Source organism: Dipodomys spectabilis, unplaced genomic scaffold (assembly GCF_019054845.1).
Source record: "Dipodomys spectabilis isolate Male_0828 unplaced genomic scaffold, ASM1905484v1 ptg000021l, whole genome shotgun sequence".
Lineage (NCBI taxonomy): Eukaryota > Metazoa > Chordata > Mammalia > Rodentia > Heteromyidae > Dipodomys > Dipodomys spectabilis.
This window is the reverse complement of record NW_024870698.1, coordinates 6,204,329-6,348,507: the sequence shown is the minus strand read 5'-3', so window position 1 is coordinate 6,348,507 and position 144,179 is coordinate 6,204,329. Positions and strand designations below refer to the sequence as shown.

The 144,179-nt window shown below is 38.9% G+C and overlaps 1 protein-coding gene across 1 annotated transcript; it reads right to left on the bottom strand.

Annotated features, from left to right (window-relative positions):
• Positions 1 to 36,929: 36,929 nt before the first annotated feature.
• On the bottom strand, positions 36,930 to 136,906 carry LOC122104099 (cytosolic beta-glucosidase). Its single transcript, XM_042674794.1, has 5 exons — positions 136,617 to 136,906; positions 103,748 to 103,975; positions 94,075 to 94,871; positions 93,257 to 93,380; positions 36,930 to 37,326 (listed from the first exon to the last, which is right to left on the bottom strand). Exons 1-5 carry the CDS (start codon positions 136,672 to 136,674, stop codon positions 37,124 to 37,126), a joined length of 1,410 nt encoding a protein of 469 aa, XP_042530728.1. The 5' UTR covers positions 136,675 to 136,906; the 3' UTR covers positions 36,930 to 37,123.
• Between the last annotated feature and the right edge of the window lie 7,273 nt (positions 136,907 to 144,179).

Below are 144,179 nucleotides of genomic sequence, written 5' to 3'. Positions count from 1 at the left end.
CTGTCTTTTAACAGATTCCTGAATACATGAATTAACTGAGATCTGATTGAACGTGGAACTTTTGCCCTTAGTTTTCTCTCACAACAATAAAAAAAGAAGGCATGCACTTGGAGTCAGTCCACTAATATGTATTATGATTCTAATTCAGAGTCTTACTTACAAAATTCTGAAACTTATTGTTATTCAATAAGAGACAATAATTGAGGAATTATGGAACTAAAATGGGACAAATTAGAATAACAATTATATCTGACTTTCCAAGTTATCAAAAGTGAAGTAATAGCTTATGATTTGATATCCTTGGGGGATTAAATGCCAAAATCTATAAATGTTCAAGTACCTTAAGGAGCAAATAAACAACATACATCCTTCCTGTATACTTTCAGTCATATGTCCATTATCTATATTATATCTAATATGATATTCATGGTATATAAATGATTGGAGAAGCCTCAGGGTAGCTCTGAAGCGGAAGGAGAAGGAAGCTCTTCATTGTAATAAACAGGGACTCCTGCTACAAGCTGCATACATATGGAAATAGTGATCACAGATGGAAAGTACTACACTAGGTTCTAATCAGTGATCATGCTGAAGAAAACTCAGCCTCTGAGATGATGATAGAGGAAAATCTAGTCCAAACCGACCCCCCCCCCCCAGTTGATTAGCACAAGCAGATCATCTGGTCTGCATTGAGTTGACTTTGAAAGAAATTGCCAAATGCTTAGTAGCTTAAAGCAACACATAACTGGGGTAGGCTGAAGTGATATCACAAAGGGTAGACCACGATTTGATAATAAAATGAGAAAACCTGAGCAAAAGAGTCAGGCAACCCTGCTTTCAAGACTAACTTCAACCTCTTCTAATTTATGACCTCGGGCAAGTTGACTTCTCTGTGAAATGAAAAGGACATGTCTGACTGAGTTGTTATGAAATTTTAAATGAGATTGAAAATGGAAGCATACCAGCAAATTATAATGGCAGAAAATTGATAACAAAAATAAAATTCAGAGAGAAAGAAAATAAATTTCTTTAAATAAGAGACACAATTAGCCCTGAGGATGATAGCTATCTTTAAGTAAAACAGATCAATATCACATTTTACTAAGACAAGATAGGCCAAAGCCAGACTCACAAGTGAGCAATGACTTAGAAGACAGAACACTATTTTCTAGAAGTTGGAACCCAAACAAAAAGGCCTTAAAGGAAAACCATCCCAATACTTTTTCAAGATTGAAGGATGTATGTCATCTATTTTAGAACCTGTTTACTAGATAATGCTGAGATGAAGTAAATACTTCCTTCTTTTTATACCAAAGTTTAACAAAACACCTCCCAAGAAATGTATTTTGATGATTTATTTGAATTAATTTGACTGAATTAAGAAATGCCCAAATAGCTGGGAATGCATCATAGATTAGTAATTTCTTAAGTCTTTATGTAATGAACTGTAAGCTAACAGTATAGAAACAAACTGAAAATCTAATTTAGGAGTTTATAAAGTAATAAATAGCCAAGTGTCAACCAATCAGAGTCACAAGCTGCCACATGATTTAGACCATACCCAAAGTGGAGCAACTACAATAGCTCTATCCAATTTTACTTTCTTTTCCTCACTTAGGTATTCTGCCTATAAATATTCCTTCCCATTGCAGAATTCCCTGAATCTCTTCCATTTTAAAATCTGACTGATCCACAAATTGTTATTTGCTTAAAAAAAACAACAAAACAGAACTAAAGAGAGAGAGAGTAAGCTAGGCACCAATGGCTCATGCCTGTAATCCTAGCTATTCAGAAGGCTGAGATCTGAGGATCGAGGTTCAAAGCCTGTCTGGACAGGAAAAGCCATAAATACATAAGACTATTATTTCCAATTACACACACACACACACACACACACACACACACACACGCACACGCACACACACACACACACACACACCATGGAAGCCCAATATGGAGCTGTGGCTTGAGTGGTAGAGTTCTCAAGGACAGCTCTCAGGCCTGAGTTCAATTTCTAGGATTGGCACCAACCCCCTGCCCCCCCCCAAAAAAAAAACAGAAAGAAAAGAAAGGAAAAGCAAAGCAAAACTGATCTGGCATGGCACCTATAATTCTGTAATTCTAACTACTCAAGAGTCTGAGATCCAAAGAACTAGGATCTAGGTAACCCTGGGCATAAAAGTTGTTCTTTTTTCTAAAATAACCAGCAAAAAGCTGGGATAAAGGTGTGTCTCAAGTGGCAGAATGTCAGTCAGTATGACAAGTATGAACTCTTTAGCTCAAATCTAAGTACATCATCAAAAGAAGCTGTTAAATTTAATTTGTCATTCTTTTTGCATTTTAGAATGGCTTAAGTATTTTTATCTATCAATCTTGAGGCATGAATCTAAACCTTCTGTTCAGCAAATTGCCGTGATTTGATGCCTTTGTCACCTAACATAAACCATACCTATCATACAACACAATTTCCACAGCAATTTCCTTAAAGCAAAAACTTGAAACAGTTGCAAAGTAACCTTTGTAAAAAAAAAAATCCTCCTAGATTCTTATACATTTTTCCAAATCTTTTAGTATGATTTATCTTATATTAATTGAATGCTTTTTCCCCTGAATATTGAACCCACAATAGTATTTTTTAGAGAACACACACTTGAGATTTGACATCATTCTTGCATAAAAAATACAGTCTTACCTATGTATTTAAGTAGGATAATATAGTTTAATTCATTATATTTTTAAAGCTGTCATAAGCAAGTTTTGTAACAGGTTCTTTAATTTCAGCAAGAACACAGAGATTGCCTAACAGCAGTGTACATGCAGGAGTATAGCTCTAAAGGGTGAGGAAGATGACTTCTATTTCCAGCAGTATGACAGATTAGATAATCCTGAGCAACCTCCTGACTGAAACAGCTAAAGTGTTGGATAAAACATATATATTCAATCTTCTAACGGGGAAAAGTGTTGCTGAGTTGGCACAAAAGGAAGTAATTCACCGAGGCCAAAGAAAAAGTGTGATCTGGGACATTGAAAGATAAGAGACACCAAGTCTAGATTATATGTCCAGGTTTTGAGTAAACCCTGGATTTCTTCAGTTTCTGCTTTGACATTGAAAAGGTTCAGGGAACTGAAATGAAAACCTAGGGTCTTACCCAGGATAAAGCCTATGAATATGACCTCCATAAGGTTTATCCACCCCAGACAACATACTCAAGATAAAATTATAAAGAAAAAAGAAAAAAATGCATCTATGAGTCTTACACTGAATAAGAAAGATGAAAATTTTGTGTGATAATTTCTAAACTTTAGGAATCACAATGGAAACTTAAAATCAAAACTCATACTTCAACTTTGTTTTTTTTCCTTTCTTTGCTGGTCATAAGACTCAAATTCAGAGCCTGGATTCCCTGAGATCCCCGAGTTTTTGTGCTCAAAGCTGAACACAAAACACTAAATCACAGCTCTACTTCCAACTTCTCTCTTTCTTCTTTCCTGTCTCTCTTCCTCCCCCCTCCCTCCCTCCCTCCCTCCCTCCCTCCCTCCCTTTCTTCCTTCCTTCCTTCCTTCCTTCCTTCCTTCCTTCCTTCCTTCCTTCCTTCCTTCCTTCCTTCCTTCTTCCCTCTCTCTATCCCACTCTCTGGCTAGCCGTCTATCTGTCTGCCTCTTTCTCTTTCTTTTTGCCTGTCTTTTTGGTATATACTTGGCAATAAGAGTCTCACAGACTTTCTTGCCCAGTTATTATCTAGGATTACGAGCATGAGCCACCGACAACTAGGTCAATTTTGATTTTTAAAAATCACAGAGTGGGGGCTGGGAAGGTGGCTCAGTGGTAGAGCGCTTGCCTTGCATGCATGAGGCCCTGGGTTCGATTCCTCAGCACCACATAAGCAGAAAAAAAAAAGCCGGAAGAGGCACTGTGGCTCAAGTGGTAGAGCGCTAGCCTTGAGCTGAATTGCTGAGGGACAACGCCCAGGCCCAGAGCTCAGGCCCCACGACCGGATCCAAAAAAAATAAAAAAAAATAAAAATCACAGAGTGAAGTAAAGTTATGCTGGGAAGATGTTGCTGCCAGTATCAACAAATTCAAATGTAGTTTTAAAATATCTTACCACATAAGAAATGTATGCATTATCCTGCCCATGTAATTGTAACCCCTCTGTTCAGTATGTTCTCAAATAAAATAAAATAAAATTAAAAAAAAAAAATCTTACCACATAGGCCTCAAGAAATTTCTACAAAGTGCCAAGAAAAATGAGCATATCACAACTCAAAATGATAAAACATAAAGAGAAATGAAAAATGACAGTAAGAGATAGCAATATCAGAACTGAAAATCTTCAGTGACTGCAATAATTACAGAGTATTTGTATTTTCAATATGTATATTTCAAATACAAATTCAGTATATTTTTAAAGAAGTTTAGAAAATATTAGCAGAGTGGCTCTGCCAGTGTCTCACACTGGCACATCTCCCAAACACATTTCCCTAATAGCAAAATGCAGAGCTGGAGGTATGTCTCAAGTGGTAGAGCACCAGCAGAAAGCAGAACAAATACAAGGCCTTGCGTTCAAGTCCATGTACAGTCAAAAAAAGATAGATTAAATAAATATATAGATAGAATAGCAGAGAAAATGAAGACCCAAGAACTAAACAGATTTAAAACACATCTAAATTATAGTCCTATACATAAACCATTAGATAAAACATTCAATACATAAAGTAAATATCAACTTGGAAATAACTTGCAAATATGAGTGAAGTCAAAATTAGATATAAATAAATTATCTAGACTGTATCCCAGAGAGAATAGTGATTGAAAACCTGAAAAGGAGCCAGTAACATGGAAGATAGACAGTTGATGTCTGACATAAACCTAATTAGTGTTCTAAAAAGAGAATGCTATTAGAACAGACCAATCTAGGATGAACCATCAAAGTAAACCTTGTGCTACAGTGGCTTTAGTAGGTGTCTTTCACTTACATGAAGTCTACTGTGGATCAGGCGTATGTCAAGGAAATCTCCCCTGAAATACTCAAGGACGTGGTGGAACATCTTCCTAACAATGCTCTCCACTGTTGCCAGGGAGGAGAAGAAAATTGCAGAAGCAGCAGGAACAGTATGTTGAATGCATAGGATTCCCTAGGCCTCTTCTGGCTCCTCAGCCATGAAGTCATAGCATTCTTCTACCACCCAAAGTCCTATTAGACATTGCACTCAACTCAAACTCTGACTATGATGAGCATTCGTGTCTTCAAACGGATCTTTTATTTTAGAGACCCTGAACAAAATTTATCATCAAACCAGGTAGCCATGGTTCATACATGTAATCCAAGCTACTAAGGAGGCCAGGACTGGAGGATCACAGTTCAAAGCCAACCTGGCAGAAAAGTCTGTGAGAATCTTATCTCCAATTAACCACCAAAATGCCACAAGTGAAGCTGTATCTCAAGTGGTAGAGCACTAGCCTTGAGCAAAACTGCTCAGGAACAGCACCCAGGCCTGAGTTCAAGACCCAGGAACAGCGCGCGCGTGCGCGCGCGCACACACACACACACACACACACACACACACACCAAAATGAGAAGTTATCCTCATTTTTTATCCTATCCAATCAGCAATAATAAAAAAAGAACAAGGTGAAGGCATAGCTCAAGTGGTAAAGTGCCCTGCCTAGCAAGTACAAGACCAAGATTTCAAGCCCCACTACCACGCATACAAGAAAACAAAAACCATTCTAAAAGAATATTACTGTATTTCTATTCTGAAACCAAAACAATGTAAAGAATATAACTTACTATTCATTACAACCCACTGGTCAGGCTAAGCACTGTTCTTTCTGAAGAAGGATTTTCCTTGACTAAGCTCTGATCCTCTTTAGAAAAACCTTTGGCCATTGGCCTAGACCCACTTCCAATAGGGTTACTCTTTTTTGATGATTCTGTTTGGCTAAGTTTGAAAAAGGCTACATCTGGCTACATTTGGGAATCCCACTTAATGTCTTTTCAGATTCTACAGTTGACTTTCTATTTGTGGAAAGTTGAAGTACAAGTGTTTGTTTTCAATCTCTCTTTTTTTTTGTTATTTGAGGGGCTTGAACTCAGGGCCTGGGCATTCTCCCTGAGCTTTTCCATTCAAGGGTAGAGCTCTAGTGCGTTGAGCCACAGGGCCACTTCTGGTTTTCTGGTGGTTAATTGGAGGTTAGACTCTCATGGACGTCTCTGCCTGGGCTGTTTTTGAAGTGCAATCCTCAGATCTCAGCTTCCTGAGTAGCCAGGATTACAAGCATGAGTCACTGGTGCCCGTCTTTGTTTTAAATCTTTTTTTTTTTTTGTCAGTCATGAGGCCTAAACTCTGGGCCTAGGCACTGTCCCTCAGCTCTTCAGCTCAAGGCTAGTGCTCTACCACTTCTGAATTTTTCTGCTTATGTGGTGCTGAGGAATCAAACCCAGGGCCTCATACATGCAAGGCAAGCACTCTACCACTGTGCCACCTTCCCAGCCCCTTGTTTTAACTCTTATAAGGCATGTTTTCAACTTTTAGGGTCAAAGTTTTGTCCAGTAAATATTTCCTTTTTTAAAATTTAATTTAATTTTTTTTGTGTGAACATACTGTACAGAGGGGTTACAATTACATGGGCAGGATAATGCGTACATTTCTTATCAAGCATTGCAGCCTCCTCCTTTGTTTACCCTTCACATCCCTTCCCAGCCTCCCCCCCCACAATCCTCCCCCCTCCCCCCCCCACCAACGTTGTAAAGCTCGTTTTCGACATGACAGTAAATATTTCTTAAAACCTTAGTAAACTCTGATCTATTATGATACCTGAAGTGTTCTTGTTTTTAGATATAAATTACTTCTTTGTTATATTGCTTCCCCACCCCACCCCCATACAGACTGATCGGACCCTCTTCATTGAATGTCAGATTCACTGTAGCTATCTGTGACAGTGAGGTGGGGTAGACATATCATTACTGTCATTCTTTCCCTGGATACTTGGTTCTATTACTACGATTTGCTACTTGAAACATTTTTTGGCTTCCCAATTCTACAAGTGTATCTAGAGATTCTACAATCTCTATATTCCTGTCTACTATCCTTGCAAAGTGGGCCTAACTGCTCTTGAATAAATTGTATTATGATACTGTCACAGTTTGATTTTCTAGAAATCAGATGTCCAGGACATTCATTGAGGAAAGACCTTGGTATTAGACTCCCTGAAAGAGGAAGTCAGTTAAGTAACAAGAGACTGAGAAGAGGGAAATGTTGAAGCGTAAAATGGACTCAAGAAAGCCTTTGCTTTCCTTCTGGAGAGCTGTGGAAATAAACTGTCTGAGAAAATGTGTCACTTACTGGACCAAACTTGTTATATGTATTTTTTTGTTCAGTGAATATGATCCATCCTGCCAAGTGTTGTCTGTGGCCAAGTTACATATGCAGAGTCAAAGAATTGATTGAAATAGCTAATCTAAATAACCTTTGCTAATAAAGCAACAGGGGAATAAACCCATCAAAGGAGTTCGAGCAGAGTGTCTCCTTACCTACCATCTCTTGTGTGTTTCACCCACCTTCCTTAGCATGTGTTTGGGGAATGGCATCTCTGCCATGCTGGTTGGCTCCTCTTCCTTGGAGAAATATATAATAAGAAGTTTGGTAGAACAAAAGACAGCTCCCTCTGCTCCAGATGGGCTCAGAGGCACAGCAACATGCAGTGTCTCTGTCCCACACCTTATAGTGCAACCTGTGGTTTGGACCCACTCATGTGTTTCCCTTTGCTGCAAAATGGGTCAAAACACAACATTCTGTTGCATGGCCAGCGATTCAAATATCTGTAAACATTTCAGCTCTCACGCTGATTGAAGCTCTTCAGGAAGGAAAAGAAAAAGGAGAAAATGAACATGTATCTTTTTTCTATAAAAATGAGTTACTTCTTCCAGCTGTCGAAAGGCTGGGGTCAACTTCCCATGAAAGATGGCAAGTCTCAAGAACGGCGATGTACCAGAGGCTTACCACTGAAATATTATTCATGCTTTGAGGACTTAGCAGCGGCAAGAGATACTTTAGTCTGGGTGAACATGAGCTCGTTTTGAAAGGCCACTCATAGCCATTGGCAGCATGCCACTTTGCTCATGTGCCTATCCTGTCAACACATGGATGGCCAGTGATAGAGGCTGGCTAATGCCCACCAGCTGAGTCATTCTGAATATGTGGACGGGTAGTAACTATCCATGGCAGAGGCTCTATGATGATATTAATACATGCTATGAAACTCTATACACCTAGCACACATGCCTGTGCACTCACCTGCATAACTCTTATCTCAGTTGGTTTCATTGTTGCATTTTCATGTATTCACATATCTTTTGAAGGATGCAAGAAAAAATTTAAGTACATAGATAGATAGGTATAACTATAGATATAAATATATACAGATATAGATATAGACAGATGTAGATAAATAGTATAGATAATCAAAAAATATATAGAAAAGCTGACTTTAAAAAATCCAACCTACTATTTAAAATGCTGGGTTACTCAGTATGGGTTGTCAGCACACGTATTTCAGAGAAGGCTGGGGAATACCAATTCATGTGTAAGTCAATCAATCCAGCATTCATGCAGCCATCTGATTAAGTAGACATCAGTTAAGAGGGGTTCCATTCTGCATGTACCTGTCTATTTCCATGTGCTCTCCCTGGAGTGGGGTAAGGGCAGGGGAGAAAAAAGAGGGCCTGGTGGAGCCAAGTGCTCCTGTTTTGGCTCATTGGAACTTGTTGTAGATCTTGACACTAGATCCGCTCAGCTGTAGTATCTCCATTGTTATCCAGTGGACATGGAAGCTGCTGCATTAACCCATATGTGTGAGGAGTTTCATTATTTTTGGGTTCAATCTCTTCCTGTGCATCAGTTTTTCCTCATGAAAGCTAGCGTTTAACTAAAATGACGACAGTCTAATAAGTCCTACTTAATAATGTCTGCTCATCTGTCTGAAGAAACTAAGATAAAATAATGGCATGTATTTTAATAGAATATGTAAGACGTTTGAGCATTGAAACTGCCATTATCAGTATTTCCATTATCAGTAGAGAAGTTGTATACCTAATTCTCTATACATTATGTGAAAAAATTAAAGCATTATGTCTAATACAATGTCAAAGACAATGCTAAGGCAAAAATTAACTACAGGTAAGGACAAAAGCAAAATAATGGAATTCCAAAGAAGATTAGGAAGATGGTGGTGAAAGTTTTCTTTGGCTGCTAGTCTTAATGAATTGGGCTTTCTGAGCCTCACTGCAGCGTTCATCCGGGGAAGTGCACCTGATATGTAAAGGGCTGGTTGTTAAGGTGGAACACTGACATTAGGCCTATGACAAATCAATAATGCCCAACAATGTATTTACCTAAACTATCCTAATGGATAGACACTACACCTTCTCGGAAAGGATCAGGACCCTGCAACAGTAGACGAGTGAAGCAAACTTGGAAAATGATCCCTTGCAAGGTCCCCTTTCCTCTCCTGAGTGATAGATAGCTGGGTGGCAGGTTGGTTCAAAGTGTTGTTGAAATTGCAGAGAGCATCAAAAAAAAAAAAAAAGGAATTGCAGAGAGCAGGTAATACGTGAATTCTATCTTCAAGGAAGGATGGGGCATTTCCAAGTGGAATATTCAGCTAGAGGGAAATGTGAAGAGGAAGATTCTTTCCCCTTCCCCTAGCCAAAGTATCAACTAACACATGAGTAATAGACATGGAAATCTTGAGAAGGGCAGAGCTCCTGGAATAAGGTCTATAAGGAGGCAAGAGAGTCATGTAAGAAAGGATATCTATTCCAAACTCCAAAGCTTGCATTTTTTTCCACACTAGGACAGAGAATCCACTGCCCTGCCCCTTGGACTTAGCCAGGAAAGGCACATGTGCTGGATTTTAATTCACTGTTCATGCCATTCCACAGAGTTCTGCTGGATTTTAATTCACTGTTCATGCCATTCCACAGAGTTCGGAGATCAGAATTGATTTGTATCCACCTGTGTGTGTGTTTAGAACATAGCAGGGTATAAATAAAAAGTAATTAATTTAATAAATCAATGAATTCATAAGCACAGTATTTAATCTCGTTAAGCACAAGAAATACTTAATTGATTACTCATGCACCAACAGTGCTTATCAAGAACTATATGCCAAAGAAACTTCAGACAAAGTATGGAAGTGCCAGGACTATGGCCTGGAGGAGGCCCCAGTGGAGGAGGCAGAAGGTTTCTCGAAACATCTTTCAGAGCAATGGTTTTTGCATCCTCTAAGTCAAGCGCATATCCTAGTGTAGATGATATAGATGATGAAGGAAATGTTTCATATGAGGAAAAAAAATCAAAGACTAAAACAAAGGTCATATAAAAGTTGTAGTAAGTGGTTTAGTACAAAAGTGAACTTCTATAGGTTCTAAAAACTAAACAGAGGAATGTGGATTACATGAGAAATAAGAACCACCCTGGCTGTTCTTTCCCTCCCTTCTGGGTGTGTGTGTGTGTGTGTGTGTGTGTGTGTGTGTATATGTGTGTGTGTGTGTGTGTGTGTGTGTGTGTGTGTGTGTGTGTGTGTGTGTGTGTGTGTGTGTGTGTGTGTGTTACTCAGGTATAAATGAAGTGAAGAGAAAGATTCATTTTTCCACCTGAAGGGTCAGATAATACCTGGATAAAGAACATGAAAATTCTGAGATTTCTTTCCATCCTTAATTGCTTCCTACCTTCTTGCTTTCTTGCCTTCCCTCCCTCCCTCCTTCCCTGCCTTCCTTCCTTCCTTCCTTCCTTCCTTCCTTCCTTCCTTCCTTCCTTCCTTCCTTCTTCCTTTCCTATGGTTTCCTTCTTAATTCCTGCCCTCCTTACTTTCCTGCCTTCCTTCCTTCTTCATGGAGCATTCCCTTCCAGACTTTTTTTATTCAAAGCATTTCTTCTTCACTAGAAGTCACTTATCATCCAAAGGAATCCCAAAGAAAAACCCTGTATCCTTAAATTCCATCTTTGGGAAGAAGAGTAGGATATTGCTTCAAGGCTGTAGGTGCAAAGAGAGAGTGGAAAACTAAATCCTGAAGGGGCCTGGAAGGCACTCCAGACAGAAAAACGGCTCATGTCAAAATAAGAGACAGAGTGAGGCTTGTTCAAGGAACTGCAAGGGTTTGACGGCAGAATATGTGGCAGAGAGATGCCAGCCAGTAGTAGCACTGGAGTGGCAGGATGATGGCCTCCCATACAGGGGCCTGACCTGGCTCGAGAGCAACAGGAGGTAATCAGGACGAACAGGTCATTTAAGGTCCTGCTAGCTAGAAAATCAGGACAAACAGGTCATTTAAGGTCTTGCTAGCTAGAAAATTGCAGATGTACTTTCCATAAAAATGGTTCCCGGTAGTTCTTCAGAACTTTGTTTGCTAAGCAATTTTGCACACTTGAAAGCAATCTAGATGCATCAGGGCTTCTAACTATAGTCTGTATTACCTGTAATTATTATTAATTAAGGCAGAGGCTCATGTATATGAAAGAAGTGTAGAAATCTACAGGGTTCATTTTCGTATTTGTCAACTTTTATTTGAAAACAGCAGGTGAAATTCTGACTTGAGCAATGTTTAGCCTCAAACTATCATGCAGATTGTTTTGGTATCTATGTAATTGCAAAAGACTGCTCTGGTCAAAGCTCCTGAACACTTTTTATTGCTAATTTTGGCAATAAACCTGTTAATTAGTTAATTGTAAAACATTAGTGAATCAAGCAAAAAGAATCCATCTGTTTATAAAATTTCAAAGATTTCTTCTGGGCATAACATTTAAAAACAAGAGCTGGCTCACACTGTATTGCCTACTAACTACAAAGCATATCTCATGAGTATTTGTGCAGCCTTCTCTTAAGGGGAAAGGATGATATTTTAATGATATTTTAGGGAACTCTGTGGGCACATGGTGCTCTGCATATAATTTGTCCTGAGAACTGTTGGACACTGAAAAAGTGGTGTGAAGAATACACATCATTTTCATCGACATCACAACTTCAATCAAGTAATAACTAGCTAGGCAGGAAAGGAAAACATGCAGAAGACCCTTCAACAACTCAGTTATAAAAGCAAGAAGAAATCATAGAACTGCAAAAAAAGTCTTAAAGAAAGAATGGTGCAGTGCACCCAGAATTCAAAACAAAAAGTTTAGTGAGTTACATGGGTCCATACAATAAGAAACTTGGTATCTCTACATTGACTTTACCAACGCAACCCGAGAAGGCCATTGAAAATCTAGAGAAGAGGATGAAAATATGCACTGAGGAAACATTGTTATTGGGCCAGTGACCTACTTGGAAGAGTAGAAATAGCTGTTAAGGTCCTGCTCTTTCAGTGCCTGAAGCAAAGCCAGAAAAGGCTCAGTGATCAGGCAATGAAGAAAGGAATGCCACCTGGGTAGGAGTAAGACATGTGGGTTCCTGACCTAGCCAAACTGCTATCTGCCCGATGAACAATGCTTTGCAATTTATCTTCCCTGGCTTTTTACTTTTCTTTATTCATGGGAAAGTTGTTTGGGGAACACATTTCATCTGAGCCTCGAAGGACAGACTTAAAGATCTGTTCACAGTCATCTCCATTTAGAGTTAAATTCTTGGCAGCCAAATTATTGGTAGAAATGACTTTAAGACTTTCTGCCACCAAAAAATATTGACCCATCAAAATACCTTTTGATTTCATAACAGAAAAGGTGCAGGGTATGAGCTTATATGGCAATATGAGCCAAAACAGTTGTAACCAGAAGTAAATGTCAGTAAGAAATAGGGCTGGAGATGAACAATGCCGATCTGGAGAATTAAAGAATTGTTCTAATCATCAGATGAGTAAAATCATAAATACTTTCATTTTCATAGGTGCTTCACCATTATAGATGTTACTTTATTTGTCTTAATATGAGGATTTTGTTACCATTTTCCTTCTCAATGCCAGAATGATTTCTATTGATTTCTTTTACTGTTGGGTCTTAACAGTTTTTGCTTAATATTTCATTAATTACCTAAGTTTTCTCTCAGATTTGTAACAATTACAAAATTACAAAGCAAAGTTGCCCTTCAGCTATATCCAGATGCAAATAACTTGTATTTATGTCTTTAAACATTCTAAGGCACTTTAAATATCTTTTGAAATCAATGCAATTAATGTTGAGTATAGATTAGGCCCCAACTCAGGAGCACCAAGAGACTCAAAGCTTTCAGGCATAATGTTTCTCATTTATGCTTTTCTTTTCTGGCGATTTTACTATGTCTTAATCAAACTATGTTTTCAAGCTATCAAGGGTCCTAGGCACCAATAATCCCCATCTTTGTATTTTTTACTTGACCAAGAGTTACTTAATAGTACACCAACATTCTCTTTACATCTGTTACCAAATAGTATGATTGGTTCATGAAGCAATCAAGTCAAGATTCAGCAAAATTGGTAGTAGAGAAAGTACTCAGATGTTATGGGAGTGGTAAAGGCCCTGAGGTTGGGAGTCAAGAAATGTGGCCTCAACTATAAAAACAGAGGATGCAGCCAGATATCAGTGGAAGTGCCTCCCATTCTTGAGTCTGATTTTCCAGGGGCGCGCGCGCGCGCGCGCGCGCGCGCGTGTGTGTGTGTGTGTGTGTGTGTGTGTGTGTGTGTGTGTGTGTGTGTGTGTGTGTGTGTGTGTGTTCCCTTTGCTTACAGCCTAGGCTATCAGAGGCTAACATTATTCCAATCTGACAGCTGGAGACACAGACCCAGGATGAAAGAAAGCTTCTCTAAATATCCCTGATCATCTCTTTTTCTTTGTAAATAACTTTTTTTTAAAGCACCTTTATTTTCCAGGGAAAATCTTGAGTCTCAGATGTCACTTTTTAATTCATGGAGAGGTAAAAGCAAGCATCATCTAAAAATATGCCAGCATATAACATTTTGTTTGTTTCCGTGCTGTCTTTACTTGTGTGAAAGGAAATCCTTCTGCATTCATCTGGTTTCATGAGAACATTTACATATCTGGTGGAACATTTATTTTATCTGGCCGGAAATGAAGATGATACAACATTCTGGCTGAGATTAAAACATATAAGGATGGAATGTTGATGGCAATACACAACATAGAAAAGAGCAGTCCAGATGATGTACTGTGGATGTTGATAAGAATGAAATGGTCCCTAGCTAAACTGAAATGATAACCTCAGAGGATACAGATTAAATGGCAATCATTTCCAAGATCGCAAAAGGAGAGGCTAAGATAAAAACAGGAATACATTTAAGCATTTCAACAAAGGATGGAGAAATTTAAAGGATAATTTTAATTGAATTATGTGTTGTAACCAGATAATATTCTATTTACAAGGGTGAAAGCCACAGTCATATCAAACCATTTAATAGAGAGTTGTCAGCTTGACTCTATAAGCATTATTTTTTAAAGGGGCAGACTCTAATATAAATCTGAATTTCACAGGTGCAATTTTAGCTTAACCTACTTAATTTATGAAGATGATAAACTCAGTTTGATTGTTTAGGAATATATACTCAGATTTATGGTAGCATCACGATAACTGATTGCATTGTTACTTCTCATTCAGAATTAATTTACTCACTACATATAGATAGATAATTAGATAGATGATAAACAAATGATAAATGGATAAATAGACAAGCAGATACATAAACAGAACATCATAACTGTAGGTTTGTATCTTTGACTAACATCGCCCATCACCCTATAGCTAAGTCCTTGGGAAATAGCATTTTACTCTTGTTTGTGTTCCTATTTTTTACCTGCCACATAAGACATCATGCTGAATTTGTCGTTTTTTGTCTGCCTTGTTTTACTTAGTATAATATCATTAAATTTCATCCATGTTGTTACAAATAGCAGGATATCCATCTTGTACCACAATACCAACTATTTCTTTGTGTACTCATCTATTGATAGACACCTAGGCTGTTTCCACATTTTGGCTATTGTAGATAATACCGCAATGAATGCATGTATTTCTTCAAGTTGGTTGTGTTTCCTTCAGATATATACCTAGAAGTGCTCACTGGATCATATCAAAATTCAACTGTTTTTAATGAGCCACCATACTGTTTTCATAATTAATCTGGTTTACATACATAAAAACACTGTACCAGGGCTATGCACAAGGGATGGGTACATATAATTTTTCTTAACTTTCAGGAAAAATAAGCTTTAACAAGTTCCCACATCCCACTGAATTGCTTTTCCATCCCTAGGTGTGTCCACACTTACTTTGGTGAATACTATGTAAGAACAACTTAACATCATAACAGCAAACAATCCAGGAATGGTGAACACATGAGGGCCTTACTTATCTGATTCCTCTATCTTTGTAACAGAATTACCTCTCTGTGTAAAGCATTTTATTTATTCCTTAGAAATATGAACTCTTGTTTTATGTTAATCAATGGACAACTCATCACAGATGTCACCTTGGAAGCCTATACTTACGTTTCTTGAAAATTTTCAGATGTCTTAGAGAGTTTGTTCCTGTCTGAAGGGTTGCTTGGCTACTGAAGAGAGATGTGAACAGCTGTGGGAGAAGCAATTAGTGTCCATTCTATGCTGATTGACAATTCTACTAAATGCCCAGTAGCGTTTTCTCTGGTTTTACAAAATGGCGACCTTCTGTTTCCAAGTGCTAGGAAGCTATTGAGTTCTGGTACAGTTATCATCATGTGGACACCCCATGTGGCTCCCAATTAGGGAATCGAGTTTAATTTCATGCCCGGACCAGATTGAAATATAAAAGAGAAAGATAAGACCTTCCTAGTGAGATATGAACAGAGATTTCAGGCAAGCAGAATACATGCATATCAACTCTTAGAAAGCATGCAATTAAAAATGCCAAGGCAGAGCTCTGAGAAACTGGGAGACACTGGATGAAAGGAGAGAGATTACTAAGAGTCCTGCAATGGAGCTACTGTTTTTGTACAATGCCCTAATCAGGAGGACAAGTGGCAGTTGTTATGAAGCAGCAAGACTCAGAACAATGGCTTTCCCAGGGAAGCAGTCACTACAAAACAAGGGCTGCGGTAGGGTGACTTGCACACATGAAAGAGAATAATCACCCCAAGCTTTCGTGCTTGTCATCTGATGAGCCTCCTTGATCCAAAACCAAACTGCAAAGTAATGGCTTATTTTTCCTTTTGCTTCCAGATTTTCTATTTCTCTCACCATGTAGTTCATATTATCCCAATTATCTAAGTTAGTTCATTAATATAGAAATACCATAATCTTCCATTTTCCCTAATTAAGACAATTAGGAAGACATTTTATGCTCTTATTTTTTAATGAAATTTAATTTAAAGTCATTGTATTAGATGTTATTAGCTGCTACATTATAACATATAATATTTCATTGGGGGAAGAATGCCTAGATCAAAAATTAGGTCCAAACTTCAAGAACACAAGCTGTGATAGTGACACTGTAACATGGTTCTGCTCACATATTTACTGTGTAAAACTTTCCCCAGAGTGAAGTTTTAGTCAGTTATGTTCCCAGGAAATACTATGGCATAGGAGACATGAGAAGAGCTTTTGCCATTCTATCTTTTAAATGACTATCCAAAATAAGTTGTGCATATATTAAAGATACATGAGATTTGAATAAAGGAAATGACCTTGACTGGATCATTTTTACAAAAGAAAAGAAAAAGATAAAGAAAAGATGTTATTCAATTTTTTTCCACAAATACACAAGTGTTACCTGGAAAGCAGTTAAACACTATGAAATGAATAAGCAAAAGAAGGCCTATCTTTTGTCCAGCATATGGTAGGGACTCAGCACACTAATACCCTTGCTCTTTTTTTTTTGTTTTTGGTCGGTCATGGGGCTTGAACTCTGTGCCTGAGCACTGTCCCTCAGCTCTTCAGCTCAAGGCTATAGCTCTCAGTCACAGACACTCTTCTGGTTTTCTGGTGGTTTATTGGCGATAAGAGTCTCATGGACTTTCCCTGCCTGGGCTGGCTTTGAACTGCAATCCTCAGATCTCAGCCTCCTGAGTAGCTAGGATTACAGACATGAGCCACTGGTGCCCAGCTACATTGCTCTTTTCTTTATGAGAACACACATTCTAGTAGGAGTGAACAGACAGTCCCTTGGGTAATCTTTATCATACATGTGTGAACATGACAATATTCTAAAACTCATTTTGTAAGGCAGGAAGTTGAGGTTCTGAGAAGTTACCTGCTGAATGTCAGGAGACTGGAGAGGGGTAGACCATGGAATTCAGCCCGTCTGTCTTTTGTGTCCAGGATATTAATATTGGCTTGCCTCCTTCAGGTGTAAATGGGTCGTCCTTCTGAGAGCTGAGGACTTTCCTCCAATTTTTCTCTAGAAACGCTGTCGAAGGACAATTCAGCCATAATTACTAAAACACATGTAAGCATATACTCCCACCAAACCTTGCAGGCAAATTACATTTCGAGCAACACTTTGACAGCTACCTAGCAAAGCTCTGGGCATGAACCTCAGGCACAGAGCATCCACCTTCAGGACAACTGATATACAGGCATATTTTCTTTTGTCATTGCTAGACAGGAGAGACCATGTTCAATGATTTCTTGTCACCACTTGAAAGTGATATGTTCTATGAACAGTTTAATGACCAAATAAAGGATTCCTGGATGCCCCATGGAAGGGGTTCTCAATTTTGCTGCTCCTAGAGCATCTTACAGATTTTCTTCAAGGACACAGACATGTTCAAATTTTTACCTGTGTTCAGACTCATCCATTTCTCTTGAAACAGCTCTGTTCTTGAAACCGCTGAGCAGGACTCAGCAGAGATAAAGTACATTAGGCAGTTGTCAGTCAATAAAATATGGCACCTCATTTTTAACTCATAGGAATAGGAGGGGTTTTATCTTTAAAAATAAATTTAAAAACACACCTGAAAGATAACTGTACAATAGATCAGCCAAAAAAGAAGAAAAATAAATGACCCCTAGGATTTTTAAAGTGCATCACCATCAACGAGTTACTCTACACAGCCAAAGCAACTTGCTACTCTCTTTTTGGGTTGACTTGGGTTTTAGAACATTGACTTTTGAAACACTGTTATTACTTGAGGCTGTCACTCGTGAAGAACCCTCCATTGTACTTGAACATGAAGCTTCATGCATTTACCCAGAACTGGTTCAGACTCAGATATGAATCCTAAAGTCTTGTGCCAAAAATGAACCAGACACTTTAGATTGGGGCCAATAAGGACCATGTTTCAAAAAGCCCACCACATGACTGTCCATAGAAAAGGGAAGTCAATGGCTCATGCCAAACACAGTGGCCTAGATAATGCCATGACTGGCATATCTCTGCCATCAAATTTCCTAAAGACCATCCAGTATCATTCCTCCTTATAATACAAAAATGTAATCCCTCCTGCCTCCAGAAAACTCCAAAGCCAGGAAGCAGAAAACATTTAAAGTTTATCCAAACATTGAGGATGAAGTTGGCCATGACTTGTAGCTTCTTTGTGTACCTTTTGAAGACAAAAGTATTTGTGTTTCTTGACATCAAGATCATCAAACTATTCGTTTTGGCCAGAAATGCCTTCATCCTATGCAAGTCATTTCTCAAGGGTTTCCAGTTCCTTCATAACTTTCCCAGAATATGCCTTTTCCCATTTGATGATGAACAGCATGATATATTCCCCTCCCCCTCACCCATTGCAGGCATTGCAATCACTGAGGGTATCAGGGGCTTTTGCTCTCTCTAGCATAAAATATGCATATCTTGGATTTTATACAGAAGAGAGGAGGGCGGTTAGGGTCCCCCTGTCATATGCTCCACAGCACTCTAGATTTCCCCTCTACAGTACTCATCACACTTCTAATTACTTGTTCAATGTCACTGGCTAATTACTTCTTCCCACATGTTCTCTATTAAGACTTAGAGGCCCTGAGCTCTGACAAGATAATGGTGTCTCCTCCAATACCAGATGGATTTTGAAATCAGAAGGAAACAAAACTATGTTGAAGAAAGCCAGTAAAGTGTCTATTTTACCAATCCTAATTATTCAACAACTATGATGTATTTATTTCTTAGATTGTTGTGTAGTAGGATATGTAGAGATAGTATAAAAGTGATTGCCTTGGTCAGAGTTCTCCAGAGAAGCAGAAGCAATGTGTGTGTGTGTGTGTGTGTGTGTGTGTGTGTGTGTGTGTGTGTGTGTGCACACGTATGCATAGGTACAAGAATGTGCATGTGTGTGCTCAGATGATTACTGGAATTTCTATACCAGGGGAGCCAATGGTATAGTTTCAGTCCACATGTGAATGTCTGAAGGTCTGAGAAGCCAAAAGTCACAGTGCAAGTTCAAGTCTGAACGCATCTAGGTCATTCACTTAGGGAGAAAGAAATATACATTTCCTTCTGTTCAGGATTTCAGTGGATGGGATGAGGCTAACACACAAGAAGGACAACAATCTTATTTATGAAGTCTAGAAATTTGAATATCCATCTCATTTTGAAGCATCTCCCATAACACACTGAGATAATATATTTAACTAAATATTTGGGTACCTCATAGTTCCATTCAGGAGATGTATAAAATTAACTATCAGGTACTTCAGTGAAGCAAATTAACTTCTTCATCACTTTACATAGCTACCCATAGTTTTGATTTGGGAGCAAATTGCAGCTAAAATTTACAAAATTAAATGAATTCTTTATAGAGAACAATTTTATTAACTTTGGTCTTTATGTTGTTCCGAGTCTATTCTCAAGATCACAGATTGTTTTTCTGCTTGCTCTAGTCTTCTGTTATTGTTTTATTCATTGATTGAATTCTTTACGTCCAAGGTTTCTGTTTGGAGTTCAGATTTTGCATTCAGATCATGAACTATTTTCTTGCTTTCATTATATTATATTATATTATTCTCTTGCTTTTATGAAATTATATATTATTCTATTATATTCTCATATAGCACTGTGTTTTCATAAGATTATTATTGTGAATTTCCTTTTCAGGTAATATATTAATTTCCATTTCTTTGGGAGAGATTTGCTGGAAAAATTTTGCAATCCTTTGATTGTGTCATGTGTCCTTGATTTTTATTTTTGTTGGTTCTTGTGTTCCTGCATTATGGTCTGCACATTTGTAGATGCCATGTCCTCTTCCGAATTTCATATAGTAATTTTCATCAGGACAGACAGGTACCAGTGATAAGCCTATGGGTAACAGTTATGCACGATGCAGTAGCTCTGGTGCTATGGGGGTACAGGGGTGTCGTCTCTGTGAGGGGTCTTCAGTGATGATTAACATCAACAGTGACAGCACATGCTTCAGTGATCTTGGCTGAGTACTAGTGACACTGGCTGCATAGGTTATTTGAGAAGGGCTTTAGGGATCTTTCTGGGTTTTTTTTCTCTTCACACTGGAAAGTCTTGGTTGAGACACTCCTTCTTTGGTGTTAGATCTATCACAGTTAGAGATTGGAGATTGCCACAGTGGTCCTGAGATCCAGGGCACAGGTACTTTGAAAATCTATAGAACCAGATTCCTAAGTTTCGAATCTTGCATCTTGAACTTGAAGGACAAGTTTGCCTGCACAGGGCACAAGTCAAGTGGACAGACTTCTCCAAGTCTGAGGAACTTTCCAGAACCTCAGGCCCGGGTGAGTAATCTGCACTTGTAATTTTGACCCTGAGAGCAAGAGACAGACTGGCATGACTCTGAGGAAGAAAGGATATTATAGTGATATGAATTAGGGAGCCAGGGTTCATCTTTAATATAAGATCCTGAAGTAACCAGACACAATGGCAATTTAGGATGATGGAACAGACACCGAAGTAGCCCTGATTCAGTGAAACTGGGTGTAGCAGCAGCAAGTACCCAGTAGTGGCAAAATGCCACTATCTTGGGGCAACCTTACTGGAGGAGGGGGTGCATAACAATGAATCTATTCCACAAAAAGGCAGTTATCTCCACAGTTCAGGTGGCTAGGTGATACTTCAGTTCTAGGCAGGTTGGTTGCTGTGACAGTCTGACGTGAAGGATGGAGTGGCCACTAAGGAGAGAGTGCAGCAGCACCCTTGGCTTTGATTCTGAGCCACTATCTCTGCTTGCCACCAAGCAGTATGTATGCACAGTTTAGCAGAAGCTCTTGATCCCTGGGGGAAGGATGCTACCACGGTGTGAAGCTACAGAGAGGGCCCATTTCTCTGGTGAGCCAGGGACTGGAGTCTCCACGGGGAAGAGCATGTCTGCTGGAGTGCACAGAAGAGCCAGGGTCACTACTTCACACATGGCCCAAGGGATGTGACTGTGAGAGGAGTTCAGGGATCTGAGCCCCAAGAGGCAGGATACTATACCACAGCTCAGACCTAAGTGGAGGATTCAACCACCCCCATCACAAAGGAATGGAGTGGCTCTGCAGTGGCTTTGAACTCTGGGTAAGAAATAGCAGCATCTTGGCTGGTGGATGGACCATTACCAGGTGCGTGTGGGACAGCAGATTCTCAGAGAGGAAGTTTCAGTGGCTGCTTATGGCCAGTAAAGGACACCACTTTAACAGTGGTTCATTTTAAGATGCTGTAGAGCAGAAGTAGTATAGTTTCTTTGGTTACAACATAGTCTTTTTCTGAGGGTAGCTTAGCTTATGGAGTCTGGGGAAGTCCCTCAGTGGGGCTCAGAACCTGTGAGTCTGTAGTGAAGACTAGCTGTGTCCACAGTAAAGCTGGGACCTGGGTCACATCCTCTCGCTTGCCTTTCTTCTCCTGGTTCCCACCTCCTCAGATCAGTTAGGGAAGTGGCTGGCAGGGGCCAAGTGTTTCTTTCTCTTCTGCACAGCCACCATGGGTTGTGCGCTCAACCGGGTTACTCCATGTTCTTTCCTGTTTTCTGAAGCTTTCCTTTAGTTATGTCAGTGGTGTGTTTACTGTTGGGTGTTTCTTTAGAAAGAATGTTAAGAGTGTGGGTGAGCCATCTTGCTGATGTTAAACTTAATTCTTCTCTGTCTTGGCCACAGGGCAGTCACGATAGCTGGCCCATTTCATCTGAGCCAAGATTCTTAATAAATATCAGATGAAAGACCAAGACAGGGAGTGAGTTGAGGAAGAGAGAAGAAGGGAAGATAAAGCCATGGGGAAGAGAGGAGGAGAGAAGGGAAAGAGAAGTGACAGAATGAGAAGGAAGGAGGAGGAAAAGATAGGCAGGTGAAAATAGGCTACTATTCTAATTTTCCTATAGACTAGGAGAGAGATGTGCTCACAGTAAACTCCCTGGTCTACTGTTAGAGCTCAAAGAATCATCTGTTTCATTATTGCTTAAATCTAGAATAAATGTTGCCATCATCCTTTTACAGAATTATGAACCGTGTCTTTATTTACTTACATGGCACAATTTTCGAATACATGACAGCCCATTGCTCATGTTGTCTTTGTCATGGAATTAGGGAAATGGAGCATAAGCTTTAAACTTGCAGCTGCTGTCCAATAAATGAGGAGGTCCCACCTTTGCAGGGAGGGCTGTGATGTGTGACATTAGCTATTCAACAGTTAAACAGTTCTTGGGACTTCTGCATTCTGTCACCTTAGCAAATGAACAGCATTTGTGCTGACAGCTTCCCCCCTCCTCCCTTACCCTTTCTAATGAATCTATTCTACACTGAGGTATGCATTTAAATAGATTTTACGCCATATCAAAATAACAATATTCACAGGACTTGTCGCTACAAAATTCCATGCAAATTATAGGGAATTTATACATTCAATACATTTAGCCAAAATGGAGCTTTTAAATGACATCAATCTTACAATGTGTCAACACACGGCAATGATATGCAGACCTTATTTTCTACTTTTTTGTTGATAAGAAGCAATAGTATGCTTTTGTATAGCATCCAAATCCATCAAACAGGCACAGGGGAACAGATTCATTGCACAGGCTAAAGTTGAGAAAAAAAAAGAGAGAGAGAGAGAGACCAAGCTGCCGTGGGTGGGTGGGTGGGTGGGGGAATCCTATACTTTTAGGTCCCTAGATCCTAATATGACAAGGATATGATTATCCACTAGAATCATAAAATCCTTTATAGAGATATTTTCCCCCTCTGCCCTGTTATTTTAATTTGTGCACAGATTTTCACACAGTCAATTTCCCCCTGCAAGGTCTTTTCACTAATAGAATTATTGTGTCTTAGCTCAAAATGGTCTTTGGTTCTTAGTCCACTGGGCTCAAAAGATTATTTTCTTGTGGTGGAGAGCTCTCCACATCGCCTGGGAGCTCACTATTATCCGCGCTGAGCACCCCAAACCTCTCCATCCTTCAAGAGGCTACACAGCTGGGCCCAGCATGAAAATGACAAGCATTAAAGAGCTCCAAGAGTTTATTTTCCTCTGGCTGGGCATCTCAGTTGCTGGATTCCCATCAATGCCATCACAATGCACGCCTTTCAATAAAAAGTGATCCTAACAGGATTAAATGTAATTTAGAGTCAATAAGGAGAAGTTTGCCATCGGGTGGAATTATAATAGACAGTAGGATCAGAAGCCGGTGGAACTGGAAGGTTTTCAGGGAGGCATTCTACTGTACAAAAATGAAACACACAGGCGGAAAAAAGAATGTTTATTCTCTGCCAAACCTTTTTCTGGGTCCATCATGCACATAAATCAATTTACAGTCTATTAAAGTAATAAGAACAGTGTATTCTAGTTTACAGGGAGGCAAAGAGAGAGACAGAGAGAGAGAGGGAGGCATTGAAGGGAACATCAAAAGCGCAATAATTTCGCTAGAACACATCTTCATTGCTTTCTGGAAGTAAATGTCACCGGTACATCATGCAACTTGATCCCATAAAAGATGCAGGGAACCCACCACAGCATTATGTGATGTGGGACAACTCTTAAATGATCACTCAGTAAGCAACAGCTTTGCAAATTAGTCACTCTTCTAGAAAAAAAAACAAAACCCATATCCTTTCTAGGGAAGAATGGACCTCGAAAACTAATGGAGGAAATGTGTATCAGATTGGAACCCAAGTGCAGAGAAGAGTAAGACTACACTGTGCAAAGGATGAGCTGCTTTCTTATTGATGCTAAGTAGGACCTTCGCCAAAATCAATGGCTATCAAAAAGGAGGTGTGTACCAAAAATTAGGCCTCTGTAACTAAATGTCCCTAATTTTTGGATTCTCCTCATTGATATTATTAGAAAATAAGCACAGTTGCTACCACTTAATAAACATTGTAATTTTCATTTGTTTTTCATATATCATCTGTGTTAGTGCTCTCTACAGCCTAACATGGTAGTTTCATTTTAATATCAAAATCAGAAGTTTACAAGATACTTCAGATGAGATATTGTAGAAAATGAGGAGTTGCAATCAAATTCTAGGTTATATGATACTGTACACCAAGTTTAACTATCATATTCAGATGAAGACCAAAAAAATACAAAATGTTACTCATGGGGAAACTCTTAGTTTTGGCGGTATCATTTCTGGACATTGTGGGCAAGCTTTCAGAAGGTAAGAATCAAAACCAAAACAGCCGGAGTGGATGAGGAAGTAAAGAGAATAATGTTGAGTACAGACCATGATAGTCTAAGGAAAGAAAGAAGCCACTGGTATACATCTCTGTAAGAGGACAACCGGGGAGGTATGGAAAACTGGCTCACATTCCAGAGCCATGGAGGGTCATATACAGAAAGTTGCTGTGTGATTCAGCTGTGCCTCAGAACAGACTATAGAAAGCTACTGGAAGGAAGGTTACTAGGAATCACAAGGCCTAGGGGCCAAGACTGCTTCTGCTACAACGCTGCCAGGAGAGAGTAAGAAGTGCATTGGAAGCCTGCACACAGACGGTGTATGACTTTCTATGCTGGTTCCACCACTTGAGGAGTGCTGTGGTTTCTATAGTTACTGGAATTCGATCAAATTTAAGTGAGTCAATGCACACCTTAAGTTTTCATTGAGAATAAGATTTTTGACCACGTAAAAGAGCCGCTGGGAACCCCAGAGCCACAGCGGTCCAGAGACCGACAATGCAGCAGATTCCCGCGGTGCGGATGACCACTCCGAGGGTGCCAACAGAAACAGAAACCTTGGAGCTCAGAACTGAACTAAGACCTTTCCCCCACCCCTGGTCAGCGGTGCATGCACCACGCAGCCCAGCCTGCAGCCTCCGGGACCCCAGAGCACAGCTGTCCATAGAAGACCAGCACAGAAAACACCCATGGTACCGGACCAGACAGGGTAAACAGAGAAAGAGACTGAAACCCAGGCCCGGAGCCGTGGCCACCACCACCCAGCCCCGCCACAATCATCTCAAGGGAAGGTGGAATGCAGTGGCGACCAGCGACCTACAGCACACAGAAACAGCGATCTGATGCAGGACCGCCCCCCCAAACAGTTCCAGGATAAGGGAGTACCCCATGGGGGACACCTCCTCCCGCCACCGGAGGCCAGTGCTGACGGTAACCCCCAGAGCCTGACCTGGGCCCCTCCCCTACCACCTGGGCAACTGCTCCCACTGAAGCTGGGGGCACTGTGCAAGAGCTCCAGCAACAGGCGCGCACCTCGCCTGCCGGAGGGAGCTCGAATGTGGCTGGTCCGGTGCAAACCATCCCCCAAGGCCAGCAGCCACACAGGGAAGAACTCAGCGAAAGCAAAAAAGACATGGAAAGCAAACAGTACATCCAAGAGTTGAGAGAGGGACTGGGAAGGTGGCTCAGTGGTAGAGCGCTTGCCTTGCATGCCTGAGGCCCTGGGTTCGATTCCTCAGCACCACATAAGCAAAAAGAAAAAGCCAGAAATGGCACTGTGGCTCAAATGGTAGAGCGCTAGCCTCGAGCTGAAGAGCTGAGGGACAGCGCCCAGGCCCAGAGTTCAGGCCCCACAACTGGATCCCCCCCCCCCAAAAAAAAAGAGTTGAGAGAGGCAATGACACAAGAATTAAGGCAAGAAAAGATCAGAAATTTAAAGAACACAGAAATGAATTATTAAAAGAGATCCAGGATTTCAAACAAGAGATGCACTCATAAATAGATGCAGTACACACCTCTTTAAAAGACAAAATTAATTCCTTAAGAACTGATGTAGAAATCATAAATCGTTCAATTTCTTCCATGCAAAGCACAATGGAGGAGGCAACAATGCTTGATAAGAAATGTACTCATTATCTTGCCCATGTAATTGTAACCCCTCTATATAGTATTTTCACAATAAAAAAGCACAATGGAAGCCATAGTTAATAGAGTGGATGAAATGGAAAATAGAATATCAGGTACAGAAGAAAAAATGCAGCAACTAGGAAAACAAAGTCACAGGTATGGAAAAAACACTTAAACTATGCTAAAGAAAAGGCCGAGAACAAGCACACAATGCCAAGAAATTTAACCTTCGTATAATTGGGGTCCACGAAGGTGAAGAATACCAGAACAGAGTGATGCTTCTTCACTTATTCAATAAAATTATCACCGAAAATGTCCCCAATATTAAAAGAGAAAAATCTTACCCACATAACAGAGCATAAAGAACACCTGGCAAAAAGGATCCCAGGAGGAACACTTCCAGGTACATAGTAAAAATGCTAGATCTGAACAATACAGAAATGATCTTGCACCCAGCAAAAACAAAGAAGGAGCTATAGTACAATGGGAAAAAAACCAAGGAGAATCATTGCAGATCTTTCCACACAGATGCTGAATGCAAGGAAAGCCTGGGAAAGTACCAGCTGAGCCCTGAGAACCAATAACTGCCACCAGACTGGTATATCCAGTGAAGCTAGCATTCACATTCAATGGAGAAACTAAAATGTTTAATAGTAAATAAAAACTAAATGAATTCATAAACAATAAACCAGCAATACAAAGAATATTAAGAGGGGGTTTACAATACAGGTGGACCCATTGCAACAATGAGATGTACAAGAGGTTATGTCCAAAAAACGAACTTTACAACTTTGGCGTGGAGGTGGGGGTGGGGGTGGGGTGGGGGGGAGAGATGGGGAGGGATGGGAAGGGAAACAAAGGAGGAGGCAACAATGCTTGATAAGAAATGTACTCATTACCTTGCCCATGTAATTGTAACTCCTCTGTGCAGTATTTTCACAATAAAAAAAAGAGGGGGATTACATTCTGAAGAAAACAATCAAGATCAGGGATCCATATCAGAAACATATCACTAGAAGACCAACTTGGTAAGCAAAGGAGGAAAGGAAAGAAGAGAACTTAGAAAAGCAGGAAAATGACACAAAGCACCTCTATATAATAACCATAAACATTAAAGGACTCAATTCACCAAAAAAAAAGAAAAAGAACTGCAGATTGGTTCAGAAAACAAGATCCATCCACTTGTCTTCAAGAGACCCATATCATTATAAATATGGGGTTCATTTCACTTAATATCATCTTATCTGGTCATATGTACAAACTTTTGACCTTTTCTGCTTGTCCCAGACATATACTAGATATTGCAAATAAGGGAAACCATGGGACCTATGTTTCTTTGGGCTTGGCTTACTTCACTTAATATAATTTTTTACAAGGCTTTCCGTTTCCTAGCAAATGGGGTGATCTCATTCTTTCTGATGGAGGCATAGAATTCCAATTTCATATATATATATATGTATATATGTATATGTGTATATACATATATATAGCATGTATATTTATATATTTATATATCATATAAATATATTATATATAATATTTATATAAATGTTAATATAAATATTATATATAAATAGATATAAATGTATTTATATATAGTATCTATATATATACATATATACAATATATATACACATTTTCTTGATTCATTCATCTACTGAGGGGCATCTGGATTGGTTCCATATCTTAGCTATGGTAAATAATCCTGCAATAAACATAGTTGTGTGGTAGCTTTAATATGGCCTTGCTTGTGATCATTTGGGTAAATGCCCAAAAGTGGGATTGCTGGGTCATAGGGGAGCTCTATGTGGAATCTTTTGAGGAATCTCCATACTACTTTCCAAAGTGCTTCAACAAGTTTACATTCCCACCAATAATGCAGTAGGGTTCCCTTCTGTCCACATCCCCTCCAGCATCTGTTGTTATTAGAGTTCTTGATAATAGCCATCCTAACTGGGGTAAGATGGAATCTCAATGTTGTTTTGATTTACATTTCTTTTATGGCTAGAGAGGGTGAGCATTGCTTCATGTACCTATTGGCCATTCTTATTTGATCTTCAGGGAAGTTTCTCTTTAAGTCTTTAGCCCACTGATTTATTGGGCAGTTGTTTCTTTGAGGAGTTGTTGTTGGGGGATTTAATTTTTTTAGTTCCAAGCATATTTTAGATCTGAGACCCTTATCCGATGTATGGCTAATGAAGATGTATGGCTAATGAAGATCCCAATCTGTGAGCTTTGTATAGATCTTGCTAGCTATATCCTTTGCCATGCAGAAGCTCTGTAGCTTCATGCAATCCTATTTGTCCAACCATTCTTTGATTTGTTGCGTTTCTTCGTATGTTCCTCCCCCTCAGTATAACCCATTTTCAGTGTATTTCATGTCAGTGGCCTGCATCTTGTAAATACACTTCTCTAATATTGGGAAGGGAAGTGAAAAATCAAAATGACTAAATAGGGATATAGGTTGACCCACTGGAACAATGAGATGTACAAGACACTATGTTGAAAATGAACTTTACAATTTAGGTGGGGAGGGGGTGTGGGTGTAGTTGTGGAGGCAGGAGGGAAGGGATGGTAGGGGAAAAACAAAGGAGGCAACAATGCTTGATAGGAAATGTACTCATTACCTTGCTCATGTAACTGTAACACTTCTGTACAGTTTTTACAATAAAAATGCATTAAAATTAAAAAAGAAACTCATATCACAGCCAAATATAAAAACAAACTCCCAGTGAAGGGATAGAGGAAGATCTACCATGCAAATGCTCCCAGCAAGAAGGCAGGAGTTGCCATCCTGATATCTGACAAAATAAACTTTTCATTAAAATCAATATAAAAAGAAAAGAAGGACCCTACCTGTTAATACAAAGAACAGTCTAAGAAGAGGATATCATCATTATCAGTTTATACTCTCCAAACATTGGTGCACACAAATATGTTAAGCAAATACTCTCAGACCTACAGAAACAAATAGACCCAAATAGACTCTAATACTCCACTCTCACCAAAGGACAGGGATACCAACTAGAGGATTGGCTAAGAAACCTCCAGATTAAATGATTCCATATCTCAAGTGGACCTAATTGACATCTACAGAGTTTTCCACCCAACAACTCAGTACACATTCTCAGCAGCCCATGGAACTTTCTCCAAAATAGATCATATCATAGTTCATACAAAGAATTTAAATTAACAAAAGAGGACCCACATAATCCCTTGTATTCTATCTGACCATGGTGGAATCAAGCTAATTCTGAAAGCATACTATAGAAATTACTCAAATTCATGGAAATTGAACAGCACACTTCTGACCAACTCCTGGAGTTCCTAAAATTCAATGGAAATGAATACTCATCACAAAGAAACCTGTGGGATATAGTCAAAGCAGTACTGGGGGGCAAATTTATTCTTCTCAGTGCACACATCAAGAAAATAGAGACAGACCAAGTAAATAATCTCATGATGCAACTAAACCTGCTAGAAAAGCAGGAAAACATTGAACTGAAAGTTACTAGCTGGATTGAGATAACCAAAATATGAGCTGAAATTAACAAGATAAAAACTAGGAAAACTAAAAATAAAATTAATAAAACAAAAAGCTGTTTTTTGAAAAAAAATCAGTAAAATTGATAGACCTCTGGCAAGATCAACTAAAAAATGAAGAGAAGACACAAATCAATAAGATCAGAGATGTCACAGCAAAAATTACAACATACATCCAAGACATCCAAACAATTATAATGAACTATTTCTAGATCCTATACTCACTAAGAAAGGAAAACCTAGCAGAAATGGATACATTTTTAGAGAAATACAAATTTCCCGAACTGAATCAAGAAGAAATAAATCAATAAGCCAATAATTTACTATGAGATAGAGGAAGCTATCAGAAATCCTCCAACAAGGAAAAGGCCAGGACCAGATGGATTCACTACAGAATTCTATAAGACTTTTCAAGAGGAACTAATACCCATACTCCTCAAGCTCTTCTGAGAAATAAAAACAGAGGGAGTAATCCCAAACTCACTCTATGAAGCCAATATCACACTCATCCCCAAACCAAGCATAGATCCAACAATAAAAGAGAAGTACAGACCAATCTCCTTGATGAACACAGATACAAAGCTCCTCAATACAATTTTAGCCAACAGAATCCAGAAACATATAAAAAAATCAAACATTATGATCAAGTAGGCTTCTTCCCTGAGATGCAGGGATGGTTTAACATATGTTAATCAATAAATGTAATCCATCACATCAACAGATCCAAGGTCAAGAACCATAGCATTATCTCCATTGACATGTAAAGCTCTGGAGAAAATAGGGATAAAAGGAACATTCCTTAAAACAATCAACGCCATATATGATAGACCAATAGTCAATATTATAAATGGGAAAAAACTACAACCAATTCTCCTAAAATCAAGAACAAGGCAAGGATGCCCACTATCTCTACTCCTCTTCAATATAGTCCTGGAACCCTAAGCCAGGATAATAAGACAAGAAAAAGACATTAAAGGGATCCGCATAGGGAAGAAAGAAATTCAACTCTCCTTACTTGCAGATGACATGATATTATACCTTAATAATCCCCAAAACTCCACTCCCAAACTCCTAGAGCTTATCAACCACTCGGCAAAGTAACCTGATACCAAATTAACCCACAAAAATCAGTTGCCTTTCTGTCCACCGACAACATAGAAGCAGAAAGGGCAATCAAGGAAACAATCCCAATAACCACAACCTTAAAAAAATAAAATATCTAGGAATTAACCTAACCAAAGATGTAAAGGAACTATTTAGTGAAAACTGAAAAAGCCTAAAGAACGAAATCACAGTGGATACTAAGAAATGGCAAGATCTCCCATATTCTTGGATAGGCAGAATTAATATATTGAAAATGGCCATACTGCCAAAAATGATATACAAATTCAATGCAATTCCCATCAAAATCCCAATGATGTTCTTTACTGAAATAGAGAAAACAATCCAAAAATTCACATGGAACAACAAAAGACCTAGTATAGCTAAAGCAATTCTAGGCAAAAGAAACAATATTGGAGGATCACAATACCAGATTTCAAGCTCTACTGTAGAGCCATAATAACAAAGACAGCTTGGTATTGACACAAAACAGACCTGAAGACCAATGAGACAGATTAGAAAATCCAGAAATAAAATTACATACCTATAGACAGCTGATATTTGACAAAGGAGCCAAAGACATACAGTAGAAGAAGCATAACCCCTTCAACTATTGGTGCTGGGAAAACTGGGCTGCCACATGTAGAAAACTAAAAATGGCCCCCAACCTGTAACCATGCACCAACATCAACTCAAAATGGATTAAAGACCTTAACATCAAACCCGAAACTCTGAAACTATGGCAGAACAGAGTAGGAGAAACACTTGAACTCATAGGCACAGGCAGGAACTTCCTGAACAGAGTCCCAGGGTCACAACAAATTGGAGAGAGACTTGACAAATGGGACTACCTTAAAATAAAAAGCTTCTGCACAGTTAAAGACATAGGTGCCTGGGGATGGGAAGGTGGCTCAGTGGTAGAGTGCTTGGCTTGCATGCATGAGGCCCTCAGCACCACATAAGTAGAAAAAGCCAGAAATGGTGCTGTAGCTCAAGTGGCAGAGCAGTAGCCTTGAGCTGAAGAGCTGACAGACAGTGCCCAGACCTAGAGTTCAGGCCCCATGACCGACTAAAAAAAAAAAAAAGACATAGCTACTAAACCAGAAAGACAACCAACTAATTGGGAAAAAATACTTAGCATCAACATATCAGATAAAGGCCTAATATCCATTATATACAGGGAACTCAAGAAACTAATCCCTCCCAAATCTAACAAACCAATCATTAAATGGACAAGGGAGGTAAAGAGAGACTTCTCAGAAGAAGAGACAGAAATGGTTAGGAAATACATGAGGAAATGTTCATCACTCCTGGCTGTAAAGGAAATGCAAATAAAAACAACCCCAAGATACCACCTTACCCCAGTCAGAATGGCCCACATCATAAAGTCAGCCAATGACAAATGCTGGTAGGGATGCGGAGAAAGAGGAACCCTATTGAATTGCTGGTGGGAATGTATACTTACACAACCACTTTGGAAAGCAGTCTGGAGGTATCTTAGAAAGCTAAATATAGACCTCCCCTAAGACCCAGCCTTACCACTCCTAGGCATCTACCCTGAGCAACAGGAACCAGAATACAAGGACACAGGCACCCACATGTTCATTGTAGGACTGTTCCCAATAACCAAGATATGGAAACAATCCAGATGCCCCACTACAGATGAATGGAGCCAAAAATTGTGAGTAATTATATACAATGGAATATTATGCAGCCATTAGAAAGGACAAAATAATGGTATTTGCAGAGAAATGGATGGAACTAGAAAAAATCATTTTGAGTAAGGTAAGCCAAGAGCAGAGAGGCAAATGGCCCATGGTCTCCCTAAGTGAATGTTAATTCCAAAATGTAAGAAGATATGACAAAATAAATAGGACTTGAGAAACAAAGGACCTTCATTCATCTTGTCGTATCATTTCTAAATGACCCATGTTCTTGACCACATAATATGTGTGTGTGTATGTGTGTGTGTGTATACACATTTATATATGCGCACATCTGAGGGAAGATAGGGGGATGACACAGAAGCAGAAGGAAACGGGAAAATATACAACAGAGAGGCCCATCAGCTGCACTGGACATTGATAAAAATGAATGAAGCAACTCAAGGGCAGCGATGGGAGGGAGGGAATGAGAGAGAAAAAGGGAACGGCTTACACTTAGCAAAAGGAAAGAAATGTACATATCACCTGATGTGGAAGAAATAGTTGTATTGTCAAAGCTCAAAGCTTCATTTTATACTTAGGGAAACTGAGGCACAAAGCATTTCAGTCAGTTGCTTATTTTACTGGGCTAGTAAACCTCAAAGCTGAGGTGATTATGTACAGGTGAGTGGGACCCAGAGATCATAGTCTGGATAATGGGTACTGCCTTTGTCTGATGCTGGATACCAATGGCCAAGCAGCAAAATCAGAAAAGCCATCATTGGCTGGGTGACTTATACAGACAACAGGAAAGCCTGTCAATACGCTCCTCAAGAAACACACCTCATGAGGCTATCAGGAGGAGAGAGGATGAGAAAGGGAACTAGCAGAAAAAAAAATGATCAAAGCAAATTTCAAGTATAAAATATATCATAATGAGCCGAAGTCCCTCATGCCTATTATCCAAACTATTCAGGAGGGCAAGATCCCAAGACTGAGGTTTGAAGTCAGACTGAGCAGACAAATCTGAGACTCTCAACTCCAACTAACTAGCAAAAAGTTGAAAGTAGAGGTGTGGTTCAAGTGGTAGTGTGCAAGTCTTTTGGGAAAAAGCTAACCATGAATGTGAGGCCCTGAGTTCAAACCCTAGTATTAGCAAAAAAAGTCACACAAAACCATTGCTTTGTACAGCTAATCTATACTAATAAAAATATTTAAATAAACACGCCTCACTTCTCACAACTGAGAATCACTTCTGCACAGCCCTAACACAGTACTTAAACTGTATCTCCCCATCTCCCTTCCTTCCAACTTACTTCCTGTCTCTACATTCCATTACCTTGTCCTACTGCCATTACCCAGATTTCTACAGGCCACTGTGAAGGGTCTGTAGGTCAAAATGTCTCCTAGCTTCATTCCTTAACCTCACCATGCTTTCAGCTATGTACTATATCCCTCTCGGGACAAGCAGAGCCTAAAATATTATGATGAGTGATGAATACGTGTTCTCCAAGTGAGGTGTCTAGCTGGTAATTAAACAGTATTAATTCTATCAGCTTTGATTTACATTCTGCACTCTCAGTAATAAGGCACAGTATTCTCTTTTCTTTCTGCCTAGCGCCAAGTAATAGAATTGGTGCTTACGGATTATCATATAAATCTACTTTTTGGTCAGTCAGTGTCAGGGAATTTTTTTTCAATATATTACAAATGTAATCATTATTCCCTAGCTCGTAAAAAAATAATTAAAATCTACAGGCCAAATACAAAGTCCCAGAACACAAAACCTTGACTGGTGTTCCACTGCCAAATACCAAGGTTGCCAGCCTCTTGTTTTCCATCCAGCTCACTTAATGAGAAGTTGAACCCTTCATTCACTAAAAGGCTTAGGTGGGCAATTTCTCCTGGTGTTCTCCAGGGTTTGCACATCAAAGATGAGAATGGTCCCCTGTCATATTATATATGTTTTCAGCAATTCAGAAAACACTTGCCCTAAAATAAAAACTATTGTTAGAAAACAAGTTTCTTAAAAGTGATTCCCAGGGTATAAATAATATGGGTTCACATTGTCAAAAAAATATTTTTTAAGTAAAACAAGCAAGAAGGAAATAAAGAAGAAATGCAAGTAGTTCTAATTCATCATTGTGATATCCAAGTTTCCCCTTAGATAAAACAAACATAAAACATGTGCTTTACAACCCCCTAGTGACCTTCAAGACAGCTAAGTACAGTATCTATGGATTTTTAAGTATAATTAACAACTCCTCTTTTTCCATTTTAAAGAATTCATGCTGTGTTTCCTTGACAGACTCAAGCCAATCAATCTTGTTCTCAAATGTTAATACAAGCAATTAAAAATAGCATTAATTGAAATACTACAGGGGCTGTTAGATTTAAGGATGGGGAGGGTTTTTTGGTATTTTTTTAAATTTTGCTTCTTTGTTTCTTTGGGTTTTTTCCCCTGCCCCTTCACTTCATGCCAATACTAATTTACTGGACTAATTAGGGAAATACCCTCTGTGTGATCTCTCTCTGTGATGCACTTGGTCTCTGAGACCCACTAGAGCACTGCAGGAGGCAAAGGGACTGAGAGGAAGCTCAGGTGTCAGTACTGAGAAAGTTTATTTCACCTGGTAGGCCAAATGTGACAGATTGTTTTATTTACAATCTGAATACCAATTTTCTGGTTTTGGTAACAAAAATACAGCACTCATTTGTATTGTTGTAAAACTTGTAAATACGCCCTGTAGGAGAAGTAATCCTCAAAGCAGCATCCTAATTAAAAGGAAAACCAGTGTCTCACAATAATATACAAATGCATATAAATTGCAAATAAGATACATGGTTAAAAGTGAATAAAGAAGATAGGCTGGATAGGAGAAGAAGGAATCAGATTTCGAAATGTGCTTCTTTAAATGAACAGAAATTGTAAGATAATGTCTCACTGAACAATAAAAATAACAAACCAGTAGCAAAGATATAATAGAGTTTTCTGAGTATACCATTCTAATCTTAATATAATTTTCCCCTGTGCATTCATGTTCATTGAACTACTATGGCCATTTCTTAAGTTACAGGGAGTATGTTCTTGGCGGTAAATAATTCTCTGATAATGAACATGAAAATGATCCAGAAACTGATGACAGGTTTTAAAAGAAACGATGACACGGCATCTGCTCAGGAACCAAGTCTTATAAGAATGTTAAGAATGGGCAGGTTCCTGGGGAAGCAGAATGAGAATGCAGAAAGCCATCTTCCTCACAGCCTTCTGATTCGTCAGCTTCACTGCTGGTTTCCTTGTTCCTCTCCTCAACAATGACAGCGGACTCTTCCAGCACCCCAAGCTGTCGGAGCTCCAGATGAGATGGCTGAGGGCAAGCCTGTCAGATCTAGTTAACAAATTCTCATGTGACTTGAGAAAGATGCCTGTCCAGCCTCAAGTTTCTCAGTGGAACAACAATACTTACTTCTGAGCTTCAAGCTTGAGTGCTGAGTAAATACTCCTTGCGTATGTGAAATGGTTCTCTACATGTACAAGAAGTGTGCCAGAGGGGAAAACAGAATCCAGAGGGAATCTATGTCCACTACTCACCCTTACTCAATCAAACTTCGAACTCCAGTCAACCCTGTACACATCCCAGACATTTCAACACCAATGTAATAAATTCTACTTTTGCTAACATGTTTGTTGGTCATGTAATTCATGGGTTTATTTCATGGGACTCTAAATTCTAAGTTAAAGAAATACTTATAGAGACCAAGCTGCTGTCATCACTGGTGCTTTTATTTGGGTGTTATCCTGAAATTGCAATCTATTATTTGCTAAAGATCAACACTCAAATACTTTCTCTGTCATTTAAAGATCTACTGCATTTTATTATTTTCTACAATTCTTTAGGTAAGGGGAAGAGACTTTTGTTCGAACACAAAATACACAGCAAATACAGTTATAAATGTTTTATTAAATATGAATTAGCAATTGAGTCCTTTGTTTAGAATAATCATAACTACATAACTATATAATTTGGCTTTTGAATCTGGTTTTTTATGTTAAATAGTAGGAAAAATGGATCACATTTTTATGGATGTACTAAGAACAATAGCTATGTAATCAGAATCAGTAGACTCATAAAAGTAGTATTGTAGGGTTGGGAAGATAGCTCAGTGGGAGAGTGCTTGCTTGCATGCATGAGGTACTGGGTTCGATTCCTCAGCACAACATAAGCAGAAAAGGTCAGAAGTGGCACCGTGGTTCAAGTGGTAGAGCGCTAGCCTTGAGCTGAAGAGCTGAGGGACAGCACCCAGGCCGAGTTCAGGCCCCATGGCCAACACACACACACACAAAAGTAAGTGGTATTGTAGTAATAAATGTTCTGCTGTTATAGTTGCAAATCATAACCATACTGCTCTGTAAACCTAGTATTATCTCTTTCTAGAAAAATTTTGGAGGGCTTGAAGTTTTCAGATCGACCTGATTTTTAATAGCACAATCACTTTCAGATGCTCTATTCCATTAAGAAAATCTGATTGATCAAGTTAGAAATAAAGGCCATTGTTAATTCATTCACAGACTTTGTATACTGAGATTTTGTAATCACAGATCAGTCAATTGAGAGGCAACTTGGAGTTGTAAAAGATCATCACCAAAGTATATTTCTTTTCCAGATACAGAAGCTCCTTTACCAGGTGACATTTTCCAGGCATCCTCTCTAGAGAGGTCCTTCTAGGCCATTGTTTCTGATGATCTTCGCATACTCTCTGGCTGTTCTGTAGGGGACTCGAGGTCTAGCAGGGTCTTCAAAATCAACGTGGAAGAGGCCAAATCGTCTGCTGTACCCATTGTTCCACTCAAAGTTATCCAGAAGAGACCACACAAAATATGCTTGAAGACTGACTCCATCAACATGGATGGCTGAAAGATTTTTAAAAGAGAAATTACCTTCCTGAGGAAGTTTTGTGAGAACAAAGTCAACAACACTGATGAGCACTGGTGGTCACTTTCTCCTACTCTGTTGGGAACTACAGTGGAAACACAGCAACCTACTCTCCATTTGCTTTTCCACATGTAACACCAAATAGCATGGGAGGTGATGCATACGTTAATTGGTCTGATATAGTCATTCCACTGAGTACACTTACATCTTCCAGTGAGCATCATGTGGTATAGTATCATGTGGTATACTTTTTTGGTTGTGGGACTTGAACTCTGGACCTGGGCGCTGTCCCTGCACTCTTCAGCTCAAGGCTAGCACTCTACCACTTGAGCCACAGAGCCACTTCCGGTTTTCTGGTGGTTTAATAGATATAAGTGTTTCACAGACTTTCCTGCCAGAGCTGGCTTTGAACCATGATCCTCAGATCTCAGCCTCCTGAGTAACTAGTATTACAGGCGTGAGCCACTGGTGCCGGCAAATACACAATTTTTATTTGCCAGGTAAACAATCTCCTTTCCCATCTTCCAGCTTAAACAACTATTTTATTCTAGTTATGTGGTAATTCATTTATTTTTGGCATTTATTTTATTTATTAAATCATTAATTCAAGGGTACGCATACTCACACACACATATTTTTCCCTAGTGTTCAGTAAAGACACCACCTAACATCTCAATACACGAACCAATAGCTCAAAAATACCATGTGTAAAAGGAAAGATGCAGCAGCAGCATGACTAGATTTTTACCTTCTTTCCCCAAGACCAAGCTGATATGTCTTACAGAACTGCAAAATAAAAAAGGGTCTACACACATCTCTGGCTATGCCTGTACTCTAGATTAGGTAAACATCTTGTTTTATTCTCTTGGGATGCCATAACACAATAGCATAGACTGGGTGATTTATAAAACAAAGAAACATATTCTTCATCGTTCATTCATAAGGCTAGGAAGTCCTAAGTCAAGGTGGTAGCAGATTCCTTTGTGCAGAATCATATCCTGGTTTGTTGAAGGTTAAACTTGTGTTCTCCTGTGGCATAGAAAGTGAGAGAGCTGTTTCTTATCTCTTCACATATGATCTTGATCCCATTCATGATGATTCTCTCTTTGTGACCTAATTACCTTCCAAAGACCCCATCTCCCAATACCAACAGGAGGCTAGGATAACAACATGCGTTTTGGTAAAAAGCCAGCATTCATTCCATAGCACATTCCATATGCCCTATAACTAAATTAAGTACTTAAACCCTTTAACATTTAACTGTTATCCCAGCAACTTTGTCAGATTATGATTTGAGGCCAGTTCAGGGAAAAAAATGAGTGAGATATTCAGTTCAGTCGATATGCCCCGTGTAGTGGCACATGTCTGTATCCCAGATATGGAAAACAAATATGAGCCAGAACAAACAAACAACAACAACAAATGTGAAGCCCTATCTAAAAAACAATGAAAGCAAAATAGGATTGGAGGTGTAGCTCAAGTGGTAGGCAGAGTGTCTACTTAGCAAACAACAAGCAAGAAGCCCTGAGTTCAAAGCCTAGCACTACAAAAGAAAAGAAAAGGAAAGAACCAAAGAAATGGATCATTTCCTGCAAAATTGAACAAATGCAATATTCTAAATAATTTCATTTGTGGATGCCTCAAAGCTCATCCATACACTCCATGTGAAGACACCAAAGTGTAGAGAATTCTCTAAATAATTTTACAATGATTTTCACTCTTCTAGTCAGGGAATTGAGCTTGTTTTTATTAGCAATTTAAGTTCAGCAAAACTCTGAGGTTGAGTGATTCTTTGCATTGAACATTTTCTTTTTTAAAACCAGAATAAATAAATCCAATCTATGGGATGCTCTAATACCCAGTCCTCAGTGCCAAAATCAAGTGAAAAGCAGGTTTGTTTTAGCCGAGGGTAATATCCCCAAATAAGCTGAGTGCAGTAAACATTTATGTAATAAATCAAATTGTAATCCTGCTTGGGATTGTTTTCAACCAAGATGACTCCTGCAGCTAAACATTCTGCAAGGTAAGATAGACTCCAATTTTTCTTTGGTATCAATCTATATTTTTCAGGTCTTTTAAAAGTGCTAAAATTAGAGCCACATTCTGCATTCAGCCATTTCCAAATACTTCTGCAACTTTTCTTGGTGGCTGTGGATAATCTGTAGGCAAAAAGGTCCTGACTGGTTAGCTGACACATAATCCTCTGCACTGGTATGGAGAGACAAGCAAAGCCATTTGCGTAGAGAGTACCTTACAAAAATGTCCTCAGAGAGAAATTAAACCAAGCTGGATCTGCTCATTTTAAATCAAACGTTCTTATGAAATGAAAAATACTGTAGTCAATACATTAAGCTTTGTAGGAATAAAACTATGTGCAAGATATTCTGTCTCCGGTCCATTCACATTTGTATGTGTGTCTCCTCCTTCTCCCCATACTTTCTCTATCAGCTATCATCTGAAAAACAGAAATTTTCTTTTAATTATTTCTTCTTAGTAACCTAATATAAGAATGGCATATCTCTGAGTATCAAAATAACCAAAGCCAAATAACAGATTCAAAAGCAATCACCTCCCTTGCTCTATACTTCAATCAGAGAGTATGTGTGAATCTGCATACTCTTTTTCCCACTTGCAGAACTACTGCCCAACAAGAAAGCCTGCCAGGTATAAAGCCAGACAGCATCTGAAAACACACACAGTCCCCACTGATCATGTACAAAAGGATTGATTCATGTGGAAACCAGCGGATAAAAATGAGGCCCTGCCTGCTTGGAGGGGAACAAAAAGGAAACCTTGACAATTTCATTGTTCACTGCCAGCAGTTCAGCAGCAAGCACTAGCCTCCCTGAGCGAGGGCTGGTGGATGCCCCCACATGCTCACTGCAGGGACATTCCGGTAGAGATCTACCTAGCTAGTGCTGAGGAACTATCCTGCTAGAATCCTTCTTGCTGTGCCTTCATGAGGAAAAAATTGCAAAACCACACTGGAACTTGCACGCCTCTCCTCTTCCAATCTCCTCAGGAGCAGCAAGAGACTATCATCACATTTCTTGTCATCATGATTTATGAGGTCCCAAATCTTGGCAGGGGGAAGACTCTTCTGAGAGCTCACTTTCTTTCTTTAACCAGAGTTAGAGGCAAAGTCAGCCTAGACCAACAGGACTTCGGATGGGGACACAGGTTGCAAGGATGAAAAATAGTACCCATCATAGAGACTGTATGTGAATTTGGACCTCAAGGCTATGGGAAGGGTCTAACAGTAGGTTGGGTGAAAAGACACAAGAAGAAAAATTGTTAAGCCTCATTCCAGTTAGGCTGTTTTGATTAAAGGCTTCCATAAAGTCTACATAGTCCTACACAGGCATGCACACACACAAAAACCATCACAATAGCATGTACATATAGGCAGTCTGCACAGAGAGAGCCAAAATAAAAAAGACTGAGGACACAACCTTAACCATGAGACCACTTTCGCATCTCACAAGAGCTAGTTCAAGGGGCTTGCAAAGCCGCTTCCATTTAGTAACTTACTGGAATTCATAGAACTCACTGGCAGATGATATGGTCCTAGTTATAGGTAGTACAAGAAAAGACTGCCAATTCTACCACCCAAGAAAGAGAGGCATAGGAAAGAGTGTGAGAAATTCTAGACAAAAAGCTTTGGTTGTCCATTCTTCACGAATCAGGACACATGGCCCTTCTGGTATTAACATGGAACAACAGATACCAAGTACTGTCAGCCCAGAAGCACAGCTGAACTTCAGTGTCCAGAGTTTTTGCTACATTTCAAAAGACTGGTCATCTAACATTCATCTATGTGAATGAAGTTAGTTTCCTAGTCAGCCTATACCAGGTTACCTGAAACTCTCACATCAAACCACGTGATTATTCTTTCTAATGTGGAGAGATCCCATCCAAACAGACATCCTTACCAAGTAAGGGTAAGAAGCTGAAAGCAATGGCCAAAAATTCTTACGGCAAAAGCAAATTTTTACTGTCTCTGTTTTCATATGGAAACACACATTGTTAAAAGAAATTTATTATTTCTTAATACTAGGAACAGTCTTCTCAGGTACTGGTTTATGGGACTATAATTGGTGTTTATCAAACTAAAAAAGGGTCCAGAAATTAAGAGTTCAGTATCACCGAGATTTATTTCCTACAATTTATTTTTTTAAAAGAGACTGAGATATCATTTGTTTCCAGGAATTGTCTAAGACTTACAGATGCTATCCATGAATGTGGCAAAACTATGACATTATCAAACGAACATGAATCCACAGACCTAAGCTCCCATGACAAGAATCAGTGAAGAGGTACAGGACAAGTACAAAAGACAGCAGCCTCACAAAAGAAACTGGAGGGCAATAAAGCACCAGAATTGAGTCAGAAGCAAAACTAAGGATTCTCGACTTCTATGCTCAGGTAATGGCAGGCTACATTATCCCAGCGAATCCTTCCGAGGAAAAGAAGCAAAACTCACTGAATACAAGTTTTGAATGAAACTTTTCAAAACGATTGCAAGCTGACAATGACATAGAAATTTCCAGATCAAAATGAAAGTGGAAAATAAAACTGTTAGATATGGCAAGTACTCTTGCCTGATAGAATTTTCCAGTCTGAAGACATCTGAGCACGTTTCAGATTTCTGAGATGAGGGTAAGTGTGAAAAGTTAGATGTAATGTCCAGGAATGATGTCCAGCTTGAGACCCCCCTGCGACAAGAAAACTTAGATCAAAAAGACTGAACTGTCAGGGTAGAGGTGAGAGTAGCAAGAAGCAAACTTAGCCATTGGGAAGTGAAGTATTCAGTTCAGTCCTGATGACACCTTAATTGTGGATTTCTGGGCTTTACAACTGTGAGAAAATATTTTGTCTGTTGCCTTAAGTCACAAGGTTTGCACTAATTTGTTACGGCAGCCACAGGAAACTAATGCACCGTGCTCTTTCTGAGTGGTTGCCAATTGGACTCTGAGTCCCAAACCACCCACCTGATCTTGCTGGGGGCCTATGAGAATCTCTCCTGAAGTATGTCGAAGCCAGAGAGCAAACCTTCTGGGGACACAGTTTGAAGTTGATTTTCTGGCAATTGCCCCCCACACTAACTTTGAAAATGTGTTTTTACTGAGTGGCTGAAATGCACACATGCATTGCAGTCTGAGAACATCTTTAGCTGGATAAATGTTCCCGCAAGAGAACTAGTACAACGGCTGCTTTCCCCTTTTGTTGGAAAATACACAATAAAACAACATCAGGAAGATCTAAACATAGAAAATGCACAATAAGCCCCCTCCACACACCAGCTGAGTATCAGTAGCTGGACAGCATCTGTGACACTGACCAAATACTCCCAACACAGGAGACCCCACCTGCAGACAGGAGCTCTTGGTAGCAAAAACTATGGCTCTCTGAAAAGAGAGTCTTTGAATATCAAAGCTAATTTTTAAATATTTTATAAGAAAATGCCAATTAACCAGAAATGAGCTCCACAGATTTCTTAATTAACTATATTATTTCTCCTCTTTATATTATACTTTGGGGAAAAAAAAAGAAAAGCTGCAAATAGCAAGCTCTTGAAAGGGACCATATAAAAATATCTTAATTGTAAAGCTGATCAGACTAGGAATGTGCCTGTGTCATTTTCCATAATTTCTCTGTCTTTATTACTTGCACAGTTACTTCTGCTCAGCAGAGAAGTTTATTGTGCAAATCAAAGTTTTTCCTACCCAGGGAAGCTATCTTTATCCAGAATTCCTTTACTTCATTCTCTCCCTTTTTCTCTCCTTTCCTTCCTTGCTTTACTTCTGTGACTCACAGTCCCATGTATAATAATATCTTTGGATTGTGATATGTATTGAATAAATTAATATCTATAAAGCTCTATGAATAATGCTTATTTCATAGTAAACATTCAACATACACTGTCATGGCTACAGCTGCCTTGGAAGGTGATGAGCAAACTCTCTTTCAGCTCTTTCTCCCATCTGGGTACCAACAGCTTTCTTAGCATGCAGCGTCAGCACAAGGCACTCAGTGCTGAGAAGCAGAGAAATCAGGGCATTGAGAAAAAGCACAGTATTTGGGATGGTATTATGGTCTGTGGGGGTAAGCCAATTGTGGGTCATGACAAATAGTAAAAAGTATGGAATTTAGGACATGTCCAGGAACCCTAGATGCAGCTAAAGTCCCAAAGTTCAGTCTGCTGGGAGGTGGGAAGGGTGCCTCATTCCAAGTTCCTGGGACCTATGCTACATCTACTTTACATTTAATAGATAAATACAGATCATGAAGAAAATGGGGAGTAAAATGAGGGACTCAAAAGCACTTCTTTTGTCCAAATTATAGTCTATGTAAAAGATACAACCCTATCAATTTTTATACTGTGAGCATTCAATTAGAGTCTAAGAAAAGTTGAATAAAAGTAACAAAATGTTAAGTAACATTTGCTAAGTACTTGGATATCATTTCAAGAGGTTAATGGCTACATCAAATCATTTCATCTTTGCAATCAACTAGACAGACAGACAGACAGACAGTAATAGAGTTGAGATCAAAACCTCTATATTCTCCTAAGTCTTACATACACAGTTTGGTAGATCTGTGTTCATTAACAAGGAATACAAACAGGGCTAAAGGAGCAGTCTTCTATAATGAAATTGAGTCTAAAGTATCTTAAGGATGTTGGAGTTGGCTCGTGTTATCAGCAAGGGGCCTTTCTTAGTTGTAACAGAAGCTGATGTTGGCTAAAGAAACTGAACTGAATGAACCATTCAGAGCATTCCTCATAAGTATACCACACAACCATTGCTTAGGAATTGTCTCAACTGCTATGGCCCAATGGGAATGAAAGGCTAAAACCCAACTCCCTTGAAATTCCAGAAGCCACCAGAATATTAGTTTCTTCTCTATCAAAAACAACTGTCAAAATTGGGGTGTCTCTGCTGCCATATTTATAAACATAATAGGCACTGTCTTTTTCAGGCTGTTTACCTTTGAACTCAATTCTCACATGAATAATGTAATTGCTGGAGGCATAAGAAACTACTACCATGGTGAGAGACTCCTAAGTCTAGGCATTCCTCAATGTGAACAAGCCAATTCAACAAGTGCTGGGCACGGAGAAAACACGAAAATTGTCCCTGAACTAGATGAAGACAAGCCATGAAAACTGACAACATGTGAGCACCTCAAATTCAGGAAAGGTTCATGGCACAGGTTAAGACCTTAGAGAGGACACTTCAGCAGGACAATAAGAATGATGAGGGAAATGCACAGGGAACCACCTAAGGTCTAAAATCTTCAGAATTTTTATTTTTATTACAGCATCAATAAGAAAGTCTTTGCAAGATTTAAGGAGCAGAGCATTAGCTAATTTGTGTTGTTAAATATGATTGTGACCTTTGTGAAGAACGGATTTGAATATTACAAGAATAGAATTGGAGAGAGCATGCAGGAGTGACAGCAGTAAATCATAGGGAGATGACGGAACATACTCTATGGTGACACGGTTAAAGATGGCAAGAACCAGATGGATTCAAAACACTCAGATAAAATCAACAAGATTTAACAACTCATTGGACTATAAGCAGAGAGGGAGCTAATAAAGCAAAGTTAGCACAATTTAATTGATAATCATGACAAGCTAGAAAACAGTCAACATGGACAACTTTTTGCAGGAAAGATAATAAACAAAGCTTGGTATCTTTTTTTGACCTTCAAATGAGAGTTGAACACATGGTAGCTGGATAAACTGATAAGGACCTTAATGTAGATTCTGAGATGGGGATGTAAATGCTGTAGTTCTCACCGAGTTGGCATTTGAGCAGAAGTTGAAAAATAAGAAGAGAAAAAAATCTTTGATGCAGGCTTACATTCAAACATTTATAGGTTACCTAGAAAGAAAAATAATGAAGAGGGACAGAAAATGTCCCTATCATAGGACGCACGTTTTGTGGATGTAATTTTACCAAAAATATCACACAATTAGAAATGGAACCTAGGCTGCCTGACTCAAAACCTTATGATTTTCCTGTCTGTATAACTAAGGCCAAATTACAAATCTGTAAGTGAAAGACTTAGACATCTCGAGAGTCAAAGCCACCGTGGGAAGGGCACTGCTAGAGCAGGTATTTTGCTATACAAATAGCAAAATTAGGACCTAATTAGGATGTTGAGCACATTGACAATATCAAATCATTTAAAGGTAGAGAGAAGGCAATTCAAAAAAATAACAAAGTCCTTTTTTTGCCAAGATTACAAAATTCAAGTCTAATTTTGACTTGTCCAAATAAGCTGGAAAATACTTGGAACTTAATCTTGCAATAGGATCATCTTACTGCCATTTTGGATGTAAGATCCCAGATCATTTTACTGCAATCACTAAATTCTAGTACAAGGTCTCTTCCCAGCTATCAGGATTCCTGTCTTTAAGCAAGAAATGCTGATTCAATCATATCCAAAGCATCTTAGGAAGCCTGCTGTTCATGACAAAGGGAGTGTAAGTGTAGCATCATCTTCACCATACTGCCACCACCAGAATGCCCAAGTGCCTGTGTACAGGAGCCACTATGGTTACTGGAGTTGGCAGACATAGAAAAGTAAAGAGCAGACTGCTGAGACTAAGAATAATGTCATGTCCTTAAAATGCTACTGTGTTAGCTTTCATATTGCTGGCACTAAGTTCAAAGCCCAGGTGGGCAGACTTCACCCAGACTGCCTGTCCTTGCCTACTGCACAAGTCTCACTAGTCTGCTTCTTAAGGACAAGAAAGGACACTGCTAGGTGATATGGCCACAAGCTGTTCAGGGAAGACACTTGGCTCAGCACATTTCAGCTATGAAGCAAGGCTGGGCTTGTTTCCGAGAGTCACAGAAAATAACTAATCATGCACAGCAGATTTGTTCTGATAGGCCTCTGACAGCTGCTCTGAGAGGTGGGTCCTTACAAGCCCATCTTTCAACAATGAACTGACCCAAAGATTCAGGAAAGCTCCAGACAGGACCATATGGCCCAGAATAAAAACATATTTCAAACTCTGTTTATTATGCATATCTTTCAAAGGTTCACTACTCTGTGATGAAACATTGCACCTGTAAGGCTTTAATAAGCTTCCCAAGCAAGTACAATTATAAAATCACAGGCACCTGAAGAATTTGTCTTCTCTTATACTTAGACATCTAGTGCCCACTGATGCCTGGTCTCATTCCTTTTAATTACATAGGTTTGCAATATTTTGTGAGCTACAATCAATACTTATCCAGGAAATAAAATTCCTTATAGACCCCAGAATGAAGGGCATGATATATTTCTCTTCCTAAACTTTGGGGCTCCAATATTATTGCTCACAAAACTTGCCAGTCTGCCAAAAAAAAGATGTAATTCAATCATGCAGTCCTGCAAAGATAGGACAATATTTGACATGAATTGAGACTGAACATCACTCATCAACAATATAAGAATAGATTTTCCTCCTAAGTGCATCCAGGGACTCCATATCTGGTCCAAATATTTGAGAAGCACAGTGTGGCACATTCACATAATGAATATCCACCATGTAGCTATTATGTGCCAGACACCAGGCTGTATGCAGTGATTGAGAGATACATACACATAGTGTTGGCCTTTGGGAGATGATGGTCCCACTGGGGCGGTGTATCCAAAAGAACTGGCTTGGGAATTCAGAGAGACATAAGCCATAAAAGACATTGGCTCAACAAAGCTTTAATCATCCCAGGAAGGTCAGGAATAATATTTCAGAGGAAAAGACATTCTCCTAGAAGTTTCAATAAAAATTCACCATCTAGACCTGAAAGAGAAACTATGTGACATATGATGGAAACTTGATTCATGTGTCATCTTCACTAGACTTTCCAAAAACTCAGAGCACTCTGACATACCTTGAGGCCCCAAATCATCTTTCCATTTTGGTTTCTAGTTAGCTTGTGCATGAGGAAGGCAAGTTTGTCTGAGCTTACTCGGGTGATTAGATGGCTGGCTTGAAATGTAGGATAACCATAGATCCACTAGCATTAGAATCTCTGTCTCTAGGCTTGTCCCCAAATAATTTATGTGAAATTTGGGACCCTTCTACTCAACACATTGCGGCACAGTACCTCTCAGGATTTGAGGAATGCGACTTGTCTGCATTTCCATGCAGGAAGACAGTAGATGAATGAACCTTGCTGCTCAGATTCTTTCTCCCTTTAAGTCCATGATCAAACAACAAAACAGCTTTATAATCAAAGCATGATCATACCATTCTTGGCCTCCAAAACAAATAGGAGACCTATTGTATACATGAGGTGAAGATTTTAACTATGAATCATGTTAGATGTAGAGACACAAGAAGGAAATAGTAACTATGGCTTCCTAGATGTACCGATGCTGTCATCTCTGACTTATGAAAAGATGAGTTCCTTTGACAAAGGTTTATTATTTGGCAAGGGTATCGAGACATAGGAAGGAAAAGAAGGTGGAAAAACAAAAAAGAGATGGTAAGAAGGAGAGAGGGACATCAATTACCTCAATTAACAGTGCCTCAGAACTATTTTTATCTCCTCGATCTCAAAAAACTATGTTGCAAGGGTATTATCTTTCCAGCCTTGTTCTTCATCATTAAAGAGAACAGCAAGGAATTACCAAAGATGGCACCTAATAGTTCCCCTGCATCTTCCAAAAAGAACAACTATTGTTTATTGCTAAAAGCCATATTGTTCACAATAGCCCTTAAAGATTGATGCTGCTGTGCCCATTATGTAAACACAGACAGAGAAGTTCAGAGAAAGTAAATGTGCTCCAGGTGGTTCAGAAAGCAGGGACCAGCCATCTGCCTCCAAAGTCTCTGCTCTTTCCCAGACACTATCTTCCCTTTTTCCTCATTAATCCTTATGAGGGTTCACAGCCCTGCTGAGGACACAGAATAGCCATTATTTCTCTCCACCTTATTTAGGCTTTGGAAGTCTCTTGACCACAGCACTGCAGGTGGCCACAACAGATGGGGGTGACACAGGAGTCTGCACAGGTGCCTTGCACAGGGCGTGCAACTGACACTGCTATGGCCAAGAAATGTCTCTTTATTCAGCCTCCCTGTCTTTCATGTATTGGCTATCCTTTCCTGGTTTGTGCATTAAAAATACAACAATGTTTCTTAGAGGCATTGCAGAAAGATGAAAGAATGTGCAAGTAAAAGGAGAATCAGATGAATGGAGTTTCAGTCTTCTGAATACTTTATTGTATTTTCATTAAATATAATATTTAACTTCCATGAAGTCAACAGATACTGTTTCTCTAGTCCAAGTCTGAAGGCAGGAAAAGACGGTTGTTGATGTTTTTCTTCTAAGTTACTGTAAGTACAGCAGTGAGAAGGGTAAGATCTGATCCTCAAGGGTTCCTCCATGAAAGAACAGCAATGAAACAGAACAGCTATAATCCAGAGGGATTAGACTAAATGGTATGAGCAAAGATGAGAGATGGCTAACAGAGAGGATGCTGAAGAAAGAGATATGCAAGAGAGTAGATGACACTGGAGTTACTTTGAAGGACAGGAAACCAGAAAATACAGACATAAAAAAGACAAGACACTGTTGTCCTAACTAGGTTAAGGGTTCTCAAAGAAATAGAACCAATAGCATATCTATCTATCTGTCTGTCTCTCTGTCTGTCTGTCTGTCTGTAGCTATTTTTCCTCTTACCCATCTACCCATTTACCTACTAATTATCTACCTATCTATGCCTATCATTTATCTAGGTACGTATCTTCTTACCTACAGACAAAGATAAGAAGGAAAGTAAGGAGGAAGAGAGGAAACATTTTAAGGAATTTGTGATGATAGCAACTTTAAAGTTGTAAGATCAGAATTGGGGAGATTCAGGGCAGCAAATGATACAGTTCCAGTACAAGTCTGAAGTCAGGGAAAAATGGTTGTTGGTGTTCAAAAACAAGCAGAGAGAGCAAATTCTCCTATTTCTCTGCCTTTAAAAAAATTCTATTTATGCCTTCAATGGATTGGATATGGCCTACCTATACTGAGAAAACCAGACTCAGCCTATAAATCAAATGTTAATCTTATTCAGAAACATCCTCACAGACACTTATAGAATGTTTAACTCAATATCAGGATTCCTCATAGCCTAGTCAGTTTGACACATAAAATTTGTCACCACAGACACACACTGGGAACCACATCTAATTTACTGTGACATCGGCATTGATAAAGGCAAAAGGGTTAAGAGTGACCCTAGCTAGGGAAGTAAGTAAAAGCCAGGTCATGGATGGTCTTGCTTGCCATACTAAGAAATTGGAATTTTATGGTGAAAGCACTGAGAAATTACTAGGCAGTTTTAAGCAAGATATTGAGAAGACTGAGTTTGTATTGAAAACCACCTTGCCACCAGCAGACTGCAGACTGGAAGTCACAAGGCTGCTAGGCCATATGTTAAGTGCTGAGCCTTATATGAGCTAGGAAGAAAGATACTAAAGATAGTGTTGAATTTTATAAAATCTTATGGAACAAGTTGTCCAGAAGAGTTTGAGATGGATGACACCCAATTTTAGAGCTATGTCAATTAGATTAGTAAGAAAGAGAATTTCAATGGGAAAACTGGGGAAAAGATTAGTGTGGATAATGAACATGAGGATTTAGAGTTGTGAGAGAAAAATGATACTATTTATTACTTTTTTATTTCGTTAAACAATACTATGAGGCTGTTTTTCACATCTGAGATAAGAACACTGAGTTAAGAGCGAAAATGACTTGCTCAAGCACCTGGATGTCACAGAGGGAAGAGCCATGAGTCTTTTCCATCTTCCATTTTCTTTCCACTACCTGATCTAGTGTAGATCACAACATCAGTAAAACAAGAATAATATGATAAATGATCACGGTTGTCCAACCACTCTTGTTTTAACCAACCCGTATAGCAAGATGTCACATGGTAGGTATTCACTATTGTGAGCTCTACTTGATAGCTGAAAGAAATAGGGTACACAAATGTGCTCTACATAAACTGTCTGAGATAAATAAAGGATGAGATGCAGTATCCATATGGAGAGGACCTAGGATCATGGCAAGTAGAACCAGACAGTACTCAGCTTTAAGGAACTGACAGGCCTGTGCATTCCCTGTTGGGGGGCAGGCTTCTTTCAGAGCCCTTTCACAAATAAAAAGCAACTCGGACACAGGACCCCATTGTATCAACTCCCTTGTAAAAAGAAAGAAGCATTTTGCACCACCTGACCCCTAACTTAAATGCATACACACCAGTGCATCCAGAGTTTCCTAGATGGACTCCTACTGCAGCTTTCTTCGAGAACTAGGACTGCTCATGCTGTCTGGGTTTCTAAATCATGGACATTTTCCAGCAGCATTAGTGAGCTGGGCTGTGTGATCCTAGAGAGGGATGAGCAATGGCAGGCTTGACTGCCCAGTACGTCAAGCTGTGGAAACAGCCCTCTGGAGGACACTCCTCACCCCCAACCCCAGCAACCAATTACTCAGAGCTCATTTAGTAAATGAGCTCATTCGGTGCCCTAATTGGAGCTCTGTAAAAGCAAACTTGCATCAAGAAGCTAGCTCTCTGTGGCTAGATTTTCCTTTCCAGAACATCACAAGACCAGACTGGGTGGGTAGTGATGGAGAACACATATCCTAGTCCTTGGATTCCTATTGCAAAATGCAAGGCTGGTATTTGCTGGCTTTGCAGACTTAGCAAGCTATTCTATCCGCAGTTCCTCATCTGTGAAAAGGGAATTCATGGCATTGGAAGTCACAGAGGAGGTAATAACATACATACCTATGCCCACCTAGATTACTTCCTTCCCTGGCTTATTTATGCACAACAACCCGCCTGAATACAAGTTATATAATATTAAAATATTTGTGTGGGGGAGAGAATTAATTTACTTGGGTTTGGTTATTCGGGTCTGAATGAATAAATTCAGGGCATCTGTGGAGCATGCTACACTGCTGTTCAATGGGCATTAACTCATACTTTATCATTAGTTTCTATTACTATGTAGCTAAGCAACTTTGCATCTACTTAAGCATTAGATAGTTACTGAATACAATTATCTCATTTATTTGATTTTAATCTCCTGAAAACAGGTTCCATGTATCTTCATGTCCTACAATACCATCAAAACACTCAATAGATATTTGTTGATAAGTATACTGGAATAAATCTCTGTTATTCCTGATGAAAATCAACTGGATTGACTATTGGTGAGTCAGTTTTAGTACCTATAAATACTTAGCTCTTCTCCTTTATTTGGCAGTACTGGATCTTAAATTCAGATCTTCGAACTTGCTAGGCAGCCTCTCTGCCACTTGAGCCATTCCTGCAGCTCTTTTATCCTCTGGTTATTTGGGGAATAATCTCTTGCTTTTTACCCAGGGCCAGCCTGAACTGCAGTGTGCTATTTAGGCTTCCTATATAAGCTATTCGGTGCCCTAATTGGAGCTCTGTAAAAACTTGCATCAAGAAGCTAGCTCTCTGTGGCTAGATTTTCCTTTCTGGAACATCGCAAGACCAGGTTGGGCTGGTAGTGATGGAGAACACATATCCTGGTCCTTGGCATAACCGGCACACCATTGCCTACCTTTTTCTGAGGATTATCTAACTCCTCCTACCCAGAGCCTGAAATTGTGATACTCCTAATCTCAGCCTCCTGTACTCAGCTATTAGTTCACCCAGCTATGAGTGTTTTGCCAACCTTTTGTCTGGACTAGCCTATCAATTTCTAATTTCCAAGTAGGTAGGCTTACAGGCATGAGCCACTCATGCTTAGTGAACTAAACAGAAAATTCTTTGATCTTGAATCTTATAGTTCTCGAGGTTGGGAAGTCCAAGGGCAAGGTGCTGGTATTTGGTGTCTGGTAAGGATCTTCTTGCTGTGTCCTCACATGGCAGAGAAACAGAAGGACAAAACAGAGCCTAGCTAGTTCTGTAACATCACTAATCCAATTACATTGTGATCTAATCATCCCTTAAAAGGTTCACTTCTTAATATCTTCACATTAGTACTTAGGTTCAAACATGTGAATTGGTAAAACTCAACAGAAACCAATAGAACAAAATAGTAAAGTAAGGAGCCAAGCCAAGAACTTATGCTACTCATGAGCCACTGATAATTTACACATGAGTGATTCGTGATAAAGATAAAGGATGTGGGGCTGGGAAGGTGGCTCAGTGGTAGAGCGCTTGCCTTGCATGCCTCTGAGGCCCTGGGTTCGATTCCTCAGCACCACATAAGCAAAAAGAAAAAAGCCAGAAGTGGCGTTATAGCTCAAGTGGTAGAGCGCTAGCCTTGAGCTGAAGAGCTGAGGGACAGCGCCCAGGCCCAGAGTACAGGCCCCACGACCAGGTCCAAAAAAAAAAAAAAAAGGATGTGAATTCTGAAGCCCTTTTGGTCCTAACTCTTCCAGAGTTGGGCAGTACACTAAGGAGTTCGATACACCCAGAGGAGTGAATGAAGATTCTGAGTTAACTGTAATTGTCATTGAAGCTGGTCAAAACTGATGGAATCATTCTATTGTCTAAAAACATTTAAGCAATTTTAATGCATATAAACATTGCACATTTAGCATTACTAGAAAAATATTAACTCTATAAGCACTTAAGGGCTGCATATTTAGTGGTCACTGACTGAGGATTATAGTTGCCAAAGTCAATACTGAAAATAATAAACTTAAAATGTGATAAAAGCAAATTGCTATTTATCCTCTATGAAAACAGGATGATTTGTTGTACAAATCCTGTCATAACTTTTGTGGAGTGAATGCAGATGTTGATTGAAAATTTCAGCAATTTATACCTCCAGCCTTGCCATTCCAATAGATTTAGGAAAGAAGGTAAATTACTCCTCATTATCAAGTTTCTATAGAAATAATTTCTCACTTCAAAAATACAAGGAAACATTGAAATAGTTTCTTTTATTTCGTTTAGTCATTTTCCTGGTTCCAGAAACAGAAGCAAATACAATGTGACTAGCTAATTCCCAGCTGCGTAAAGATTTAAACCCATGTCTGAAAACTGGACAATCAAATTATGTAGTAGCCGAGTAGCCAGAAATAAACCCAATAGCTAAATGTAGTTTATTCAACATTATTAACACAAATAAAATTTATACCCATAGTCCTACACATTAAAAACAACTTTTCCCAAAACAAAGAGCAATATTTTGCTGTGCCAATCAAATTAAACCACCACAAACATATGGAAAGAAATCAATTTGGTAACAAAACTTTGAAAAGTATGGCATTTATCATGTTCAAGACAGGCTCATTTCAGTTTTAAATAAACTTTCTTCTTCCAAGTAAGACATTTTTTGTTTTGTTTTGCTTTGCTAGGAATGTACTCAACCCAAACATCCTGTCAACCTAGCTATAAAACCCTTTTTTCCCAACCCTACATTAATTAAAAGAGGGAAAACAAGAATAAACATATATAATATATGTATTGATTTTAGGTAAAAGTGAGACCAAATCCTTTGCCAAGAATGTACTAATAAGAGTCTGAGAATTATGGTGAGAAAGGTTTATAGGAAAAGCCTGTCTTCTTGCTTCCTATCAACATTTCCAGAGACTAATTGCAAAATCACCTCAGCAAATCTCCTTGACTAACAGAAGAGAAGCCATTTTAAATGGCCTTCAAAGTCAGAACTCCACAGACCTCTACAGATGAAAACTGATAGCCTCCGATCGAGCCTTAGCCTGAACAATAAGTGCATCATCTACCCTCCCTGAATCATACTCCTAAATTAGCGGATTCCACAGCCACCATTAACTCCCATTTGAGAGACACAGTCAAGATCAGTCTTCCAAATCATGTACCACAATAGCCTCATCTGCACATTATGAGCAGGTGAACAATACAGATGAGGAAAAGGGAATGTCGGTGCTAAAGTACAGACAAGAATGGAAGGGCAGAGAAAGAAAGGCATGGAGTATACATTTTAAAACACAAAGAAAACTTATAGGTTACCTAGTCTGGTCTTGTAGCTTCCATCACATGCAAGTGTGGGAGTAAAACTTTGGAATGCAAAAACAGCCCCGCTGGCAAAGAAGAAATGAATGTGTGCTGCCAAAAGCCCACAGGGTTTCTCAGCATTCCTCCAGCTCCCTGGTTATTCTTCTAAAAACAGAAACAGTCAAAACTATTGTGTCAAAATTAAGTGAAGAGTTGGCTTTCCTTCTGGGAATTTTAAATTTGCATTCCATTAAAACCAATCAATTGAAACTTGGAAGTTTCTTTGTTGTGTCTCAGTTTTATCACATGCATCCTTCATTCATTCATTCCTTCATTCATTTTTTTCCCCTAAGTCAACCTCCCAGTGTCAGGAACTGCCTGGTTGCAGGGGTATGGCAATGAACCAAGTAGAAAGTCCTGGAAGAGAACTGTCAATAAATAACTTCAAATATTTGTGTATCAGGCGGTGAAAGATGGTATCATGAAAATGAAATCCGGTGACAGTAGAGATTGTCAGAAGAGGCTAGTTCATATAGTTTAATGCTCAAGGAAGGCTTCACTGATCAAGCCAGTTGACATGATAGTTATAGAAAGAACATCATAAAAGAATATATAGTAAAAGCATTCCTGGCCAAGGAAATAGTGAGTACAAAGGCTTTTAGGTAAGAAGCAAGAGGAAGGCCAGACTAAGTTTGATGGATAGATCATGTGTAGTAGAGGGAGGAACAGGCAACAAGATCAGGTAAAAGTTTTATAAGAAATGAATGGACTTTCAATCTTATTCTCAGTGAAATGGAAAGTTAGTAGCGTATTTTGAGAAGAGAATTATTTGGCTGATATGAAAATGATATGGCTGGGAAGCAACCGTATAGCTATATATAGCTATAGCGATATAGCTGTATAGCTACATTGTTATAGCCCACACAAGAGATCTGATGGCAAAATGGACTTGCATGCAATCATAGAGTTTTGGGGCACAGCTGGAAAGAGTTGTTTTGAAGTATGATAGAAAATGAAGAGTCAATGATGACTTCATAGTTTTTACTTTACCTTGAGTGACTAAAATGATCATTTATTGAGCCAGAAAACATTGTGAGACAATTCTTCACATTTCCTAAGAACAAGGTTAAACTTAAGATACTTATTAAAAAGCTAAGTGGAAAAGTTCGATACGCAGTGGTATATAAAAGTCTGGAGATCAAAGAAGAGTCAACAATGGCAGTTCATAAATCATAACTATCAGATAAAAGTTATTTAAAGCCAAAACTGGATGAGATCATCTACAGAGAGATCATAAATATAGACTATTTCTAGTGACTTAGTCCTTGTATATTTTGTGATTAGAGAGAAGGAAGATGAGGAAAGCTTACAAATAAACTGAGAAGATTACTAGTACTGTAGGAAGAGAAGGAAAATATAAAATATTGAGGCACATGGCTCAGAGGCCAAAGGAACAACATAGTTCAAGAAAAGTGTGTTAATTGCTGCTAATAGGTAACATAGGCATTGACTCAGGCATTACCATTTCATTTCATTGGGCAACACACACACACACACACACACACACACACACACACACACACACACACACACACACTCACTCACTCACTCACTCACTCACTCACTCACTCACTCACTCATACACATACTGAGTGGGGAGAAGCTGAGAGAAGAGTATGAGAACTGAAGGGTTATTACGGGAGTTCTCAGACCATGATCCTAAATACCCAGATCCTGATTCCAAATGCTAATAAATCAACCGTAAAAATTAAGAGTCAGAATTAAGGCAACAAGATAAAAGATTAGCAGCAATCCAGCCTAGAGTTACCAATGCAATTATGTACAGATTGGAATGCTGAAGTTGTATACTGACCCAACCATGAAAGGGATTTGAGACCAAGACTGTACAGAGTATTTTATGGAGAAGGCTGAGATATCTGATACTAAAAGCCAGGAGTTTTCCTCCCAGGTGCCAAAGAAACCAGCCCAGCTCTTTATGACAGATCATAGTTTATTGATTCTTACTTCTAGCTACTTTTTTTTTCCCCACGCAAGGTAAAAACTTCTTCCTGTTGGAAGGATTGCCCTATGGTATACTTTAGAGCATATACCCTCATGGTATACTTTAGAGCATGGTGTACTTGGTGTGGTTGTAACAGCAAAGCAACAGCCCATTTCCTGTTTGTGCCCATATACATCACATGTGCTGAATCCCTTTCTCAGTCTCTGCCTCTAGAAAGCCAAAGGTAGGATACACAAACCCATTTGACACCTCTGAGATACTTCCCTTTGTAACTGAACTGCAATTGCTCAGCCTTTCATTTCATCTAAAAACTATTTGTTTCTGTAATTTCAATATGACAGTCAAGTCTATGTTTGGCTAAGCACTTTCTGACTAATTCTCTTAGATAGAGAGCTTCTTGCAGGCAAGAACTCCATAATTATTATTTTTTTTTTGCTAACCTGTTTGAGTCCTAAATGAGCCTACAGGAAGTCTAATATAGAAAGTAAGTTCTGGGTCATAGGGAAGCTCTATGTGGAGTCTTTTGAGGAACCTCCATACTGCTTTCCAAAGTGATTGAACAAGTTTACACTCCCGCCAACAATGAGTAGGGTTTTCCTTTGGCCACATCCCTTCCAGCATCTGTTGTTATTACATTTCTTGATAATAGACATTCTAACTGGGGTGAGATGGAATCTCAATGTTGTTTTGATTTGCATTTCTTTTATGACTAGAGAGGGTGAGCATTTCTTCATGTGTCTATTGGCCATTCTTATTTCTTCTTCAGGGAAGTTTCTCTTTAAGTCTTTAGCCCACTTATTAATAGGGCAGTTGTTTCTTTCAGAATTTGTTGTTGGGGGATTTAATTTTTTGAGTTCTAAATATAATTTTTAATTTTTGTTCTTTATGTATATATACTTAAAGATACTGTACAGAGAATTTACAGTTACATGAGTAAGGTAATGAGTCCATTTCCTATCAAGCATTGTTACACCCTCCTTTGTTTTTCTCCTACCATCTCCTCCCTCCCCAACTCCTTCCTCCCCCGCCCACAAAGTTGTTTGTTTTCAACATACTGTCTTGTATATATCATTGTTACAATGGGTCATCCTGTATCCTTATTTCAGCATTTTGTTATTTCCCTTCCCCTTATTCTTGTTTTAAGAAATGCTTTAGTAAGTATAGTGGAATTCATGATCAGACACGCTTCTAACTCCCAAATTTGTCAAATATATAATTTTCAGAAAGTTATTAAATCTCTTTATTCTTCCATTTCTATGCCTCAAAAATAATACTCATCTTTCATTGTTGCATTAAGAATTAGCAGTGAACCTACAGAACACCTTATAAAAAGTATGGCAGAAAACCAACAGATGGCTCCAATTGTTATTATTTGAATCTACAGAAATCATCCCTAAACTTAGCATATAAATTATAAACAGAAATCAATATTTGCTGTATTAAATAGGAAGGATAAACATGTAATACTCCACATGTAGGGAAGAATGACAATGGTTAAGATTCTGAAGGGAAATTAGGCAGAAAGAGGCACAGAGAGACAGAGAGAGAGAGAGCATGTAAAAGTTCCATTGGATTGTAACTCAAAAAGAACTATAGTTTGAAGACTGCCCAGGCAGAAGAGTCCACAAGATTTCATCTTCAAAATAACCAGCAGGAAAAAATAAGTCAGAAGGCATGGCTCAAGTGGTAGGGTGCCAGCTGAGGAAATATAGGGCCATGAATTTAAATCCTGTTTGTTTTCTTAAGGGTTCAAACACTGATGCTTACATCTATAATCCTAGCTACTCAGCAGGCTAAGATCTGAGGACTGTGGTTCAAAGCCAGCCCAGGCAAGAAAGGCTCTGAGACTCTTATCTACAATTAACCGATAGAAAACTGGACGTGGAATTGTGTCTCAAATGGTAGAGCACTAGCTTGAGCACAGAAGCTCAGAAACAGCACCTACGCTCTTAGTTCAAGCCAAATAAACAACATAGAAAAAAAGAAAACAAGAAACAATTTCTTTGACAAAAGTATCATCACCTTAAGAGGATCAGGATTTTTCTGGATGTGAACAATGAGAAGGTTGAAACTGAAATTAGGAAAGCAACTCCATTTTTAATAGCCTAAAAATAATAATAATCTAGGAATTAACCAAAGATGTGAAGGACCTCTATTATGAAAACTTTAAAAATCTGAAAAAGAAATTGAAGCAGATTTAAAGAAATCTATGACCCTGGATTGGAAGGATTAGCATCATGAAAATGGTAATACTGCCCAGAGCAATTTACAAATTCAATGCAATGCTCATCAAAATCCCAACAACATTCTTCAATGACAAAGAGAAAGCAATACAAAAATTCACATGGAATAATAAAAGACTCCAAATATCTAAAACAATCCTTAGCAGGAAGAACAGTGCTGCAGGAGTATTAATCTCAAACTGCAAACTTTATTAGAAAGCCATAGTTATAAAAAGAGCTTGGTGGGCTGGGAAGGTGGTTCAGTTCTGGTAGAGTGCCTGCTTTGTATGCATGAGGGCTTAAAGGTTCGATTCCTCAGCACCACAGAAGCAAAAAAAAAAAAAAAAAAAAGCCAGAAGTGGCACAATGGCTCATGTGGTAGAGTACTAGCTTTGAGTTGAAGAGGAGCTGGCCCAGAGTTCAGGCCCCATAACTGACCAAAAAAACAGCTTGGTAATGGCACAAGAAGAGGCCTGAAGAATAATGAAACTGAATAGAAGACCCAGAAATGAGCCCACAGACCTAGAACCACCTAATATTTCATAAGGAAGCCAAAAACCCAGGTTAGAAGAAAGACACCCTCTTCAACAAATGGTCCTGGAAAATTGGCTATACACATGCTGAAAAATAAAGCTAGATCCTTATATATCACCTTGTACCATAATCAATCTAAATGGATCAAAGACCTCAATGTAAGGCCAGATACCAAGATAATATTATAAAAAGAGGTAAGGGAGACACTAGGTGTAGGCATGGTCTAAACTTCCTAAGTAAAGATCCAGAATCACAACAAATCAAAGAAAGACTTGATAAATGGGATTGCATCAAACTGAAGAGTTTCTGCACACTGAAGGACATAGATAACAAGATAAATAGAAAGCACACAGAATGGGAAAGGTTTTTTACCAGCTATGTATAAGATAAGGGCTTAATATCTAAAATACATAGAGAGCTCAAATAAGCCCTCAAGGAAACAACAACCTATTTAATAAATGGGCTAAAGACTTAAAGAGAGACTTCTCAGAAGAAGAAGAATGGTCAACAGACACATGAAGAAATGTTCAACATCACAGGCTGCAAAAGAAATACAAACCAAAACAACATTGAGATTCTACCTCACCCCAGTTAGAATGGCCATTATCAAAAAAAACTAACAATAACAGATGCTGGTGGGGATGTGGCCAAAAGGAGACTCTATTGCACTGTGGTTGGGAATGTAAACCTGTTCTACTACCCTGTAAAGCAATATGGAGGTTCCTCAAAATACTAAACACAAAGATTCCCTATGACCCAGCAATCTCATTCCAGGGCATCTATCCAATAAAACACAAAGAAGGCCACATTAAAGCTATCAGCACAACCATGTACATTGCAGCATTATTTACTATAGCCAAGATATGGAACCAAAATATCCCTCAGTGAATGAATGGATCAAGAAAATGTATTATATATACACAATTTCTAATCCTCCAGCAGAAAGAGTGATAATATACTATTTGTACAGAAATGGAAAGATTTGGAAAACAGTTATATCAACTGAAGTAAGCCAGACCCAAAGAAACATAGGCTGCATGGTTTTCCTCTTTTGTGGTAACTAGAACATGCCTATAAATTTACAAGTAAACCCACTGGATGGTAAAAGACAAAAACTACACTGGGACATAATAAAGGATAAGGTTTCTAGACATTCACATGGGGAGACTAGAGGAGGATATTCTTAGGAGAGGATCACAAAGGCTCAATAGCTATGTGCATATGTTCATATAAAATATTTTTATGCTTTATGTTTTTATTGTAAAAATAGTGTACAAAGGGGTTACAGTTACATAAGTAAGGTAATGGGTGCATTTCCTATGGAGCATTGTTACCTCCTCCTTTATCTAAATATACTCCAAGAAATGGAAACAAGAGGTTGTTTTTTTTTTCTTCATTGCTGTTTTTGGTTTTGTACCTTCTGTCTTGTTTGTAACTTTATCTGTACAGGGGAGGGTAAGTAAGGGGCATAGAAATCATGGGACAAAGAGTGAACAAATGCAGCAGTAATTCTAGACACTATATTGAAAATGAACTTGTGGGTGGGGACAGGAAAAAAACACTGGGAGAGAGGGAAGAGGTAACACTGTTCAAAAAGAAATATACTCATTATCTGACTGTAGCCCCTTTGTACGTCACCATAATAACTATATATATAATAAAATTCATTAATTAAAAAGCTTGAAAAAAGTGTCATCAACTTAATAGTTTCAGAGGCTTCTTGCTTCATTCTATGCTTGAGTGGAAAGTACAAGGTAGGATCATATTACTATAACAATTATAGTGAATGTCAAAAAGATATTGATCTTCCCATGGTCTAAGTTAGGAAAATTTAGAATAGTCAAAGGCAGACACTTGTTCACAAAGATTGCAATATTCTAAAACCACAGTTCCTAACTCACCATGATCAATACCACTATCTCTCCTGAAACTAACAGATCCACCTGGACCAGGGGGAAAAGACGTCACCTATAGTTTGTATAGCAGTAAGCAATTCTTCCTCTTGGATCTCTCCACATTTGTTATACCAAAGAGACCCAATATTCTCCTTCACCTAGTCCTTCAGTTAGGAACTTGTTGATCCTTGCTGGTCTGATGAGCTGAGCAATGTTCGGTGCTATGCAGATAATGGATAAAGGACAGAAGCAGTTGTCAGAGGTAAGAGAGACAGAGGTATGTAAGATCCCTGAACTGCTACAACTTACCATAGCATACCATAGAGACACTTCCATTGGGTTGACCAGATGTCAGAACATAGGATGATTTAGTAACAAGGGCTATTCAATGAATATTGAGTATTTGAAGTGAGGGTCATAAGGCAGGTAATCTTTTCATGGTGTGGCCTGAGGCTGGCAGAAAAAGTTAAGATCAACGTCCAAACCCTGGCCCAAGAGAGTACAAAAGATGAGTGTGGAGGGAACTCTCCATGAGCCCCGTAACCTTCCACACAGATGTGTGACAGTCAGTCAGTGAATGGAGATTAGAAGGATCTGAAAAGATCCTTAGTACCTAAAAGTGCTAGGGACTTTTGTGTGATAACTGTAATTCTAGTGATAGTTCACTGAAGAATTTCAAAATAAGGTTTTCCATGCATATGGCTTAAATGGTGAAAACACCCCTGTGAAAATATTCAACATTAAAAAATGTCATTATGAGACTCTCTGATTAAATAAGCTAATATGGATTCTCCAGTTACAGAATTAATTTGTAACAACTCAACAGGGAAATTTTATAGACAATTCATATATATATATATATATATACATATATATATGTGTGTGTGTGTGTGTGTGTGTGTGTGTGTGTAAATATATATATATACATATATATATATATATGACAGAAAAAGGAAGAGTAAGAAAAAGAACAAACTCACTTGTTAGCTTGTTTTCAGTAGTTAAATTTCAATTTTTAAAATCATATATCTGATTAACAAATACCTTTGCACCTAAAGAGCATTACAATAGTGTTAATCTATCTCTGTTTAAGTAGATTCCATAGACCTGCTTTTCTGAGAAAATATCCTCATGAAGGAGTTGAAATATAGAGAGAACTCCTAATCTATAGGCATACACTCCACTGTTCAAGATTTCTACCAAACCTTCCTTTCATTCTGTTATCACTACAATGTATATCACTAGAGAACTTCTTGTGGGTCTCCATGGATATTGCTTTTATCTGACTCCCATAACTCTGCTTCCCAACAAACCATTTTCTGGAGAAATAATTTTCCAGACTAACTGAAGATGGTGGTTTGGATGGATCTGGCTCTCCCCACTGATTTCAGGTAGACATAGACACACCTCTTTCTTGTCCATCGCTATTTTACAAAGTAAAATCACAGGGTTTGTGGCAAAAATGGGCTCCTGATTCAAGTTATCTAGTCACCAATAAGCTAGTGTTCACTGGAGAAGTGGGAAGAAGCTTCTGTATTCTCTGCTCTTGAATATTCAAGCTATAATCTGCATCTGCTATTGATCACAAAGGCTGAGACTTGTCCTTTAGGCATTTGAGCACTGCAAACTTGAACTATTCCTGAACCTTCCAGATACTTGAGCAAATGGGTTCCTAAATTTCTCAAACCAGTTTCTGATAAGTTATTTATAACTGAAAGAGATACATCTGATATTCAATGTCTAAATGTTGAATCCTATGCAATATGGAAATGTCCAAATACTTTTTGTAATATATGTAGAAAGTGTGTGAGATAAACTATAAACCACTGCAAAAGTTTCCTAACTGGTTTTTATTAGTACAGGTTGAAATTTGAAAATTTCAGTAGTCACTTCAAGTTCAAGCCCTGTGATATTTAAGAGTTCTTACATTGCATAAATCAAGGTATAAACTTGCATGTAAAATGTTACAAAGGACATTTGTCCTTAGAGATTCATCAACAGACAACTGTGTTTCTTTGCTTGATACTGTAAAATATAAAAACTTTGAGACAAGGAAGTTACATCTAGGGTTTACAGATTAGTCATGGAAATAAGGTTGTAAATTCTAAGACAAAAAAGAAGGAAAACTCCAAAAGATGCTTCTGTTTTTATCTTTCTTTTAGCATCAGTGGGGACTTCACAGTGGGTAATATATATCACCAATGTGCTAATTACTCTGTGTTTCTTACTTTAAGGGTATGTGTGTGTGTGTGTGTGTGTGCACGTGTGTGTGTGCTTCCTTCAAAGTGATCACAAATGGAATATCATCACTTTCCTTAGATCTGAGATCTGAAAATGTCCACAAGCAATATAGTTGTAGAGATACAATAACCAGCCAAAAAAAAGAAGAAAAAAGCTTTAAATATCACCAGCCACAAAACTTGGAATATAAAATGTAAAATTTGCAGAGGCATGACTAATGGGGTGATTTCTATTTTTCCAGCAACTGAACGCCCAGTCCATGAACCGAACACATATAATACTTAGAAAACAGTCTTAGAGAAAACTGACAGATATATAGGGTATTTTATCTTTCATTATATGATTTGTAGAAGTAATCTCTACTGGAAGTACTTCAAAGGAAGGCATTAAACAAGTGTAAAATAACTAATCTACAAGTATTTATTAAATGTTTGGTGTGTAGCCAGCCAAATCCATGGTGATTGAGGAGGAAATACGAAAGTAAAACCTAAGGCCCCATTGAAAGTAACTGGCTAACTGTGTCCTCCTCTTGTATCCATCTTCCCTTTTACCACCATGCACATGGCTCCCAGAAAACCTGGTTCAAAGCGCAATCTGAATCCAGTTGCTCTCCAGCTCACGCATGTCGAGTGACTCCTCACCATCTACCACATTCATCCTGATCTCCCAGATTGACAACAAATTCCCAATCAATTACTCTAAACTTATCTTCTGTCATTTCCTATTCAGAAACAACAAATGCAGATTGGTATCTTCATCTGAGAAGGCCTTGGTCCTAGAACAGGAATGACAAGGGTAACAATAATGTTGCTAAAGAAGGAGGAAAAAAAAAATATGAAGGGAAAGATAGAGTCCATCGTGGCTCTAGTCTGTAATCTCAGCTACTTGGGATATGGAGAGCAATAAGGAGAACCAGTTTTTTTGCCAGGCTAGGCCAAAAACAAAAAACAAAAAAAAAAACTAAAATAGTGATATTCCATTCCAATCACTATGTCAGGTGTGTTGGAATGCAACTTTGGTCCCAGCTACCTGGTATTTAGTAGTTGGGAAGATTACAGTCTGACTTTGGCCTCAGGCAAGAGCATGAGACCCCACCTAACAACAGAGAGGAAAGTATGAAATGGTAGAGTACTCACTAACAAGAATGAGGCCCTAAATTTAAATCCCAGAATTGTCAAAAAAAAAAAGAAGAAGAAAAGGGGGGAGGAAGAGAAGAAAAGGAAAGAGTAGGAGGAAAAGTAAAGGAGGGGAGGGAGAGGAGACTAATATTCTTTGATTGGTTACCAGGTGCCAAGTGGTAGCCACATGCTAAGTAATCAACCCTTCCATATGTCTAATGGCAATCCTATCTAGCAGGTACTCATCTCAGTCCCATTTTGTTCTAGTGAGATAAAAATACATGAAACAAAACTAATCACTTTAAAGAAAGCAAGTGTTTTGTGTGACCTATCACTTTTATTTACTTCTCAAATGTGCTGGTCATTTCCCCAGGAAATACTCATTAAGAAGTTACTCTCCATCTTCCTCTCCTCCCAACCACTGTACCCGAACATTTGTGTTCTGTTTCTAAATCATCATTTGAAAATAAAGAAGTGAAGCCTTAAAAAGGGTAGGTAACTTGCTCATACATCCCACTGCTAGGGATGATCTAGTACAAGGTTAATCTCTTTCTTAAGCTAAAAAAAATTTGAAACACAATTACTAAAAGAATAAGAGATGAGAAGTAAGACTGGATACAGTGATCTCACTGATACAGTGGAGATACATAAATTTTAAATGGGCTGAATTCTACACAGACACACTGCAAAGAGACACCATGTAATGGGCTGAGCAAACATCTTTGGCATCTCTCATTTTTCTAAGGAACCCTGGACCTTCAAGTCACTATTTGCTATAATGTGAATGTTTCGTATCCCCAAATACATACATGCATACAGATACATACATAATTTTCTGTGTACATATATATCAATATTTTATTTATTTATTCATCTATTGGCAGACACTTAGGTTGATTCCATTTCTTGGCTACCAGGAGTAATACTGTTTCACTTCATTACATGGTTCCTTCTACACAAATGTGAGATACATCTTTTAAGGTAGGATACATTACTATAACACAGTAAATGATCATCAGAATGTTCTCTCCAAAATCTATGACAATCTTTGCTATTCTGTGTTACTGATAGACACTTGACAGTGAATATTACATCAATGTAATCTAACATAAAGAGGTAAAGATAGTTACAGGTGAAGCTATAGGATTTATGTTTTTTCAATGCAGAAATGAATGGAATCCAGTGAATACTTGAATTTAGGGTATACTGGAGATGTTCTTCATTGGATTTATTATTTGTGCTCTGGTTTTCTCTGCATATGACTGACATACAATGGGATTCTATAAGGCCCATGAAAATAATATAATTCCACCATTGAATGATATATTCTTTTGTGTTGTGACTTTTCTGTTTTGCTAAGCCTTTTGAAATCACTGCAGATGGTCTTCAAGAGTCTTTCTTTTGAGAACCCCAGAAACCTATGCCTAGAAAGAAACTGATTGGCTTTCATCATGCAAACTCAGAGATTTACGGCAGAGTTTGCTCTAGAAGCTCAGGTGATGTCTCTAGAGATCTGCATTCTTTCCATTTATTTGTTCTGACTTCTGTAATATCTGTTCCCATTTCAGGATTCCCTCAGTGCTCCTCCACAGCTCCAGGCTCCGTGTATGGTAAGAGCTCCCAGAGTTCCATATTTCTCTATTTCATATCCCTTGGGAAAGACTCACATTGTTCTTTAGTGGCTGTCATGGAAGAGAGGAAACTACCTTGCAGAAACACTAACAAAGGCTTCTTGCCTCTCTTTACCTGTCAGTGGGTTACATCTCTCCGTGCTCCAATCAGTGCCTCAGGAATGTGATTTTCCTGAGTGACTGTTGCTAATCAGGTCTCTTCTCTAATTCTTGCCAAAATCAGATGGCTGACATGGGGACAGAATGAAGTGCTCCAAGGAAATGGGATAATATCAGAAGTGGTAACATTTTCCCTCTAGAAAAGGGAAAGGCACATTACCGTGTCAAGTTTTAAATATTTCAAGAATGTAGTCACTGATTATCAGCCGTTGTAGCACCTGTGACTATGACTAGTCTATGGGAAAATTATTCTTGGTGAATCATAGGGGTAGGCATACTTCATCTCCACTCCTGAAGTGGTACCTGGTAGAGCTGGAGGTTTCAAGTACTGAATGTCTTAGGCCATCATGAGCATAGAGAGTTATAAAGCACGGCAAGGGAAGAAAGGCAGCGGGGAAGGGAATGAGGTTTTGCCTGCTTGACAATTTTGCCTTCTTTGTTGAGAAAGCTCAGGATGGGTAGGCTACAAAATGAGCCAAGAAAGACTGCAAAAACAAGCATACATTAGAGCAACCCTCAGATGGGACGATCCTCCTGAGAATATTTTTTATGTCCTAGCTAATTAGCCAAATAGATAATTCATTTCACTCTAGAGAATTCAGTGTTTCCCTAAGGGGGGTAAATGCTCAAGGTCTGCAAAATGAAGAGTCTCGGGCTGCTGTGAGTATTACTAAATTGCAAACATCCACCCTCCAGGGCTAAGCCCAGCAAGGACAAAGTAAAGACAAATTATTTGGCTTTGGGGAGAGTCATTCCCTTGGGAATCCCTTCACCCCCTTCCTACTAATTTCCCGTGCCCTCCCCCAGCATTTAGGCCTGGAGATATGTCATGCCATGCTACAGGAATGCAGATTCTAGAGGGAATTCCTTCCGTTACTGCCAAGATACACAGTAGAGGGAACTGACAAGAATGATGTGGACAGAATACAAGAGGAATAAAAGGAATGCCAGAACTCAGTCAGTTAGGAAAGCAGCTCCAAAGTGAACACGGACGGGAGGAGATAACTGAAGAATCCTCTTGTTAGAAGAATTCTCTTGAATTAGGGCTGGTCAGAAACAAAATGAAGATGCGGTTGTTTCTACAGGTCACAGCAAAAGAAAGGAAAAGCTCAAACAAAATTGTAACCCTTCTGTACAGTATTTTCACAATAAAAAATAAAATAAATTTTAAAAAAGAAAGTAGGAAGTTGTGCAATTTGTTGATGTGTATCCAACATACCAGGGACTAGCTGCCTTGGACAACTGGTACAATAGTTTGTGCCTCACAGCCATTCTGTAAGAATGATCTGGTTACAGCCAGGACCATCTGGCCACATTTTCAGCTTTCTTTCTACTCTACTTGCAGAATTTCTTCCAGAAAGAGGATATGTCACCCAAAGACCATCACTACCCTATATCCTTGGCAGTTGTATTTCTAATCATAAATTAGTAAACTGATGTTTATTTTACTTTATATATTAGTCTTTAAAGTTTTAAGACATGAATCTATTCTATGATATATACTTTTTTGAACAAACAAAACAGTGGCTGGCCATGATAACCCCTTCCAAAGGGCATTGTCCAGGTATCTGATGAGGGGTTTAGATACCATTCCTTTAGTCCACACTCTTCAAACTACAGAAAGAGTAAAAGTCATCTAAGTCCACTTCAGCGCAAAGGATCAGCTTCTTACTCTAATTAGGAGTACAAAAGAGATCTTTATATATTGTAACATACAACAAATGTCTTCTTGCTTACAGCTTCTTCACTGAACAAAACAGTGAAAACAGAATAGAAGAGCTATGGTATGTCTCCGTGTCACAGGTGACAACAAAGTGTCTCTAATTACTCGTCACCTATTTTTGGAAAAAAACAAAACAAAACAAAAAACAGAATCTAGGATTCTTGGTTTAATTCTAAAAATTTTTCTACTCATCACAATGCTGCCCTGGGAGAATTAAAAATATCCCCTGAGAGAATTAAAAATATCCCCAATCTGTGCAAAAATGGATCACTGTACTTTTTGACATTCAGTTATTCTCATGTGCATTAATATTTCAAAATATAGTTAATTCTAATCAACAATTCTCCCCAAGCCCACCAACTACTTTTAAAAAGTCCACTGCACTTTGGGTCTGCACTGTTCAGATAGCTTTTACCCAAACTACAATTGCCCTATAGGTCCTTAATTACTTACTACAGAAATTCTAAGAGTTCATAAAAAATGTCATACAAATCAAGCAAAATCTTAACAAGTTGTTAACTGAATTCTTATTTTTACTTCCGCACATAAGAAGTTACTAATAAATCCATGGATAATCACATTCTAAGTATTTTACTATCAGGAGATGATACTATAATTGTCCCTTAGAAAACAGTATGCATCTTTGTATGTGATGAAGAGAATTATATAACAGGGTATCTTCTTTTTCTATGTGACTGATGTGACTCAGTATTAAAATATAATGCTCAGTCTAAGGAATCATGCTAGACCAGTGGTTTGGTTTAGTCTTCTTCTCCAAGCCAGCTACTATAGGCTCAAGTCACATTCTGTAGGGAGTCACCGTTCTGGGATAAAAGAAAAGTTAACTAAAATCCTAGAAAGATGAAAATGAAACAAACAGTACAGTATATAGGAGAAATATCCACAGTAAAATAGGAGCAAAGAACATGTTGGCTAGTGACAGGGAACTCCAGAGAAGAAAGGGCCTAGCCACGGCCGTAACCCTGGAAACTCAGCACAAGTGCTCTGCTATCTTAATTTGGAGTATATTGGTTGATTTCCCAGTGTAACTTAAATTCCTTAGAAAGGATCTTTCTTTTTTTTTACTTTTTGTACTAATCTCTTTAGGTGTATGTTAGATTTGTTTCAAGTCTCCATCATCAAAAAGCATATAAAAGCAAGAGACATGGTCTAAATTACCCACTAAAACTATGATAGCATGCAAAGCTATCTCATTATGTAAACAGTACGTGTAGTTGGCCCAATAGCCGTTGCTTCCTAAAAGGATAATCATCCTCACTCCAGACAGTCACATGCCTGGAGTGTTCAATAACACAGGAAGGTGAGTGTGGCTGGTGTAGAGGAATAAAGGGGAGACAACACAAGATGGGTTAGAATTAGAAGGGACTCTACAGAACCCTTCTCAGCCACTGAAGACTCAGAACTATTACTCTGTAGGGCATGAATAGTCATATTGAAGAGTTCCAAGCACAGTGTTTCTGTGATATGACTCATGTTTTCTTAGGGGGATGGCCTTGGCTTCTGTAAAATGGAGAAGTGGGAGAACATGAACACAGCAAATGCTGGTGCTGGCTTGGGCCTATGTATATGCAGACAAACTGAAAGGAGACAAAATCAAGATAAGATTCCTTGAGTAACTGGAAGGTTCCATTGGCCATTGACTAAGACAAAGGGCCAAGGTATTTGGCTTACTGACAAGCAGACATTATGGCAGACCAGAGCTCATAGCCTCAAAGGGAAACAGACAAGTAAAAAGACAATAGTACAAACTACTCCCAGCACTAGCCACTTCCTCTCTAACAGCTATCAAATTAAAAATCCTGCAAACTTGACACAATTCAGTCCTGAAAATGACTTGTGGTGGATACATATCATCCTATCATCATCCTATTTTGCAGGCAAGGAAACTGAATTTTGCAGGATAAACTGACCTGCTTGTGATCTATGAGTGGAAAAACAGAATTCTGGTTAATCCTCTACCTGTCTGACCTCAAACTTGTGCTCTTCACTCTGCTTTAGTCTAACTCTGGCTAAACTTAACCTGAGGAAACATGGTAGGCTGATGTATGAAGCAGACCCATAAGTGCAGAGCAGTTTACCTGTGATGGAATGATTACATGATCACCTTTAATCCATAAAACAGGAAGGATGGACTAGATGATTTCCATGGCTCCTTCCAGCTCTAAAAGCCTATAATTTTAAAACATGGTGATGCTTCTTTTCACTAACGTGAGAATCATTTTTATTTCTTAAGACTGAATAGCTTACAACATAGTTCTCTTATTTATACAAAGCTATTCCAAGCCAGGCTAAATTGAGCTTCCAGCCTTATAGTTTTTCCATTTTGAAGTAGAAAAAGCATTACAGGTAAAAGAATAGCAGTGAAGGCAGAAAGGTAAATGAGGGAAAGGAAAAGGCATATCAAGGAAACAAAGGCATCATCATAAAATAAGAAAGGGAAATAAAATGGAGGTTTGGAAAATTATCATATTTTATTCCATAAAACTAAGAAGTGTTGCTATATATTTTATCTTGAAATATCTTGATTCTTGGCTAAAAAGTTCAGTGACAGCTAAAATGTATCTTGTCTATTAATAGAAACTTTAATTTTCTTAGTCCTCATCCAAATCTTGGTTTTATCAGCACTGCAACATCATAGACTCACATTTTCACTGAAACTGTATCAAAATCATGCACAGTTGGGAGAAGGTAGTACCGAGAGTTTAGCTTTGTTTTCTACTTCAGGTACAGCTGTGGCACTGAATTTAAACCTGGCATACAATTGAGGAATCCCAAAAACAACTTTGGTTCTGATGAAGATATAACATCTCTTCATTTCCTTACAAATGGGGTGGTATCATTCCTATTAAGTGAAGTAAGCCAGACCAAAAGAAACATGGTCCCATGGTCTCCCTGATTTGTAATAATCAGTATACATCGAGGATAATCTTAGCAGATGAGCAGAAGAGTTCAATTGCTATGTTCTTATGACCATATAAGATGATGCTAAGCAAAATGAACTCCAAGACACAAGAGGATTTTCTTTGTTGTTGTTGTTCTTAACGTATTAAGTGATTTCTTTTTTCTTTTGTGCTGTCCACCCTATGGCTTAACCCCTGTTGTTTCTGCATTTGATTTTGGTACCTGGGTATTGTATATATGTTTATCTGAACTAGGGAAAGGAAGGGAAACAACAAAATGGTGAGACAAAGGACAAAGGGGGAACCAATGGGACAGTGATACACACAAGACAATATGTGGGGGGTGGGGAAGAGGGAGAAAAATGAGGGAAGGGGTAAGAAGTTTGATAAGAAATGTAATCATTACCTTATTTATGTAACTGTAACCCTATTTTAAATTTTTTTTTTGTCGGTCATGGGGCTTGAACTCTGGACTTCGGCGATATCCCTCAGGTCTTCAGCTCAAGGCAAGCACTCTACCACTTGAGCCACAGCGCCACTTCCAGTTTTCTGGTGGTTTATTGGAGATAAGAGTCTCATGGACTTTCCTTGCCTGGGCTGGCTTTGAACTGTGATCCTCAGATCTCAGCCTCATGAGTTGCTAGGATTACAGGCATTAGCCACTGGTGCCTGGCTTAAATAAGTTTTTTATTGTGAAAATACTGTACAGAGGGGTTACAATTACGTGAGCAAGTAAAGAATACATTTCTTATGAAGCATTGTTGCCTTCTCCTTTGTTTTTCCCCACCACTCCTTCCCTCCCATCTCCACAACTATACTTCCCCCCTTCCCCTGCCTAAATTATAAAGTTTGTTTTTGGACATAGCGTCTTGTACATCTCATTGTTGCAATGGGTCAACCTGTATCCCTATTTAAGCAATTTGTTTTTTCTCTTCCCCTCCCCAAATGGCCAATAGACACATGAAGAAATGCTCAACTTTTCTAGCCATAAAAGAAATGCAAATCAAAACAACATTGAGATACCACCTCACCCCAGTTAGAATGGCTATAATCAAAAACTATAATAACAACAGATGCTGGAGCGGATGTGGCCAGAAGGGAACCCTACTGCATTGTTGGTGGGAGTGTAAACTTGTTCAACCACTGTAACCCTTGACAATAAAATTTTTTAAAAAGATGCAAGATTCCTTACCATCAGCACATTTACAGTGGAAGTTCACAAGGTAAATATCTCTGCAGTCATGGATATATGGGGAAAATAACACTTGACTTACTAGTGCTAAGTAGAAGGAAGATCCCAAAGTGTTTTATTACCATGAAAAGAAAAGAAACGTTTAGCTCCAGGTTTTTTATTGTTCACCATAAGAGTGTCACAATCCAGAGGGCAGAAACCAAGACTTGTTCTCCCTTTACCCATACTTTGCCTATGCTGTCATTTACAATGAAACATTTTAAGATCTTGTTTTAAGCATTAAAAAGTATATAAAACTATATCCAACATCAACAACTGGATTCAATATTTAAAATATAAATGCAAATGAAGGCTTTGTTCTATCTACAAGACTCACCATTGGCTCTTCAGTAAATCCCTAGAGACTGCTTGAAATGATATCCACTTATTGTATTAGCTATTGGTTTTTTAAAACACAGGGAGAAAACAAAGGCACAGTAAAATAGTCAAAAGCATACCAAAAAATCCTGTGACCTCATGGGAGAAATGCAAATAACTATTTAGTCTTCTCTGTCATTTAACTAAAAACTCAAAAAAATTATACATGCAATATCCCTCAGATCTTCAGCTCAAGGCGAGCACTCTACCACTTGAGCCACAGCGCCACTTCCAGTTTTCTGGTGGTTTATTGGAGATAAGAGTCTTATAGACTTTGCTGTCTGGGATGGCTTTGAACTGTGTGTTTTGTGTATATATGTATGTGTGTGTGTGTGTGTGTGTGTGTGTGTGTGTGTGTGTGTGTGTGTGTGTGTGTGTGTGTGTGTGTGTGTGTGTGTGTGTGTGAATATATACATTCTTTAAAGGAAACAATCAGAATTGATAAAAATGTAAAACATATATCTTAAGTTAAAAAATGAAACTAAATTCTAGAAACGTTTTTTAAATCATATGCTCTTTGATCAAAAATTTCCTCTCTCAAAATTTCCTAAGGAAATAAAATAAATAAAAAATTCTCTAACGATCTAGCGTGATTTTATGTAAGTTGTTATTGTGAACTTAAGTGCCTAATTCTCCCCAATTTCTAAGTTTCTTCAGAATATTTCAGAATATACAGTCAGTAAAACCTACATTCATTCTGGAAACCACAAAAAATTGGATCCATTTGTAAAAATTATGTAAGGATTCTGGTTCAGAAAAGGCAGAGGCACTCAGGGAAGGAAGAAGACAAAGCAGCAGCAGAGGAAATAGAGACCACCCACATGGATGTAGACACCAATAGAAGGAATCCATGTAACTCCAACAGGAAGCCCTGGGGCTAGATTCTCCACCAAGGAACAGGAAACTAATCAGACTTGAAAAATTCACTGATTCTCCTAAGAACCATGCCTAAAAGTTACAGCAATGTTTCACTCCAAAAGAAATAAGAGGATACATGTTTAGACATTTTCTGTATTTTTTATCTGAATATGGGAGCATCTATTGTACTAAAGAAAGTAGTCACATGATCAGGAAAGAACTCAAAGAGAAAATAAATTGCTGAGCCTGAAATCATTAGGATGAAAGTGATCAGAAAACTGAGCATAGACTAAAATTAAATTAGGAAAGCCAGAGTTGGGAATCTGTCCAACTGTCGTAAGACTGTAAAATTTTAAACATAAAGGGGAAAATTCTAAAACGTAAAGTATGTTTTTTATTCCCATTTTAATACTCTTTAATTTTCACTTTAACATCCTAATTAGTAATATGTCAGGTTAAGATTCGGAAAATCTAATACCTTATATGTAAACCTTAGACTATCTGTTGGAGGTAATGTACAATTCAGGAAGATTTTACTATTATAGATAGCAGAGGGATGATTGAGTTTCTGAGACTATTGGCTCACTGGTGTTAATGAAAAGACGGAGCACATCTGTTTGTACCTCAAGGACAAACATATTCTTAGAAGCACCCATGTAAGTGCTTGATTTCCCATAAGCAAACAAAGAAGTCTTTCTGCTTCCCTTCCTCAGCACTCATGTCTACGTAAAATTGAGCAGTGCCTTCATTAGAAGAAAAAAAAAAAGAAAAGGAAGGACAATATCCTTTTACATATGTATTACGGGATTTTCTAAAACTTGTCTTAACCTCTTCTTGTTTTGATTTTGTAGTTTTTGACTTTCTGTGAGAGAGATGAGAGAAGAATCTTAGAGACATTTTGCCCTTCCTGTGTAAGTGCAACAGAAATGCATGCTCAGACAATGCAAATCAGAATGATCTGGAAGCATGACACTAGTTTAAATAACGAAAGAAAGAAAGAAAACACTCCTCCAAGTCTTTTACAGAGAGATTATCATCACTCACAATGGCCTAGCCACCAGGTTAAAGTGTCTCTAAAACTGTCTTTTTCAACTTTAAGATCCACAATCACACCATGCTCCATGCAAACAATCTTCCACAAATAACAGCATGCAAGGTTTTAGATTTCCCTTCAATATGGGAGATCAAAGCATTAAGATCAGTGAATCTCAGCACTATCTGCACATGAGAATCCTCTGAGGAAATTATAACCCCCCTGATGCCCTGGCAATACCTTAGACATACAAATTATCAACCCTGAAAATGGAACTACAGTATCCGTAGTTTTTAAATCTCCTAAGGTGATTCCAAAGTGCAGCCATGATTAAGAAAGCAGTACTCCGAATCTGTGCGCTACACAGAATAAAAATAGAAAAGGAGAAACATAGGTGTAACATCTTAACGTCTTCTCCCATCACATGATGCAAATTGCCATTCCATTATTTGCAGTCTGCCAGATTTATTGCTCTTCTCCCTAAGATCTGCTGAACTATTTTCATGCCGTAAACCAAGTGGACACTTCAGGCTTTGGAGGCTGGGAAGTGATAGCTTGGGAAAGCTGTCTCCCTCCTCAATCCATTCCCTTCTCATAGCAGAAGAATCAGAACTCATCTCTGAAGCACATAATTTTCAACTGGATTAATTTCAGGGTCAACAAATGAAAAGTAGACATACACACACACACAAAAAGAATGCTTGCCAATATGAGAAAGAACTAGATCCTCAGACTACATAGCCAAAGAATATTGTTTAAATACCACTGAAGTATTTTATATATTTGTTAACACAAGTATAAGAGCAAATTTGGACATTTGGGCCAGTACTTACAGGGAACATGTGGCTCGCCAATGTTTTGCTACTAAGTGACGTACAGAAGCACAATAGTCCTTCAGAACACTGAGAATTCATATGAATCTGTACATGGCAGGGGCGTTAACATAAATTTTAGTTGTTCCTGAAACATGTGAAAAGCAGAGCAACCATATCCATGCAGAAGCCAAACTCATGTCTTTGACATAAGCCAGAGAATTCAAACCAGAATCTTAGGCTTATCGTGTGATATTCAGACCTTACCTGTCCCCCAAATTTGTTGTATCCAGATGTTTATTTATTAATGTTCTCCACTGAACCGAAGTAAGTTTCGCAGTGAAACATTTTGTGATTGATTGGGGCAAGCTTGACTTTAAAGAATTAACTGTGCTTACTTCTAATTCCATAAAGTCTCTACTTTATAATTCATGCTTCTGTCATCAATGGGAATTACAGAGGTTCAATTCTAATGCAAAAATATTTACCTTGACAGAGTTTCACTAAATTAAACTAACACACATCATCTTGAGCTCAGAAATCATATTAACTTTAAAGACCAAAAGAAAAGTGAACCAAACAAAAGAAACTTTTCATATGCTGTAATCTCTCCTGTCACAAAGCCAAGCCAGAGCTTAGATCTGGAGACATGGAATATCTTCTGTCACACAAGGCTAAATATTACCAGGTGGCTGGCGAGGGTGCGAGCCTTCATTCCTCCAGACTCCTCAAATATAGGATTTGAGATCATTTTCTCAGCACCTTGGCTAAGCCTCCCTGGTATTCACAGAAATTAGAATCCAGAAGTAAGCACATCCAAGCAGCAGCTGGGCCTTATATAAATTTACATCTCCCATAGAAACAAGTGTGTACTCAGTGTGGGTACTCAATAAACAGTGGGGCACACGATTGTGGATTGATCTCTCCCATGAGCCAGACATCCTTGCAACATCTTTTACAGATGGGAATGTGGCATCTGCTTCTATCTAGTGACAGATACTTAATGATGACCTGAGAACCCTCAGTCCCTTATTCAGCCCTTCTGTTCATTGGAAAGTTTTGTCTGATGCTGAACTGAAAAGTACTTTTATATATCAGGCTCCAGGTCTACCTTGTGAAACAGCCCCAAAGGTGTCATTATCATCTCCTACCTGTTAGTTGTTAAGTGTCTCATTTGAGATAATCCTAGACATTGCCTCTGGTTATTATTTAGAATGTGAATATTAGTAATAGTGCTCAATGAGGTGCCAATCGAAGATCATATTCCAAAAGTAAAACGAGAATGATGTTACCACATCTTAATGTAGCAAACTTTTAAACAATTTGTAATACATGAAGCACGTTCAAGAAGTTCTAGCCTGGTAACCAACCAAATTTTATTTCTAAACCAGAAATGTGATCATATCACTTCCTTTCCTGCTGTTCACAATGATTCTTGCTACTTTCATTAAATAACAAAATGTATGCTCATCATATGTGCTAAAAATATTCTATGTCCTGGTGTGCCAAAAATAAACAAGGCAGCATGACTTTTGCTCAAGGAATTTACAATCTACAGAGTAATATCAAAAAATCATTAAAGGTACAATTTCTGATCAAGATAACAGGTAGAAATTGACTAGAAATAAAGACCATCCACAATTCCTCTCTAAGAAGGTGAAATCTAAGTTGAGATGTGTTGGATGAAAAGGAACAAATCATAAAAAGAACAGCAAACAGTTTATCTCTTTCCTTATCAAGCTTTCAGACATTTGCAAATTCTATCCTCTGCAGATTTGAAATGTATCTCCTCAACTCTTCACCTGAGTCATGGATTGTTACATTGGCGAGCTCAAGGACAAAAGTAGGCAACTAGAGACCATCTTATGTAGCACCTAATTACAAGGACTTTGCCAAACACATGAGGATGTGAAGATTTCCAAAGCAGGTCAGATCTGGCCCTATGACACTTCCATAAACAATAGAGAAGACACTGCAGTGTCTGAGGACATTCCTCTGCAATGCTGCCTGGTGAAGACAGAAGGCACCTGGAAGATCGTATTTCAGTGTGTGGGTATCTGCAGTCCACGTCCCTACAGAACTTCAAAGTCAGAGATAGACGCAAAGTCCTTTCCCACAACTAGGGACCTTCCCAGGTAACTTGACTTCTAGCAAGCTCTACTAGGAGAGGACACTTGATAGAATCTTCCTGCAATGCATTACCCTCAAGCTTGATGGTGATATTGAAACAAAAGGTGCAATCAGTGGCTAATTCTCTCATGCAATATCACATGGTTCTGACCCAGTCATCTATGACCTGGAAAAAAATAAACTAATGCCTTCTATGTCTTCCTTATGTTCTCCAATTGTAATATTATCTCTTAGGAGGACCCTTACCATCAGCTAGAAAATCTTCATGGAGAGCCTGGGCACGAATATTATTGGGCTTTTACCTGCTAGGCACACTAACTCACTCAAACTCTTACATCCTACTGTTGTTTATGCTGTAGAGTCTCCCACATACAGAAATTCTGTTTATGATTAGATCAGATTTACTCAGCACAAAAATACAGATCTAAAGTCTTCATAAGTTTATGTACTTTCTGCAGTCATTTTCTGGGAAATGTAAAGTTTGAAGAAAGCATCCATCTTTCTCGATGGTGTTTGCACCCATGGGCTGGTACAGTGCTGCTTCACAAAGTCCAATATAAGAAATGCTTTTAAACATGCAAATTATTCAAGGGTATTCAGCACTGCCCTGTGTATAAAAGTGGAAAAACTGAAAAGACCTCCAAACAATTCATCAGCAAGAGGAGGAATAAATAAACATGGTCTTTTCACACATCACAGCATTATATATCCATTAAAGACAATTCTTTAGAGCTAAAAATACTGACATGAATAACTTTAAAAGAACATGTGCAGAAAACAGACATATGTAGTGTCTCATCATTTATATGAACAGCAAAAATGCAGAGTCCATTTCAAGACCAAGATTACCCTAGAAGAGGGAAGAAGGGGGAGAATGTGGGGAGGTGACAAAGAGGCTTCGCCAGAATCAATACTATTTTCTTCTTTCAGTTTGAAATATAAGTGGTAGAATATTAACACTGGTTAAATATGAGCCACAGTTATTTGGGTAACTGTATTTTTCTGTGTTTGAAAAAAAACTGTTTTTTAAGTAAAAGAGAATTTAAGCATCCTTTCCCCCAAGGACCTATGATGTTTCTTCCCTTCTGATAATGAGATCCCTATTATTCGATGTTTTCCATTTATTTCTTTGGTCAGGAAGAATCTTCCTTTCAAACAAAAAAATTATGGATCCCTAATACATATAATTTTTTTAAACTCTAAGGTACCCTGGAGCTCTGCTTTCTCCTTCACCCAGTATGCAAACTAACAGTGTCCCCAAAGATATCTTCATGGAAGCCTAGGTTCTCTCTGGAGAACACAATTGGGAATGACTGGTGAATGTTTGGGCCTGACTATGTCAACCACGTGGTTGGATATTGGCATTCTCTATTCTCTTCCTTCCTTCCCTGGTCCTGGCTTACTTCCTGGTTTCTTTTTTTTTTAATCAAGAACCAAGAAAGGGGGCTGAGAAGGTGGCTCAGTGGTAGAATACTTGCCTCACATGCATGAGGCCCTGGGTTTGATTCCTCAACACCATATAAACAGAAAAAGCCAGAAGTGGTGCTGTGGCTCAAGCGGTAGAGTGCTAGACATGACTGAAGAGCTCAGGAACAGTGCCAGGCCCAGAGTTCAAGCCCTACAACCAACCAAAAAAAAGAAAAGGAAAGAACCAAGAGAGGCTGGGCTAACACAGAGGATGAGGGAGGTTGAATATAATTGTAATATTGCAACTATGTAAATAGAACAATAGAAACTGGGAAAGGTGGGGAGAGAAAGGTAAGAAGAGTGACAGGTGGTGAGATTGTTTGTAATACATTTTGAATACATATGGGAAGGTAACAATAAAGCACACAAACCCTTACCCCATGTAACTAGCATAACCTAAGAACAAACACTGAAATACTATATAATCTGCCAGGTGATATTAAGCCGTCCTTAAGCAAATGACACATTTCTTTTGAATAAGTTTGTTAAACAAAGCATCGCACCTGACCATTCAAACATACTGAAGTCCAATATCATGTTTGCCACAAGGTTCAGAACACGACCCTATAATGTATATATTGTTTGTAGAAAATAAAACAGGCTTGCAGTAGTTAAACAAAGGTTAAGTGTCCTGTTGCTAGATCATTTTGATTACACAGTGATATTTAATACCAACCAAATGACTAACTTTTAATACATGTTCAAATGATCACTTGGGGGAGAAATTATTCATGGTCACAGTGATGGACAACTTACCTAAACAACTGAATGAGATTTGCCCAAGTGGGTTCAATATCAGAAGGCAAAAGTGTATAGTAGAATGGAATTTCCCTCTAGGCTTCCCATTCTCACTGAGTATCCTCTCACACATCACTGAGGAAGGCTGTGACATTTTTCCAGGAGCACCCTTCACAGCAGGGCCAAGAGTTGTCTGAGCATAAGGAGCAGAAGAGACTCCTCTTCGTTATTTTTTGCCCTTTAACCTCACTCCCTCAGTAAAGAAACCATGGGTCTCTTCTTGACTATATATAACATATCAACGAGGGTATGAAGGATATTAGGGAAGAAAAGGCTGCCAGGTTACACAAAGGGATCTCAGCAAAGGGCAGAGATTTAAAAGGCAACACAAACCAGGCAATGGTGGCTCATGCCTATAATCCTAGCTACTCCAGAGGCTGAAATCTAAGGATGGCAGTTCAAAGTCAGCCTAGGCAGAAAAGTCTGTGAGACTCTCATCTCCAATTTGCCAGCAAAAAGCTGGACGTTAGGCTGTGGCTTAGTGATAAGAGTGCTATCCTTAAACAAAAAACTTTAGAGACTATATCCAAGCCCTGAGTTCAAGCTCTGAGATGGGTACAAAAATAAATAAATAAAGGGCAACACAACAAGGGAGCCAAAAAGGGACTAATGAATGCTAAGTGTTATGCTGATCCCCCAAACCTCAATACTCAAATCAACATACCATAACTAGAATTGCAAAGAAATAATGAGTCAAAATTTGTGTGTGTGTGTGTGTGTGTGTGTGTGTGTGTGTGTGTGTGTGTGTGTGTGTGTGTGTGTGTGTGTGTGTATGTATACTAGGGCTTTAACTCAGTGATGATGCACCTTCTCATTGGCTTTTTTTGTTCAAAGCTAGTGCTCCACCACTTGAGCCACACTTTCATTTCTGGCTTTTTAATGGCCAATTGGAGAAAAACGTCTCAAGGATTTGTTTGTTCCAGCTGGCTTCAAACCCTGAATCTCAGATCTTAGCCTCCTGAGTAGATAGGATTATATGGATAAGCCAGCAGCTCCTGCAATATTGATAGATCTTTTCAAAGACTTTGGCTTTATCTAAATCTGGTGCTAAATCATCATTAAAAGCTACATTTAACGTTGGGGTGGGATGAGGGAGAGATAATTGGGAAATATGGGGGAGAGTCAACGGAAAAATTCACAAAACTGACAAAACCCATGGAAAGCGTCCATCAGGAAGGTTGTTCAGAATACAAAGCCATCACTGAACAAGTATAAAATATGACTGTGTAAGAGTAAAGGAACACCAAAACAGATTGCTTACTATGTCAGCTGAGATGCACCTCTCTAGAAATCCATTGTATGAGAACAGCAGGCCTCCAGGCTGGGTGATCATGGTCAGCATGAAGACCAGTGATGAAAGTAATATACAAATCTGTCTTGAATGGACTCTAAGACTGCTGGCTGTTCAAGAATATTTAGCTGGGTGCTCACACCTGTAATTCTAGCTACTTAGAAGGTTGAGATCTGAGGATTGTGGTTTGAAGCCAGCCCAGGCAGGTAAGTCCATAAGACTATGATCTCCAAGAAACTACTCAGAAAAAAACAGAAGTGGCACTGGGGTTCAAGTGGTAAAGCACTAACATAGCACAAAGAGGCTCAGGGGCAGTGCCCAGGCCCTAAATTCAAAGCCCAGGAATAGCCAAAAAAATATTTAAAGATTAATTCCAGAAACTGGGCACCAGTAGCTTATGCCTGCAGATCTCATAAAACTGAGAGCTAGGGAACACAGTTCAGAGCCATCCTTGGCTGGCCACCTAAAAGCCTTGAGTGGATCTGTGGCTTAGGTGGTAGAGTGCTTGGATATGAAAGCTGAGGGGCAGCTCCCAGACCCCATGTTCAAGCTTCAAGACTGGCACAAAAAATAAATACAAAACATTAATTTGGAGGGGAAAACTGGAAGAGAGAAGGAAGGGTTGACACTATACAAACATAAATGTACTCATTACCAGAATGATGTAACTGTTACTCCTTGGTATATCACCTCTATAATAGTAATAAAAAATTCACAAAAATATATTTATATATTAATTCTAGAATTTCCTACAGGCAATAAGTCAATCAAGTAGCTCTGATAATGGATAGAATGCTAAGTCTACCCAGCCAGCGCCTTGTTTATATGGATAACCATAGGATAGGCTTTAGATTCCAATAATATATAATAAACTCTTATTCATCAAAAAGTCAGGAAATGGAGTGCTCCAGCTAATCAAATATTTTTTGTTAATTGTTACCACATGCAGAAGGATTATAAAGTTTTAAAAATGAGAATAAATTAAAATACACTTATCACTGAAACTAAACTGATTATAATTTAATCTTTCTCTAATTATTCAGAATGCATTTCAGGGTCATCAGGAGGAGCATAAATTATCAGAGCTTGATGACTATGCAGGAAGTCACAGTTTTTCTAAAATCCTAGCTAATCGATGCTGGGTAACAAAGACTTCACTGCAAAATAGTCATATTGGAGTATTTCTATGCTAGACATTTCTCTAGGAGATGAAGTCAGCCATTAATCCACTCCAAAAATAAATGTTTAGAGGTGTTTAATCATATTGTTAGAAGTAGAATAACTTGCTCAAGATCCACAGCATCATAGGGTATCAAAGCCAGTTACTTTTTCGTTCAGTGTTGTATTTTTTGACAGTGGGGTTTACTTTTTCGTTCAGTGTTGTATTTTTTGACAGTGGGGTTAGAATCAGGATATCATGATTGCTAGAGATCTTCTACCACTTGGGCCAAGCTCCAGGCTCTTTTTGCTTTTAATTCTTTTTCCTGATAGGGTCTCGCACTTTTTTTCCTGGAGCCAATCTCAGACTATGGCCCCTAATAACTGGGATTAGTTACTAGGAGGCACAGTACCACCATATTTGACTTACTGGAAATGAAGTCTTGCTGACATTTTCTCTAGGCTAACCTTGAAGCTCAATCCTCTTTATCTCTCCCTTTTAGATCCTAGGACTACTGTCATGAATCACTACACCCAGTCCTAAAGCTAGGTTTGAAACACAAATCTCTTTTCAAAGGACAGGCTCTTTCACTAGGTCAAATCACAAACCATTGTTATTAAAAGTATTTCCTGCCAGCCAATCCAAAATGTATAGCCTACCATTTTCAAGCCATTCTCAACATTGCTACCACATATTCATGAGGACAGCAAAGTTGGACCAAGAAATATTTTGGAAATATATTTAAACCAAAGACAGACTGATGAGATAAAAGATTGGGAAGAAAATGTTTGAAGAGATTAAACCAGCAAGATTCCCTAGGACTATTAAAAAGTCTCTACTAGGGTTGGGAATGTGACTCAGTGGTAGAGTGCTTGCCTAGCATGCATAAAGCCCTGGAGTCAATTCCTCAGTACCACATATACAGAAAAAGTTGGAAGTGGCTTTGTGGCCCAAGTGATGGAGTGTTAGCTTTGAACAAAAGAAGCTCAGGGACAGTGCCCAGTGCCCTGAGTTCAAGCCCCAGGACTGGCAAAAACAAAAAACAAAAAAAGGCTCTACTATTGAAGATGTACCCTTAAAATAGACTTATTTAACCTTTTGTTGTTGTTGTTGTTGCTTGTGGGGGTTGAACTCTGGGCTTGGGTGCTATCCCTCAGCTCTTTAGCTCAAGGCAAGCTCTCTACCACTTCAGCCACAGTGCCACTTCTGGTTTTCTAGTGATTTATTGGAGATAAGAATCTCACGACCTTTCCTGCCCAGGCTGGCTTTGAACCGTGATCCTCAGATCTCAGCCTCCTGAATAGCTAGGATTATAGGTGAGAGCTACTGGCACCCAGCTTATTTACTTATCTTTAATGTGGTGATCTCATTCTTTCATAAGTGCTTATTTTTAGCTATGAAATATGTTTCACTGGATTAGTGCTCATAAAAATATGGCTATTTAAAATTAAGATTTGAGGTGAAATCTAATGAATTACAGTTGTCACGTCTGTGAAAAAGTTAGCTTATCAGCAGATCTAATGTATTCCTCTTCCCATCCTCTTCCTATCATCTACTTAGTTATTCCCAGTAGCTCCTTAATGTTTTTTTTTTATTGTGAAAATACTGTACAGAGGGGTTACAATTACATGAGCAAGATAATGAGTACATTTCTTTTTTTTTAAATAACAGCTGCTTTATTGATTGATTGATTGATTGAGCCAGTACTGGGGCTTGAACTCAAGGCCATGAGCTCCCACTTGGCTTTTGTGCTCAAAGGTGATCCTCTATCATTTGAGCCATGCCTCTACTTCTGGCAGTTTGCTCATTAATTGTCTGCATATGTGGTGCTGAGGAATCGAACCCAAGGCCTCATGCATGCAACGCAAGCACTCTACCCCTGAGCCATCTTCCCAGCCCCTGCTCATTAATTGGAGATGAGAGATTCATGGACTTTTCTACCCAGGCTGACTTTGAACCTCAGTCTTCAGATCAATGAGTACATTTCTTATCAAGCATTGTAGCCTCCTCCTTTGTTTCCCCTTTCCATCCCACCCCCTACCCCCCCACCCATCCCTCCTCCCCACCCCACACCAAAGTTGTAAAGTTCGTTTTCGACATAACGACTTGTACGTCTCATTGTATAACTCCTTAATGTTTTTACCTCATATCTGTAAGGCTTTTTATATACTGTAACTCACTGTAGCAGTTAAAATTCTTCACAGTTTAAATGTTTTTTCTTCCTCCACCCACAATGGTTTCATTCATCTCTAAAGCAGAGGTAGTGTCTCCAATAATGGTCTTTCCCAAACAAGAGTGAGATTGTAGCTAGACTTTAGAATGACATCAAATATGATGTGGACTCATTACTCAGTCTTCTCCACACATAGGAGACTTTGGTTTTGAGGACAGGACCCTGTTCAAAGTGATGGATATCCTCCACCATCCCTGCTTAGAGCATTTCCAGATAAACCTGAAGAATAAATTTCCATTCCAAAGGAGACTATTTCCATCTTTAGCACCAGGCTGATTGTTCATTGTATTGAACAAAAAGCTACCTAAACAGTAACTTGAAGTAAAAAGCAGCCCTGCCTAGAATAAACTATGCTCAAAAGTCAGAACAGAAAAAGCAGACTTCCCCATGTGAAGTCTATACCCAGAATCATAGTTAGATGGCAATTTCAAAAATGCTGCAGCTTGATTCTGCTTTCTAATTCAGGATCTTGCCCAGGGACAAAAGTTTCATGGTCATGTTAATTTGAAGGAAAGTTAAAATTACTCCACGGCCTAACTGAATTAAAATATGCATTGTTGGCAAAGTTTGGGGGGGGGGGGGGGGTGGAAATCATACTTAACTGTCTTAGAACTTGGTGCCATAGTGGTGTTTAAGCAGATGTCATATCCTGGGAGGTTGTAACTGCTGTGGAGTTGTTCAGCTAGTGATTTCAGACTCCAGCTTTGAGAGGATTTGTTCATCTGATTTCTTCTGTGAGATTCTACATTGGGCACAGAGTGCCCAATGGGTTTTCAGAGTGAGGTTCCTTTTCAGCAAGAGTGAACAGATGAGGAAACACAGATTGAACATCAAGAAATGTTACCTAGAACCTCAATGAAAACACAAGGAAATGGTATACTGGAAAAGCAGGTCTAATTTTATGCTCATAGAAGAAAGGCATTAAAATTCATATTAAGTGCCTGGATACAAAGAATGAAGAGAGGTAGCTTTTTTTAAGACCATTAATTATAATTCATTGTACTTAATTTGATAGCATAAAGAATTATCAAGAGTTCTAATGAAGTGTGCTCCAGGACCTACCATTCCAAAAAGAATAGAATCAGAAGATTCTAGAGCTGGTAGGATCCCAAGATTCATGTGATTCAACTCCTTTATGCTCAAAATGAAGAAACTGAGGCACAGATATATTAAAAACATTTACATAAAGTTTAAAGTGTGGATTATGTATGTAGACTGTCATCTCAAACCTATTTAAAACTGTAAGAGTATAAACATTACTCAGGCATAACACAAAAACAAGTGCAGCTTCTAGTCTTCCACGCTTCACAGACAGAATGGAGGGCAAAAGTTAAGTATGCCACTGGATGGAAATAAGGGGAAAGATATAAAAGATGTTACCCCCTCTTTTGTTTTTTTCTCCTGCTATCCCTTCATGCCCCCACCTCTCCAACTCCTCCCCACTCCCTAAAGTTGTAAAGTTCATTTTCAACATAGTGTCTTGTGAGTATCATTGTTGCAATGGGTATTCCTGTATCAACAAGAAATGTACTCATTACCTTACTCATTACCTTAATCTCTCTGTACAGCATCTTTACAATAAAATAAAATAAGAAATAAAAGATATTCAAAGGGCATATCTCTGTTAATACTAGTTCTAATTTCTGGCTGACTTTGTGTGAGCTTGGCATACACACACACACACACACACACACACACATAATTTTGTGGGAAACAAATACTATAATATTTATCCATGACTTTTCAAATTAAATAGATAAAGCTGCCATAGGATCTGGCAACCCCACTACTGGATGTATTATACTAAATGAAATGCAATCCAGATGTGGAAGGGATGTGTGCATGTTCATGTTCATTGACACAGTGACAATAGCCAAAGTGGGGAATCTCCCTGCTGGACAATCCACTCTCAACAAATGAGTGGATAAGGAAAACGGGGTGCATATACACAGTGGAACACTATTTAGCCTAAAAAAGTACAGAAATGATGCCATTCATGACAACATAGAGGTCATTAAGTGAAATATGTCAGTCACAGAAAGACAACTACTATTTGGCGTTCTTCATATGTGTAGTCTTAAACAGCTGATTACAGTAGAGAGTAGAATGGTTGTTCCCAGGAGCTAGGAAGTGTGAGGGTTTGGGGAGTAAAGGTTTCCAGCTAAATACAAGACCGGACCTATGGTACATCCTGATAACTACAGTTAATAACAATATATTTACTGTATTCATAAAAATTGCTATGGTAGATTTTGGTTTATTTTTGTGCGGGTCCTACAGCCCGCAGGGGTCCAGGGCCTGGGCACTATCCCTGAGCTTTTTTTTTTTTTGGCTCAAGGCTAGTGCTCTACCATTTGAGCCACAGCTCCATTTCTGGCTTTTTGGTAGTTAGTTGGAAATAAAAGTCTTATGGACTTTCTTACCTGGGCAGGCTTCAAACCACGACCCTCAGATCTCAGCCTCCTGAGTACTATGCCCATAAGGATTCCCTTAGAGGCATGAGCCTCTATTTGCACCCAGCAAATAGAGTAGATTTTAAGTGTTCTCACAACAACAACAAAATTGATAAGTACATAAGGTAATATATTCATTAATTGTGTTAAATTTAGTCATCCCAGGTGTTTCACCTGTCTCAAATACAAGATACTACAGTCAATAAATACATTTAATTTTTTTTTTTGTCAATTTAAAGAAAAACGACCAATCTCCACAGTTCCATGCATTAGCGCCCCCTACCAATTCTTGGGCCCAGCTTTCATTTCTTATTCTTCCTCTGTGTTCTAACCAGGCACCTCTTCACTAGCAGCCATCCTTAGCAGCTGAAAGCAGCTTTGCCATGGTTACCAAGATAACCCCTTATCCATCCCACCCACACTTGCCCAGAGCCGCCCACGTGATTTTCAGATCAGGCCGTTGAGCTATGTTCATAGGGGCCAAGGTGTCAATAGGAAACAATAGATCTGCTGGTGCGAATCTACATTTGGGTATTCAGGTCTCTCTTCTGAGCTTACAATGGGTTTTTAATTGGTTGGTGTTTCTGAAAGGTCAATGTATTAACTTTGGAGACCTTAATCCTTAGGATGTTTTTATGCACATTTAGAGATACACAGGTGCTTAACACATTTTGTCCAGTTAAACAGGCCTCTGTGATCTGAAATTGGCATAGGCAGGTGGCTGCCAGGTCTGCACTACTTTGGGAAATGGATATAGTTCTCCTCTCCAGGGTGTCCAAGGGAAGGAGAAGGGGGACAGGAAGGAGGAAGCTGACAGACAACAGCAGGGGGACTCTGTGCTCAGCATCTTGTCTTGGTGGTATATCCAAGCTGCAAGATTTATAACCTTCTTGTTACAATGTATCAGCTTCAACACTTGCAGGGAAGTCTTCAATAACTTCGATGACATCTTGCTGAGGGGTTTTGTCATTAAAAGCCTAAAGCTGGTCATTAACAAACCTTCTCAGCAATCATCTACCGCTGTGCTAACTCAGGCATGGATCTAACTGGAAAGTTGGGCTGGCTCAGAAACTTTCCAGGAGGCTGCACTTTTTTTTTCTGTGCAGGCTAAATTTCTTTAGGGAAAGAAAATATAGTTTCCAACCATTTCATCATTTATTTCTCATTATCTGTGGGCTATGCCTTTTTTAATAGACTCAAGCAAATTCAACAAACATGTGTACAAAAGTACTATCTAATAGGCTTGGGGCTTGGGGCTAAAGATATAATTATGAAAAATACAGCATTAAGTCCTCAGAGGGCTTAATATATACATATATATACATATATATCCTTACACACAAATATATGTACATATGTGTATATATACATGTAATGAATAAGATACATATGTATATATATATATAGTAAAGTAGAAGATCATGTTCATTTTCCACCACCCTTTAGAAAAGAGATGCTTTCATTACCCCATTTTAGAAAGTAGATTACTGTAGCCTTATTCATTTAAGAATTTTCCCCAAACCATTGGGGTCCTGAGCAACAAAGCCAAATCTCAAAACGCATGTCTTGTTTGACTTTAAGACTGTTGATTTACTCCAAATAACAGAACTGGACCAGACACAAAGCAAAGGAAGGCCAGAATTCCAGATAGAGGAAAGACCATAAACATACATCTGAAGGTGGACGTATGCTGGATATACATGAGAAACACTTTGGGCACAGGCCAGAACCTCTTTCAGGGGAGTTTATGTAGTTAGTGGAATTTTTTCCTTAGGACAAACCTACCCTAGCTTCCTGCTCTTCCTCACCTGGACCGCAAGAACCATAGAAAGGGATCCATTTATAAGCATTTATATATGAAGTCAAGTCCAGCTGCTGGGCCTGGTGTAACAGCATCAATATTAATTTTCTGAATGCAGTAAAGATGCATATGTGGAAAGAAAGATTTGGCTGGGCTGGGTGCCAGTGGCTCATGCCTGTAATCCTAGCTACTCAGGAGGCTGAGATCTAAGGATCATGGTTCAAAGCCAGTCCAGGCAGGTAAGTCCGTGAGACTTATCTCCAAAAAACCACCAGAAAGCCAGAAGTGGTGCTGTGGCTCAAGTGGTAGAGTGCTCGCTTTGAGCTGAAGAGCGCAGGGACAGTGCCCAGGCCCAAAGTTCAAGCTCCATGACAGACAAAAAAAAGAAAGGAAAGAAAGAAAGAAGGAAGGAAGGAAGGAAGGAAGGAAGGAAGGAAAGAAAGATAGATTTGGCTGGGTGCTGAACACTGAATCAAAAAATATACAAAAATGCAAATGGCCAGTCATTCTCCATTGCTGGACAGCTGCTTCTGTTGCCAATAATTTGATGTTTCACCTAATCTAGTCCCCTCTCAGATGGAAATGATGAATGGAGTAGATGCCTTTGCCTATACACAGTACAGACAGAAGCGACCAATGACTCATTATCTTGAAGTGTGTCCCCCAAAAAGCAACCAAAAAACATGCGGACACGGGGGAATATGCTCCTATTCCAAGAATAGAAGTCAACAACAAAAAACCCTTGGACTAGCATCTTTGTGAAATAGCCAGGAAAACAACTTGGAGGCAATTGATATATTTGTAAATGTGCACATTTTTACAGTAAACATTACCATTATGTGATAGGCAATTGATGCAGGGATGAGGGAGACAATCACTAATTAAATGAATCTTTATAACAACTCTATGAAGAAAAGCATTATTCCCCCACTTATATACAAACTAGGAGTTAAGACAATTTGACACAGGTCCTTTTCTGAGTAATTTATATAGCAGTGCCAGCCGCACTATAAATTATTTCAAGGTGTTTTTTGACATTGCTTTACATCATATCTGTATCTATCATCATAATTAAAATATGACCTATTTAAAGAGGTTTAAGTACAATTAAACAATACAATGTTTTTTAAAGCACTAGCTGATCACTCTCTTTTATAAAGTGACTTTTTAAAAATCTCTCTCATTTTTAAAATACTTTCCCAAAAGGAAACAGAAATATTAGCTTCCTTTTTTTACTGCTCCATTAATTGCTGTAGGGTTTTACCTGAGGAGATCAGAAAGCCCTCCAGGCAGACACCATTGATCCAACTCTAGTGTCATTAGGTGCCTGTCCACATGTGTGATGTCAGAGGGAAGAATTTGTTCCTGGGAATCACAAAGCCATCATCCATCTGACACCCTAGGTTTTGGTGGGCTTTCCACCTGCAGGGCTTCTCACAAATGTCTTCCTTGGCCTGTTATTATTTTTTAATTGCTCACAGGATGCTTCTTACTCGCAAATTTCTTGCCAACTAAGATCATCAGTGCTACCACAAAGGAGTCTCAGGAAACTGATTAGTAATTTCAGATTGGCTTTTTGGATGTGAGGTAGGGTATAGGCTATCAGAGTTTCATCCCAAGGTCACGGAATCTGCTGGTCCTTTTGGAGATACAGTATAAGGCCACTTCCAGAGAATATATTCAGGACCAAACGTAAGAAAATAAGTTTCGTGTAAGATAAAAATAAAAGAGCACTTTGGTGTAGAAAGTGTTGAACTAAGTAAGTGAATGTGGCAACACATGTCTGTGCTCTCAGCTGCTTCCTAGGCAGAGGTAGGAGTATTAAGATCCCAGTCCTGCCCAAGCAAATTTAGCCAAGACTCAATCTGAAACCCAAAACTAAAAGCAAAAGGACTGGCGCATGGCTAAAGTGGTAGGGTGCTTGCCTAGCAAGCATAAAAATTCTTGAACTCACATCTCACCCAAATGCCAAAATAATCAATAATAATTTTGGTAACATACATTCTGTCTTGTTCAAATATCCCTAAGTAACGTTGGGTTTTTAGCCAGTTCCCCAAGTGACAGAAAAAGGAAAATAAAAGAGCTTATTTAAAAAAATTGTTATAAGTAAAATGCCTCTCAAAAACATGCATACTGCTGGATTTCAGTAGAAACTGGAATCAGAGGCCCAAACACCATCGGGAAATTCTCCCTTAACACCCAGGCACCTCCCTTCTCATGGTTTCTAGCCTTCTGTGGCAGTACAAAATGAGTGATGGCCTATACAGTTGTATCCTACCACCACCACAATCTAAGAGACAGATTGCTTTGTCCAAGTTCTGAATTCCAGAAAGAGCTGAGACTGGCTGAGTTCATGTTATGTACCTACATCTGGACCAATTAATTATCTATTGACAAGTGCTACATTTTATCCTGACTGTTGTAACAATATAGATGGGGGTGGGTAAAGTGGATAGCTCCTAGAAGGGGATGCATTAATAGGAAAAAGTTCTAAGATGGAAAAAAAAGCCTTGGTGTCCATACAAGAACATACAAAACACATCAGCCACTCTAGCTAGAAGAATAAGAATCATGTACAGAGGTTCTTACTATGCAGATTTTCATACATATTACAAGACCATATATATATTAAAGAAAAAAATAAAATGTCATTAGTGGCAATAAACATAGTGTATTGTAATTTTCAGAAGAAAATACAGAACTGTCAGTAATTTAGATGAGTAATACAGTGGTTTCTCTATTAAGCCATCATTAGGTCCAATACGTATTTAGTGCATCCCACCCACTGCATGTGACAGCTGAGCAGCACAGACCTCTGTCATTCATCCTCAGGATTGTATAGCTAACCAAGTGCTGTAGCTCTCCATTGCTGTCCAACCTGGTAAGAAAGTATAGTACCACACTGCACGAGCCCAGTCAAAGTTCGAAATATAAAATTCAAGATTCCATGACTAACTGAATGCATATCATTTTACACCATCAAAAGGTCAAAAACGCCTAAGGGAATCCATCATGATTTGGCGAGGCCCTGTACTTTCCCAATCAAATTATTTAAAGACAATAGAATTTCAACACGAAAAATGGGATCTTATCAGTGCTATTTTCTTTCTTTGCCCCTAACCCAAATCTCACATTTTCTATTCTGATCTTCGATGTTTTTCTGTTTAGTTTGACTCTACCATCCAGATTTTAGCATGGAAAATATTAAGGAGAGAACACAGATATTAAGAACAATCAATGACTTAGATGAGTAATACAGTTGCTCCTATATTAAACCATTAGGTCCAATATGCACTTAGTACTTTTAGCATGACACAGTATAAAGTACTTAAAGTTATTTCAGATGGCAATAAAATGCCCTTCCATGATTAGCAATAAACAGAGTGCCAAGCTAGAAATGAAAAAGGACCAACTTCTATTTTTGTCTCTTTTCCAAAGTATACACAGACCAATTTTAGAGAAGTCATTTGTGCTCCCTGTATCCATCCATAAATCCACTTGATAGCCTATCAGTCCTTGAGCAGGAGACCTGGGAATCTCAATGGGCTGACTCTGAACAGGACTCATTTGCAGGAAGAGATGGAGAGAAATATCAGAAAATTAAAGCTAGCCCTCCCTTATCAGAAGGTGAATTCCCACTCCAAAGAAGAATCTATGGTGTATGTAATACAAAAGAATTGCTTTGCAGGGACCAAATTGGAAGAATCCAATGGCCCTTTGCCAATTATTTCTAGACCTCAGTACAGAATTTACTCCATCGATTTCAGGTTTTACAAGGAGGCCACTACGCATTGCTTTCCAGAAATCCTTCTAACTATTTCTAGAGTAATACTGAATACTTTCAGGAAAAACAATTCGTAGAGCCCTCAAATAGAATAAGACATGGGTAAGGATTTTATGGTGACGAAAATAAAGTATTATTTTTCTTGGATCTTACTGCTGTGATACGACTATTTTATAAGGAAAATGAATAAAACTTAGAAAGTAAAAATGTTCCAAAAATACTCAAAAAATGCTAAATGAGTGAGGTGATGAGTTGACTAGTCTGAAAATATACACTATCAGCTAACTTTATTCCCTTTCATTTGCCTTCAAATATGAAGAATATCAATGGAGTTAAAGAGTTGTGGCAATGTTGTCTTGAAACAAAATTTATATATTCTTTCATGGCAAACATTGTTTTTAGCTGGCTGTGGTGATATCTACCTGTAATTCCAGCACTCAAGAAGGTCAGGCAGGATAATCATGAGTGCAACAAGATCAGCCTGAGCTACATAAGGGTCCAGCTTCAGTGACATCCTAAAACCCTATATCAAAAACAATAAGCAAATCCCTATTTCTAACTGAGCTGCTTAGATGCAGCTTAAATGCAAAATCCATTGATGGGAAGATTCATACCACTGCAAGTTTATTACACAAATGCAAACCTGGAGTCATTTAAAAACGCTATTAATTCACTCTTTGGTGGCAAGGATATTAAAATATGCAAATACGCATGCTATAGTTGATCAGTGCTAATCTTTTCATAGCAACTAATGTTTTCTCCCAATAGACACCATCCCTTCTTTTTTAACCTTCACCCAGGAATCACAAAATGTTGAAGAGTGTCACTTTTTACTTTGTTCAATTTCAGAAGGTGGGACTTAAGACTAGAATTCTCACCTTCTCCTTTCCAAAAAATCTTCCTCTACCCCTCTCCTAATTACATGCCTTTACACTAATTTACATGAATTTCAGTTCTTGAAATCATTGGTCTTTGCTGAATGCAAATAAGCACATGAGGAAATTATATTAAGTTTGCACAATTGATCTTTCATCATTTCAAATGGTACCTTTGAGCAGTTCCTGAAATGTCTGTCTGAAATACTCCCAGCGCTGAGTGTCATCAAGAGATGGGGGGTCACACTGAGGAAACCCATTTTCTGTGATGTAAATTACAGGGTTATTATACATATCCTAGAACAAGAAAGCAGAAGTTTTATTCCAAACAGATGTTTAAAAAAAAGCTCATAAAATCAGGTGCAATACCCTCTATCTTCTTGAAGCTACAACCCCAAAACTAGTTTTCATCAAATTGCACTGACCCTATTAACTTAATTTTCCACACACTGACCTTTTATGACTAACAATGGAAAAGCAAAACTGTGCAAATGTCCATGAAGACAGTAAAATGACTCTTATTATAATGAGAAGACAGAAATATCTTTCTGCCCATCAGCATCTGCTCATTGTCACTGCTCCTTCACCCGCTGGTCCTGTGGGCAGGACATTCTCCTCCCCAGAAAGGCAATAACTTGAAATTTTAATTTCAGCTACCTGGATGTCATCCAGCATGGTAAAGACCAAAAAGGTCCCAACCATCTCCTTCTGTAAAATTCCTTTTATACTCATAACTGTAACACTAGCTTGGAAAGTATGTCCAAGCTACATCTATAGCCAAAATAGATTTTAACAACAAATTCTGAACGTGACCCCTATTTTCAAAGTCAGATAATTAATCCTCATCAACTCAAACCCTGCTCTTTTGAAGAAAACAAATAGACATGCCTAAAGCCTTCCATATTCAGGTCCATATTCATGAGTTCAGATGCACATGTACACAAGCCTTCACATCTTAAGATGTACACGAACACATAGATCACTGATGTACCTTAATATATTTCAGGAGCTTACGTATCCCCCATGGCACCACGTAGATCCAACCCACACCCTGCCATGAGGGATTGGAGAAAAACTTGATCTCCACATCCTGAAGAAAGCCTAGTTCTCCTTTCTTGTTCTCTTGGTGCTTGACTAAGCGAGATGTATAATATTGCACAGCAAAGAAATCGGCAGTGCCTTTGATCATTTTCTTCTCTTCTTCTGTGAATTCGGGAAGTCTGGATGATGGATAGCCTTGCTTTTTACTCATGGAGGCAATCTGAGACTTGACAAGTTTGGGGTAATCACCATCAATGAATATGGGTTTAGCAAAGAAATCCAACTGGAAACTGATTGCTCTTTTAACAGCTTCCTGATCAGGCACTGAATTGGGATCTGCTGGTTCTAACCAGCAACAAAACAATGATAAGGAAACCATACCTTTTTGTTCTTTTCGGAATAAAGAATCATAGCTGTGCCAGGATCTGACATGAGCCTTAATCAGATTGTGAGCTGCCTGGTAACCTCCAGTCCCAATGTGAGGTATACCAGGAGCAAAAATTCCCATGTCATATGCCAGCACTGCAAGAGTATTGGGCTCATTTATGGTGATCCACTTCTTGACTCGATCTCCAAAGGTATGGAAACAAAACTGAGCATATTTGTCAAAGGCTTCAATGATTGTCTCTGACAACCAACCTCCTTGGTCTTCTAAAGCCTGAGGCAGGTCGAAGTGGTAGATGGCCACAACAGGTGTAACCCCATTTGTCAGCAAATCATCAATGATCTTGTTGTAATAGTCAATCCCTAAGGGAAGAGAAAAAGAAGAAGAAAAATGATTTTTGGTGTATTTGGCAATACATTTTAAAAGAAAAAGGATCAAGATGATTCTTGTTTAAAATAAGGTTGACTACTTCTTCAGTAGAAATTAATGGAAGTCTAGGAGGAAGCAGAAAGAAATCCAGTGGGAAGGAGGTTTAAGTCAGATGATATAATGGGAAGACACTTGTTCTGCAGAGAGATGCTTGAGTAAGGTGCTCTCAACATTATGAAATGCTCACACTATAGAGGTCATTTTTACTTAGTTCTCTATATACTCATTTTTTGTGGCTTATCCCTCACCCCCAACACAAGCTCCATAAGAAAAAGATCCTTGACTCTCTAGTTCACTTCTGAATTCCCAAGGCCTGAAACACTATGAAAAGTAAGTCAGATAATTGTTAATATTTGTCCCCAGCCTATTAGCTTCACAAGTCTTGAAAAGGAAACTCAGTGAGCATGAAAAATCTACAATCATCAAAGCCAAAATAGCACTAATATGCAGTTTCAGTTACTCTGGATGCTAAGAGAGAAAGATCACTTGGGTCAGAAGTTCAAGGCCTGCCCTGGTTAACACAGAAGACCCTCATCTCAGGGAAGAAAAATCCTAGAAGGTTCCAAACACAATTACTCAGAGTCTTGGGACATTGTGATTTGGTTGGTGATTTACTCTAAAATTCTGACAAAGTCCATGGAAACACACACACACACACACACACACACACACACACACACACACACACACACACACACACACACACACACACACACACACACTCAGCTGGTTCTTCTAGGACTACACATATGAAAGAGTTCCTTTAGGACAACTGCAAAGTTTAGAAGAATGACATTAAGTTGAAGATGCTCTGCTTCAGAAATCAAGGTCAAGAAGATATTTGGTCCACCCTTATAAGACTCCAGCTTAGAACTGCTCTCAGTTTGATGTTTTAAAAGTATAGTGGGAACCGGAGTCTGGAGTTCATATCTTCTTTTAAGACTGAACTGTGAAGCCGGGCGCTAGTGGCTCACGCCTGTAATCCTAGCTACTCAGGAGGCTGAGATCTGAGGATCGCGGTTCAAAGCCAGCCCGGGCAGGAAAGACCGTGAGACTCCTATCTCCAATAAACCACCAGAAAACCGGAAGTGGCGCTGTAGCTCAAGTGGTAGAGTGCTCGCCTTGAGCTGAAGAGCTGAGGGACAGCGCCCAGGCCCAGAGTTCAAGCCCCACGACCGACAAAAAAAAAAAAAAAAAAAAAAAAAAGACTGAACTGTGGTCTTTAAGCCATCACATGTTAGCTCAGCAACCATAGGCAAGTTACCAGATCTCTCAGAATTATCTCTTTCCAGGCTGTAAAATGTATATAATGAGAGATATCCATTCTTGACTATTGTGAGAGTTTAAAGAGTTGGTAAATTGAACATGTGTACAACAGTCCTTAACATATGGTAAGGACTCAGTATAAGTTAGCTATCATTCTAACAATAATTATTGTTATTTTGGTATTAGTACCATCTAGGCTGATGCTGATTAAAAGATGAATATAAATTATTCAGATAAGGCATGGAGAAAAGTGTAATCCAGGAAGAGCAAAATCAAAAATGAATATGCAAAAGGCCAAAGGAGATGTAAAAGTAAAGACTACTCAAATGAGAAAAAGAGATGACTTAACTCAAGCTTGTTGTAAGGAGAGGCTCAGCCGCTGTCACTCACATCTGACAAAAACTCGAAGGCAATCAGAAAAAGGGAAAGGCTTATAGGCTACAAAAGGAAGGCTCTAGTCATGCTCTGACTCAGGTTGTTGGCACAGGAAGCTGGAGGATGGTTAGCTAGAAGTGAGTTATCTTCTGTAATTCATTTGGAGAACTTCTTTGGCTTTTTCTGGTGGGTCTTGGGTTGGAAGCAAGGCTGTACGTAGCAGCCTAGTCAGGACTATGTCCTGACTTCTGGACTGACTTGCTATAAAGGTTGTGGTTTAGCTATCTGGGCTTCCTATATGGGTTACTGCTTTATTTTCATGTATTGCCTGGACATTTTATATATATTCTTTCTCTTAAAGAGCTCCTTCTGGGAACTGAAAGTTTGATATAAGGATAGCATGGCACTCATCAGAAGTGGAGGAAGACTAAAGAAGGGTAAGTATTGTAAACAGAAGTGAAACTATGCAAAAAACACATCATTGTTCTGCCTGTCTGTTTTGAACACCAGCTCAAATACTTTGTGAACTTAAACACAGTGGAAATCATACATGATAACTCCATGTTTGAGAGACATATCTTAATGCTATTTCAAACTTGGTGGGCAATATAACTCCTTCCCCTCCTAATCATGTCCATGCCCTAACCTGTAGAATGGGAACACAGGTTATCATATATGGCAAAAAGAAACTGTGGGCAGATGCAATTAAGGAAAAGACCTTGAGATAGGAACCTTCCCCTAGGATGTTCAGGTGGACTTAATATAGCCGCATGAGTCTTGAGAAAGTAAAACAGAAAAATGGATCAGAAGGATGCAACAGCAAAGAAAAGATGGGATAAAGAGCAACTTCATAGAGACTCAACCACTGTTGCTGACTTTAAAGATAAGAAAGGTAGCCACAAGCCAAGTGATGCAGATGTCCCTGAAAAGCTGAAAATGGTCCTTAGCTGAAAGCCAGAAAGAAATGAGAACCTCAGTCCTTCAATCATAACATGCTGGATTCTGTCAAAAGCTGAATAAGCCAACAAAACAGACTCTCCAAATTCATTCTTTAGAAAGAGGCAGAGCCCTGCAGGCACTTTGCTTCAGTCCTAGAAAGGCCCATGTCAGGATCTTTATTTTTCAATGAAAGAACATTCCACAAAGCCATCTCTGGACTTGTATTTTTTTCCTGTACAAATGTGATATCGAAAATTGTATGATGGATAACATTTTATTGATACATGTGAGTTTTCTTAGCTAACTCTTTCCATTGACTTTGAATGTTGAAATAATACTAGCTTTTGTTATTGAATGGATGTCATGGTTTTGCTTAATCCTAACTCTAAGCTCTAGAATAGGCATCTTTGTTTCTAATAAACATCTGAGAAAACTGTTATCAGCGAGTCTTAGTGTCATCAAATGGAACTGCCAGTGTTTAATCCCAATCTCTCACTGGAAGGGCTACGCTGATCCCTCTACAACATACCACTAATTATATATACTAATGTTCCTGAACCAGAAATACGGGACTCTGTTTCAGTAACCTTAGCATTCACCTCCTGAGACCTAATCACAATATCAGATCCTGTTTTATATTCCTTTTTGGAGTAGTCATTAATGATAGCCAGAAATACAATTCAAGCAACATAATAATCATGAGGTGAAATGAAGATAAATAAAATTTAAATAATAGAGCATTGCATAATTAATATTTAATATCCAAGAACTGAGCACTTGGCTTCTGGTTTGTATAGTTTATTTGATTTTGTAATGAAACTTTTCCATAAGGAGGTAGAACAGGACATCAAAGAGCAGATCACCTCACTCAGTCACCTGAAAGGATCATGGATTAGTCACCTGGCCTGTCTCCACCTAAGTTTACTTGTTTGTGAAAGAGCATTGTTTATGGTACTGTCTCATGACTTATATGACCTTGAACTGAGAACAATTTGTCATTACGCTTTTAGCTTTATCTAAGGCTGGTACTTTAACCCTAATGAAATCTCTGAACAAACATGTATTTTTAAGTGATTATTAGTTACCAATCTAGAAATCTTAAACTCTGAGAGGTCATATGGACCTTTTTCTGTTTCCAAATGATTATTTTAAGAATTCAAACCTCTGTAGATTTCTTTCATCATGGATACTGTATTCTCTGCTTTAATACTCTGAACATTGGTCTTTCCTTTGTCCCATCAACTGTGTCTGGGAGTGAAGCAGGATTATGTAGAACAAATAAATAAGTGAGCTAGGGGCATAACTCAAGTAAGTAGAGCACTTTCCTAAACAATAGAAGAACCCGGTTCAATTCCTAGTGCTCCCTGCCAATAAAAAAAAAATAGGGAAATTGTCTTAGAATAGGAGAGGACTACAACCTGGGGAAATAATGCTCCCACTTAAAATTTTAAAAAATTACCTCTAACAAACTATGAATACTGCAATGCTCATGAACTTAACCAGAATCTTTGGTCTATGTCTCTCAAGACTCATATCATCAATTTTATTCATTGTTCTACCTTCTCTTATCACACTACCTATATTAGTCATTCACTGCTGCTATTATGAATTACCACAAAGAAATCAACAAAAATTTATTATTTGGACTTCTAGAGGTCAGAAGTCCAAGTCTCAGTGTTTTAAAATCAAGATGATGGTAAGGTCACTTCTGCCTGGAGAATGTCAACTAGAATACACTTTCTTGGCTTTTTCAGAAGGCACGAGCTTCCTACATGTCTTCTTTTATAACTCTCTCCTCCATTTTCACCCTCATCTCTCCATTTTGTTGTCTCTTTTGGTCCTTATATCCCTTCTCTGTGACTCTGGTCCACCATTTTATAAAGACCCAAGAGATTACACAGGTAATCCAAGATAATCTCATCTTTGGATCCTTCAATGTAAGATTCCTTTTACTGGTGAGCTAATATTATCATAACTTCTAAGATTCAAGACAAGGTTTTAGGGAAGGGAGAAATTCAGCCCACCTACCATAATGCTGAACATACAATACAGTACAAGTTGGATGTTTGTACAGTAAATTTATTCGTACAATTCCTTCTAAGTATCTTATATTTTAAGTCTTAAAGTGAGCAAGATATTCTGCTCAAATATTTCTATTTTTTCTTTCCAAAATGCAAATCCCCTACTAATCACCTGAAACTTGTATTTGTGGCAGATAGGAAAATGCATTTGGACAGTTGAGAATGCAGAAATAGGTGAGTTCAGTTGAAAGCTCAATCTCTTCTTGTTAATCCCTGAAAATTTGACATTTGAAATAGAAAAAGCTATGTAACAATTTCACTTTGTAAAATATCCCTCCGGTTTGGAGATGTAGAATTTTACCAGGTTCCAATCAAGCTTTAAAATGGGGAGTCAAAAACACAGAAAGCAATTCCTTGGAAAGGATAGTAATAAGGATCTCCTACTTCTTTGCATGCTCTTTGAGAAAATGTTTAAATGGAGAAAAAAAATGATGGCCTTTCTGAGCGAAAACAGTTCCAATTGTTTCAACAGATCACTGCACAAGAATGAACAACTGCTTATTGAAATTCCGCCTCCTGGACGCACCTCCATTGCCCTCTTGTTCTGGGAAAAGTGTATAATACTAATCAGCTGTGTCTTTACAGAAGCTGAGGCAAACACAAAACAGTGCCCTGGGCAGGTGACTTCCACGTGAGCTTGGCATGAGTGACTTACCTTGCTCTTCAGGAGATTCTGGCACCTCCCTCTCCCTCAGCCTGACAAGATATTGTGTCCCCACGAACCTTAAAAGGCTTATATGTTGTCATATCAATATAGGTCCACAATATTTTATCTAAAAGTCTTAGGGAAAATGTTTTGAGTTCTAAAAAGGAAACTTGGAGTATAGGTCCTAATAGTAACACCGACAATGTGTCTGGATCAGTATTCCTTTCCTTTTTATAGAGAAAAATACATAGTCTCATCAAACAGAATAACCCAACGTCATCCCATTCTTTTATAGTTACACAGCAATTCAAGTCAGCTTATACTTTCAGTTTTGTTGTAGAAAAATTCCTTAAATGCTGGGCACTGGTGGCTAATGTCTGTAATCCTAGCTATTCAGGAGGCTGAGACCTGAGGATCGAGGTTCAAAGCTAGCCCAGGCAAGAAAGTCTGTGAGACTCTTATCTCCAATAAACCACTCAAAACCCAGAAGTAGCGATGTGGCTCAAGTGGTAGAGTGATGTGGCTCAAGTGGTAGAGTGCTCGCCTTGAGCTGAAGAGTACAGGGACAGCGCCCAAGCCCAAAGTTCAAGCCCCATGACAAACCAAAAAAAAGAAAAGAAAAGAAAAATTCCTTAGAGCCTTCGGAATCTTGGAATTTCAGATAAAATTTGGCATGGTGATCTGCACGTTTGCATTCTCAACAAAATGTCATTACTGTCCTTAGATGATTTCCTGATTGATACTGGCCTAGTATTAAGAAACCATTTACTGAACACATCCCTCCTTAGAAAGAATTAGACTAGGTTAACGAGATGAAAAAAAGGAAAATTATCTGCACATTAGGCTGTCTTATACCTGTTTTGTGAGTACTTAGCACAGTCCTCTGTGCACAGGGAATACTTGGTGCACTTTGCTAAATGAAATTAAACTCAAGGTGCTCATAATCTTACAGAAGACATAAAAACAGTAACAACAAAGATAGATGCTATGAGGATAGAAAGAAAGAAACTTATTTTTAAGCAAGAAACTTTAAGGAAGAGGAAGGATCTATACTAGATCTGACCAGGAGGCTAGACCATTGCCAGGTATAGTTGGGAGTTAAGGAAAGGCCATTTGAAGAATGAAGAAGAATATCATAATTCCCACAAAGATTGATAAGTGCATAGTATGTTTAATAAATGATGGGTTATGGGCTTGGGAGATTGCATGGAGGAATTGCATGGGTTATACACAAGAGGAAATTGCAGCCTGCAAAGCTTTAGAGGTGAGTTAAGACCAAGGCCAATAGAACATGAATGATATAGGAAGGAGGCCAGGCTGTATATTCTGGCTTGCCATCACTAAATTCTTTATCTTACTTTGATTTAGCAAAAGATGACTCAAACAAATATAACTTAAGCCAAGCTTTAAGAAAATTGTTGTGACTGTATTATATAGAAAGAATTGAAGGACATAGAGTGAGAGAGAGTGAGAGAGACAGACAGACAGACAGACAGAGATAGACAAAGACAAAGAGACAGACAGAGAGACAGAGACAGAGACAAAGGACAAATAACCATCAAGTGCATCAGAAAGCCCTAGTTGAGAATAATCAACACCTAAGCCAAGAAAGGAGTAGAGAAGTTGATGAAGGAATAAGGTACAAGCATAACAAAATGGACCATACTGAGCAACGGAGAACTACGAAGCAAAAAATGAAAAGATGCAAAGATTGCTTTTAGCGTTTAGACCTTGGGATATGATGGTATCAAAGGGAAGAGAAAGTACAGATGATAACTGAGAAAGACAGAAAATTAGGAATTCACTTTTAACCTAAACGGTAAATTATCTTCTGTTCAAAGTCAAAAAGTACATGTGATATCCAGAAGGTAGACATTTAACCAAGAGCCATGAGTTAAGAGATACTCACTTCAGAATTGAAAACATTAAGGAACCGCTCACCAATCCCCTCATTTTGCCTGGCCCTATTTAGAGGCAATTACCTGAAGGCTTACGTTTCATGTGAGTCCATGAAGTTGTAGCTTTATGTCAAAATGAACATGATGTTCATGAAATGAACATCACAAATGTACAAACTCACCAAGAAACTGTCCCTATGGGATGTAACACTGTCCCTATGGGATGTAACACTGTCCCTATGGGATGTAGACAATCATAGAATTTACTCATAAAGAAGCCCAGAAAGTATCTGGGCTGTAGAAAGTCTGATGAGGTCAGAAGGTATTCTCAATCTCACATTATGGAAGTAAGTACTCATCCTTCATTTAGGATACTTGCCTTAAAATTTATACTCAAGGCATCACACTTGCTTCATCTAGTCCTGGCCTTAGGAGTAGTATAAACTCTTTTCTAAGACAAAGTAATAATGTAGGACCATTATTAAGAAGCCATATGTTGTAGAACAGAGCTTGGCAAACTTTTCCTGCAAAGGACCGCATAGTGAATATTTTAGGCTCTACAGGCCATATGGTCTATGCCCCAACTACTTAGATCTGCCATTATAATAGGAATGCTACCATAGATGATGTATAGTGAGTGGGCATGGCAATGTTCCAATAAAACTTTATTTACAAAAACAGGTGCCAGGCCAGATTTGGCCCTCAGGTCTTAGTTTTCCCACCCTGTTATGTAAAAGGATATACCCAGACCTTAGGTTTAATTTCCATATTACCATTTTCCAAATATGTGGACTTAGACATACCCTTGGCAAACTAACATCATTATAATCTCTGCTGATTATGAGGAGTAGAGAAAACATGTGTTCAAATGCCAAATAAATAAAAGACACTCAATAAGGTGAAGAATGGCTCTTTCAAATACAAGATATAATAAAAGAGTAATAGTATACGTGTTGAATGCTTTTGATACATGGGCACTGTGTCAGCCCTTTACAAAGGGTAAATTTATCATTTACTCTTCCAATAACTTTCTGGAGCATGAACTCTTGCAGCATTCCTTCCTACTCCTGGAAAGGCAGAGGCCCTGAGATGTTCAAGAGACACTTATACACAGAGTAAGTGATGCAGCTGGTACTCCATCTCAAGCAAATATACCCCAGGGATCTAGGTGCTAATCCTTACCGTAGCTAATTAGCTCTACTAATTCAGCTCAGTTAAAATGTTCAGAACCCTCTCAAGTTTTTTAGAGATTTTTCGCCCTAAGTCTTTATAGGATAACACAACTGAAAATAGTTTAGTACAACTTTCTGATATAGCTCTTCAAATCATCAGTCAGAGAACAACGTATATAAATAAAACCTTATTCCAAACTCCCCTAGACTGGTCTCTTCCTCTTCTTCCTAGGAAGAGCTCAACAGCCAAGAACATCCAAAATATTATTGAAAGCAAATGCAATCCCATTTTGAACATTTGATCCTGTAATCACTCTAAAAACTTGTAATTTCAAAGCTACCCTGTAGAATAGCATACTGGATTAATTATGCCAGACTGCAGCAATAACCTTGAATTAAAGCTGCAACCTTCTATTTTTAAGAAACACTTGCCTTTCTGGTTGATGAAACCTGTCGTCCCATCAGGTAACAGACGTGACCAGGAAAGAGAAAAGCGGTAATGAGTCAATCCAAGCTGTTTGATACATTTCAAATCTTCCTCCCACAGAGTGTAGCTGCCACAAGCGACATCACCAGTCTGGTTCTGGAAAACTCTCTCTCCTCCCTGATGGGTGAATGTGTCCCAGACACAAGGGCCTCTTCCATCTGCAGCCCAGCCTCCTGAGAAAAGGAAGAAAATGAAACACTTACACTCTTGACATCAACAGGCATATGTAGAATGTAAATATTTGTCACCAAAACAACATACCTCATTAACTCAATGTACCATATTCATAACTTTAAAATATGCTTTAAAGTAACATGCATGAGCGGGTTGTGTGCTTAGGTGTCCTTGATCCCTGAAGCTGACTTGTGGCAAATGAAAAATTATTGCACAGTGCTTCTGCATAGCAGGCTTTCACGGTTCATTATCTGAAAATCTCTCAGCTGGTAAACAGAGGCAGTCACCAGTTTATGGATGCCTGGGTCAACATCCCCTTCTTGGAAAACTTTCTTCTGGCCATGATTATCATGTCTTGTGCTTATTTATCAGAAGTTGTGGGACCTTTGCTCTAGTCCTCAACACTTGAATGCTATCCTCCTGTCATCTGACATTAGAGCCTGTCGTGATCTCATCTACAATTGGTGGCGAGGCCTTAATTTCCACTGCTGATGATACTTGCTTGTATCTGAAATGTATTCGTTCATCCTCCATTAATTCAACAAATGTCCATTTCAAGCCTTCTGCCTAGCACAGGAGATTTGAGGGTGTCCGATGCTCTCCCCCATGTCCTTGGGGAATGTACCTAACAGGTGATCGCAAAATAGCCAGTGTAAAGCCCTGGACTTTACAGAAACCAGAAAGACATTTATCCTACCATGAGCAGAGTCAGAGGAGATCTCTTTCTGCTTACTGTTTCTGTAAACTTAACACTGGTCTAAAATATGAAGTCTATCAACTTAGAAAGTTAATGTGTAGAACATTTTATTTTTGTCAGGGCTTTTGTAGTTTAAGAGTAGGCATACCACATTGTGATGATGGCACATGGTTACAATCTCAACTACATAGAAGTCATATGAGAATGACACAGGACTGACGCAAGCCCTGGACCAAAAGCACAAGCCCCTATTGAAAAAAATAACTAACACAAAAACAAGCAGTGGGGAACTGGGACTGTTGGTCTAATGGTGCAGTGCCTGCCTAGCAAGTACAAAGCTCTGTTTTCGAGCCTAGTACAGTAGCCCCCACCCCACAAAAAACCAAAAACAAAACACAACATTGCTGAATCTGTTAACAGTTTGCAGAGACTGGTAAAGAAAGCATTTCTTCAATACGTGTGCTACTCATCATAGAAGAGCCACAGTTTGCGCAGTTTAATCTGCATTAACATTTTCTCTCTCATTTACTTAGGGCTGGACCACAATCAAAATGATAAATGCAACGATGGCTTATAATACTTGTCAATGTCTGTGGTATAAATGCTCCCACTATGGCTAGTTTCTATCAACCAATTGGGATGTAACCAAAGGCAGAGGTGGGGAAAGAGGGGCAGTAGTACCTTTTACAAGTACCACCTTGTACATTCTTGTTACTTTGTCCTTCTCCAGGGATAAAACACCTACACAAACTCAAGAATACAACTAATGGTAAAATAATTAGGAAGTAATGATTTTGCATATTAATTTAGTTTGTAATATCAATTTTATACTTAACAGTTTATATAATTTTTGTACTCACAAAATATATAATTTGTTTTAAAAAAATGGCCCAAAATTCAACTATAGGCTCTCATGAACCAGCTCAGCTGGTCTGACATCACTGACAAATAACAGCGCCTAAGATCACACAGTAAAAGTGCCAAGATATACACTCAGCGCACGGAGGTTCAAATCCTGCTTAAACATGCTGCCCTTCATGATAGAGACTCAGAGTAATGAAGGAGCCGTCAAAGGGTGACCCTGCTACTCCATGCTTGAAGGCAAACCGGTGCAGAACACAATGTTTTTGGAAAGCAATCTCTGCACATAACTAAAACAGGTTTTGATCATTTCAACAGGCAAACGATACTGAGTAGGAAAATGTACTTAGATGGAGCGGCTCATTCTTCACATATACTGTAGAGATGGAGACACGCGGAGATTCATGACCTCTGCAGAGCGAGACCGACCATTGAGGCACGGACAGGGACGTTTATTTACACTATGTACACCAGAAAAGGGTCCTGAGCCTGCCTTGTCCTGGGCTAGATCCCAGAACCAAGAGCAGCCCCGGCCACCACACCTCCGAGCCTCCAGCAGGCAGTCCTGACCCCCGACCTTGGTCAGTGGGTCTGCAAACCACTGACGAGTCAGTCTGCAAACCTCCAACCCCAGACCTCCAGACCTCCAGAGGGGCAGGCTGCTCCCTGTCTCCCCTTCCTCCTCCTCCGCCGGCCTCTGCTCTCCACAGGCCTGCCCGGCCCGGCCCTGCCCCGGGAGGCCTCTCCACAGGCCTCTCCAGAGGAGGCTGGCCCCCGAGGCCTGCCCGGCCCGGCCCGGCCCCGGGAGGCCTCTCCACAGGCCTCTCCAGAGGAGGCTGGCCCCCGAGGCCTGCCCGGCCCGGCCCGGCCCCGGGAGGCCTCTCCACAGGCCTCTCCAGAGGAGGCTGGCCCCCGAGGCCTGCCCGGCCCGGCCCGGCCCCGGGAGGCCTCTCCACAGGCCTCTCCAGAGGAGGTTCCAATGACCTCCGGAGGCCTGCCCTGCCGGACCCGGCCGCTTTCCCCTCCCGCCGTCCCTCCTCCACGCCCTCCCCACTCTCCTCCCCCGCAGTAACTAACGTTTTCCCTTCCTCTTCTCCTCAGGACTTCCGGTCCCCTGCAGACTGTTTTCCTCAGGACTGCTCCGGGTCTCCTCAGGACTCCGGTTTTTCTCCAACCCCCCTAACTCCCCTCACCTCTCCTCCGGCCTCTGGCTTTTCCCCTACACCCCCCGGGGCGTTGCAGCCTATATACACGTAGACCGGCTGAGCCCGCCCCCCGCCCCACTAATGGTTTCAAACCACCATTCATGCTCTTCCCCCAAGCTGCCCCTCTCCAATCCCAGTCCGCAGCTCACCCTGTGGGACTCGATGCCCCACCCCCTCCAACAGCAGGCCCCGCCCCCTATCGGCGGCATGGCACGCCCCTTTCAGCAGCTGCCACGCCCCTCTGGTGGTGCCCCTGGGGCGGTGACATCAGCTTCTCAAAGCCCTGCTCTCTCCCGTGACCTGGTCTGTGGAGCTGTGAGGCTTGCCCTGCCCTGCCCCCTCCACCAGGGGGACCTCCAAGGGGCCTCCAAGGGGCCATGCTGACTATTGGGCCCTGCTGATTATCAGGGCCCCACGGGTTATTACACGTGTCCAAACAGCATCATGTCAAGGTGAATCTAAGATTTGACAGGAAAGCTAATCATGATAACTGAAATTTTGGTGAGATCATACTGTGGGCAGAAGTCACTAAGTTTGTAGCATTAAGCTTGCTGAGTATGTTACATTAATATCACTTATTTAGTAGAAACTTCTTTTAATTGCAGTTTTGCCTATATTGGTGTTTATGGTAAAGAAAATGACTATTTACAGCAAGTTATATACTATAACCCATATGCAAAACAACAACTACAATTCTTGGGTGAAATAAGGAAGTATATTTCTAAGTGGTTCATTCACTGATTATAAGTTAGATAACCTAGAAAATAGGTGAGAAGAAACATATATACACTTGAGTAGTGAAGTAGACATTTACCCTGAGAATGTACTAGAAGTTTCAATATATGTAGGTACAAACTGTCCATAAATACTGGCAAAAGGCCTGGAAAGCAAAAGTAGAAATATACTGTTAAGACTTTGGTTTGGTTTTGTTTTTTGTCAGTCATGTGGCTTGAACTCAGGGCCTTTATGCTGTCCCTGAGCTTTCTTGCTATAAGCCTAGAGTCATAGCTCCACTTCTAATTTCGTGACAGATAACTGCAGATAAGAGTCTCATGAACTTTCCTGCCAAGCCTGGCTTCAAACTACAATCCTCAGATCTCAGCCTCTTGTTAGGATTACAGGTGTGAACCACCAGCACTCAGCTTTGTCTTAAATTATACATGAAATGGATTTTATAATTTGACAGTGGCAAGTTAGGTGTGTCTGTGTGTGTTGGTATGTATGTGTGTATATCCCTGAATGAAACAGTAATTAAATAATGATAGATAATAAGCCTACTAAAAATACATAATGGAATCATAAAAACATAAGTCAGAAAAAAAGGTAAAAGAGAATAAAAGAAATAAGATAAAAAAAATAGCAGCAAGTTTAGGTTTAAATCTAACCATGTCAATAATATCATTAAGTATAGATGACTGAAAGCCCAGCAATTATCAGACTGAATAAAAATCTACAACTCAGACATGACTGGAAAAAATTTACTTTAAATAGGCACAAAAAGATTTAAAATAAAAAGATAAAAATGTAACAAAACTGGAGCAGTTATATTAACATTAGCATAGATCTTCAGGGTAAAATATCAACCAAGTATAAAGAAAGTCATTTCATTAATATTAAAGCAATCAGTTTTCAAGAGTTCATAAGCAATGTTATATGATTATGCACTTAATAATAAAGTTTTCATACATAAAGCAAAGCTGAAAGAACTCTACGAGGTTGACAAGTCTATAATTATATTTGGATATTTCAATTAATCGATCAAAAGGTCCACAGAAAAATGGACAAAAGATTCAAAGAGTTCTTTCCCAGTTGGAAAAACGTGTGTTTAGTAAACGCTTTTAAAATATAGATATTAAATTCTGAGAAATGCAAATGAAAAGCACACTCAGATGCCATTCTATACCCACAGAGTTGGCACAGTGTTTCAAAGTTGGGCAATATCAGAGGTTGAAGAGATTGTTGCTTGGCAGCAATGTGTATCCATTGCTGCTGAGAGTGAGATGTGGAAATATCTAGTAAAATAGAGAAACACAGGCCAGTAACTCACATACTATTATAAACTCTACAGATATGGACCAGAGAGACCTATACAGCCATGACTGCAACCAAAATAAAATAAAATAAAATAGTGAAAGACAAAACCACTGGAAGCAACCCAAGACTCCTTAGTCCTAACTATGCATCTATATGTGCATATACACACATGTATACACACATATATATTTCCAAGTTTATAACGTACAAAACATGTAAAATTGAACACCAAATTGTTTAGCTCATCCAGCATCAGTGACTTCATTCTAGCTACAGTGCAATTCTAGCTACGCAAGATGATGAGAGCTGAGGTTCATAGTTCAAGGCCAGCCTGAAAAGACAAATCTGACTTTCATATCCAATCAAACAGCAAAATATGGAACTAGAAGCTTGGCTCAAGTGGTAAAGGGCCACCTTTTGCTGAAAACCTGGCTGAGAGCAAGTGCTCCTGAGTTCAAGCCCTGGTCCTAGAACAAACAAATAAGTCAGCTTTCTGAGTAGATAGCACAATTCCAGGTTGGTCATTGTGCCATGGCAGTGATCACAGACCTAATCCAGCATTCAAACAAACCCCACAGAAGGGATGTATTTTTCCTTCAGTTAAAGGGACAGGATGAGTTAGTCTTGACTTCTGACAAGCTAGAACCAAGAGAAGAAGAGGAAACAAGGAAACAGGTAAGGAAGAGGAAGTCCCTAGTTAGGATTCCCTACAGGCCCAGAGTGTGAACAGTTGTACTGGTGTGAGTAAGAACAGGTTGTGGCCAAGAAGTGGGCCCAGCAGCAGGAGCAAGCATGACAGCTGTTGGCATCTGAGAAAGGAAACTCTTCAAAGGCAAATAGATTTTTCTATTAGTTTCTGAAAGCTGATATAACAAGTAAACACAAAGTTGATGGCTTAAACAACAGAAACGTATTTCTTCACCATTCTAAAGGATAGAAGCCTGAATTGCAAGGCATCGGTAGGGTTGGTTCCTTCTGGAATCAGCTGAAGTGAGAATTTACTGCATGTCCCTCACCTAACTCTGTTGCTGGCTGCGATTCTTGCCATTCTCCTCAGTCACTCCAGTTTCTGCCTCAGCTTCGCGTGCCCCTCCCCTGTGCGCCTCTGTCTTATTTTCTGTCTTTTCTAAGGACATGTATATTAGTTTTGGAGCCCATCCTAAATCCAGGATGACTTCATTTCAAGATTATTAATAATATCTGCAAGAATTCTATTTCAGAATAAAGTCCTGCTTGTAGGTACTGGACTCAGATCTGTGCCCTGGGAACCATGTTCAGCTCATAGGTAGAAACAAAGGTTGATGTCTGGACTTCTCTAGAACAAAGGAAGTAATGAGATACAGACCATGATGGGGCGTGCACCTCGGATGCTAGAAGATTCCCCACCAATGGGCCCCACAAAGTCCCTAAGAAAAGGAATCAATGCTCACTATATTCCGAAGTCTGAGTTACCATAAGTATTTTCCTTTCTATTACCTCTACTCAACCAAGTCAGGAGCCATGGTTAACAAGCCAAAACAGGACCTGAGGGGAAAGAAAGATGATCTCAGCCTCTTTCTCCTACAGAGCTAAGAAAAATAAAGCACTAAATCCAACTTGGAGTTTTAACTATTTCATAGTTAGGTTATTCTAAATAGCATAACAAGACTGTGTTTTACAACTTAAACTGGCCATATGTATCAGTCAGGGTCCCAGCAGGAAACAGATGGCACTCAAACTGGGTAATTAAGGAGAGTTTAATATAAAAAAATACATACTATTTCTAGGGATGCGAGCAGGATTTTGGAGAAAGCAACAAGGGATGGTGCAGTACCTCAAGGCTTGCAACATCAAGACATCATTACTACCCAAGAAGAGAACAGGGGAAGGATTGGTTTCCAAAGCCCACAGAGAAAGAGTACTGTATGTCCAGGGCTGCCTGGCAGGATAAGATGCTTTTAGTAGAGGGACATTGCCAACCCACTTCAATTAAGCAGGGAGGCAACCAGGAAGGCAACATTGGTTTATCCCCCCTCCCTCTCCACTCTACTGTGTCTTACTAGTGCGTCTCGTTGATCAAGTCCAAATGTAAGACTCAGGATAGTGGATTCCCCTGATTGATCCATACAGAAGGGCTTTCCAAGGTCCAGGACAGAGGGAAGTGAGTAATGGATATCTGGATAGATAAGCAGAATACACCAGGACAGCAAGACATTAAAAAAAAAAAGAGTAACTTTTCTAACTACAAATAATGAATAGGTAGAGAAAAAAAAGGAAAGTAGCTCAATTCACAAAGGTCTCAAAATTAAAAAAAAAAAAACCCCTATATAAAGTTGACCAAGGAGATGTAAGAACTCTACAATGAAAACTATAAAACACTGAAGATTCCATATGATAGACCAATCTCCCCTTTTCATAGATTGACAGAATTAATATAGTGAAAAGGGCCATATTGCTGAAGTCAATCTACAGAGGCAATGAAGTGCCCATTAGCATTCCAATGTTATTCTTCACAGAAATAGAAAAAACAATGATAAAATATATATGTAAGCATCAACAGCCTTGAGCAAAAAGAGCAGGACAGGAGGTGGTGTCATAATACTGGACTTCTAATTATACAACAGAGCCACAGTAACAAAAACAGCAAGGTACTGGCTCAAAAACAGACACAAAGACCAAGAGAACAGTATAGCAGATCTAGACATAAAACCACACAGCTACACCATCTGATTTTTTTGACAAATGATCCAAAAATCATTCACTAGAGAAAAGACATCTTCAACAATAGTGCAGGGAAAACCAGATATCTACAAACTAGAGACTGAAACTTCACCCCATCGCTCTCTCAGTACAAAAATAAACTCCAAAGGAATCAAAGATCACAGTGTAAGATCTGCAAGTTTTCAATTACTACAGAAAAACATACATCTTTGGAAGACATAGGCGCAGGTAATTATTTTCTAAATAGGATTTCAGTTGCCCAGAAAAATGAAAGCAAGAATTGACAAGTGAGATTGCATCAAATAAAGCTTGTGCACAGTAAAAGAAATAATTATCAGAATCAAGAGACATTCTACAGAATCAGAGAAAAATCTCTGCCATCCATTTAATGTGTGAAGGATTAATAATGAAAATAGACAAAGAGTTCAAAGCATTAAACTGCAAAATAATCACCCCATTATTAAATGGTCAATGAACTGAAATCTATCTCTCTCTCTCTATATATATATGTATGTATGCATATATATATATAATGAATGATTAAGTAGATACATGATGTGATGTTTAACATTCTTAGGACTAAGGAAATACAAACCAAAACTATACTAACATTCTATCTCACCCCATCATCCCAGTCAGAATGTCAATCTTCAAGAAAGTAACAAATATCAAAGATGAAGGAAAGAAGAATACTCATGCACTGTTAGTGGGAATGTAATCTAGTGTAAACTATGGAAATTAGTATGAAGGTTCCTCAGAAAGCCAAAGCAGCCCTTCCTTATGAATCTGCTCTATCATTTTCAGGCATATATCCACAGGAATGCAAATCAATAGCCAAGCACATGCAAACCCATGTTTCTTGCAGCTCTGTTCTCAATAGCTAAACTATAGAATTGGTTACAGTAGCCAACAACTGATAAAATGATAAAGAAATTTTGACACACAGTAAAAAATAAAATTATGTCTTTTGCTGTAAACAGATGGAACTGGAGACCATCATTTTCAGTGTGATAAAGATTTAAAAAATCAAACTGTGCACGTGTATGTGTTTGTGTATAATTATAGCTGTAGGACTGTTGGGCAGAGAGAGCGGTGGGTAAAGAGAGAGAAAGAGAAGGATGGAAAATGGCTATTATTAAAATATATTAACTCTACATATGAAGAGGACCTGAGGAAAATCACTGAAATTTGTTGAATAAGAGAAGGACAAGGGGATGTAGAAAGAAAGAGCAAAAGAGGGCATTTGTCTGATTAAAATATAATATATGCACCTGTGAAATGCCACAGTGAAACCTCTTTGTACAATTAGCATACAATGAAAAATGGGACGGGGGGAGGGGAGGAGGGGAGAGGCGGAGAACGACAAGAAACAAACTCTGTTGTGGGTTGGTGCCAACAGAGGTAGGAGTGGGGAGAAGAGAGAAGGTGAAGCAGGCGAACCTGGTCTGAACTGTCAGAGTACTTCATGCACATATATGGGAATACAGCAGGAGGTAACTGCTGAAGTTGTTTCAAGAGCTGTGGGTGAGGGAGAGTGATGGATGGAGGTGGTGATTTTGATAGGGGTACGTTACATTTATGCATGCGTGTGTCACCATGCAATCCTCTTATACAACTCATGTATGCTAATAAAATATGTTTAGGAAAGAAATCATCAGGACACAATAGGGCTTAAATAAGCAGAAAAACTCGGCCCTTCTCTATTTTCTTCCAAAGGGAAGAGAAGAGCTATGTCCACTGAGCAAGGGTGGAGGGACAAGGGACTCAAAATCTAACTTGCCTAGATAAGTGTGCTCCAGGAGTCTTATTCATTGACTGTAGCAGTACCGTATAACAGAATATAATCATAATTTAACACTGATTTGATAATACAGAGAAGTGATGAATTCTTAGGGGAATAAGTAGTGAGAGGAAATATTTCAAGCGTGGTTCTGAGGCTTGACCTTGTAGCCTCTAAGCCTTTACTTTTCCTGTTGTTTGTTTTCTGGTGATCATAATGTCTTTAGCTCCAAAGACTACAAAGACGTTTCAGGCTTCCACTTCATTTCTATGAGTCCTGCTTAATATATGCAGCATTTTGTCTTAACTGCTCTGGCCTCTGCTATTCTACTGCAATTATTCTTTCATCTTTCAATTAAGCCTCTTTGCATACAGCCATTTATGCATCGAGTCGTGGAATCGTGCGACCCAGTGGAAGAACCTTGCCTTTGTATCTTTGCAAGACAACCTCTACTCTTCCTTCCATCCATCAGCGCATCCCTTTCCTCTCTGCTGATTTCAGCTTCTGATTCACTATGCTAATAACAGCCCCATTTGGAAGGATAGAAGGATGTCGTGGGGAAAACACGATGATAATAATAGTAGATATCATTTATGGAGCCTTTATAATGGGCAGGCACTTTGCTAAGCACTTTACATGCTTTATAACTACTGTTACACTGCCCCCCCTCCCCATTAAAATATGAGGAATCTGAGGTTCCCTTGAGTTCAAGGACTTAGAGAAGTCATAAAGAAATCAATTGGTGGAACTAAAGTTGGAAGATAAGTGTAACAACTAGCCCCATGCTCTTCATTCTCTCTATGACCTTTCATTTAGGATGTGTTAAAATAATTTTATGGTTTACTCTCTGTGGGGCCTTAAGGAATCCTACCATTGCCTCAGTTTCCTCCTCTGTAAATGCAGAAGGTTCAAAAAAAAACACCTAGTTTTCCTGTAAGGCAAAGTGAATTTATTGGATACATTATTACAGTGGATGCATTTCAAATTGACTTGCTGGGCAGCAGTATATAATGAACGCCATTAGTGTTAGTGAATATGGACCCTGCCACTCTCACTACATTTTTCTCATGTACTGCCTCCCCTAAAAGCAGGTCCCAGAGTGTACAGTCCTTTAAAGGAAATCCTCCTGCCTTGCTGGCCTCTTCGAGATCTACATAACTGATTTCTTTCTCTGGTGTGGCTGATGGATTGGCTGCCTTGGTACCCACGCAGACCTGTTGAGTGTGCCCACGCCTCCTGCCCACACATCTGTGTGTTTCTCTGAGGCTGGTCCTCAGCCATCACTCCAGCCTCTCAGTACCTTGACAAGGGCATTCATTTTGTTCCAGAACTTTGAGGCAGGAGGAGATGGCTCCTGTACAAAACACACCATAAAAGCTGTCTCCAAGGGCAGCAATCACTTTTCTCAGTAGCCTTTTTTTTCTGTTTTCCTTTTAAAAATAAAATAAAATTCTCCTCTTACGTAACTATGGAACTAAGGGTCAGACATAGATGTTTAAAATGCAAAAGGTGCCCTACATTCAACCCTCTGCTGCCCAGGAGAAACACCTTTGCAATACTTCATGAAATCTTTTAACTCTTCCCTTCCTGAGCTCCAGGAAAATTATAAAGTACTATTGATCCAAACCTTCTTGTTGACATCACAGAAAACATAAAATACTCAAGAAACCTCAAGTCCTGGAAATTTATCTGGCCTGGTTCCAAAAGCAAATCAACACAGAGATTTTGTAAGCACTAATTCAATTTTCACTATTTTCTTATCAATCATGAATCGCAGATTTGCATTGCACAGCATAATTAAACTCAAAAATTCACTCCCCAAACCTGGTCTATGAATTAGGCAGAATAGATGAATGCTATCATTCAATTAACTATGAATATCTTCTCTTAAATAAGTTACATCTTGATGTATGGCTTCTGGAATAGCTAGGTAAATTTGACATTCATTAAAAATGAGCTGAAAGGGGCTAATGGAATAGTTCCTTGACTAGCCGAAATCTCAGGCTTCCAGATCAGCTGGATCTTTTATCATTTCAACAAATATTTATGGAGCACTCCTGTGCTCCTGACACCATAGTCTAACTGGGGTTTAAGTCCTGGTTCTCCCAAGAGAAGTGAGAAAGGCCTGAGCAGATGTGGGGGATGGGGTAGGAAGCACTTGAAATGCTTTACATGAAAAGCTGGGCCTAGTCTGAGTCTTCCCTTCCTAAACAATTCTGGAACACCCCATCCGCCCCTCCAAATAATGAGACCAGAAATCCTACTTGTCTGAGCAGGAATGTGGTTTTCAAAACCATATACAAATTCATTCTTTGACGGTGTGTCTCCTCTGAAAAAGGAATACAATCATACTCATTTTGCAAGGTGTATTAAGGATATGCATAACGTTTTGTAAGGGTATGTTTCTGGTAGTTACTCTTATTATTTTTTCTGTCATGGTAAGCTTTTACTCATTTGTGGTTTCTTATGTTTTCAAATTTCTCATTAGACTCTCAGTATGTGTAGATCTTTGCCATACATCCAACCGCAGTTCATGATGGGCTATATCATAAGGCAACCCCAGTTCAGCTTTTGTCTTACAGAAGACTGCTGTTCAGAATCAATGGATCATGGAAATTAAAAGCCGAACTTGAGGTATCACTGAGTCATAGTCCATTGCCTACAGAGAAGAGAAACATCCCTGCCCCACAGACAGTTTGGCACTTGGCACAGATGGGTCTCACTAGGTCTGTATGTTCTAGAAGTTTCATGATATGTGAAATGGTTAATTAGAAGGGGTAGGGTACTCTGAAATGTCACAGCAAGTTCCTCTTGGCCAACTGTCACGTTTCATGAATTCTTCTGCTGAACCCATTTGGATTAAGCAGTGACCCAATCCAAACAAATTGCTTCTGCGCCTCTTATCTCCTATCACCTAGTTATGCTACAAAACATCTGCGTTGCATGGATCAGATCCATTCAGCCCATGGTACTGTTTATGGCTAATTTTTATTAGTATTTTTTCTTCAGGGCTCAGATTTCTCAAAATAAAGTGATATAAAATAACTGTGGACAGTCAGTAAAACACTTTTTTAAAAAGGGGGGACAAAAGATGTACTCAATATAAAATATCAGCCCGAGAGTTCTCAGAGCAGCCCTGTATATTAGACACAATCATTTCTCGTATAGGTTTTAGGTAAAGATATCATTTACCTTTACCTACAGACACAAAACTCTAAGAAAACATTACTTGCCATCAGTACTTGAGGCGTTAAAAATATTTATGACATTGAAAACAGTTATGGAGAGGCAAACATTTCATTTCAATGTCAGAGGTCAGGCACATTGGCTAACACCCCAGATAATATTGATGTACCTTCAAAATTTAGAATAATGTTTATACCATTTATTTATTCATTCATATAGAGAGAGCACCCATCCTGAAGTATCTGGGACACAGAACAAGGTTTACATAAATCTGACTGTTTTTTTCCCTCTGGGCCATTTGGCTCAGTCTGGTAGACCATAAATATTCAATAATACTTTACAATGACAAAGCATCTTTTATGCAAACATCGCTAAGCACATTATTCACCAATAATATAATCTCCTTTTTAACCTACTGGTAAAGTCATAGAAACTAATTGACTTTCTTCAAGGTCCCTCTACAAATTGTTTATTTGTCAATCAGAGTCCAGGTGTCCTGATCTTAGTTATAACTAAAGGGAGAAACAAACAAATGCATGCTATTTTAGGTGCTTAAGCGGATGACCTACACTAAATATTTCTAAATTGAAACTATTAGGCAAAATGTCTTCCTTAAAGATGTTAAATGTTGTGATGCAGTCAAGTGAATTTTATAACTTTTGTTCCAATTTGCCCAAGGCCAGTTACCATTTTCAGAGCCCCAAAGAATGACCTATTTTAATTGAATCCCGTTACAAACGCTTAAACTTTCACACTCTAATCAAATCAGGTTTCTAAATAGAAATTAAAGTTAGAGCAGAAAAATAAAACTTTTCATGCCAAGGTCCAGCTGATGTAATGGCACAGCTATACCAGAATATTCAAGCAAAGTAAGAGGCTGGGCAAGTACTGTAAGAATCAAACAGGCCTCAACGAGTTCATGCTACCCAAGCAAAAGGAAACATTTCCATTCAATTATTTTATCTCTTCTACCAAATACTGAATAATGCTGGCTAAACACAGAAAATTAATAAAATACCAATAGGGGAAAAAGAGTTTTGTTTTTGTTTTACAATGCCCAGTGTTTTTTCTATGATAGCTGCCACAAGAACATACAAATGCTAATCTCCAACCTCAGGACTGACCAAGCCCCAGCAATGGGACCTGACATCCATCACAGAGTTTGTGCCAAGGCTACACTTCCTACCCAGTGCTGAGCATGGCAAGCCTACTAAGTAGACCTAATCCTGGAGCCTGTAGAAGTCTCTGACAGGTAAATTGTGATCAAGAACTCCCTCCTGCCCCCAGATCCTCAAAGAGCTTTAGCAGTACTGTAGTCCAAGGTATTTCTTTATTCTTTCTCTATTTCTTTCACTTATTACATATACAGGCCAGCATCCTCTGTCTCCCTCTTCTTTTTCTGCCATAGCCATTTCCTCCTAAAACCTTCTTGCTCATTCAATTTCATCTTGACATCTACTTCTCTGGAGACCTAGACTAGCAGATCATCTCGTGGTAATGCTGATGGTGATGGGAGTGGTTATGGTGATGATGGTGTAGTGGTGGTAACAATGGTGGTGATGATGGTAGCACTGGTGGTGGTGATGACTATGGTGATGATGATGATGGTGATGATGGTGACAGTGACAGTTGTTGTGACAGTGATTACATTATAATGATAGGACCAACATAGTGTAAGAATCCTAGGTCATATTCTAAAAGAATACCTAAATTATCTCATGTTCTAACTGTAACAAATTCTAAAAGTATGTGTTACTTGCCTAAGAGAAATAAGTCTTTAAAATAGGTTAAATAACAAAAACAAGATTTGACTTTTTTTTTCCCCCTTAGGCCAACAGAGAGCAGACTCACCGGTGCCGGTAACCACTATTTCATATTATCTCTTTATGCTAATAGTTTGCAGTATAATGTTCCAACCCTCCTTCTAGATAGTTATTCTGTAGTTAACTCAAAATAATATATTACATTAGACCTTTTATAGTAATTTATTCTTCTCTTGAAGTTTACCCTGATTTTTTGCACTTGCCAACTCTTTGTTATGCAGACCTAATCCAGTCATTCAAATACTGTTTTATAATTTATTCTTATAAAATAGTTTCCATATTTGTATCATACATATTATGGCCCAATATATCAACTCTTGTAATTTTGGGAAAGGAAGACTTTTCCAGGCCATTAAAACAAACAAAGGTCAGGCAAATGAGCCAAGGCCAAAGAACTTAGACAACTGGGACCATTAAAACATCCGACAGTACAATACACAGTTTCCAATTTTAGAATTTATTGACACTATTAAATAGACCACTTAATAACAAACCAATGGGCTTTCTCTAAATGAAACAATTGGTATAATAAAATTCACTTTAAAAGATTTATATCCCATAAGCATCTTTCTAAGAAAGAACATTGGTTTGGAACTTGCAGCAGCTTACTAATTCAAGAACAAGACATTTCAGATGGCAGCGGTACCATTTAGAATGATGAGAAATTCCTTGGACTCAGAAGCTAATTGACATTCTTCAAGGTCTCCCAAGAATCATTGGGTCAGTCTTCAGTCTTGGCAGATTTTCATATATGTCTCCAATGACCCTATGAATAACGAGTTTTCTGGATTTCATGTCAAATATTGATTCTGAAACCTATAGAGCTTTTCTGCTTTATGCCAACTCGAAGTATAAAGGAATGCCTCATCAGCAGCCCTGATAATAATAATACTTCACTTATTTGTAAAGTTGGCTCTAAGACACATTATCAATCATCATCTCCCATCCCAAAGTAGCTCCTACATGAAACAGAAATCTACTGTTCCCCTTTACTCTGACCTTCAGTCTGTGCCCCAGGAAACTTCCACTGCTACTGAAATTTGGATGGAATGTAATCAGTAATTATATTGTAACATACATGAAGATTGCCTCCATTTTGCATCTATGAGAAAGAACCACTGTCTTTGTCCAACTCCGTACAAATCTTTATGTCTGCCTTTTAAATGGGCAAGAAAACGAAGCCCTACATGTTTTCCCAGCTCCATATCTACCACCTCTGAAATTCACTGAGAATGCTACCTCTGTTCCATGAACCCACAGATTGTCTATGTTGATCCCATGTCTATGAACTCCAATGTCTTCATATTGCTTTGTGTTTTGTGGAGCTCATTACATCAATGTACTCTCCTGTTTACTATACCATGTACAACATATATTGGGTCAATTAGGCACTCCAACATCCATAACATAAGGAAGGTATATGATGGTTTACACACACACACACACACACACACACAGAGAAACCATGTTCCCTAGAGAGTAATCACTAGTCAACACGTGGGGAAGGAATGAACTAACTTTGGGTGGATAGGCACGGTTCTCCTTCCACAGAAACCTTTAATTTGTTAGAGTTCTGGGTCTGATTTTCTTGGCAATCTGGTTCTTGTACATTAAAATATCTTTACAAAGCCCTGGCCTAGAAGATTTATAAAATTCTTTGTTGTCATTTTAAGATTTTAGAAGAAAATCAGGTTACATGGCTTCTGAGTTTTAAATAAATCCAGACATTACAATATTGCTCTGTGCTCTTCTTGTTTCCCTTTGCACACAACCTGCAAGCAAGCATCTTTCTCCACTTTAACTTCCATCATCAGATATACTTTGGTGACTAGGAACAAATCCAACCTAAAATGGACATAGGATTTTCAGGTGCTTCCCAAGCATGTTTTGAAAGTTTCCTTAGAGAATCTCAAAGCCAAATTGCACCTGTTATATTTTTACCAAACAACCTCCAAACCTGCTCCTTCTTTAGTACGGTGAGTTAACATGTATTCTTAGTATCACGAGCTAGCCAAATACCTAAAAATACACAAACGAGATGTATTAACATTCTCCGTATTTGCTTCATACCCTATATTGCATGAGCATGTCTTTTGGGTTTATCTCTGTAATTTGTCCATGCCAATGAAATTCAGGTTATCATCTTCATCCTCAACTACCTAGTATATTACTATAGACTGACCGCTGATACTAGGCCTTTATATGTCCCTCCCTCCTCTTTCCCTTCTTTCTTTCTTCCTGGCTTCCTTTCCTCCTTCCTTCCCTCCTTCCTTCCTTCCTTCTCTTCCTTCTCTTCTTTCTCTTCCTTCTCTTCCTTCCTTCATCTTCTTGCTTAGTTAAAACTCTTTCCAACATCAGAACTGACCCTATGCTTTTCTTTGCTGGCAAATGCCTAATGCACATGAGCCTAACACCAGCTCAGTAGCAGGTGCTTTGTATGCATCACAGCACAGGGTTAATTCTAATGTTTTTAACTTCAGGTCCTGCCATTCACCCTATCATCAAAAAATTTAGCCTATGACACACTTTATCAAAGCTCTAGCTATTTATAAGATAATAACACAGAGTACTGTGTAAAACATATAAATCATTAGATGCTATTTATCAATTGATTGATCAATTCATTGTGCTGGTACTAGGGTTTGAATTCAGGGCCTGGGCATTGTCCTATAGATTTTGACTCAAGACTGGCACTCTAACACTTGGACCAGACTTCCACTTTGGATTTTACTGGAGATGAAAGTCTCATAGATGTTCTTGCCTGAGCTAGCTTTGAACTCCAATCTCAGCCTCCAAAGTAGCTAGGATAACAAGTGTGAGCCATTTGTGCCCAGTAGGATGCCATTCACAAATATGTTATTAATACTCATTTTGAGGATCCAAGCAACTCAAATTCCAAGTGATTTACATAGGCTCTAAACTGTTTAGTTTCAAAAAACATTGACTTCCTTAACCAGACAGGACTATCTCACTCATCAAAGAAATCTAAGTGTTCAGACATTCATGACTTAGCTAAAAATGTTTCATCTATTCATATGGACTTTCCCTTTCTCTGAAAACTAACAAAGCATATTTCTCCTCAAAGCCCATCTTACATACTGAAACCATCCTCCCTATATGCTTTACTCTTGTGTTGCGCTTACCATCTTTGCTTCAGTAGTGCTTTGTTTAGACTGTCAAGAATGGTCATACCAAATCTTAGTCATGGGTATGCCTCCTCCTCCACTAGGATTCTGGATCTAAATGACTCTTTTACCCCCACCCTATCCCCACCCCTGCCTTACCTTCTCTACCTCTAGTTTCCAATAGAAGACAAAAGCCTAATTTGGATAAACCAATAATTATATAGACATGATTCAAGTAAATAGTCTCCATTTAATTAGCCATTTCATGCCAAGGAAACCAGGTCCAGTACAACACGAAGACAGACCTTTTCTGGGTCTTTTTTTGGGGCATAATTTCTCTACAAACAAGACAAATGTCATCATCCAAAAACAAGCAAACCATGCCATAGCTTTGTTTTTATTTTTTATTTTTTTAGGAATCAAAACAGGGAAACCAGGGGGCACTTGTCTCAGAGGACGAAGGCTCCTGGTTCATTTCTCCAGCAGTTTGTTTGTTTGTTTATCCAGCATTTGTCACAGCTTTAGAATGCCTGTATCTGGTCTTTACTCGAGGCATGGAGAGAATACAAGGATTATACTAGGAAGATCTTTACCCTTAGCTGTAGAATACCAATGAAAAGAATCCCTCAAGTTTCCCTTTTATCAAATCAGTTTGACAAGAATTTTGTGTATTCCTCTATTGTCCAGATCCATCCTTTAGGGAACAAAGGGACATACTACTGTCCATCTCCACATAGTCTCTTCCTCTCACACTAACCCGATGAGGCAAAGTGTAAAGTCCCTCTACAACATTTCATGCTGAGGAAGAGCCATAAGCCATAATGTCTCACCTTGCATAACACCGTGGTTGATGTGCAACTCTAACTTGTGTCTACCCTCTGGTCCTGAATAATAATTTACAAGATATATGAAGTAATGGACCATCCAGAGAAAATGTTGCTTTTTCAAAGATCTCCAAGTATGTATGTGGGTGATGGACTGCAAAGACTCTAAGGAAGATTATTGTCTTTAGATTAAATAATATACTTTCTCCACAAGTCTCAAAGCCTGTATTTAAATGATTATTCATAGGTGTTGTGGGAGACATTAAGCTTTAGCTTGGCAATTCCCAATGTAAAATGGGTAATGTTTCAAAACCCTTGTTTATACATCACCTGCCCAGAAACTCACTGTTGCCTCTTACATTATGTTCCAAATTCCCAGGCCAACCCCCCAAATCTATTTATCTCATCATCTACCTGAAGAGCAATCAGTGACACTCACTTCCATTTATAACATTGTTCCTGTGGGGAGATGCTAAATTCCCAGGCAAGTGACATGCAAATACATTTCTACCTGCATTTGGAAATGCATGAGAAGTTGAGTGAAGTCAGGTATTCCCAGGATCTGAATCTTTCTATTCCTAAGTATACATTCCAAAAACTGAGCCCTACAAGATAGCTGCTTATTAGGAACAAAGAATTTGGGCCTGTATCATCAAGAAAGAGGTTTTCAGAATCTGAAGTGCCTCTCATATCCTCTGTTACCTAGATGAAACATAAATATGTTTTCAGAAGATTTGACATTGAATCTGAAACTGCCTGACCGCTCATCTGTATTTTCAACTTTTCGCCTAGCTCCTTTAAATGTATATATTACTTAGTATTTATTTTTGAAAGGCTTTCAAGGGGGTACATCAGAGGGCACATTTTCCTGTTCTACAGACACTTAAAATCAAATATATTTAAAGACTCAAAATACAAAACAAATCCTTCTGGATAAAAAGAAAAAAGACAAAGAGTACCTTTCTATTATTTAAATGTAAAGGATTTTTTTAAATCTCATTTGTTTTGTCAATTGGTTCTGCTTAATATTCTTCAGCCGGGTCCACTCTCAATTATCCATGCTAAGCAATGGGAATCAGTGGCCTGGATAATCTAAAACAGCAGACAATTTTAAAAGCCCTTGTATTTGGCCCAGGCATACTTTACAATCAAAATCTGATTATCCACACTAATGAAAGGAAGAACAGGCACCTTGAGAAAGATTCGAAAACGAGGTAGATCTGCTGAGCTAGTTTCTGGCGCATCAAGGAGAGGGGAGACCACAATATATTATAGTGGGCGGAAAAACAAATCAGGATCCCAGGAGCCAACGGCAGGGACCCCGCGGGCCATCCAAAATTCAGGCACACAGAAAATACCCCTCCCGACATTTGTCAACTTTGGCAGTGTGGAGCTGTGCTAAAAAATACCCCCTGATAAGAAGGCATGTTATCCGTGCCACTCCAAATAGTTAAGGAATAGATGGCTCGCATTGCCCTAGCCACCTCTTTTGGTTGTCTCTGCACACGCGCCAAGCCCCACACTACACTGCGAAGTTCATAGTCACACACTTGGAAGCGTAGCCCAGAGGATAGAGGTGGGAGAAGCAGCATGCCAGAGTAGGAAAAATGCTGGAGCGCTGAAGCGAGGACATTTGTATCTTTGTCCTCTGCCCGTCGTTATTCATGCCAATAGTCGGAGGTGCATTCAAGCAAAGAGAACAGTGTGTGCAAAGGTACAGGGGCATGAAGGTCATGGCATAGTTAAAGAACGACATGTGCTTCATTTTGGTTAAAGAATACGATACTAATGGAGAAGAAGCAAGAGAGGAAATTGGGGATGCCGTCAGAGAAAAGAAAACACAGCTTTTGTGCCATGTAAGAAAATCTCTATAGAAGGTAAAAAGACATTAATATCTTAATGGCTATTAAGATATATTGAACACTTATGTTTTCCAGAACTTCCCAAGCATTTGAGATTCATCAACACATTTCATAGTCACGACTAAGTGATAGGTACTATTACTGTTCCTATTTTACATACAAGGAAACTGAGGCCTGTTACACATCTCCTAAGAGCACATAGTTTAGAGTTGGAGAGACAGGACTCACACTTGACACATTTGACTTCAGATTTTGGATCTCTTTTGTGAGTTTGTGTCAGTGCTGGGGCTTGAACTCTGGACCTTGTACTAGCTCATTTTTTATACTCACAGCTGGTGTTCTACCAGTTGGGTCATACCACCAATTCCAACTTTTTGGTAGTTAATTGGAGAATAAAAGTCTCTCGATTTGTCTGCCTGGGTTGGCTTTGAATGATGATTCTCAGTTCTCAGCCACCTGAGTAGCTAGAATTACAGGCATGAGCTGCCAGTACCAGTCTTTATTATCTTTTTCAAAGACATAAGAAGGCCATCAGTATTGTAAGAAACCATTCTAGAAGCAGCATGTAGAAGAGAGTAAAGGGAGGAGGATGAAAAATGGAGATTTTTATGAAGACAAGGGAGGATCAGCTACCCAATTACAGGAAACATGGAAATAATGAGAGGGAAAAAAGGGTGTAACCAAGAGGACCAAAGGGAGAAAACAAAAAATAATTGATTAAAAACAGGCACTAGTGGCTCACACCTGTCATCTTAGCTACTCAGGAGGCTGAGATCTGAGGATTGTGATGCAAAGCCAGCCCAGGCAAGAAAGTCCATGACACCCTCAACTTCAATTAACTATCAAAAAAGTTGTAAGTGAAGTTGTGGCTCAAGTGGTAGAGTTCTAGCCTTAAGCAGAAAAGCTCAGGGATAGTTCCCAGGCCTTGAGTTCAAGCCTCTGGACAAACACTGAAAAGGAGAGGGGGAGGGAAGTATGAGGAATGGACTAGTATGAGTTAGTCCTTATTTCTGGCTTGGGAACTTTTGTGTTGGCCTAGGAAGAATCTCGTTACAGAGTGAACTTTGCTGGAAAGCCATCTCTTATTGAAGGGTAGGCCCAGGAAGGAGCAGCATAAAGACATTCCTTCTCCAGGGCAGTGGGGCATATGTTAATCCAAAAATGCAAATGTCCTATCTTAAACGATTGATTGATTTAATGCTGGCAAAAGAACTTATGTCCCAATATGTAGGCCAATATACAGGACTCATACTACCAATAAATTCTGCTTGTGTGTGTGGATGTGTGTGTGTGTCTGTGTCTGTGTTTGTATGTACACATAAAAGCTCCAGTCATGGGGCTTGAACCCAGGTACTGGGCTCTGTTCCTGAACTTCTTTTGTTCAAGGCCAGCGCTTTACTACTTAAGCCACAGATCCACTTCTGGATCTTCTGGTAGATAAGTGGAGATAAAAGTCTCACAGACTTTCCTGCGCAGCCTGGCTCTGAGCCATTTATCCTCAGATCTCAGTCTCCTGAGTAGTTGGATTGCAGGTGTGAGCCACTGGTGCCCAGCTAACTAAATTCTTGAGATACAGTGACTTGTTTCTTATTTCTCAAGGTTAAACACATTGTCATGTTTACTTTTCTGGGTAATATCTACAAGCAACTATAGAATACCAGACAAGGGAGAAAGAGCATAGGAAGAGGAAACTTACAGAAAATGAGTCTTATCAAGAAAAATGTTATCTCTCATCAAGAAAAATGTTATCCCTTATCAAGGTATTTGTAAATGTCTTAATAAAACCAAATTCTTAAAACATTCCTATAATGGTAATTTAAAAAGGCACATGTTCATATAGGTCTGTAAATAGGTAAATAAAGGTTAAAATGCATAATCAAAACTTGTAATTCCCTCTCTGGCTGATTATTTTATTTAACTTGATGCTGTTTGTATCTTTGTATTACTTTTAGGATATAAAAGCTTTTTTACATAGACATATCTGATAAAGATCCACCCTGTTCAGACCTTGATGATACAAAAGAAAGCCCAAGCAGGCATACAGACTTTATCAATAACCACATCAGTAAATTATTATTATCAATAATAATTATTATCAGTAGTGGTGGCAACAGAGACTGTTCAGCACTGCTGTAGAGTCCAGCAGGCACAGAGAAATGCAGCCTATGAATAATATATGCAGTCAGAAACAGAGGGAGCTACAACTGTGAGGATACAAATGACACAGAGCAATTGACCCCAGGTGCAGATGCAGAGACATGGGTGAGACCTGTCTTAGTCCTATTCGTCCCCTTCCCTGTGACTTTTCTCATCACATCTCAACATTTTTCTTATCAGTGTGTCTGAAATGCCATTAATTACATAGTATCTCATTTTCTTTGCTCAGACTGCGATCAGAGAATACCATGGACTGAATGCTTATGCACACCGAGACACAGTTCTCAAGGCTGGAACTCTGATGTCAGGGTGTCAGCATGGTCAGGGGTCAGGTTCTGGTGGGGGGTTCTCTTCCTGGCTCAGTAATGGTTATCTTCTGACTCTGTTCTCATGAAGCAAAGAGGAAAAGTCAAGACTGTGCAGGAAGCCCATGCATGAAGGCTCCATCCTCATGATCTAATCCCCTCCCAAGGGCCAAACCTCCAAATATCATCTCACTGGAGACTGGGGTTTCAATATGTAAACTGGGAGGTAATGGACAACATTCTAGGACTAGAAAATTCCTGGAAGCTGGGTATATTAGTGATAATAAGGAGAATAATTACGGTGAAAAGAAGAGGGAATTCATTCATTAACTTTGAATAATATCTCACAGTTTATGAGGCACTTCCATATATTAATGCATGTTAATAAAGACATATACATAAATTAATACTATACTAAGGTCTTTATTTATGCTAATAAAGACTTACAGTTCAAGATGGGGAATGAAACGTACATATTTAATTCTTTTCCCTCTCACAAGGCACTGGAATGACAGTAAATTATAGAAAGAATCCACAACTGAGCTGAAGGCCTTAAAAAGGCCCCAATAGAGTCCCACATTTACTCAAGTACATCTAGAAAATGAAAGGAAAATAGGATCAATTTATCTGAGAAACTAAGACAAGGCATGGCAACATCAATTCATCTATTGAAGACACCAGGGAAGGGCTAAAATATTCTCCTAGACAATTACCAGGTCAGCTCGTGCTGATAGAACAGGACCCAGCCTCAAAGGAATCATCATGGTACTAACTTATCTCATGTACTGGTGCTTTTGGTTCTCTTCCATAGAGCATTTATGCCATCTTTACCTCATATTGATGTTCCATGAAATACTTCATGAAAGAGAGAGATACCTGATTAGGATGAATTCATATCATATTATATAATATCCAATAATGGAATTGCCAGGTCAAAATCTTCCATTTTTTTTCAGGCACCAGTGACTCATGCCTGTAATCCTAGCTACTCCAGAGGCTGAGACCTGAGAGTCATGATGCAAAACCAGCCTTCGCAGAAAAATCTGTAACACCTTACATATAATTAATCAACAAAATGCCAGCCTGTAGGAGTGGCTTAAGTGGCAGAGTGCCAGCAATGAGTTAAAAAGCTGAACAAATCAATGAGTTCAAGTTCTAATATTACCATGTATAAATAAATAAACAAATAAAAAGCTAACTTTTTATTGGCATTATTAAAGATATATAAAAAGATAACATCCAGAAAATAAAACACAACTTCCTAAAAATGAAGCAATTAATAATCTGTCCTATAAATTGGAAATATCATTGTCACAACTATGTGATAGAGAGGTTGAAAAAAACGGTAAGTACAGCAAATGCCCAAATACAGCTAAAGTACAGTTATGTAGAAGAAAAGGTTGAGAAATCCAACCTAGATAAGCAGCACAAAATGTAAGAAAAGGTCCTCAATATTCATCCCATGTGCTTTTTAAAAGAGACAGAAAGACCTGCATTAGGAATTTTTCAGGAACAAAAATCTAAGCTTAGAGAAGTTAAGTTATTCCATTCCTCTGTAGTCCATAAATAGAGCCTGATATCGTCCAGATGTGTACCATTCCAGACACCAAAGCCAAATTACTTGTTTTGTTATTATAAAGGTGATGTACAGAGCCAAAGCTGAATTTTAATTAGTATGCATACAATGTGGACTCAAGGCTTGGTTTTGGCTTTTATGTACTCTGATTGGTCAGTACCAATGCCAATCTAGTCTACACATACTATTTACAGTTGACATCTGGTTAGTGAGTGTGTATTAGCTGATGAAAATATACATATAACCCTTCCCTAGGCCAACTTACTTTCCATTATTAACTTATTGATAAAACCAAAAGAACTGGCAATTTGAAGTCTGTATGGATTCCAAATCTGAAACTGGAAAACTGAAATACGGATTGCATCTGTCATGTCAGCTTGTTAACTGTGATCAATTTTATGAGTACATGCTCACTTCCCTTCTTCATTTGCTCTTCTATACCAAAAATAAATCACCATACTTTAAATTTGTGTCCACTCTTTCTTTTGATCTAGGTGATTAAGGAAGTTGATATTGCTGTAGAAGAATAGCAAGATCAGCCAATAGATCAAACCCCAAACTAGATGCTTAATCCAAAGAGCTTAGCAGAAAATAAGGACGAGGACACACATCTGAGATTTGCTGAGTGGAAGAGATAAGGGGAAGCAATGTAGAAAAGTAAGTACTGGCAATTATAGCAGGTAGGTGAAATGTGCCTCAGCACAGGTTTGTGTAGACGCACTGAGTTTCTTAAAGGGAGAAGAGAAGAAAATGGTCTGTATAAAATTATCATAAGCTTAGCTTTTGGCCTACACAAGGCAAAAAGCTATGTACATATGGTCATATACATATATATATATATATATATATATATACATATATACATACACATATCATGTATAAGATGATGTTAAGTGAAATGAACCCCAAGATAGGGACACAAATATCTTTTTTTCTTGCTTGCTTTTGTTTCTAACATATTTATAATGTAGCATGTGATTTTTCTGTTGCTTTGTATGTTCCTCCCCCACAGTATAACCCCTGTTTTCACTGTATTTGATGTCAATGCACTGCATCTTGTATATACACTTCTCTAATTCGGGGAGGGGAAGGGAAAAAACAAAGTGCTTAAATAAGGATACAGGTTGACCCATTGTAACAATGAGATGTACAAAACACTATGTTGAAAATGAATTTTACAACTTGGGGGAGGGATGGGGGAGTTGGAGAGGTGGGAGGGAAGGGATGGTAGGGGGAAAACAAAGGTGGAAGCAACAATACTCAATAGGAAATGTACTCATTACCTTGCTCATGTAACTGTAACCCCTCTGGACAGCATTTTTACAATAAAAACGTACAAAAAATATCATCGTAAACCTGACCTAAAACCAACTCAGACAACTTCCCTGTGTGTTCTTCTCCTTTTTTTTTTAGTGTAAACGTAACTTGAAATTTCTTAACTAGTAGATTCTACCTTTGACATATGAAGGCAAAAGGCAGCCATAGGTATATCCCGGTTTCTGCTGTCATAAATCCAAAGTCAAAGTTAAATCAAAAGCAAGCATTATATCCGCATCCAGTGTAATATGAAAGTTCCTGGCAGCATTCATAAAACTAGAGCCTTTCCCTCCTTAAGAACCACAAACTCAGGTCCCACTAGGAAGAATTAATGGGATAGTTTATACTGGGTTTAGGATCTGTGGGACTTTGAAGAGCATATTTACCCCTTAAGAGCCTTTTCCGTAATCATCGGGAGTTACAAGCTCATAAGAGCTACTGTATTGGGTTCTAAATGTCATTTTCCTAGTTCCTCTGTGACCTACACAGAAAAGAAACAAAATACTCATGAGATAATTTGTTGTTTTTTCTGCCTTTTTTTCCCAGCTGGGACATAGGGAACTTCACAGAGTTAAAAATCATGGGATCTTCGTTGTATTAAATACATGTATTGTAACATTTCGGCATATCCAAGGATTATTTGCAATTTCTCTCCTGTCTCTGAGTCTAGCAAATACATTTTATAGGTTTTACAATGCTCTTTACAACTCACCTAAAACACATCATTTTCCTCCTGCTTATACCACTTATTTATTATTTATTTATTCGATTTATATTGTGCCTTCTTCCAAAAGGCTCAAGGCACCATGAAGCCAACTGTTATAGAATAAACATTAAACTCTTCTTTAAAGCCATAAACACTGAAGTAGGCAGAGATGAGGCAGAGGGATATAAGGACAGGAAGAAAGCAGACCATGAAGGCTCGTAAAATAGCCAACTACGTAACAGGTTGAGAGGCCTAGGGATCAGCTATCCATGTGCCACCTTATTCACTGAGCCCCACACGCAAATACTCTGAGACTGTCCTACATTCCAAAAAGAAAAGAAAGCCAAAGTAGCTGCACATCACACAGGGTAACAGAGGCATATGCTAGTGATTGCTTGGAGCTCCCAAGACAGTAAATGAAAACAAACACCGATACACTGAAAAATAGGTTTTATTTTTTTATACTTTTTTATTGTAAAAATACTGTACAGAGGGGTTACAGTTACATGAGCAAGGTAATGAGTACATTTCCTATCAAGCATTGTTACCTCCTCCTTTTCCCCCTACCATCCCTTCCCTCCCACCTCCACCACTACCCCCCCCACATTGAAATTGTAAAGTTCGTTTTTCGACATAGTGTCTTGTACATCTCATTGTTACAGTGGGTCAACCTGTATCCCTATTGAAGCATTTTGTTTTTTCCCTTCCCCTCCCCAAATTAGAGAAGTGTATATACAAGACGCAGGGCACTGACATCAAATACGGTGAAAACAGGGGTTATACTGTGGGGGAGGAACATACAAAGAAACAAAAAAAATCACATGGTACATTTTAAGCACATTAAAAAGAACAGCAAGAAAGATAAAAATTTCTGTGCCCCCATCTTGGGGTATTAGTGTTTGTATCAGTATTTAGTGAGTACTGAATATTAGACATTCTTGTGCTACATATGCTAACCTAGACCGGATCTACGGAGAGCATAACCACTGTCTTAACTTACAAATAAGGAAAATATGACTTACATAAGTTATTTTCCTCTACTCCTCTGATAAGAGCTTCTGCTAGGATTCAAACCAAGAACCTTTAGCACAGGAGACAAAAAACACAGAAAATCATTCCGATAAAGCAGGCTGATATCTTTCGATAGGGCACATTGGGTCAAGTTTCCCACACAGGAAGCTGTTGCTTTCTTTCCTATCCTTTATATTATTATCTTTATTATCTCTCTTGGGCTTTTGACTAATTAAGAAAATGTTGTCTTTCCTATTAAAAGAGCTAATGTTTTCTATAACTACCCAACTTTTCTTCTGATGTCATTTAATTATCACTTTGGCTAAATTAATGTGTATTATTTCCACAATGACCTACAATCATATTTTGATCCATTATTTTAATTTTTATATTTATGACATGCATCATAAAACTCAAATTTCTAAATTATTTTTTGTTGACCTCAAATTAACTTTGGGATTTCATAGTTGGGACTCTGACATATCTCAAAGGAAAACCTCTCCTTCTCAAAAGAGAGATATTAAACTAATTTAGCTTTTGTGATATGCTAATTTATGGGAAGGCTTGTCAAATAACCAGTGGTACTTAACCTTCTTTTAGTTATACTTGAATGCATTTTTTACTGATATATGCTTCAGAAATTAGATGAAGTTCCTACAAACTTAGGATAGACCACTATCCTCCTCCTACTTTGTATTTTAAAATGTAGTATACAAGAGGTATGATCAGAGTTCTTACTGATAGCAACATTATTGTAATGGAATCTCAACAGCTCTTTATCCATGTCCCTTTTTAAGTCTTGTCATTCACAGATGGTTAATTGCTTACTCTGGAACTTTCCTGGGCAACTATAAACCTGAAGTGTTTCATCCTCAAGGATATTCACAGAATAAACTAACAAATGAAGGTTTCAGAAAAACCTTATGATCAAACCACTGGGCTGGGTAAGAATTCCCAGAATTCTAATGAAGAAACTGACTGCTTCATAAAACTCCTACCTCAAGATCAGGAGAAACACTAATAAATTAAGTACCAAAACACTGACTTGGCAGACTTTTGTGCTAACTCAGCTAGTACTGAAATTGTTAAGACATGAAATTTGAACTCCGTAAGATTGACTGAAGTCAAATTACCTATGAGAACCTATATAAAAACTATGCTCTGTAACAGAATTGAATGTATGTATATCCAGTGTTAAGCATGGACTCACAGAGAATCTGGGTGTCTATCTGGTTATTAATAAGTTCTTAAATTTTTCACTATTAAAAGCTGGCACTCCATGATTTATCATGGAAGAGATGAATTGTGAAAAATAATGGTCAAATAACAAAACTGCTTCAATGGTTTGTAACTAATGCTTGGTTTATCAAATACTTAGCATTTTATATCATTTCAAGACTGACAGATATATTTTATTCACTTGTCACTTGTGATACATGAAGTTCTGAATTTGTGGTCTTCTGCTTACTAGGTAGGTGCTCTACCACTTGAGTCACACCTACAGCTGTGTTTTTGCCTTAATTTTTTCAGGAGGAGTCTCAAGTTTTCACTAAGCCAGTCTTGGGCCACAATCTTGGTACCTATATCTCCAGCATACTAGGACCATTGGCACACCCACATTATTAGTTGAGATTGGGGAGCAGGGTCCTACTTTTTGCCTTAGCTGGCCTTGAACCGTGATCTTGCTGATCTCCACCTCCCAAGTAGTTATGATTACAATGTAAATCACTACTCCAATGTAAATCACTACATCACTTTCAATGAATATTCTCTGGTTTTACAGAATATTTCCACTTCAGAAGAGAGAATGCTGAGTAATTGAAAAAATAATATAAAATACATTTCTCTTATGAGACATTCCTAGAGAATTCTCTAGAGGTAGAAGTATGTATTTCACTATACAAGTTGTGAAACACTTACTGCAAATACAATGGTATTCATCATAAGATTATAGGTTAAAAAAACTGAATCTATTGGATTGCCTTGGTCAAAAGTATTACTGATTGACAGGAATCAGATTCACTAGCATCAATAGAATACATAGATTATCTCCTTCTGGAGAAATTACTGGAAGGTCTAGTTCATAATAATAGAACCTTGCATATCAATAACTCTTGAATTCTGATATGATTAGGAGGAGAAGTTTTAATGAATTATGCCCAGGTATATTTTCACTAGTGAAGAAAAGCTCTTCATCTGCACAAACTGATGACAACAGACCGTTCACAACCTAGAACTCAGAACTTGGTCTTTCAGAAATAGCACAGAGGGCCCTTGAAATCTGTTGAACTCTGTACCCAGAGCTCAGTAGTTTATGTCTTTGATATACAACTTGGAACTCCATGGAGACCATCCACAAAACTGGAACTATATGACTATTATATCTTAAGGTAAAACTAACTAGGGAAGTTTACCCAGAAAGAGAGGGTATCCTAAATGTAGGCAGTTTTCCCAAGACTGAGTCAATTTTTCTCTGTCAACATACAAACCCTCCATCTTTTCTCTATTTCCTGATGTCTTCATCTCCTGTTCATTAAAGAAAAAGCCATGGAACTATTAGCAAATACTTAGCATTAACAAGAATCTAGAAATTTTACTAGGTTTGTTGGCTGATGGCCCCAAATCAGGAAACAGTTTCGCTTGTGCCAGTGCCTCTCTGTGTTATCAATAAGAATAACCCTGAAATCTCAAAGAAAGAATGTAAAGCTATCCTTGGTATTATAGACTTCACTGCTACTTGCTTCTCTACACTTGTTGGAATCAGTCTCCTGATCATTCCTGTTACTAATCACCACCAAGTGTAGAAAACCTCTCTGGGTGATATCTGAGCTAGGTGTATAGTAGAACCCCTTATCCACAAGGAATAGCCAGTAATATTTTTCAGTGGACACCAGCCCCTCCCAATCTACCCTCCTGGAACAGTGATATTGACAACCAAGACAGCTACCAAGTGATAAACAGGAAGACAATGTATATATCATGGACACATTAAGTAGACCTGATTTACATTCTAAGTGGAACAGAGAGAGATCGTGTAAACTTGGTCACACTATTCACAATGAGACAAAATTGAAAATTCAGGAATTAACTTTTTCTGGAATTTACCATTTAATAGCTTTGAATTATTACCAACCACACCAAAACCATGGCAACTGAAACCCGATAATAGCGAAGACTATACTGCACTTCCAAACATCTCCTACTCAAGACATGGGAATTACCAAACCAAGTGTTATTGCTTGTATAATATCCAGAAGGTCAGATTCTACTAAATGTGGCTGGTATCTAGCCTGGTATCTAGAAACTGTGATAAACTACCTTTCCCACTTGCCTCTATATGGAGTTACACATTTGTAACTCAACTTAAACAAATGTAACTGACCTCTGCTCCAACGTCACTCCATGGCCCTCTTTTCCAACAACATCCTAGTACCTCCCCTGGGCCTACAAGCAATTAGATTTCTCTGTTATCCCTGGACCCTGTTCAGATATTGCTATTTGACCTGGCTCGCTGCTACCTTCCACGGTGCTTTTCTTGTACATTATTTTAAAAATGAAGCCAAAATAGAACTTAGTTTTAAGCTAGAAATATGTGACTAGACGTTAGTTCCCACTGTGAGAAGGTTTCAGTTGCATTCCTGGGATGCTGTCTCTGTAACAGAGGACTGGCCATTGTACGGAATTTAAAGCTAATCCACAAAGTAGGAGAAAATCTTGGAGCCAATAAGACATCCTAAATATTCAGACAGATAGCAACCACTCTATAAGTAATTCAGAGGGAAGGAGAGGAAGAGAGAGAGGAAGAAGAAGAAAGAAGACAACGAAGAAGATGATGAGGGAGGAGAAGGAGGAGGAGGAGGAGGAAGAAGGGGAGGAAGAAGGTTAAAGAAAAGAAGGAAAAGAAAAAAGAAAAGGAAGGAGAGAAATGAAAAGAAAAAGAAAAAAGGAAGATGGAAATTATAAGCAATACCAGTTGTTCTGGGACCAACCTTTATGCCATCACTCTGTCTAGAAATATCCTGTCTCTCATCCTTTAAGTTTTAGACTGAATGATATTAATTCAGAGTCCTCTTTGACAACCCAAACTAAAGGATCTACTTTTACAAGCCTCTTCTCCATGGCATTTACTATAAGCAGTAACAACTCCATTGACTGACATAGTTATTTATGTATCATTTCTAGGGATGCTGTAAAAAAAAACCCACAAAATTGGTGATTTAAACAACATAAATTTATCATCTCTTCATTATAAAGGCTAGAAGCTCGATTTCAAGGTGTCAGTAGAACCATGTTCTTGCTGGAACACATAGACACCTTTCTTGCCTCTTCCTAGTTGTTGGCTGTCCCTGGTGTCTGGCATTCCTTAGCTGATAGCTGTATCACTCCCAACTTTGCCTCTGTAGTAACATGGTATTCTCCTTGTATTCTGTCTGAATCCAAGTAATCTCCTTGTAAGAACATTGGTCATAGTGAATTAAGAGCCAGCTGACTCCAGTATGGTTTCAATTTAACTTAGCTAATTACATCTTCATGTGGCTATTGTTGGCCTTCAGAATTGTAAGAGAATAAACATGTTACTTAAAGCCTCACAGCTTGTGGTTATTTGTTTCCCTAGCTCTAGGAGGCTACTGAAAGAAATTCTTAGCTTTGTTTAACTCAGGATTTGTTTAACTCAGGATTTCACACAAATAGATGACCAAATAAATATTTCCCCAGCTTTCTCCCAGTGGCAGCTATAAACAAACCTTCATTCCTCAGGGGGGCTGGGAAATCTGTTTTAGAAAAGTTAAAGCTAATCTTCCTATTCTACAGATTAACAAATTGAGATTTAAGGAGGTTAATGCTACCTCAGTAATTTAAAGATTATTACAAAATGTGTCTCCCTTTGGAGACAGTCCCAGAAAATTGGGGGATAATGGATTCATATTCTCTCCCTCTACCTCTCTCTCGGCCCTCCCCCCCATTCTGAGTTCTGCTTACAATCTGTAGCTCATTTCCTCTTTGCTTCTCTGCAGGCACCCCAGGAAATGGCTGCCTGGCACAAGATTAGGCTTGAGTGTGGACTCACCAGAAACAACAGGGCAGTTTTCCTAACTCTCAAGACACTTCTGAGGCATCTACATTGTATTTTTTCCAGCTAATGGGGTAATTTGTCCCTTTTTGAAAGGAGGTTGAGAGTGCTTATCATCACGAAACCAATCACAAATGCATCTGGGTCCAATGTAAAGCAATAACTTGGATAAGCTTAGATTGAGTGCAAATACCATCACAGCTGATCTGCATCCACCCCTGCAGCAGGCTTCTTCAGGCTGAAAATGGGCATCCCTTCATTTGTACCAAAAAAAACTCGTCAGTGCATTTCTTCCCTAAGCACACAGGACTCCCTCCCCCTCTCTCTCCCCCCCACGCCCCCTCCAGCCCCACATACCAGCAGAAGCAATCCCTTCCAGGCCCAATGGGGCTTTTCCTACCTTCCACTTGGTAGGCTGCCGTGGCTGCCCCCCATCCAAAGCCCGCAGGAAAAGCCATGGTCCACAAACCACCGACTTCACCCTCACATCTAAGGATCTTCACGCCCTCAGAGGAGCTGAGCAGCCTTGCAGACAGTCAGAGAACTCTCACTCCAGACCACAGGCCCCAAATCCAATCGACTCAAACAAGGAGCAGGCAGAGGGGGGATTGAAGGGATGGCACCTGAATGACCCCAAATTTGAGGTCTGCAAGTCACTCCCTACAGGAGGAGACTTGATGCTACTGTCTCCCAGCTGTTCTGGAGTCTGACCAGAGTTGGGTCAGCCTGGATGCTAAGTTAATCTTTTCCTTCTTGGAGTAGCACAGGGACTTTTTTTTTATTTAAGTCACATGATTTTACTTGAAATTTCACTTAGCCAGTTCTTCCCAATTCCTGATCCCTAGTCCGTACAAATAACCATTTGTAACTTTCTTTTTTTTCTGGTTACTTATAGGGTGTTTAAAAAATTGGCTGATAGTGCCACTTTTTAGGATTTTTAAAATCATTTATATCTTCATTTCTGGGTATAAGAGTAAAAGGTCTAGTGCCACACTCCCTCCCCCCCTACCCATCCCCCCCTCTCCTCTTCCTACTCTTTCTTTCCCTCTTTCTCTCACCCTTCCTTTCCCCCTCCCTCTTTCCCCTCTCCCTCCCTCTCCTCTCTTCCCTTTCTTCCTTCTACCAGCGGCCTCTCTCTTCTCTGTATCCATCCAAAAATGGTTAGTTTTTCTGATAAATTAACTATTTGCTCTAGCCATGCTTACATGCAACTTTTTATTTTCTCTGAAATTAACTGTCTGTTCTTTGTATTTAATTTCTCTACACCTACGACTGATTCATTTCCAAGCATTCTGACAGAAGTATCAATCTCCAAGTTGTTGGAACAAGCCCGTGTTGCTGCTCCATGCTGCTGTGTTTGCATGGTAAGTAAGCCTCACAGAGTCAGCCCTTTCACATCACTGACTTTGCCTCACCCAGTTGTTTGTCTTTCCCTGTTTTTGTTTTTGTTTTTCTCCTCTGGGAGAGAAATCCTCAAGTTCCTGATAAACAGAACATGCAGATAAATATTTAAGAACCTTCTAGCTGTGGAGTTATCTTCAGTCTCACGTCATACTTGATATGCACGCTGCTTACTACTGGATTTTATGACTGGAATAATTTGCACTCAGAATTTTTGAAGGCCTTGATTTATGGTTTTCTAGCTTCCAGGGGGCTACTGAGGAATCTGATGGCAATCTAAGTCCTCATCTTGTTAAGGAACACGCTTTGTTCCCACGCCCTCCCTCACGGAATCCAGACCTTCTCTGTCTGTTGCTTCAGTCGTGTGCCTTGGTATAAGACTGCTCTTGCTTGTGCTGAGCACCCACAGGATGCACCACCATGATGCAGAATGCTGTGAAATTGACTCAAAATAATACTTTAAAAAAAAAAAAAGGACTGTGGAGAGAAGATTTGGGCATACATGTGAAGAAAGTTACTTACTAAGTTTTGCCCAAGTATGAACCAAGTCCTCCTACATTATATAATCATGAAAACACACGGTCTGCAGACATATGTCCTCTTTACTTATCCTAACTCTCAGAAGAAAGAATCAATTAAATACGGAAGGAAATGAGGAAGTCATAAAAGACATTTAAAAGTACATGATTGGTGAAATACAAGTTTAAAAAAAATCAAGCTATTAAACTTAGCCTTTTGAGTGACTTGGTTCTGAAACAATCTGTAACCCAAATGGAAAATTATATATAAAATATTTTCTTATGAAACACTAGATGGCAGTATTGTAACTTTTTAGGCTCACAAGTGGCAAGAGGATTTGTTATTAAAACTTAGTGTTCTACCAGTGCCCTGTACACCAATCGCCCCTCACAAATTCCTGAGGCCCACATCCCCTAGATGATTCCTCAGGAATAATGGCTATGCCCCCCAAAGTTACTTCAACTGAAATGGCAGATTTGCTCGTTCTCAACCCTGGTTAGATCCTCTACTTTAATCCCTAGCTTTGCCTTTTGGGGTAACTGTTCAAATTCTTTAAAATAATGGAAACTAGCCTGGTGGTGATAACTCATGCCTGTAATCCTAAATACTCAGGAGGCTGAGATCTGAGGATCCCCATTTGATGACAGCTGTTCAGGGAAGTCCATAAGACTCTTATCTCCAGTTAACCAACAAAAAGCCAGAAGCAGAGCTGTGGCTCAAGTCATACAGGGCTAGCACAGAGGGGGGAAAAAAAGCTGAGAGAAAGCACCAAATCCCAAGATTAGCATGAGTAGTAACTATAATAGTAATAATAAGGGTGGCTGCCAAAGAGCTTTATTCTTTAATGTGGGAAAGATATGTACACATACACATATATACATATATAATGTATTTACCACATTGGAAATTAAATTTCAAATTTTTAATATAATCACATTACCATCATTATTATTAAGGTGCTGTACAGAGAGGTTACCATTTCTTAAGTCAGGTAATGAGTATAATACTTTTTAGACAATATTACCTCTTCCTCCATTTCCCCCAGTTTCCCCTTCCTGTCCCTGCCCACAAGTTGCACAGTTCATTGGAAACATGGAGGGTCATATATACGGAATTCCAATGACTGCATTTGTTCACCTTTTCCAACCACAAAAAGGCAAAAAGAAGCCAGCAAAAATGAACACCACCAACAGCTATAACAACATAACATGTTTCCATTTCCTGAAACTTCAGATGTTTTTAAAATATTATTGACTTATTCTAAAACAGGTAATGAAAAGCTTTTTTCTTAGCTCAAAGAGTGGCTCTGTTTTACCTTTTTTCAAATTTCTGGGGAGCCTAGTTTAGTGGAAGACAGCCAGGCCTTTCTATCTGCTTCTCATTTGACTTGCCTGTTTCTGGGAAACCCTACTCTCCTCTTGGAAGAATGAAAGATGAGAGTGAAAAGGGAAAACCTCACATCAGCATTACTATGAAAACAGAAATAAAATTGTTTTAACCTTGTGGATCCCCCAAAAGATCTTGAGGCCCCCAAGTGATCTCTTTAAGAACCTCAGCATTCCCCTTCCTGCACCACCTTCTCTTCAACCTTCCCACCTTCCTCAGACCCCGTTTCACTCACCAAGACCCTGGTGGCTCTAGGACATGAGTCTGAAGCCATAAATAGGTGAGAAAAATTGCCTGTGTTTCTCTAAGCTCTTTGTTCAAGGAATTTGTGACCTCACGGCTCCATCCACAAAGACTGGGTGAAAATTTAGTTTGTCATTATTTGGATCATGTACACGCTATCGCAGGAGCATCCAAGAAAATTAAGAGGCTAAGATCTGAGGATCATAGTTCAAAGCCAGACCAGGCAGTACCCATGAGACTCTTTTTAAAAAAAAAAATTATTTTATTGTAAAGATGCTATACAGAGAGGTTATATTTACATGAGTAAGGTAATGAGTACATTTCCTATCGAGCATTGTTACCCCTCCTTTGTTTTTCCCCTACCATCCCTTCCTTCCCCCAATCCCCTATTTCCCCTCCCCCCAAAGTTGTAAAGATCATTTCCAACTTAGTATCTTGTGAGTATCATTGTTGCAGTGGGTCATCCTGTGTCCTTGTTTCAGCATTTTGTTCACCTCCCCAATTAGATAAATGTATATACAAGATGTAGGGTACCAAAATCAAATACGATGATGACAGGGGATATAGCATAGGGGGAAGAACATGCAAAAGAAACAAAAAAAATCACATAAAACATTAAAAACAACAACAGCAAAGAAAAATCTCTGTGTCCATGTCTTGGGGTTCATTTTACTTAGCATCATCTCATAGGGTCACATACTTTTCAGCTTTTCTGCTCATCTGATAAGATTATCCTACACATATACTAATTACTGCAAATAAGGGAAACCATGGGACCTGTATTTCTTTGGGTCTGGCTTACTTCACTTAATATGATTTTTTCCAAGTCTTTCCATTTCCTAACAAATAGGGAGGTGTCATTCTTTCTGATAGAAGCATAGAATTCCATTATATATGCATATATACATATATATATATAAATATATATCACATTTTCTTGATCCATTCATCTGGGTTGGTTCCATATCTTAACCATGGTGAATAATGCTGTGAGAAACACAGTAGTGCTGGTAGCTTTAGTATAGTCTTGTTTGTGATCATTTGAATAAATGCCCTGAAGATTAACCACTCAACCACTGGAAGTGGAACTGTGGCTTACTACCCTTGAGCAAAAGAGCTGAGGAACAACGCCCAGGCCCGGAGTTCAAGTCTATCACCACCACCATCACCACCAAAAAAAAAAAAAAGAAAAGAAAATTTAGGTTTTATGAATACCAAATTTATAACATGTCCAGAGTTGCTTTTTCTCCCAATTTCCCTATCCCCTACAACTATTTGTACCAACATGTGTACTTTTGCTAGTTAACATCAAAATGTCCACCCTCTGAATCTATGATCCCTTCAGGTCCACTTACTGATGGACTGTTTGAGTGATAGAATCAAACCTAGGGTCTTGCTTACACGAAGCACGTCTTTTACTTCTAGGCTATAAGCCCAATTTAGTGGCTGCAATTAGGGCACAGGAATCTTTCCCCAAAGGTGTAAACCTGAGATCTTATGCTCAACTACCTTCATCACAACCACTCATTAATCCTTTTGAGACCCTGCCATGTTCCCTGTTATTCATGAGCGCCACTAACCTCTGTCTACTTCCCAAGCAGAGGCTAAAGTATTTACATTATGATTCCCTTCACAGGTGTGCTCCTTCTCGAAGTCCAAGGGGAGTGAAGAGATCATAAATTCAGAACCCTTCAGGCTTAAAAAAAATCTTGAAGAAATCTGTTTTTTTTTTAATGCAAAACTTTTTATTATATCTTTTAGTTAGTATTCAGCTCCATTAGTCCTGACTTTGACTCTCCCCAGAGAATTGTGAAGATTCAGAAAATGGATGTCCCTGAGTGCCTGTGTTCGGGGCCAGTGCATTTCTGAATGCACTGTCTGTTTGTAGTGAAGATGCCTGTGTATTATTGCAATCCTGATTCCTTTTCCATCTGGGCCTGTCACTAGATGAGGAGTGAGGGAGTTTCCTCAGCTTCCCAATTTCTACACCAAATTCAGGAACTTGAGACTCACACATAAAAAGAATTTCAAGATGTCTCATAAGAATGACAAACTCACAAGATGGGAGTTTTAGCACAAATTTGTTTTGGTATACCAGTGTAAGGGAGGGAGAAATTGGAGTGTTGGAAAGAAATATTTCTTGTTCCCCCTGCAGGAAATGGGAATAAAGACACAAAATGGTGGTTATTTATATGTGTTCTTTATACTTACTAAGCTGGAAGAAGAACATGTGGTCATGCTGTATCATTACCCCTAATCATCAGACAATAGTTCTGGTGGCTAAGACAGGTGTTGTCTGCTATTCTAAAACATGGAGATATGATCACAAAACAAAGGAAGGGACACCAGAGAAATGTAGACACTTTTCTTGGCCAAATATGTCTTTCGTCTTCTGTCTCTCTATGCCTTCGAGGGTAACATCTCAGGGGTATAGATTGGCCCAATTCTATTTCCCTATTTTTAGAATTTGACATCGAAAAGAAGTTGGTGAAAGGGAGCTAATGGCTCTTTTTTTTAATTGTTCCAGGTTACTTCCTGGCTCTAGTTTCTGTGTGTAGGGTTTTAATATTCATTCTAAAAATAATATAATTTTCTTGGACTCCTCATCTATCTTTCCTGCTTTAGACCAACTCCTACATGATGTTTGTCAGTTCCTTGTACACAGAGCCTCGTGACTGTCCTTGTCCTTCAAACTGAACAGAGCGGTGTGACCCTTGAAGATTGGTTCAGGAAACTTGCCTATCCAATCATTCATGCTTCATCCATATCTAGGTAATCATTTCTCTTTCATCTCAAGACAAACAGGCTCTAGTGGAAAACAGCAAGGATGCAGGAATTACAAGACATACGGAGCCTGATTCCCTTATCACTTAGTGTGAGACATACACTTACACTTTTCCTAATCACTGCCATTATTGGGAAGCTGCTGATAATTACACTCTTTAAATAATAACTAGATTTTTTAAGCTCAGGAAAACATTTTAGCGGTTTTAAAGTATTTTCTTTCAAGGGAGAGGGAGGGAGCTCTCAGTGAGATCATGTCTCTGGAAGAAAGGAAGTGGGGAAAAAATGAAAGAAGGCTCAATGGCAGAGACAAAGCACACCAAAGGGCAAATCCATCAGCAGTTGTTTGTACAATAAATTACCCATCTTGATTTTTCTGCATTTAGCCAAGAAAAAAATCTAGTCAAATTTCGATCTAAGAAGGCACATTTTCACAAAAGTACTTTCCAATCCAAGTCCCTGATTACTGCAAGTCATTGGCTCTTTGAAATTTTTCAATAATTCTAATTGCAATTGTACAATTACTTCCTATAAGGTCTCCAGGCTATGGAAAATGTCAATGTTATTGCTTTAGGGCAGAATTATATAAACTCATTGTGGTAGTACCAGCTTCTCATGCACGAAAAGACGAAACTGAATTAGTTGTAACAATGCTCTCGGTTTCTAAGTAGACAAAGTCTGTCAAAACATGGGTGAGGAAGGAAATCAGTAATAAAGGGAATCTTTGATTTTGAAACTTCTGACTACCATTATGTGTGGTATACGCATGTAGGAGCGGAGGCAGGATCTTATTAATCTAGCACACCCAAGATTCAGTTTACATACCCTGAGTAACATAACAGAATCTGATTATCCTATGTGGATTTGCCTTGGCCCTGTGCAGCCTAAATGCTTCTCTAAAAGCTGACACTGGGCCCCACCCAATAACTAGTTGGCCCCAGGGATTCATTGAAGTCCATCTTCATATTTCATTTCATTGGTTACAAGAATTGGGTTTTACACACACACACACACACACACACACACACACACACACACACACCACCCATTTCAAACAATGAGATATAAAGAACCCATCAGTGTTTCTGGAAGAAAAAAAAGCAAATTTCTTATACTCTCTCTTAAACTATTTAGAAAGCCATCCTCTTCCTCAGGGGGAATTTTTTGACACCCATTCTTTAAATATGAAGAAGCCCACTTGCTTGGGATATATAAAACAGATGGAAGAAAAATACCTTTTTGAGATCCTATTAATTCCTTTTATATTTTTCAGACCAGTTTGAGTTAGGTTTCCTGTTTATTGCAATCAAGGAATCAAATACAGTGTGTGTGTGTGTGTGTGTGTGTGTGTGTGTGTGTGTGTGTGTGTGTGTGTGTGCACATGCACACGCACGCACGCATTTTATGTCTATTGTTTACCCTGAACAAAGTGAGTTTAAATAGATTCATTTAGGTTGGATTTTTTTGTTTTGTTTTAAAAACAAAACCAGATATCATGTAGCCTAGAAAAAAAATTAAGAAAAAGTGGGTTATGTCAGAATGCCTAAAATGTATGGAGATAGGCGTCCCTTTTATCATTTACTATTATTAAAATGAAATATGCACCAGTCTACTTTTTTCTTTAAAAAAT

Excerpts from the sequence above, each read along its gene's own strand:
- LOC122104099 (XM_042674794.1), bottom strand. The coding sequence starts at position 136,674 with ATGGCTTTTCCTGCGGGCTTTGGATGGGGGGCAGCCACGGCAGCCTAC. Across the intron at positions 94,872-103,747 it reads AGGTTTCATCAACCAGAAAG|GGATTGACTATTACAACAAG; the intron begins GCAAGTGTTTCT and ends CTCTTCCCTTAG. Across the intron at positions 37,327-93,256 it reads ATTTCAGGAACTGCTCAAAG|CCATCCATGTTGATGGAGTC; the intron begins GTACCATTTGAA and ends AAAATCTTTCAG.